At 43.3% G+C, this 144,179-nt stretch overlaps 1 protein-coding gene, 1 long non-coding RNA gene and 1 pseudogene across 15 annotated transcripts; 2 read left to right on the forward strand and 1 right to left on the reverse strand.

Moving 5' to 3' along the window:
• The first annotated feature begins 798 nt into the window (after positions 1–798).
• Positions 799–78,487, forward strand: Slc38a9 (solute carrier family 38, member 9). Of its 14 annotated transcripts, none has more exons than XM_006231930.5 (16): positions 933–1,075; positions 5,937–6,000; positions 12,130–12,274; positions 32,662–32,794; positions 36,098–36,219; positions 36,348–36,411; positions 37,134–37,227; positions 42,837–43,007; positions 45,993–46,052; positions 49,870–50,061; positions 52,100–52,207; positions 62,988–63,094; positions 69,559–69,672; positions 71,600–71,748; positions 74,471–74,560; positions 77,893–78,487. In XM_006231930.5, the coding sequence occupies exons 3-16, from the start codon at positions 12,165–12,167 to the stop codon at positions 78,056–78,058; spliced, it is 1,680 nt and encodes a 559-aa protein (XP_006231992.1). In that variant the 5' UTR covers positions 933–1,075; positions 5,937–6,000; positions 12,130–12,164; the 3' UTR covers positions 78,059–78,487. The 14 variants fall into 14 exon arrangements, with proteins under 14 accessions (XP_063137801.1, XP_006231991.1, XP_006231992.1 ...); XM_063281734.1 differs by lacking the exon at positions 5,937–6,000 and adding an exon at positions 30,638–30,726 and having other exon boundaries at positions 1,019–1,075; positions 12,130–16,070; positions 32,574–32,794; XM_063281731.1 differs by lacking the exons at positions 933–1,075; positions 5,937–6,000 and adding an exon at positions 799–841.
• On the forward strand, positions 46,846–49,863 carry Hnrnpr-ps1 (heterogeneous nuclear ribonucleoprotein R, pseudogene 1; annotated as a pseudogene).
• A 43,368-nt stretch (positions 78,488–121,855) lies between the features above and the next one.
• On the reverse strand, positions 121,856–136,982 carry LOC120100707 (uncharacterized). Its single transcript, XR_010064090.1, has 5 exons — positions 135,356–136,982; positions 133,748–133,887; positions 129,521–129,622; positions 127,580–129,440; positions 121,856–126,775 (listed from the first exon to the last, which is right to left on the reverse strand). It is a non-coding gene; the product is annotated as an uncharacterized LOC120100707 (long non-coding RNA).
• Positions 136,983–144,179: the final 7,197 nt, after the last annotated feature.

A 144,179-nucleotide genomic window follows, 5' to 3' on the forward strand; every position in this document is an offset into this window, starting at 1 on the left:
TTTGTTACTAGTCTGTCTAGCCTTACCATGTCACTTAACTTTTCTAAAACTGTTTCATTATTGGTAAAATAAGTAAAGTATGCAGGTTCAAAAGACTTAAAAAATGATAAATGTAAAATTCTCGGAATTCATTACTACTCGATAAGTTTAAGTCTTGGGGTCTCGATCACATCACAGCACATTGCTTTTGAATGCTAGCTTTCTTTACAGATCCCTGGTTTAGGACATGCCATATCGATCTTAGGCATCTTACCGTGAGATGACTTCCTTACCAACATACAATGACTTTAGGTAGAATGTATGTTTATTTGTGTCGATTTGGGGAAAACCTGAGGGGAGTCAATATTACCTGAAAGTCTCTTTTAGTTTAGAGTCTAATTTATTAACCAATTAAAACACACACACAGAAGCCTGGCATTGGTGGCACTCATCTTTAATCCCAACAGAAGCAGGCAGAAGCAGGCGGATCTTTTGAGTTTGAAGCTAGCCTGGTCTACAGAGTGAGTTCCAGAACAGACAGGGATACAGAGAAACTCTGTCTCGAAAAACAAATAAAAAAACAAAAACAAAACAAACACAAAGGCAAAACAAAAAACCACAGGGGGAAAAAAAATCAATGCAAGCTAATAATAGTTTCCCCATTCCACCCCACTCCTGCTACTCTCAGGGTCCACAGCGTCCAAGGGCGTGACTGCAGAACACCACAGGAGCCAAGAAACCTCAGCAGGACGTCGCCACACTATCTTGTTCTCACGTGACCTGTGATGTAAAACTCTAGATATCGCTTCTTTTCTCTCTTCCTAGGTTGTTCGGGCGGTGAAGACAACTCAGCCAGTCACAGGTGGGTGCACCAGCTCCGCAGCGACGCAGCCTCGGGAGCCAGAGGGCGGGGTTTTTAGGGAGGATGGTTGGGTGCTGCAGAGCCCTCTGGGAGTTGTAGTTCTAGATGGCGGCGCTTTCACAGAGGCGGCGGACTGTGTTCTCTTAGGACTCCATCCCCCACCATCCCCCGCGGCCTAAGCCGTTGCCTCTTCCTGTTTAGGGGACTATTCTCTAAGCCGCTGCCAACTGAGAGGTCTGTGAAAGGGTCTTCGTCTCCTGTTCTGGTATTCTAAGGTAGAGGGTTTGGTCTGCTGAGGTAGACACTCTTTCGCTCCTGGCAAACTCACCCTGGGACAGTCCAAGAGGGAGCCCAGGCGAGGAGGGAAGGGCTGAGCTTGCAGCCAATGGGCTGTCAGCATGGAGGGGTCTTTGGGATGCTGGGAGAGCCAAGCCCCGGGCTAGGGACACTGCTCCAAAGCGGCGCAAGTCCCTCGAGTGGGTCAAGTGAGGGGAGTCCTCGGGAGCTGAGGAAATCTGGGTCTGTGGAAAAAGGTAGGAAGGGTTTCAGCAGATGAACACCCAAAGCCGGGGTGAGAGGACTATTGGGATTATTGCAGGGATAGAGATGCCCTTGTATGAGGAAGATCTAGAGAGGGGAATTGAGAGCAGTGGTAAGGGTATGACTCACTTGTGCTTGTGTGCTGGAGATCCAACTCAGGGCTTAGCAATGAAGTCGCTCTACCACCAAGCCACTTCCCCAGCCCGTCAGTGACTGCTCTGATTGTGGGTGGCAATGGTGTGTTGACTGTCTTGCAGTACTGGAGCTGTGAGACAGCTAGGCAACTGCTTTCTCCTCGCTTTACAAATCAGGAAAAGACCTACCTAACTGAAGACATCTGCTTATCACCAGTCACTTATTAGCCAACTTGTCCAAAACCGAACTGAAAGGATCCTTTGGCAGTGCCTTATCTATTGTTGAGATTCCTCTCTGTTTTCCTATTTGACGCCTTCAAATATTACAAAGAACTGGCGTGAGGAGTAACAGGCAAAAGTTTTTGTCTGTTCGTTATTTATTTGGGGCTTTGTTATTTGTCCTCAACAAAACTTTTCAGTAGGCCAAGCGGCACTTGTAAATTAAAGAGAAACCTGTATGCCTTATAAACAACTCCTGCCAGATAGGCATGGGGCAAGACTGTAATCGCAGGACTCAGAAGGCAGGTGGGCGGATGGTCACCAGGTTAGATAAATAAATAGTGAGACTTCAAACCTGAAACCCAGAGGTAGGGAGATGGCAGGTGTCTAAAGTGCCAACCTTGCAAGCATGAAGACCCAGCTCGTGTTTTTCTTGGGTCTTTGCACCTTTGTAAAACAAACAAACAAACAAACAAACAAACAGGTGTTTTATGGTGCACATAGTAACGCCCAACATTAGTGAGATAGGAACAGCAGGACCTGGGGGCTTGCTGGCCACCTAGTCACCTGGACTTGGTTAGCTCCAGCCCAGTGAGAGACCCCATCTCAAAAAGTAACATAGAGGGAAGATACCTGACTTCAGTTTCTGGCCTCCACATGCATGTGTGCAGACACACAAACATGTACATGCCCATAGACCACACATACATGAAAAACTAGGCACTTCAAAATCCTCTAAGGAAGTAAAATTTACCTTGCATTCCCAGCCCTGCTCACTATAGCTTTGAGAACATTCAGCTTTAGATTTCCTCCCAAAATCTTTAATGTGAACCTGTTCTACACATAAAACTGTCCTATTATAGTTCCATAATACTGTAAATATTTAACAGGCGTCAACTTAGGAAGCAGCACTGCTAACCTGAGTTACAAATGAAAACAATGTAGTGTTTCTGTAAAAGATCTATATTGGCATAGAAAGGGGAAAAAAATCACAAGAGGTTAAAATTTCCTAGCAGGACCGTATTTTTATAATTCATTTAAACTTCAATACTTCGCTAGTAGTTTTTGATTTGTTTGTTTGTTTTGGTTAGTTGGTTGGTTGATTTTTTTTTTTTTTATCTAAAACTCAACTTCAGAAAATCTAGTGTTGCTGGTATGGGAGGAGAAGTTCTTTGGTGTCATAGTATTGTTTTGGTGCTTTCTAGACTACACTGTGTCCATGGCTGCCAGATTTTAACATTCTTTGAAGCATTAGTTAATCAGAGTACAAAAATGTGCTGCACCCCACCCCCAGTGACATCAGAATTGTAGAATTGTGGCTATTAGCTATTAACATACCAGTAAATTCTTCATAAAGGAGGATATGTGTTAGTAGAGTCTAGCAGATTTATAGAGGAGAGAGATACACATGCAGGAACTGCATCTACCAGGCTGCCTTGCTTTTATACTACAGAGGTAGGTAAACTCTTACCAAATGTCACCTGCTCATGTCTGTATTTCCCATTTATAAAATGTTATTAGAATGGAGCCATGCATACTCATTTCCATATTGTCATACTAAAAGGTAGAGCTGAATAATTCCAGATGCCCTATGGCTTGAATAATTTCTTCCTGCCTCTTTATAGGAATGGTCACTCTATGCCTAATAAACAATATAAAGTATCTTAAATTTTATAAGATATGTAAATGTGTTAGATAATAACTAATTTCAGCCTCTGAGAAAGAACATAAACTCTTTGGGAGTTTATGTCCATAGAAATTTTTTTCCCCACACCTAGTGTATTCTGCAAATTGATGCATCTTGGCATAGGTAGTATAGATTCATGTATGGATAATTATAAGGAGGGTGTTAGAACAGGTTCTTCAGGTCATAACCAGAGAGCACTTCAGGCAAGCAAGCCCCATCTCTGTCCATAATGCTGCCACCAAGCACGACAAGCCCCGTTCCTTGCTGCCTGGGGTTGGAGTCGACTTGAACTATAGTCACACTTTCCATTCTGTGACTTAGCATACCAAGTCAGTATGCAGGTCATATATTAACTTAGAGCCCCATTTTCTTTAGAGATCTGTAGGAGCAGGAATGTAATAGGTGGAGCTTTATAAGAAGCCTTCTTACAATGTTGCAATTAGATGCAAGAAGAGTCGAAAGGGCAGCATTGCCTTGGGTATATTCTCAGGGTGCTGGTAGGGACTTTATGAGAGCCAGATGGAGCCTTCTAAGACCAAAGTTGTTGTTTTTCCCAGGACTCTGTCCTTATCTCCTTGGCTTGGCTATCTCATACCCAGCTGGAAGCCCTTTTACTTCTTATCCCCAGTGTTCCCAACATCGCCATTTCAATCTTGACATTTATTTTAACTCACATCTGTTTTTACCCCAGTATCACACAAATTATATAAGCCATCAACTTCCTTTGGGGCCCCGTCATGGTCTTATTTATGCGATCTCATAAAATATCTGAGATGAAGTAATTTATAAACAGCAAGTTTATAATCTTAACAGTTCTGAAGACTAGAGAGTCAAGGTCAGGGTACAGTTAGTTTAGATGCTTGGTAAGGACCTTCCAGGATGGCTCCTTCTTGCTAAATTCTCACAAAGTCAAAAAAACAGAAGGCAGAGTGGGGCTGCTAGCTCAACCCGTGCATTTAAGCATCTTCTAAAGGCTGCTTAGGACTATAACACCGAGGCATCTCTCCAGCCTTGATAATTACTTTCAACACATAAGCCTGGGAGGTAAGCACGGTAGTACCCTGCACTAAAACTAGTTTCAAACAATCAGGAACTCTTAATGACTTAGCTATGGGTTAAGAGTCTTGAATTTAGGACTTTGTTTCAAAGATCAAAGATAAAGATTCTAGAACTGAATACGAATGTTTATATTACCTTGCCTGTTTAACACCCACCAAATTATATCATTAAGACTGCAGCAAAGGGGCTGGAGAGATGGCTCAGTGGTTAAGGGCACTGACTGCTCTTCCAGAGGTCCTGAGTTCAATTCCAAACAACCACATGGTGGTTCACAACCATCTGTAATGGGATCTGATGCCCTCTTCTGGTGTGTCTGAAGACAGCTACAGGGTACTTATATACATAAAATAAAAATTTTAAAAAAAGACTGCAGGGGTTGGGGGTTTAGTTCAGTGGTAGAGCGCTTGCCTAGCAAGCGCAAGGCCCTGGGTTCGGTCCCCAGCTCCGAAAAAAAGAAAAAAAAAAAAAAAAGACTGCAGCAAAGAGATGTTATGTGTGTGCTTAGCATTTTTGTCATTGATAGACCGTTCTGCACTCTGACCTACAGTCACAGAACTCTTGTTCCCTTCTCAGCATACTTCATCACATAGCAGAGTATCTTATCGTTTCATTCATTTTTAAAAACCATTAAGTTCTTTTGGAACCCTTAGTGTATCAGGGGAATTTGAAGTTTGAGGTAATTGACTGAGGCAACTGGAAACCACCAAGCTCTGAACTCATTTGCTTAACTATTTGATAAAAGAGGCAATAAGAACCTTGGACTCCTCGTTTATGAGTTTTTTATTTAAATCAATTTTCAGCTTCTTTGGAATAAACCACTAGTTTTACTATGCCACAACATTTCAACATTGCTCAAAATAAATATATGCATGGGTAGCTAATGTAGAGCCTTTTAAGTTCCCTGAATGGCCGCCATGACTTCCCTAAAATCCATCAGTAAGGCTGACTGACCATAAAGAATCTTCCTAAATGTTCCCTCTTTCCCAGTTTAGTAGTTATTTAATCCCTAGTTAAAATATCTTCAGGAACTAAGAGGACCTACTCAGTATTCTTAGTCTATTTAAGAACCAATGGTGCAGTATTGGTTTACATGTGGGGAAGTGTAGTCACCCACCTCTTCCACTGTTTAAGCAGATTGGTTGTTATTCTCATTTGGACCTGGTCCTTTCTCCAGTTGAACTGTCCCTGAAAGGACTGATAGTGACTAGGGAAATATCCTTCACAAAACAAAAACAAAAAAACAAAAACAAAACAAAATAAAACAAAAACAAAAAACAAAACTTGCATCAGGAAACAGAGTCAGCTAAACTAGTTTGCCTCAAATAAAAGTTATTTTGCTAAAATTCTAATAATGGATGCACAGACATATAATTCCATCCCTCCTAGCTCCACCTGTTTTAGAGGCTAAGGCCTGTTTGCTGTGTTGGCTGTTAATGGTCTTTCATTCACAACCTAGATGATGAAGAACCGACTTTTCAGATCTTCTTGGGTCTTTCAGAGAACTCAAGCTCTTCCTTAAGGCAAGTATCAGTGTAGAAGTAGCATTGGGAATCACACTGATTAGACTCAGTCCCAGCTACGTCAGCTACGTGATCTAGGACGAGTTTCTTCTCTGAGATTCTGTTTTCCCTTATTCCTTCCTTCTCTTCTTCCCCCTCCCTTCCTTCTAATGTGACAGTAATATTTACTTACCGAAATTCAACGGTTTAAACAGCACCAAGCAAAACATGAGACAGCAGGCAGCCTTCGGGAAGACAGCAGGAGCTCCATCTCCCACACCCTTTCTGCTGACAGATGCATCATTTTCTCTGGGGTTCCTCCAAAATGGCAAGCAGCAGTTTACGAGAAATGAGTTCTTTTCCTTTAGCACTATTTTGTTTGTGCTTGTTCAATGATTCTATGAAGATTAACCTTTTTCTTTATATTTTTCTACTTTGGAATATACTCTTTATACTAAATACTAAATACTCTGTGGAAATCCATTGCATAGAATAATAGTGGTTGGTATTTGTTTTATACAAACAAATATATCCAGTTCAAAGGAAGCCTTTTAGGGTTTTAGATTTTCCAAATGAATTTTGCCAAAGCTACTCTTTCCTCCCAGCCCCCTCACCTCATGCCATTTTTTTTGATGAGAAGATACTGTTTTCCTTGCAATTCATTTTTTCAATTTCTAGAATGCCCTTTTCAGTTGAAAGAATTTAAAAATTATATAAGGGATAGCAGAATCCCAAAAGTGACTAGCCTACAAGATGTTTACAGGATTCGTAAGCTTTCAATGCCATTGTACGTCCCAGATTAATTTCACATCTCACATATACTGCATATGGAATGTTTTTACCCATTGCCTCAAAGAGCCATTTTTAAAATTAGTCAAATTTGTACTTTTACATTAATGAAACAATGGAATTGTGAGGGCTCACTTTATAAGTAGGTTAGTGTCAGTCGTGACATAGAGAAACTAGCATTGGGTCCCAGCATGATTTGATTTCATTTTTCTCTGTCGCTCTAAGTGATATAAGGCAATTTCTTTTCCACCTTCAGCTTCTCCTGTTCCTTATCTTTCTATAATCCTAGTCTCATTTAGGAAGGCCACCTGAAATCCAAAGATCTTCCTAAGTTTCTCATCTTCAGTTTAAGAGCCTTCAGTTCTTAGTTAAAGTAAGCTCTGTGAGTTAAAAGGACTCATTTTCCCTGAATTTAGGCAAGTCTTCAGTGTAGAAACTAAACTGAGTGGGTGCTCAGTTCCGCACTAACCTGGAGCAGCCTGAGATATTCTCTTAAGACTCCGCCACCGAGATGTACTGGGATCCTTGCCTCTCCTGCAGAAAAGAATTTCAGGAAGAGTCAGTGTGAGGCAGATTTAAATTTATTGAGTTTAAACCTATATTTACAAATGGGTGTTAATAGAATGTGTGCTCAGGGGAAAGACAGTATTCCCAGTGTGTGAGGTGTGAGCTTCCCTGGAATGTGGAGCTTAATTAAGTCTCTTAGAATAGCAACGTGTGTGTGTGTGTGTGTGTGTGTGTGTGTGTGTGTGTGTGTGTAATTATATACACAGGAAATTATAGCATGGTTTAAAGAAAGTCTATATTCTTGTTGTTTGTTAAATTCCCAGAAAAATGAAGGTTTAAATCTTTTTTTTTTTTTTCCGGAGCTGGGGACCGAACCCAGGGCCTTGTGCTTGCTAGGCAAGCGCTCTACCACTGAGCTAAATCTCCAACCCCTGAAGGTTTAAATCTTAAGAAGGAATAAAGCCACATTCAAGTGATTCCGGCCTTAAGCATAGTTCACTGCTAGTCTCATTTGAAATATCTCTATAAAATAATATTACCTTTATGTAGGCTATCCCTTAGACAACTTTGTTAATTTTGCTGGAACCTTTGACTTGTAGCCAGTGAGAGAGTTTAAGTGAATGTGGGCCCCAGGTCCCTTTCTTCTCACATCTCCTTAACTTGTCTGTCTTGCCTTAGAATCTTAGGCTTCAGTTTTAACACTTTAGTTAAAACTTAAGGCAAACAAGTGAACTATCTATTTTATTAGGTAGAGGAAGGTGTTAAGACCTGTTTGATCACACTAGGTACAGCTTAGCAAATTTGAGACCACCAGAGCCACCACGTTGTCCCTTGCCTATAAATAAATAAATCAAAACTTCAAATTTTTTTTCTGTTTTAGTGAAATTAATGTCATCAGAGTTGCTCCCATTTTAATGGGATTCCAATAGCAACTACCTTCAAACAATGTGCACTTTGCACTAAAGCACTGATTCTTAACCCTGCATGTCAGATATTTCCATCAGGATTCACAACAGTAGCAGAATTACAGTGAGGAAGTAGCAATGAATAATTTTATGGTTGAAGGTCACCACAGAATGAGGAAGGGTCACAGCATTAGGAAGGTTGAGAACCACTGCAAAAGAATATTCTTGCTACATGTTTGAAAGTGTGCAATCTGCTTGCTCTATAAGTCAGTTTCAAAGAGTCAGTTGAAAAAAACTTTTTAACCTAGGATAAATCCTGTTTTTTTTTGTTTTTTTGTTCATCCTTGGTTACTGAAGCCCTGTTCACGATATGTAACTTGGACTAAATCTTTCACTGATGTCTTGCTAAGCTGATTTAGAAAGTAGAACCAGTGTTTAGTATAGAGATAAACTAAAACTGAAATGATGAAATGAAAATTAGCACTGGGTTTGCATGCCGCTGGGCTAGCTCCTAAGAGATTTAGGGGACATTACTTCTCTTGGTTTTATAAATTGTATTTTTAAACTTGTTGATGGTAAGAAATGTGGCTTAATTTTCTATTTTTCCCAATGCCTCTCTACACTGTAAGGCCTCAGGAAGCCCTTGTTGAATGACTATGTTTAGCATTTACCATCACTTGGCTGTCTTAGTGATTTCTGCCATTCTAATCCATGTAGTGTGTGGAAGTGAAACACTTATTTTGGGATGGTATTAGTTTTGGTTGTACCCCACCCCACTCCACCCCCTTTGTGGTCCTGGGACCTCTCACATGGTGTGCAAGCACTCTACCATTGCGCTACGCTTGTCTTTCCGTTCCCTTTGAAATGTCACTGTCCCAAGATGCTGCCTAATGGATTCCTTTAGCATTTGCTTGTCTTTAGTAGTACCGGTAAGGGCCTGACTGGGTTGTACACTGGGGAAAAGCAGAGGCAAAGAGGGAAGTGAAAAAGAAGGAAACAGAACAGAAAATGCACAGATTTGGGGAACAGAGCACGTTACTAGCTTCTGTGTCACTAAGTCAGTGCCGCACCGATGGCAGTTGTCTACATGTTTATTAAGGAAGATTTTTATTTAAAAGAGAGAAATTCAAAAGGCAGCATTAAAAAGTACTTTTATCTGTTTATTGCGATCATTAATAGCACAACTGAACATTTCTCAGCACATAGTTCTAATGTATGCAGCACTTTTTTTAACCCTTATGTGAATTGGCGAGGTGGGTGTTAGTGTTTTAACCCTTATGTGAACTGGCGAGGTGGGTGTTAGTGTTTTGATTTTGCAGGTGGGAAGGTAGTGGCATGGAGGTTAAGTGGATGGTGCTAGGGGTTGGGGATTTAGCTCAGTGGTAGAGCGCTTGCCTAGCGAGCGCAAGGCCCTGGGTTCGGTCCCCAGCTCCGAAAAAAAAAAAAAAAGAAAAAAAGAAAAAAAGTGGATGGTGCTAAATCCTGTAGGTGAATAGCAGATTTCTGATACAAAACCTTACTTCCTTTCAATCGTTCCATAAATATTATTGTAAGAAAATCAGGATAAGTTTGGCTGGCCTGAGGCTCAGGAGTAGAGCACTCACCTAGCAACCATTGTGTCCTGTACTCATCTGTAGAGAGAAAGAGGGAGGTGGGGAGGAAGGAGAGGGAGTGGGCAGGGAAAGAATGAGTTAGAAAAGTTAGCATGAGAGTCCATTAAACAAATCAGGAACGATGCTTCAGCATTGCTCTGTGTCCACAGTAATGTGAAGTAGGAGATGGTCCAAGTAACAGAGGTGGGACAGAGAGTAGGACAGACGGCCTAGCACTGGTGAAGAGGGGTCAGCTCAAACTTGGATTACCTAGTTCTGAGAGTCCATAATTGGTCCCTTGCACCTTTTATCTTTCTACATAAACAGCCATACCAACAGTAACTTAAACAGTTGCCATACCAACAGTAACTTAAACAGTTAAGAATAAGAGCAACAATGGCTTTTACAGCTCACAGTGCATTTCATTTTATGTAGTTCTTTGCATTGGACAGTGAAGTATGCATACACAGAAGTGCATTAAATGCATACACACTCACACATACATAGAGTTATAGAGCAAATATGCCTGTAACAATTAGATTGAAGAAGGTGAACACTGCCTATACCCTATACGATCTCCTGTCTTCCTGTTAATCCCAGTAGCGTGTTCTCTCAGCCATCAGAAGGGATGCTGTTCCACCTGGGTAGTTTCCAGGACAGAAGTTGTCTCATGCATTATAAAATGTTTAGTGTCTTATGATCTCTGTCCTTGATTTGTCAGTTAAACACATCCTCCCCCAAATTATACCAACTAATTGCACGACATCAAATTCCTTCTGTATTGCTCTGTTCTACTCTCTTCGTGGTAGAATAAACTGTAGGGCGGGGATAAGAGCAGGAAGTTCCACTCATCTGCTAGAGTTCTTTACCCTTCACATTGAGTACTGTTGGGAGCCTGACTGCAGAGAGAGATGTGGCTGAGGCCTTCAATCTTCTCGGGATTGGAACCGTCTTAGGTCCCATGTTGCTGTTATTGAAAGATGGCCTTTTACCTTAGGTGATTTTAATTGAACCACTGATGAGTTCCTCAATGAAAACAGAGTAAGTAAGCAAAACAAAATGTATTTCAGCAAATGAGCTATTCCAGAGTTTATCAATATAGTACCCTTTGGCTTATATTGTAACTCCTGTGAGAGTTCCCAGGATCTAATAGAATAAAAATCCTGATCCAGCTGGTGAAGAAAACATTACATCTCCCCTTAACCTCCCGGCAGCCCTGTTCTCAACAGTTTCTGTTAAAGCATGAGTACCAAGGATGAGAATATAATACATTTAAAGCATTTTAAAGTAAAATTTCACATATATCGGTAATAATAATTAAAAAAAGTTCTCAAAACAAGAAAACAGCTGCAACAGTAAGGAAGGGAGATGATGTGCTTCTGGATTTTAGTGAAGGAAGAGCCAATCAGAGTCCAAATGGATTAGATGCTGAGTGTGAGAAGTCTCTGGTAAGATAAGCAGAAGGACCAAGATTCCACTAGTTGAAGTAAGAAAACCGTATGCATGTGGTTTGGGGTTTGTCTTTTCATGTTTGAGGAAGGAAGTCGAGTTTGGAGCGTGCTAAGTGTGAGTTGTAGAACTACACTAGGTTAAAGGTGCTGAGTAGCTAGTTGAATATGCAGGTGTGTACTCAGGAGAGATGTTTGGCTAGACTCTTTACCGGGGAGGTTGGCTTCCTTTAATCTTCTGAACTTTCTGTAGTTGAAGAGCTTTCTTTTTATACCTCCTAATGTGATAGCCACTAACTAGCCACAGTGCTAAGGAGATGTAGTTTCCTTGTGAGGGAGTGAGGCCCCTTTACTCCTTGTACTCTGCTCTGAGGGGAAACTCACAGTCTTTACTTTAGGTGGACCTTGATCTCTGTTTGTTTCCCTAAGTCTCGAGGCTTTGAAGTCATCAGTTCAAATTCTGAAAAAGCAGCCATTCCCTGCAGCCATTCCAGTGTTTCTTTTCTTTGCTGCCAGCTTACCTGATTTCATTCTCTCTCTCTTTAAGCCTTTCAAAAAGATTTTTAAAAATATTCTATTCCAGGATTGGCTCCAAATAACTGACTCTTTATATTCCTGGAAAGGAATTGTCTCACTTACTTTTCTTTAGGATGAAAGAGAAAAATGTCAAGTTAGTAATATTTCTGATAAATGTCAATCATATACCCCATTTAAGCCCTGATGGCTTTACACCTATAGTCCGTGGCTTGCTCAGCAGTGGGAGACCAAACTGGGTAACAGTGAGCCGTCTTTGAAAATGATACCAACAGCAAATCCCCATTCTTCTCTATTTTGCTTTCATGCAAATATATTAAAAATAGTAAAATGTTTTTAAGACTAAACTAAATTACCTTTTTCTGGTTCATATAGGACTGCCTTCCCCAGTGCCTGGAATCTGAGAAAAAATGGCAAACGTGGATAGTGACTCTAGGCATCTTATCTCTGAGGTAGAACATGAAGTGAATCCCGGACCTATGAATATCCAGTTTGACTCCTCAGACCTAAGATCTAAAAGGTAAGGTCTTAATGTGTTTATTTCATAATTAGGGCTTCTAACAATTAAGATATAATACATTACAGCCCAAAAGATCAATAGTATTGATAGGGAAATAATCGTTTTCTTACAGAATTTTTACTCTGATGTATATGCATATGGTGACACGAATCCTGTGCCCTCGTTTACACATTTTCGTGTCTTGGAATGAGCGTGTCTGCTATCAAGTAGGATGCATTTATGTAATTGACTCAAATATCTGTGATTACCCACTTCACGCAAAGTAATCCGATGCTAAAGATAGAAAAGGAATAGCCTTTTACCTTCACTTAATTTAAATACCAGCAGATAATTTAAAATAATTTCAGATTAAATAATTTTTCAATTTATAATTGGAAACCTCAAGAGAATCTTTAAAAAAAATAAGTAGAAAAGAGGACTAGTGAGTGAGTTCAAGAAAATAGTTACTGGGTTGAGAGATGCTGCGGTACAATGTGTGATGTGCAGAGGTGAGGACCGAAGGCTGCATCCCAGCTACCACATAAGCTGGATGTGAGCCTGTGCACACCTAAGACACAGTGACGGAGTGGGTAGAGACAGGAGGATCACCATGACTTGCTGGCTGCCAATCTGATTGAAAAACAAACAAACAAACAAACAAAAAAACCAAACAAACAGGAGTTCCAGACTAAGGAAGACCCTGGCTCTTAGAAATAAGACTGAGGATAATTGCCCTCCTCTGGCCTCAGTGCGTGAACATATTTGCGGGCACACATACACAAAGTGGTTACTTACAAAATAGGAAAAAAGAAGACCAAAAATGGCGGCACACACCTAGCAGTTAGCACTCAAGAGGCAGAGGCAGGAGATTGGGGCCAGCCTGGGCTACTTAGTGATACCTTGTCTATTGGAAAAGAAAAGAAGTAACACGCCAAAAAAAAAAACAAAAAAACAAAAAAAAAACAAAAAACCCGAGGCACTAGAGAGATGGCTCAGCAGGAAAGGCTCTTGCCACTAAGCCTGACTACTTGGGTTAGCTCCCCAAGCCTCACATGAGAGAGGGAGGAACTTACCCAGTGCCAGTGTTCTGACCTGCATATGCACAATAGCACTAGAGTGTTCTCACACTGAGTAAATGAAGGAAGAAAGTTATAAAAAGTTTAAACGAAAAATAAATAGTCTTCCGGTGAGGAAATGAGGTAGAAAAATTTATAAAATATCCTTAAAGTAGTTTTAACAGGAATATGCAAAATCTGCGAGAAAAACTAAAATGTTCCTGAATGATGCAAAATGGGATTTGGAGTATTTCATCAAATCTGAGATGCTCTTGGTTGTAAATTGCATTTAGAATATACAAAGCTTGGCATAGTGGTACACGCTTTTAACCCCAACACTTATAAGGTATAAACAGGCAGAGTCCTATGGGTTTGAGGCCAGTCTGCTCTAGAGTGAGTTCCAGGAGAGCTAGAGCTACGTACTGAGACCTTGTCTTGAATGGTAGGTAGGTAGAGGTAGACGGACAGACAGACAGACAGACAAAGAGGGTCTGGAATGAAGCTCAGTGGTTAAGAGAACTGGCTTTTCTTCCAGAGGACATGGGTTTGATTCCTAGCACATACATACATGATAGCTCATAACCATGTGTAATTCCAATCCCAGGAGATCTGACTCCTTCTGTCCTCCATCAGCAGTAGTCGTGCCCATGGTGCACAGACATTCTTGCAGACAAAGCACCCAGACACATAAACAGACCATTTCAAAAAACCCAACGCACAACACACAGGCGTACACTGCACACTGTCTGTGGGTATTATACATGTAAAAACCTGGACTTGGAATTTTTGCTTTCTTTTCACTGAAAGAACTCTTGACCATATTGTGTGTTATTTCTCATTTGTCTCTTATAGAACTATAAACGTTGATCATAGAAACAACATGCATTGGTTAAGACATTATAACACCTCACACTTAGAAAACCTGATTCTTCTGGATCACTTTTTGATTTGGTCATCAGACATGTTGTGTGTCCCTCCTGCGTGGACAGTTGTGAGAGTGGGTGACTTTGATGACACAACCTTCCTTGATTTTCTCCAGCAGCTCTGAGGATGCTCGCAGATCCCTGTACTTGTACTGTCCTGGTCTCACCAGATGGTGTCAGGAGAGGTCTTCTCTTACGGATCCCAGTCCTTCCTGAAGTGGTTCTGTGGTTTGACTGAGGTGGCCCAGGATGGCAGTTATTTGTCACACACCACTAGAGGTAGCCATCATACCACCACCCGGCCAACAGTGATTCAGACATTGGGTGTTAAAGATTATGAGGTGTCCTCATTTAGAAACGTTTAAATGTATATATTAGAAAAGTATGTTATCAGTATCAGTATGACAGAAAGTCATCGTCTACTCCAGGCAGGAAGAATAAAATTGTAATCCAGGGGGCTTCAATCCAGGAGAGAGGTTCTGCCAGTGAAGTATTTATCATACAAACTTGAGCACCTGAATTTGGGTTCCAGCATCCATATAAAATCCAGGAGCTGTGGTGCATACCTGTAATCGCCACACTAGGGAGGCAGGGCTTCTGGAGAGCATTGGCTAGCTAGCCCAGCCAAACTGATGAGCTCCAGGCTAGTGAGAGACTATCACAGTAAATAAATAAGCAAATGAATGAATGAATGAATGAATACACCACCTCAAATATGCCAATAAATGAAGGAGAGGGAGAGAGAGAGAGAGAGAGAGAGAGAGAGAGAGAGAGAGAGAGAGAAGCAGTTCAAGTAGATACCTGATGTGCTCACAAATGCATACATACACATGTGCACACAGAGATGTGCACCCAGAAAAAAAGAATTTTACCCACAAAGTTCGTGTGATCCTACACTCAAATCCCAGCAGTCAATTCTGAGGTTTCTGTGCATCAGCGATCTCACTGCTACACACACTGCTTTACGGTGTCAGGCGGTGTGTACACAGGGTCATGTAAGTTGCTAAGAAAGCAACTAAAATGTGTTTTCTTCCAGGACTGAAAACTTAATTATGGCATATTCATACAGTGGAATATTTTTCATCTAAAACAAAGGAGGTGGCCTTATGATATAACAAAATGGAACAACTCGTTATTTTGTTGAAAGGAAAAAGTGAAGTGCAGAGCAGTATCTGTAGTCCGCCACCATTCATGTACAGTCAGTTACTGCATTGTAGACCATGCAGTATATGTAGATGAGGTCTGGGGAGGGCTCAGATGGCTGAGAGGGACCGCACAGCTGAGGTAAGGGAGCCTGGTGCAGTGTTAGCAGATAGTCAGCACCTAGTCATTGCCACCCTCCTTCCTGTCAGCGGAGGGTTAGTCTGCTTAAGAGCTGCAGCAGACAGATGACAGTGAGCTGAGCCTGGCAACCCATTCTTGTATTGTAACCCATTGTAACCCCTTCTTCAGATACTTGATTTTTCAGTTTTTCTTGTAGCTACAACTGGAAGTGTAAAATTTATCCCTGAAGAAGTCGTCGTTAACAGTGGCTATCAGAAGAAATAGAGAAGTTGGTAATGTTGATTCTTACTGGTATATTCCAGTCTCGGTGAATGTATGCATTTACAAATGCTGACAATGTTCAGAGTTTTCTTGAAGCTTCCAAGTTCTGTGCTAAATAATCGGCCACTGTGACAATAAGACATAGGTCATTAAAGTGCATTCCATTACAATGAGTTGGCAGGAGTTCAGTTCCTCGAAATTTTAATCTAACAGGGTATATTAAATGGAAATACATTTTCTGTAATGAAACTTGTGAACGGGGAGAATCCGCTATTTTCAGTCCTGGTGTAACTGGTAAGCACGAATGAACCACTTGTAAGACCTTAGCAGTCCTTGCTTCTGCTTGTGGGATAATCTCTGCTGGAGAAAGCAGGAACTATTTGATGAGAAAAAATATGTGAGTACTTTAAACATTGTTTCTGCTGAGATATAGATTCTCCCACTTTACATGTAAATAAAACTTAGATGACTAGTACCAAGCTCCAGTCCTTTGAGTCCCTGTGCTCTGGTGCCACCCTGTATGTGTGTGTAGTATAATTTGATGTTTCTTACCAGTCTGCTCCCCTTTCCAACTGAATTCATTTAGCTCCCTGTCATATCTGTTAGACAAGGACTTTGGTGTATTTATACTTTTCTGATTTACATTGCCACATATATCATCCAGTTAGCGTTCATGATGGCGGTGTCCCAGATTATCTTACATTTGGGAAACTGCGGCTGTAGGATGATAGGAAACAACCTTGGATGTTTGAATATTACTTAGCTTGTGTTATTTTCCTCTCTCCCACTAGGGGGCAGTCGAATCTTAAGTTAGTTCAGATCTTAGTCTCTTAACTGGCAGGCAAGGACTGCAGGCTTCTCATTTTTATGAGGTAGAGTCTGAAGCAGGTGGAGGAAGGGCTTTGACATTGGAAGATGCACGCCACAGGCGTGTGAATCATTTAGGCGCGTTATAGATAAGTAAGGCCCCTTTTCCTTCAGCACGCCTCCCGCCAGTGCTGTTTTGTCATCTGTTTTGGGGTAGAATGAACAATAAAATGTAAACGGAAGGGCAGAAAGGTCTAGAAGCCTCCTGTGTTCTAGTCGATACATTCTATTGGGAATTAACAGGCTTTTCTCAGGCTTTTGGAGACTACTAATGGAGCTGGTATTCAGGATTGCTTCATGTTTCCCTACTGCTCTGTGACTATGCCCTGGGAAAGCTGACCTTCCCAGCCAGCCTACAAAGTTATGAAATGGTTAATTTTTAATTTTTTTTCCAGTTCTGGGTATTGAACCCATGGCCTTGTGTACATTATGCAAGTACTGTACTGTGGCTTGGCTCAGTTTTTAGCTTTCCCCTTCTCTGTGTGTCTTTCCTTGTTTTCCCTTCTCCTTTTCCCAGAGTTCAGGGCTTTCCTGTGACTCTTTGTAGGCCCAGGGTTACTCTGTAAGGCCGGAGCTCCCTGAGGCTCCACCCCCTAAGCATGCTCTGTACACACACTCTTCTTCTACAGCGTGGTTACAGGGCCCAGCTGTCCTGTTCTTGCAGGGCTCTGTGGCCCACTTGGTATTAGAATGGAGAATAATCTGATGGATCAGAAATATAATCTATTACATTTATATGACTGTTTTCATTTCAACACCAAAAAGTCTCAAAATACCAAATCCTAACATTCAAGCTTTTGCTATTGAGGGTGTTGGTCATGCTCCGAGAAACCACTAAGATAGAATTGGATGTTTCAAATACAGAGCTTCCTCGTGCCCTTGGACCATGTAAGGTACATTATGGTGCCTTGCTGTTAGAGTATCTACCAGTCTGTGTGTTTGTGAAGCAGCCTCTCTATCTCTCCTCCCACAAATGCTGTCACTGTAGATCAGCCTAACTTGATAGGTGGGTATTTGTGGCTCTAGGAGAGAGGAAGACTCAAGCAGTTTCCAAAGGCAAGGTAAAATGTTTAATAGATGTTGGCTTATGGCGGCAGTTGGAAGTGGTTACCTGGTGCTTGATGATTTTATAGTTCTCGATTATATAAACAACAAAAATGAGAAAAATTCAGGCAGTGGGAGACAGTGTACTTAGCATGTACAAGGCCCTAAATTTGATCTTAAACTTCCTAAAAAGAGGAAAGAGGTAGGGGAAAAAAGAGAAATTGATTTTCCCAGGAGGGCTAGTGTGCTAAGCCACCACAGATTACGTAATGAAGAGCTTGCCACCAAGCAGTCAGATGGGCAGGACCTCCATTGTCACTGGTACCACTGCTCTGTATTACGCACTTCATCAAACCCATCTGTCTCCCATCTCCTCTGCTCCTTTCTCTCCTGCCCCCTCCCCAGCCCAGTTTCCTCCGTACTTTCCCACTTCTCCTCTTACTTTTGGCCCTCAAAGAAGTATATTTTTGCCAAATGCTTAAGGAAAAAATTCTTGATCTTAGCATTAGAGGCACCTTATTTATATGTGACTTTGTTACGTCATTAGATTATGCTTTTTCTAGTCTCATTGGAATCCTCTTAGTCTCTTAAATTCTTTGTTCCAATGCCTTTTTCCTTCTCTTTTCTCTCTTTAAACTTTTTAAACTTTTCCCCCTCGGTATCTGCTCACCTGAGTTTTAGCTCTTTAGATCTCTCAGCTCTGGGGAGTTAGCTTGTCTGTTTTGTTTTCAACCCACTCCTGGGAAGTCAGTCATACTTCATTGCACTTTCCCCCTCTCTCACTGGGGAGCCTGGGAAGTGAGAGAAATCTGAAGACCAAGGGAGCCTTTGGGCTGTGACTGACGCTCTGCAGGGTCAAGTCAAAGAGACTTGGTTGAGCAGAAAAGGTATGAAGAATTAATGAAGAGTTAGGGCAAAGCCTTTATCTGTCTGGTCAATGTTAGCTCGTGTATAGTCAGAAGGGGTTTGTGGCCGTGGTATAATTGCACCCCAAAAGCTTAAAGCCAGTAGTGGTAAGAAGATTCAAGATTGCTTTCAACAGATTTAAAGCCAAATGCTAAAATGTATATAAAATGGATCTGGGGTCAGAAAGATGGCTCAGTCTGTAAAGACCCTGCCTTACAAGCTTGAGAACCTGAGTTTGATCCCCAGAACCCCATAAAGTAGTTGCTGCAGTGACACATGCTTGTAATCCCACCACTGGGGAGCTAAGAACAGACAGGTCTCTGGGGAGTCCCTGATGAATTTTACATACATCAAAAATAATGTTCCCAAAGGAAGATAGATACATGTCATGTCCTGTCATGGTTGGGGGTCGTCATGGCAGCACAGTGGGACAGCCTGCAATCCCAGCACTTGGGAGCTGGGAGGCAAGGGGATTGTGAATTTCAGACCAGTCCGGGCTACAAGAGACCCTGTCTTTTTTTTAAAACTAATTTATTCACTTTATGTATATGTGAGTACACTGTAGCTGTCTTCAGACACACCAGAAGAGGGAATCAGATCCCATGACAGATGGTTGTGAGTCACCGTGTGGTTGCTGGGAATTGAACTCAGGACCTCTGAAGAGCAGTCAGTGCTCTTAATCACTGAGCCATGTCTCCAGCCCGACCCTGTCTTAAAATATCAAACAAAGAAAAAATTAGACAAAAAATTATACCATGTGATTGTTGTTCTGTTTTATGTAAAGAGCAAAAGGAATCAAAGCCAAAATGCAAATGTCCATTGGTATTTTTCAGCCGTGCACCCAAATGTTACCAATTCATTTAGTGAGGTTTGCAGTGTCTGGATTGAACCCAGAGCCTGGTATGTGCTAAGCAAATGCTGTACTACTGAGTAACGTCCCCAGCACACCAGCGATTACCTCTTCAATAATGTTTACATTTCTGCAATACTTTTCTGATGAGACACGGACATGATATAGAACTAAGATGGTTTTCGATCACCTGTGCTTCTGTAGGATTGTGTTCATTTTCTTCCTTCCTCCTCTCCCTCCTCTTTCTCACTCTCTTGTTTTGTTTCTGATTAGGAAAGGTTTGGGAGGAGGATCATACAAAAGCTCTTAGGATAAAACCTGGAAGCATAAGGAAACACAATCCTAATCCCATTATACAGAAGCAAGCATTACTAAGACTGCCCTGTGAGCTGCCTGTCTATGAAGCTCTTAGTGTATAAAGTGGATGTGATCCTTGTCAATTGGAACTTAAATCACATAGTGTGGCTTCCATAAGTTGTTCCCTGTTTGTTTGTGTGTCTCTCTCTGATCTTCTCTGCCTTCCCCTTTTATATTTTCCTCTCTTGTCTTCCTTTGTGCTTTTCTTTCTCGTTTCCCTTTCTTTCTCCTTTCCTTTCTTTTGCCAGCAAACATTAAGTCCCTCTGTGTGGTTTGTACATGGGGTGCTTCCTTCTAGCAAAAACATTGAAACATGATGACTCAGTGGCTAAAAACTTTTTTAAAAATATGTATCTTCAAAAATTATTTTTCACTAAGAAAATGCTAGTTAAACCCACTCTGAGCCAGCATTCCCAAGAACCCTGTGAAGCCATAGCTTTCTGGATGTTCATGCTGGGCTGTTTGTACAGCTAAGGGCTAGGGCAGCATTCTCAGCTTTCCTAATGCTGCGACCTTTAATACAGTTCTTCGTGTTGTGGTGACTCCCCAACTATGACATTATTTTGTTGCTACTTTATAACTGTAATTTTGCTACTGTTATGAATCATAATATAAATATCTGATATGCAGGATACCTGATTTGCGACCCTGCAAGGGGAGTAATGACACACAAGTTGAAAACTTCTTGGGGTGGGAGCTATGCTGTAAGAGTCTAAGTTGAGTGAGGCCTAGGGACGTGTGATGATAAACATCTCTAAGGAAAGACTTATATTGATGACAGAAATGGCACACAGGAAGTTCTGCTCCAGTTCTGAGTCCCTAGCAGGGAACATATGTACTTAGGATAAGGTCTAGGTAACTCTTCTTTTACAAAGAGCCACATAGTAGATATTTCCAACTGTGTGAGCATAAGGCCTCACCTTCTGCCACAGACCACCCCAGTTGGATATGGGGGTCCGTGGGATGAGGGTCCTTGAAGTCTAGGTGGGTAAGGATTCAGCAGTGACAAACAGAAACAAACACAGAGGCAGTTTGAATCTGAGTGTATTTTGCAGCTCTCAAGCAAGGATATTTATACATAATGAAACAGGTATTAAAATTCTTAGAAGATGTGTTTAGTGACTCAATCACAGATAGGACAGATAACATTGTTACCACTTGGCACAATAAAGTGTAAAATCATGCAGGGCTGATGGCATATCTCCAAGAACAGGTAATGCCTTTTATGGTTAGTTGTAGTTTAACATCTAGTACCTATTTTTTGTGTATCTTCAAAGTGTAAGTTTTAGTGTATTTTAATTCTTTCTTTATTTAAAGCTTTCTTTACCCACCATCAGTGACACACATATAGCCAACTGAAATTTTATTGTTGGGAATGTTTCTGTAATAATATTACTCTGTAATTCTGTAAATGATTAATGAAGGAAAGCGCTGGTTTTCCCAGAAATAAGGTCATGGCTAGTGACCCCATCTCAAGATGGTTTCTTATCCATTTTTCTCACTTAAAATCTCAGCCTAGGCCATCAGGAACATCTTGTAAACATGGATAGGGAATAGAAGAAGATAAAACAGATAAATTGCCAAGAGAACTACAGCTCAATATTTTGTTTGGGCCAAGAGTTCCACAACCGGTTCCAGGAGGCCTTCTTCCTTTGAAGTTTCCGCCTTAGTCTGTGGAACTTGTCACACAGATTCACCTGGGGTTGGTGTGGCAACCTTTGCCATTGTAGCATGGAAAGTAGCACAGGCCACTCATAATTGCATGAACTTGCTATGTTTAAATATAACTTTATTAATGGAAACAGGCAATGGGCTTTGTGCTGCGGGTTCTGGACCTACCAGGAGGAGCCCCAGGGCCTCTGGGATAAGCAGTCCCGGGTGCTTCATACTGACATAACCCATGAGAATTCCTTCTGCTTTCTTCTGGAGAAGTTAATAAGGGGAAGGGGCTGGGCTACTCATTTCATCCCCCACTTTACTCGTTTCTAGTAAAAACATTTTGGGAGATACAGCTCACTTGTAGAGTTTTTACTTTAAATATACAAAGCCCTAGTTCAATCTCAGTCACCCTCACACACATATACACATACACAGATACACATACATACACATGCACACATACATACACATTAACACATGCATGCATGTACAGATACACAGAGAGACATACACATACATATACACATAGACAAATGTGCACACACACATTAGCACGTATGCATACAATCATACTGAGACATACACACATATACAAATACACACATACATGCACGCACACACACACACACACACGCGCACACACACACACACACGCACACACACACACACACACTCATTGTAATTAACACTGCTCTTTTTATTAATCTCTAGCTTCTCCCTAAAGTTGAAACCATGAAAGCAAGCCTAGAGTTTTTAGGAGAGCTTTGTCTGTATGAGTGTGTGTCTGCATGTATGATTATACAGCAGTGTCCGTGAGGCCCATGGAAGCCAGAGGACATGGTCAGATCCTCTGGGACCAAAGCTACACATGGTTGTGAGTTATGAGGGTACTGAGAATTGAATGCAAGTCCTCTGGAAGAGCATCTAGTGCCCCTGAACTGATGAGCCACTTCTCCAGCCCCAAGCATAGACTCTTTTAACAAGGTAATCCAACGTTTTCAACTGGTGGTCTGGAGGAATGGCTCAGCAGCTAAGAGCACTTACTGCTCCTGCAGAGGACCCAGTTCAGCTCCCAGCACCCACATGGTGGCTCACAACCATCTATAACTCCAGTTCCAGGGGATCCAACACTCTTCTGAACTCAAGGAGTACCATACATATGATACACATACAATACATGCATACATGCACGCATACATACATACAGGCAAAAATTGATGTGTGTATATAAAAATAAATCATTGCTTTGAAAAAAGATTTTCACTATTGTAAACCCTAGGAACAGAAACTGGCAAAAAAAAATAGTAATAATCCATGAAGTACCAGATTAAAGAAAAGTTACAATTTCCAGTGCAGCTGTCCTTAGGAGCCTTAGCAGGCTGGGGGGCACACAAGCCGAGCATGTGTGAGAGGCTGTCTACCCCATGACTCAAAAACATCTCTGAAATCACCAAAGAGAAACTACAGTAGGAATTCTCCCTAAATATCATCTTAACATAGACTTCATCATGTTTGGATATTAAACTGTTGACAGTTTTAGTAATTATTGTGTGTGTGCATGGGAGCACACGTAGTGCTGTGCACGCAGAGGGCAGAAGATGGTCGGTTCTCCCTTTCCACGTTTATGCGAGTCCAAGGGATTGAACTCACCTCACTGTGCTTGCACAAGCGCTTTGCTTGACTGACAGTTTTAATTCATTCAACTAGTGCTATGATGAGAGGTTTCTACATAATTTATATCATATTTTTAACCTCTTAAAGGAGTCTCAGAGGACAATTATCCAAGTAAGGCATATACACATAATGTAGGTTCTTATTACCACAAGGCACCACTGCCTTCTGGGAAGAGTGTACTGGTTTATGCTCCCCCACCAGGCATATGTGAGACTCTATTTCAGTGTATCTTTTTTTTTTAATATTATCACTATTTGTTTTCTTTTCCTAAAACATATCTTGTATTTTGCTCAGAAAACTTTGCTGTATATCAGCGTTTCTCAACCTGTGGGTCTCAGTCCTTCAGGATCAAATGACCCTTTCACAGGAGTCACCATATCACATATCCTGCATATCAAATATTTACATTATGGTTCATAACAGTAGTAAATTACAGTGATGAAGTAGAAATGAAGTAATCTTATGGTTGGGGTTGTCTTAGCCATGGTCTCTATTGCTTCAATGAAACACCATGGCTAAGAAGCAAGTTGGGGAAGAAAGGGTTTATTGGGCTTACACTTGCATGCTGCTGTACATCCCCAAAGAAGTCAGGACAGGAACTCAAGCAGGTCAGGGGCCTGGAGGCAGGGCCGATGCAGAGGCCACGGAGAGATGTTACTGGCTTGCTTCCCTGGTTTTCTCAGCCTGCTCTCTTATAGAAACCAGGACCACCAGCCCAGGGCTAGCACCACCCTCAATGGGCTGGGCCCTCTCACTTTGATCACTGGTTGAGAGAATGCCTTACAGTTCCATCTCATGGAGGCATTTCCTCAACTGAGGCTCCTTTCTCTATGATAACTCCAGCTTGTGTCAAGTTGACACACAAAATCAGCCAGGACAGGGGTCACCACAACACGAGGAACTGTGTTAAATGGTCACAGTGTTAGGAAGGTTAGGTGTTAGCAAGAACCACTGCTGTACATAAAAGTCAGCGGGTAGCCATTTGACAAGCAGTGTCACCCTGGACTCTGGCTTAGCCAGTCCTCTGTTATTCTGGAACTGGTCTGCACTATGCCATACTCAGGGCAATGATCTCTGAACATCTGAGTGGGAAATACAGCCTGGGTCCTCATGTTCAGAGCAGCACAAGGTCTAGTAAGGGCTGTGTCATCACCTGGCAGAAGCGTTAAAGAGCAAGTTAGCCAAATGCTGTTCAAAACCCCTGTTATGAAGGCCTCAAGACACTGAGACAGGAGCCCGTGGCTTAATTTCTTCTCTCAGGCCTCACCTCTTAGTATTTTTTGCGCTGGCAGCACTGGCATTCCGAGGTAGAAGGGTAAGGGAGAGGCTCGGGTGGTGACTCAGAGCCCTTGTTCTTTTTTTTTTTTTTTTTTTTTTTTTTGTTCTTTTTTTCGGAGCTGGGGACCGAACCCAGGGCCTTGTGCTTCCTAGGCAAGCGCTCTACCACTGAGCTAAATCCCCAACCCCCAGAGCCCTTGTTCTTATAGAAGAACCAGGTTCAAGTTTCGCACACACTGGCAGCTCACTCATGACCTCTCCTGGCCTCCAAGTGCACCAGGCACACATACAGTACACAGACATACATGCAGGCAAAGTAAATAGATCTTTCAAAAATGAATTAAGGGGATGGGTAAGAGGCTCATTTTCCTCAGTGATGTGTTTAAAAGTGTTCAGAGTTCTGGTTTTCCGTTTCTGAATGATTACACTAAGATGGCAGAAACAGGCTGCTGGCAGTTATCTGAGCTAAAGTCAAGGCTGCAGAAGGCGGCATGTTTTATATGAATTTTTTTTTTTAAGATTTATTTATTTTATGTACAGCATTCTGCCTGCATATGTGACTGCAGGCCAGAAGAGGGCATCAGATCTCATTACAGATGGTTGTGAGCCACCATGTGGTTGCTGGGAATTGAACTCATGACCTCTGGAAGAGCAGCCAGTGCTCTTAATCGCTGAGCCATCTCTCCAGCCCCGTTTTATATGAATTTATTAGTTTACTTTACTTCCCAATCACAGCTTCCCCTCCTCTCCTCATCTCTCCTCCCTGCCATCCTCCCGTCCTCCCATTTTTCCTCAAACACGGCTCAGAAAAATGGAGGTCTCCCGTGGATATAATCCCTCCTAGGCGTAGCAAGTTGCAGTGGGACTAGGGCATCTCCTCCTGTTGTCTCCAGGCAAGGCAGCCCAGTTAGGGGACAGGGACACAAAGGCAAGCAGCGGAGTCAGACGGAGCTCCTGCTCCTGCTGTTTAGAGTCCCACACGGAGGCTCAGCTGCAAAGCAAGGCATTTTCCTCTCTCTCTCTCTCTCTCTCTCTCTCTCTCTCTCTCTCTCTCTCTCTCTCTGTGTGTGTGTGTGTCTGTCTGTCTGTCTGTCTGTCTGCCTGTCTCTGTGTGTGTTTATTCTCAATTCTTCCAATATTTCAAGTTTCCAAAAGAGAAAATTTTAGGTCAATGCTAACATTTGATTAAATTTTGGTTAAAATGGTAGCCACTAGCCTATCATGTTTTATTCCCCAACTCCTCCCTTCCACACACACCCCCCATTGTGGAATATTTAGATTACAAAGATTGGAGACTTAGTACTTCCAGAACTTTGTGGTTGATTTGTGTGAATGGCCCTGCTCTCAGAAGCCTACTCTTTATTTGCATTTGAAACAAGCACTTTGTTTCAGAATATTCCATTGGTAGCCCTTGCAACTGCTGCATGTGAGTGAGACCGTTTTGACTTGTTTTGGCACTCACACATAGTGGGTAAGGAGAAGCTGCTTGTAGTTCCCTCATTCCTGATCTCCTTTTGGGAACTGTCACTCGCTGTGTCCCATATGGAACCACATTTTCTGAAGGACATCACTCTTGATATCAATTAGAGAGAAACAAAGACACGTGTGGGTGTTTACCTACAGGTACACCTGTCACCTGAACTTGTTTGTGACATTTCTTGTGTTTATCTGATTCGCTTGCCCTTCTCCCATGAAATACTAAAAAAGAAGATAAGAACTGAATTCTTGCATTTCTGTTGCAGGGTTAAAACATTCATCTAAGGCATTTTTGAGAGCCAAAGTCTGAAACATGAATTGCACCAAAATAATTTTGAAATTCATTCTTAGTAGGATCTGTATTTAATTAGGATAATATGGACTTCAGAATTAATTTTCAGTTCAAGTTTTTTTGCCATATGTTTTTGATGAAGATGTTTACTTGCAACTAAGTTAACAGTTTAGAATTCTAAAATGGGGAATTTATAACCTTCAACCAAGGGTTTCTTAGCATTCACATTTTCTAAACCTCCTTCATCACGCTGTTCTTCTCAGTTAAAAGTAACAGTAGGGGCTAAACAGCACTGACTGCTCTTCTGGAGGACCCAGGTTCAATTCCCAGCACCCCCATGATCTCTCACAGCTGTCCAAAATTTCAGTCCTAGGGTAATCAGCACCCTTTTCTGGCCTCTATACACCAGGCACTCATGTGGTACACAGACATACATGCAGGCAAAACACTCACACACATAAAATAAATAAACATATAGTTTAAGAAAAATAACACTAGCAATCTTAAAGATTGGACTGCATATAAATGTGTGTATGCATGCATTAATTTGCAAATACATGTGTTTACTTACTTACATTTTATGTCATATACCCTATAAGTTAACATACACCACAGAAACTTTTAATTATAAGAAATAAGCATTGCGGGCTAGAGAGATGGCTCAGCGGTTAAGAGCACCCGACTGCTCTTCCAGAGGTCACAAGTTCAATTCCCAGCAACCACATGGTGGCTCACAACCATCTGTAAAGAGTTCTGATGCCCTCTTCTGGTGTATCTGAAGACAGCTACAGTGTACTTATATATAATAAATAAATAAATCTTTAAAAAAAAAAAAAAAGAAATAAGCATTGCTAATAAAAAAATTAAGTATATTCTAACAGTATAGTGAAAGTTCACTTTAAAATAACAAGCCTTTGATATGCTTTTCTAAAATAACATTGTAACAATTACTTACAAACTCATTTCATTCTCATCTAGTCATTAGGTAGAATTGTTGAAATTTGTGGTAACTTTTTTTTACACAGTACTTGAAATACTATTTGTGTATTTTGGTATTGCACACAATTTTTGTTCTTGTTGGTTAGCTTTTAGACAGGTCTCTGTCTGTAGCATAGGCTGTCCCAGAACTCATTATCTAAGCCCAGGCTAGCTAATAACATAACTAACTAACATAGTAATAACATGCTAAACTCACAACAAGCTTTATGCCACACCCTCCTGAGTACTAGGATTACAGATGTGAGCCACCTTGCTCCATATTCCATATGTTTGTTAAAGCTCAAAATACTGGTATTGTTGGCATAATACTGTTAATTTGGATCCCCCGACCTCTTCTCTCTTCTTTTATACTCTTCGGTGCCACCCCCCTTCATTCCTAACACTCTCTGTGTTCATTTTAATCTCTCCATGCAAGCACCTATCTCAGCTCCATACACACACAGACACACACACACAGAGACACACACACGTACATGCATACACACACACACACACACACACACACACACGTACATGCAGACACACACACACAAGCACACACACACTGATACAGAGGGAGCCCTCAATAGGTGGTGAATCTTCCTATGGGGAAAGAAGAAGAGTTAGTGGACTGAACAAGCCTCTTCCAAAGTGGGAGAATTGCCCAGCTGCTGTGAGCTCTGCATGGCAGGATCTCTGACCCCTCAGGCAGATCTCAGAGCCTTTCTGGACCCAGTACATCACAGGTTTCAGTAGGAAGGCCAACTGGCCAGTAGGAAGCAAAGAGAAGACTCTGGGAGCATTCGTAGCTAACAGTCAGATTTGGAACGCTGTAGTGTTTGTACGGGTTGTTGCTCAGCTTGTGCAACATTTGATACCTCTCCAATTTCTGTGTAGCAATCTAAAATTATTTCAAGATAATTTTCCCTTGGGTCTGGAAAGATGTCTCATTTCATAAAGTGCTTGCACTCAAGCATGAAACCCTGAGTTTGGATCCCTAGGACCACATAAAAGCTGGGGCAGCGGCAGGTTCTATGATCCCACCACTAGGAGGCTCTGACTGGGAGACAGCCAGATCCCTGCAGAGATCATTGGCTAGTCAGCCTCGACAAATAATAACATGGACCCCAACTGAAGAAGACCTCCTATGTCAACTTCTGACCTCCGTGCATATGCGCATTACACACACACACACACACACACACACACACACACACACGTTCATACCTACACAATGTGCACTCGTATTTTTCTTAAAGTACTGGTTAATTCTGTGTTCCCGTAACACATTTTTAAAGCACACTACCACAGAGATAAATTACCAGCCCCACACAGCACATTTTGTACAGGTGCTGTAACATGCCAGATACAGTTACTGGCTCCACAAATGTGCTAGTGGCCAAAGTGACAACAACAAAATAATTCCACCCCCATAGAGCTTGCATTTCACCAGAGGGAACCAAAAGAATATTTATCTACCGTCTTAGGTAGTGAAGCGGCCAAGGAGAAGATGTAGGTAGAACAGAGGTGGATAGCAAGAGTGTAGAAGAGCTGTTGAAAGTTGAGATGTGATGACCGTAACAACCGAAGGCCGTGCTGAGGAGGGAACAGCATAGGAAAGAGGTGATGAATATTCTGTGCCGATGTCCAGATAAAAGGTCTTTGCAGATTTTGTTCCTTACCTGAGATTAATGGTGAAGGTCCTGAAGAAGCTGTGTGCGTGTAACGTTTGAGGGTTGGTGAGATCAGCGTGGACACTGAAGTCCAAGATAGGGGATGAGGGAGGCACAGTGGGGAATAGTTTGATACACGAGCCAGGCTTTCAGTGTGGACGGCGTACTTTCAGTGTGGACAGTATCTGTATAGATTCAAGTTGCATGAACTGCCAATGGACTGAGACCACAGGACAGAACTCCTGTTCTGAGAACTCTAGGATACTTTTACATTTAAAAATTAGGGATTTGAGAAGTAATTAGTCAAAGACACGATGGCTTCTTTAGATTAAATCTTGTGTTAGCATGTGAAAATCTCCATATATTGACCAACATGTATGTTTTTAAATAGATCTCATAATTTTTCTTTTTCTCTCTCTACTCCCTCCACTCCCATGTAGTGTGTGTGTGTGCATGTGTGTGCACATGCGACACACGGGAATTGAACCCAAGGCTTTACACATGTTGAACCTGTGAGTTACATCCCTAGTCTTCCATTCTTTGAAACACTCTTTACAGATACTGGCCATATCTGTCTAAGATTCAGCTTACCTAAAACTTCCTCAGTGGTCTAGCAGATGATGTAGTTTCCTCTTCTGTGTCCCTGACCCCATTCCCTACATAGCCCAAGCATCACCCAGGTCCTACTTGCCTCGCTCCCACTGCTGCATGAAGCACTTGGTTCTACTGTACAGTCCTTGGGGTTCTGTGTTTCATTCACTGTTTAATGTCTCACAAATGCAGAGTACTTGGTTGGAACTTAAATAATATTCATATAATAAATTTGAAAACCACTGCCGATAAACTAGCCAAAGTAGAGAAGCTTATATAGGCTTAGCCTTGACAACTGTGTTTCTAGCTGGGTTGTAGGACAGGGGTTTGCAAAGAGATGGTAATGGGCTTCCTAGGAAGTGAGAGACTCACCAGGGGCCAGCGCTCTCCAGCATCCCCTAGCAGCAGGACTGAAAAGCTTTCTGGGAGACAAAGTGGTTTACTGAAGCAAGTGCCTTGGGCTCATTATTTGAAAGTGCGTCTGTGTAACATTTCTGGAATACTTGATTGCCTTGTTATGTTTGTTTGTTTGTTTCTGGTTTGTTTGAATAAATTACCCCAGCCTGTCTGCCAGGTGTTTGAACAGCACAACTTCCACAGGGATGCAAATACCTGGGCAATTTCAAATCAAGATTTCCATACTGGGTAGGAGCCTTGCCCTGAGTCAGAGCTGTTACTAAACCTCACAGAAGCGTGGCTTGGCAGTAGAAGGGTGGAGACAGATTGAAAAGCCAAAAGATTTTAAGGAATTTAAGGAGTAGGCTCTAAAAAAGGTGTTAGTAGGAGTGTGGTTTCTTTGTTTATAAGTGTATTAAATGAATGTGTATGAGAATTGAATCACATTTTAAAATGTTTTGTAAATTTTGCTCCAAATTAAAACATGTTTGCTTCGTATGACTGTGACTGTTTACAAGATGAGACAGATATGCCCTCCTTGTCCTCACTGGGTACAGATGAACCGTGTGTCAAATAGCAAGTGACCCTGATAGGCACAATCGAAAGAGAATCCAAAGATAGAAGCTCTCAAGGCTTTTGTCCTGAACATTATCTTCTATGTAGTGATCTTTATTTTTAAAGTGTTTTAAGCAAAGTTCACTTTAGAAATATATTTTCACTTTCTAAAATGTGTTTCTAATAATTCACCGAAAATATGCTGAATTGTCTATTTTTAAAGAGAATCTGTTTTGAAAAGATTCCAAAATATTTGTTTGAACAGGCACTCGACATCTCGATGAAAACGGTTGGGAAAGAAAAGCTTTCAAAGCCATTCATTCTGTTCTCAGAGTACCCAAGCCAACTAAACTGGTACAGTTAACGCTCCAGCCAGAGGCAGGAGCCAAGATCCAACACTTCCCGGACTGCCTCTCGGCAGACCTTCAAACCAGCCTAGTGGTTGGATATTAATGCCATTGAATTCCAGAGCAAACAACCACAAGAAGAACATCTATTCCTCTTTCTATCAATATTACTCCTTTTTAGTAGCCTAAGTATCTGCCTTAAGTTAGCATTCTTGAGTTTTGTGGGGCGCTGATCCTGCAGGAAAATCCTATAGAGTGTGAGCTTCCTAACATCGTATCTCCGAGGTACCCGTGAGCATGCGTGTGAGTGCATGGGCACGTGTGTGTGTTTTAGAGGCCAGAAGTCAATGCCGAATGTCTCCCTCCATTGTACTCCACCTTACCTTTCCAGACAAGGTTTCTCCTTGGCCCTGTAGCTCATCAGTGTCCCTACCTTGGCTAGCCTGTGAGCTCCAGTGGGTCACCTGTTTGTACCTCCTCCCCAGAACTGGGGTTAAAGACGCATGGCTCTGTGCTTGCCTGTGCATGCCGCAGATCTAAATTCAGTTCCTCACACTTGTGCAGTAAGCACTTTTCTAACTGGACCATTGTCCTAGCCTCCAGATACCAATATTTTTACATTGCCTTTAAGAATCCCTATCACCATGGAAGTAGAAATAATATTTCACATGTAACACTTTAGAGAGATTGGTGGTTATATTAGGCTACCAAATATATATGTAGTGATTGTTAAGCCTCTGGCCCACTTGTTCTTACTATATCCCCTTATAATTTATTAATAGCACTTCATGCACTTGCCAATATATTTGATATATAATATGTTGCTCTCTCTCTCTCTCTGCCCATGTATTTACTTTTGTAAGGGCTCTGGTTACTATTCATTAAATTGACTAGTTGATACCTACTATATTTGAATGCTGTCATGGAGAATAAAAAACAAGTGACTCAGATGTTCTCTATGTCAGTTAGAAGACTAAACTCGACTACTGTTTCTCGGGTATCACAGAGTTTTTTTAGAAAAGAAGCAGAAATTAAAATTTCTTGGGGGTTTGTTTTGTTTTGTTTCCCCATTATTTTTTAGCAGTGTATACTGTGGAGGAGCAGTAGACACAGTGCTGTTTCCCACTGCAAAGGGTCTGAGGCTTGGCAGAGCGATGCAATGCTACCTTGTCTTTCCACTTTGGACCTTTAGTTATGGGAAGCTTAGAAAGCAAATGAGGGAGTTTCAGAAAGACACTGAAGGGGCTGATGGAGATGATGATCGAAGGCTAGAATCTGCAGTTCATCAGGACATGGTCAGGGAGGAAGCAAAAATAGATAATAGGACATTAGAGTATGTGGCCAAGATCCAAGACAAGTACAGGAGGCCAAAGCTCTCCAGTGCTGCCATGTTCCCTTTGACCCACTGTGGATGCTCACACAAAGAAAGTGGTTGAGATCACTGGCCATTGGGACAAGAACTGAGAAATAGGAGTTTTGTTTCTCAAAGCAAATAACCCTGGCTTATAGAGGAAGGAGTGGAGACTCTTCAGTAAAGGAACATTTCTCTGATTTAGCGCCAGAGTATTTTAAAAGCCTAATCAAAGCAGTTTCTATCTAAATTAAATTGTTGGAGACCAACAGCTGATACATTTTGTCTTCCTTTGCCAAATTTCTCTTTACTGACTTCTTTAAGTGTTTTCCACTATTTCTCCTCTGTTGGTAAACTCCTTAAGTTCCAATTGTGTTTAAAGTAAAAGTGTTATGAGACAAGAGCTGACTTCTGTGGGTAGGGTGCTACTACTTCTGTGACATTTTCTTTCCCCACTAAAAGTGAGAAGTGAATGCCTTGCCTTTGTGCGTCCCATTTCACAGGGAGGACAAGAGGTTATTCTCCACAATGGCTGACTTCCAGAATTTTTGCCTGAACATTTTTTTGTCAAGTATATATTCCCTTCTCTAGGCCTTTCTATATAGAGCCTACCAACATCGTCAATGTGAATGATGTCATTCAGAAGGTCAGCGACCATGCTGCTGCTATGAACAAGCGGATTCATTACTACAGCCGGCTCACCACTCCTGCAGACAAGGCACTGGTAAGAGGCAAAGCTCTGCTGCTGTCTACAGTTCGGTTGTATGAAGTAAACACCAGAAACCAGGCAACGCCCAGGGCTTGAACTTGTCACTGGAGTAGTCAGAGAGAGCATCATACAAAGTCCAAGCAAGAGTAGTTCCTGTGAGCTTCAGGCTTGTTCGTCTCATCTACTCTGGAGTAGAGACATTTGGAACTCTCTGTTGACAATAGCCTTGGTTTTTAGTTTTTCTTATCTCAGATACCAAACGCTCTAAGGAAAACAAATTGCCTTTGAAACTGCAGCTTAGATGTTGATAAAAATGTAAGATTCTGGCTAGTCTCTTTAACTTCTAAATTCAAAGCTACAAAGGAAAAATATTCATATACATTTTCTAAAGGAATAAGAAACAAATATGTCCATACACATACCTGATAGCTTCCTGTTTAGTATTGTCTTTTTATAAGTTAAAAACTTAGCCTATGCAGACCTCATTCTACCACAGTTCATTGTTTTGTCTTATAAACGTTTAAGAAGTTATTAGGAAAGGGCTACAAATTCAGTAAAGGCCAAGTTTGCATCATGGGTCATATCTTATGGACTCATAACTGACTGAAGTCTGTCTTATTATTTTAGAATTTTAAAATATGTAAGTAATCTGTTGCTTATAATGATGATCATCAGATAAGAGATACTCAGAAATTTGAAAGCTTAAAAAAAATATGGTTATTTGGGTCTTAGACGCCAAAAGGAAGAAAGGAGCCAGCCTCTGATCTTCACTGGATGTCTACCAAGGAGAAGGAGTGGGTACCACTGGCCATGGCTGTCTGATGTAGCCCCCATAATTGCTATGTGAAGTCAGCATTCAGAACTCTTGTCTTTGCTTGTTTGGATAGCATCTCATGAAGTCCAGGCTGACCTCCAATTCCCTGTGTGTTAAGAGTGATCTTGAACCCCTGAGCTTCCTACCTTCTCTCCTTGGTTTATAGCATAAACAAAACACCATACCTAGCTCTAAGATATCAAGAAAAGACTTATGAAATGCTATATGTAGGATCAAGTTTTGTAGTTTTCGTCTTTTATTTTTACCTGCCCCACAGGCCTTTACCTTATTAGTGATAGTGAAGTGCATTATAGAGTTATGTAAGTCTTTGGGGCCTTTGAGGTTCTGGCCTGATTCAGACTCTCCGGAGGCCGTACTCTAAGAAGCAGGCTTCAGAGATATCTGGAGCTGGAGGAGCACCACTGCCTAGAAGTTAAGTCAACATTGTGCACTGAGTTGTAACCCTCTATTAACTGGCACTGAGATAGATGACTGGCACATCTAACCAGTCACCAAGATTAATGTGACCTCTCCATTTCTGATGAGCAAGCATTTTCTAAAAAATCCCCAAATCACTCTCCCTAAAGGTATGTTTTACAGAAGAACAATAAATCACTGTTCATAGAGTAAAACCTTTTCATTTATGGGAGAAATGCTGTTATTGTTATTGTAAGCTGGAAAGGGGAGGAAGTTGTCTGCCAGCATCCCTCGTGTCCTTGCTACTAAACACACATGCCTACAGAGCAGCCTTGTCAGCGTCATCGAGGGCTTAGCAAGAAGGCATTGTGCAGGGCTTAGTCGGAACCAGTGAAGCAGAGTCTATGTCAGCAAGAGCGCGTGTGTCGCAGAATGTTCAGATGGAAATGCTGCCCTACACCGTTGCCACAGTAGGATCCAGCCTGTTTTCCATGCCTCCTGTGCAGCTGCCACTCTTCCCACCCCCATCCTCCACATCTTCCCATGCACAGTTCAGACCCAGAGGCTAAGCCCATGCACGGGATTAGCTGGGGTGTACGTGGAACAGGTTTATTCTTCCATTTTGTGTACGTCAGTGTCAGAACACAACCAGAAGTTTCTACCTCTTATTGAACCATGCTCCTTACAAGTTTTGATTCTAATTGTTTTGTTGTTGTTGTTGTTGCTGTTGTTTTTGTCCTTACTTTGGGTTTCGTTTTGTTTTTTTCCCATTCACTTTTTCAGCTATGCTGTTTTTCCTTCTTGATGGGGCGTAGTCTTGCACTTTTTTTTTTTCTTACTCATGGCAAGAAGAAAAGAAAATGTAGATTGTAGAGGAATGTAGATAAAGAGCAGGGAAAACACAATCCTCATATGTATTTTTATCTGTGTCTCTAGGACCTCGGCATTTCTGAAGCCACGCGTAGCATTCAGGATATTCTTCTCACAGTCACCACTAATCGTGTGGCACTGCAAGAGAAGGCTACGGCATCTCTGTGCTCTTAACCCATGCCCTGTATCCCACTGAGGCCTCCTACTCCACCCCTTCCTTCAAGTCTTCCCTAGCTAGTTCAGCTCTCATTGCTTACCCAGCGAGATGGTGCGGTACAGAGCTGAGCACTCAATTGTGTTGTGCCTCCTAATCTCAGGTCCAGCTGGAATTTGAGACAGTTCGAGGCTGTTAACTTTCCTCTCAAACAAGAAACATAGCACAAAGTTGTAAATTTACATGTAGGTGCTAAATATTAAGAGATTGTTGGTTCGCACTGGTCAGATTCTGTCTGTGCTATCAAAGACTTCTCCAAGAACAACCCTCAGAGATGGGCAAAGTATTACCAGGAAACAGGATGCTCTCCCCATCCCTAACAGGGAGGTGGATTAGGAAGAAACGCAGGAGGCAGTGTGAGAAGTGAGGTGCACGTCCTCAGTCACCTTTACTCTGTCTGCTGGCTCTCTGTTGCCCCTCTCCTGTTACAGATAGCCTTCCATGTCTTCTGCTCCTGAACCCGCATTGGACCGTTGATTAAGTTACCTTTTTACCTGGATCTTTTACCCAAAGCGTTTAAAAATTAGTTATGGGCTATTTCTATACTTACTGTTCATTGACACCTCAGTTCTTTACTCTGAGATCTCTGTCTGTTTCTTACACTGCCACCTTCACCTCTGAGTTAAGTATACACCACTTTGAAGATAGATAACGTATTTCTCCTTTATACCTACTACTATATTTAAAAGAATAATCAGGGATGCATAATGCTAAGTGTGTATGAGACTTAGAAATATACATTAAGATGTACATGCTGGCAGCTTTGTATAATATCTATACTCATGCAGCAGAGGGATCACACGTTTGAGACAGGAAGGGAGAAGTGTAATAGTCCAGAACCTCACTAGCAACTATCCTCAAGGAGCCCAGCAACCAGAGACCCAGCTGTTTCAGCTCCGTGTAAATCGAGAAGTGTGTCTGTCTAGTCAGTTTCTTTAATCAATAGACAACATCCTTTTTATACAGTCACTGGTTCTGATGTTCCTCTTTTCTCTCTCCCAAGATTGCTCCAGACCACGTAGTTCCTGCTCCAGAGGAATGCTATGTGTACAGTCCATTGGGCTCTGCCTATAAACTTAAGAGTTACACTGAAGGCTATCGTAAAAACACCAGCTTAGTTACTATGTGAGTAAACTACTTCTTGGAGTGTGAATTAAACCGTGTGAATGAAAACAACTGGCTATTGACTTCTGTCTTTAATTAAAATGCTTGAGGAGCCTGACCTCATATTGTTACTGCTATTACTCTTTCAGTTTTATGATCTGGAATACCATGATGGGGACATCTATACTAAGTATTCCTTGGGGCATAAAACAGGTAATATAATTTTGAGTATACTTTTATCTGAAAATTTCTTAATATTTATTATTTTTTATTTTTAAATTATATATATGTGTGAGTCTGAGTGTGGGTATTTGCATGTAACTAACTGCCTGTGCCCATGGGGGTCAGAGGTGTTGGATCCTCCTGGAGCTGGGGTTGCAGGCAGTTGTGAGCCACCCAGCATGGGTGCTGTGAACCAGGCTTCAGTGCTCTGAGAGGCCAGAATGCATGCATAACTGCTGAGCCATCTCCTCACCCCTGAGAATTTTCTACAGCTATAATCCCATCCCTTAGCCTAAGGAGACAGGTTCATGAGCTCAAGACCAGTTTGGGCTACATGGTAAATTTTAAGCCAGCTTGTGTATGTTTCATATGTCTCCAGAATAGACATTTAATAATAGTTACTTAGATAACTGAAGTTTTTACTTTATCTTTTTTGGTTGTGAGCCTAGCCTTTAACGGCTGAGCCATCTCTCCAGCCCACTTTATCTTTTAAGTTTGGGGCTGGACAGTACTTTCTTAGTCTTCCTGGGCCCTGTGTCCAATTACTAGCACTGGAAAAGAAAGTGATCACCATATTTTGTTTTATTGTTTACATAGAATTCTCTTTAAAAAGCAGATGGTTCTGTTTATTTTTCCACTGCCATGTTTTTTTGTCAGAATTGTCTAGACTTTCAATGTAATTGCATATGAAGTTATTCTTCATTTTTAAAAAGGCTGGATTTACTACTGGGATGTGTGTCATCGTGCTGATGGGCCTTCTAACACTTTACTGCTGCTATAGAGTGGTGAAGTCCCGGAGTATGATAGGTAAGTAGAGATACATTGTTGCGGGAACTAATACACTTTCCCATTGAGGCAGATCCTCTATATATGTGTCAGCCCTCTTCTTTTACCTTTCCTGTGTGTGTGTGTGTGTGTGTGTGTGTGTGTGTGTGTGTGTGTGTGTGTGTGTGTGTTTATGCACGTGTGCTGGCCCCAGGTGGCTCACTCTGAAATTCAGAGCTGAGCATACTCTGGAGAAGACATTTATATTGGGGCCGATGTCCATATGAGACAATAAAAGTGTCACTTACAAAGCGGTTACATCTTATTATCTCTGTTCATGAGCGCATGTGGGTGCCTCTAGTGCTTGCTGGAGGAACTTCTGTCCTCCCACCACCGGGTCCTGAAGACTGAACTCAGGTTCTCAGGCTTGGTGGCAAGTCCCTCTCTGTCTCCCTGGCCCCAAAATATTAGACTTTTAAATAAAGCCCTTGTCAGAATACTGAGAATCCTATGACTCTAACCAATTATTTTTACTTGTTTTGACGTATATATAGCAGACCTAAAAATATAAAGTATCAATAGAAAAAAAATGAAGTATAAGCAATTCCTAAAGTACAGATACATTATACCTCTACTTATTTGTATAAATTCTGGATCCGGGAATCAGGAAGGTAATCTTTTCTTCTTCTTCTTCTTTTTTTTTTTTTTTTCTTTTTGTTTTTCAAGTCAAAGTTTCTATGTAGCTCTGGCTGTCCTGAAACTCACTCTATAGACTCTGGGATCTTCCTGCCTCTGCCTCCTCAAGTGCTAGAACCAAAGGTTTAATCTTTTTGTTTGCTGGTTTTAAGCTTGAACTGGGGTCTTGTTGGATTGTTTACGTTGGTCCCAATCTTATGAGTAGAAATAATCTATGTTCCAACTCTACCTTTATTCTCCCAAGCAGTTGGGAATCAATCAAGCTCGCTCTCTCTCTCTCTCTCTCTCTCTCTCTCTCTCTCTCTCTGTGTGTGTGTGTGTGTGTGTGTGTGTGTGTGTGTGTGTGTGTGTGCGCGTGTGTGTATCTTTCTAGGTCACATTTACATATTAAACTGAGTATGGTAGTACATGCCCACAATCTCAGAATTGGGAGTTAGAGACAGGAGAACCAGAAGTTCAGTGTTCTCAGCTACATATGGAGTTCAAGGCCAGTCTAGGCTTCATGAGAGTCTATCACCACCACCACAACAACAACAACAAAGCAAAGCATATGTGTGTGCGCACACATGTGTGTGCATGTGTGTGTGCGCACACATGTGTGTGCATGTGTGGTATCTATGGCCTAAACAGGCGTGTTTTCCCTTCAGTCATATTAGCAAATGCAAACCAACCTCTAGTTGTTTCTGTCTTAACTAAGCAGCTCCTTTCTCCAGTTAAGCAGTCTCAGTCACTGGGGAGTTTCTTGTCACTCATTGTTTGAGATCTTGGGAGAAGTCTTGTTTAAAAGCCATTCCAGTTCCTGGTTTAGTTTGTTTAGCCTTTGGTTTCCGCGGTTTCGGTTCTGACTGAAATGGGAAGAGCTCTTTACTTTGTATAAATAAAGGGAACGTGTGTATATAGAGATATACGTGTGTATCTATATATGAAGGGATCTTACTCAGGCTGTCTCAGTGGAAAGCCTCCTCTGCACTCCGACTGTTACAAAGCAGGTAACGCCTGGGTTTCTTAAACTCTTCCATTTAAAAGAGTGAACTTGCATCAGTTCATTTTGCAAAGTCAACACAAGACTAATGCAAGGCTGGACAGGACAAAAAGTGAACGAGAAACAAAGTGACAAAACATTATTTGATAGAATCAGTAGTGTACAAAAATAATATCCCGTGTTTAAAATAGGATGTGTTTAAGCTGTGTTTATTCCAGCGAGGGGAGAGAATGCTATGTCAGTAAGAAGCCCAACGTAATTCACTGCATTAACAAAATAAAGGTAAAGTCCATGGTTACATCAATTGCGAACCATCCCACAAGAAAAGGCACCGATGGTGTCAGTCATCCTTATCTTAGTAAAGCTCTAAGGAAAGCACTATTTACACAAATTAGTTTCTTTATCCCAAAACCGGGACCAGCAGCTCCGTGGTGATAAAGTGCCTAAAGCTATTTCCATTTAAGTTGGAGGAGGGGGGAGGGGGAGAGGGAGGAAGATGAAGACAATGACGACATAGGGAATGCTCATGCTTACTCATAGTTTTCCGACATATTATCAAGTACACCAAAAAATGTCGAGCTAATATTAAAAACTAGAAAAGACTATAGTTACGGCAAAAGAATGTATTAGAATGCTGACTAGTACTATTAGAATTTATAGGAATCTGAAAGATAACTGCCTATGAAATCAAGAATCAACAGCTAGAACTATAGTACATAGAACATGAATCCATGCACCATGACAGTAAACTCTAAAAGACTTAGATAAAATTTAGCAAGAGGATACATTTGATGGGGAAAAAAATCCAGGCTATTAAACACAAAGAATAAAATCTGCACGCGTAAGAAAAACATGCCATGGGGCTAGGGATTTAGCTCAGTGGTAGAGCGCTTACCTAGGAAGCGCAAGGCCCTGGGTTCGGTCCCCAGCTCCGAAAAAAAGAACCAAAAAAAAGAAAAACATGCCATGTTGTTTGGAAGATTCGTATGGGAAGCCACATGTATAAATTCAGTCCAATTTCAGACAAAGCCAGGAAAGTTAGGGAAAAAAGAAGTGGTGTGGAAGAATCAGACTGGCCAGGTATTGAGACATGCTACAAAGTCGTTGTAATAAAGCAGAAGGCTACTGCCTTAGAGACAGGGAGACAGTAGAGTGGAAGGGATAAAGAGGTGGCTGCTGGTTAAAAGCTCTTGCTGCTCTTCTAGAGGACCCAGGGTTGGTCCCTGGCACCTGCATAGCATCTCACAGCTGTCCAACCTCTCGTTCTTGGGGATCAAATACCTTGCTATGACCTCAGGGACCACATGGAGCAGAGACATTCAGGAAAAACATCCACACACGTGGAATAAAAATGTTTAATCTTTATAAAATTAGACCTCAGGTGTATGAGTTTAATGTCATATTTGGTGTCAGTTAAACTGTGTATCAGTTGGTGGGAAAAACTCTGTGTGATACCTCATACAAAAATTTAGTCCAGATATGAAAAAAATAAAGCCATAAAAATATTAGGAAAAATGTGGGAGATCGTGCGTATAAACTAGCAATTGAGATTCTCCTTATTGATACAAAAGACATAAAAACTTTAAAGGAAATATATCACAAGATTACAGGTCATTACCAGAATCATCCTGGCAAGCTAGTCAAGAGGACATTTGAAAGAGCCATATGCCTCCAAGGTGGAGTCCATGCTCTGAGTAATCTACAGAGGAAACCAATCCGTTGGTGCCCTGTACAGAAGTTACAGTGAAACTCCCACACAAACATTAATGGTATAATTGCTAATCAGGGAGGTGGCTATCGTCCCTCGCTCATGAGGACTTTTCCTGGGCAGAGTCTATAAGTAAGCTGTGCTCTTCAAAGTCCAGTACGATTGGACAGTTATGGTAAACATGTTTTTCCTTTCTTTGTGTTGTTTATTTTTATTCCAGACACCCCAATGTCTATAAGGATGCTATTGGAGTAGAGCCATAAAATCACATACATTGGACAGGATTTGGGGACTAGGCCAGGACTTTACTGGTCCTACTTATATACTAACTACCATATAGTATACACAGACAGACAAACAGACACATTGTATACTACTATTCTCTCTACCCCAACCCCTGGGAAACAAGATGAGTCATGAAGTGACTATAATCTGAGGGCAGTTAAAATAACCTTGCGTTAGACCTATCTGTGTTCTTATTCCCTACTGAGATATTGAAACAAAGAAATTGCTATTGCAATAATCCAGCCATAGAAATGCAAATATTTCATGTTCTTTCTTTCTTTCTTTTTTTTTTTCTTTTTTTCAGAGCTGGGGACTGAACGCAGGGCCTTGCGCTTGCTAGGCAAGCGCTCTACCACTGAGCTAAATCCCCAACCCCATGTTCTTTCTTATATAAATGTCTTTGTGTTCTTTTTACATAATTCTTAAATATTTTATCATGCAAATGTCTTTTATCTTTTTATATAAATTCTTATCATTTAGTATGTTTTATTACAATCTTGTCTCCAACTTCATCACTTTTTAAGCAAACCTTATGGGTTTGGTCACCATTGTTATATTTGTTGGTTGTTTGGTTTGTTGAATGACTGCGTTGTACATTGTGGCTGTATTGTATTATGAATGATTGTGTACTGTTGCACACAATTGTCTGTTGTTTACTATTTTAAGTGATACCCTTCTAAAAATAATTTATACATAATTTGTGTATTCTTTGGGATTGCTTCTTTAAATTTTGACCCCTAAGGGGAAAATATCCTGGGCTGGATATATAGCTAAGTAGCAGAGCACATACTTAGCATGTGTAAAGCTATTTGGGTTCAATAGGAAGGAAGGAAGGAAAGAAGGAAGGAAGGAAGGAAGGAAGGAAGGAGGAAGGAAGGAAGGAAGGAAGGAAGGAAGGAGGAAGGAAGGAGGAAGGAAGGAGGAAGGAAGGAAGGAAGGAAGGAGTTCCCTGCAGTACCGGCTGTACATGAATGATAGGCCGCTTTGAAGCATGTTGTTATTTTGTTTTCCCGGTTTTGTTCTGTTCTATTTTTCTCTTATGCTTGCTAAGTGGTATGATTTTCTTTAATGGTATTGTTTGTATCTTCCCAGTTATCCTTGGTGCCCTTATAGTTGCACAAAGTACTCTCTGTCATGTTGCTGTTAGTTTTCTATCTACAAGTTCTTGTGACTTCCTTTCTCTGTTTGAATGGCTTCTGTGAGACTTTCTGTTTCCCTACTGCTGTTTCCGCAGTTCCTAGGCAGGATAACCTTTCATAGTAGACGTCATTGCTGTAATGAGTTTATCTCTTGCTGTCGCTTTGCTTCACTGTATTTATGTTCTTCAGGCTGTTCAGAAACTCACCGTGTAGCCCAGGCTGCCCTTGAGTCCACGTATTCCTGCCTCAGCATCCTGAAGTGTGCATTTCTTTACTAAAGCATGCCTAGCTTTACTTTTACACTCTTAATGTAGTTATCTAAAATTTAAATTGGCTTGTAGCATAAAATATGACTGAAGACAGCTTTCACTCATGTTGTTGAATAGTGATTAACTGTTAAGTAGTGTTTTTAATGAACTGGCAGGTGACTTATGCCTTCAATTCCAGAAACCTGGGAGGCTGAGGCATGAGGATGGTTGTGAGTTTGGGGTTAGTTAGCATGGGCTGTGTAGCAAGACACTGTCTCATAAAAACTAAAAAGAGAGTGCATATTCTATTTTTTTCTAGTTAGTTTTCCTATTCTTGGTTATCACGTGCTCTAATTTGCTATAAGAAGTTTGGATCCTATTTGTTTCTCAGATTATACTATTTCACTATATCACCTTTCTATTTTATTTTATATTTTAATTGCTAGCTTTTTTTCATAATATGTTGTCATATTTGTTGGTAAAGTAGCCACAATATTTTGCTAAATATTTTGAGTTAATTGGGGGAAAACGAATTATAAATGTGGAGTATGTAACAGTACCCAGTCTTATTCTTTCTCTTTTGTTTTATCTAGTTACATCGGACACAACTACCTGGGAATATCCAGATGTCTGCAAACATTACTTTGGCTCTTTTGGGCAATGGTCAAGTCTCCTTTTCTCCTTGGTGTCTCTCATTGGAGCAATGATAGTTTATTGGGTGCTTATGTCTAATTTTCTTTTTAATACTGGAAAGTTTATTTTTAGTAAGTATTGATCCAGTCTTTAACACAGTTACTCTCAAATATCATTGTAATATTTTAGTTCTAGCCACACACTTTTATATGTAAAGTATTATAAATATGGATAATGTACCATTGTAATATTTTCACTCTAGCCTCACATTTTTATATATAAAGTATTATAAATATGGATAATGTGCTTGATTCAGCTTTTCTATGCTTATGACCTCAAATGTCATGTGTATAAACGTGAACTTTTACATAAATAACAGGTCTCATTCTGACATTTTCATAATGCATTTCAATCATATGCACTTCCTGTTCAATCATTCACTTCCTGTTATGCCCTCCTGGTCTCTACTGCTCCCTGTAGTTCCCTTCCTCCTCCCAGCTAGACTCCTCCTACTTTGACGCCTTTTTTTTTTTTTTTTTTCTTTTTTTTCTTTTTGTCCCCCAGTGAGTTTCCTCAGGGTTGCCTACAGGAATATAGGTGAGAGCTCTTCTGCTGGTGCACTCCCACTTCAGCATTGGCTGCACCACTGGCAACACTGTCTTCCCTCCCCATCGGGGGATGCCTGTTGGAAGTGTATTGACAAGCCCAGCCTTAAGAAGATAGTCACAATTACTATGCGTTCAAAGTGCAAATCATGTCATGCCCAGCAGTTAGCCTGCCATCTGCCCCTGACTTACTCTGCATCCTAAGGGATTTGGGGTTTGGGGGGTGTTTGTTTTGTTTGTTAGGGGAGGGGTGGGTGGTTAATCTCTCAGGTTTTTCCATGAGCATGGAGAGGGTGTCACAGCTGTCCCACTTGCACTGTGCTGTCAACAGTCATTTTTTCTCCATGCTCTGGCACTCACCTCGGACCACTGCAAAAGAAGCTCCCCTAACCAAAGCTAGCAGCAGCACTGCTTCATGAGCATAAACAGTTAGGTAGAGGGCGGTTTAACAGACACATCATGGCCCTCTAGCAAAATAGCAGCAGCAGCTTCCGCACCAGGGCGAATGGCCTTCCCAGCTACAGTAACCTTTATGAGGAATGCTTCTCCAAAGGCTCGAATTAGTATGAATGTTTCCACAAAACTGTACTACTGTAACAAAAGTTTATGAAGTTCACTGGTATGTGTTATTGAGGAATTGGATGTTTGAACAGTAAACAGTTTACTTACTGAAACATTAGGAGCTAAAAGAAAACAGGAGAATAATGAATCTTAAATAATATTTAAGTACCACAGAGCTGTTACCTACTCATCGCAGCTCTAGAATTCTGAAGAGGGTGTTCAATACCCAAGCCAAGCGCTTTTTACACTGACTTTAACTTGAATGGAAGATGTTCAGTTTAAGCTCCCTTTTTTGGCATTTATTTGTATTGTGTGTGGGTGCGTATCCATATGTGTATTGGTGGGTATACATGCCAGGGCACACGTGGGAAGTCAGAGGAGAATCTGGGGAATAGGTTTCTCCTTCCTCCACTTGGGTTTTGGGCATCAAAGGCTCATGATTTATACTAGCCAATATATCCACCACTGTTTTAAACGTCTTCATAGCTTGTATTCACTTCTATGTGGTGATTCTAGACAGGTCTTTTTTTTTTTTAATATTACTTTCAGATTAGTTGTTTTTAGTTTAGTTTTTTTTCCATAAAGGTTATAACAATATAATCAGATCTTGATTGAACTTGCATTGAATTTTTAAGTCAACATACCATAATTAATGTCATTAGGCTATTGATTTGGGATTAATAAGAATTGCATTAAATTTTAGGTGTGGGAAGAAAGTGTGCTAGGATACTAAGTTTTCCTATCCATAATCATAGCACAGTTTAAATTTATATTTAATGTCTTTTAAATTTTTCTTGCTGAAAGTTTTACATACTTTAGAAATAGTTTTTAACCTTAAGGTTTAAGTTTTAAACCTTAATTTGGTTTTGTAAGTGTAGTTTCAGTTCATTATAAAACTCATGCTTTTTGTTATAAAAATTTCAAACGTATAAAATAAACAGAACAATACAAGGAATCCACATGTTCCTCACGTAACTGTAGCAGCTGCCACACTCTTCTGTTCCAGTAGTCTGTTCAAATAGGGTTTTCTAACTCCCCACTTCTAAAAAGAGTATCACCCCTTGAGAACACTTTTTAGACATTTTTTTGCAATTATGCTTGGTGAAATTTTAATATCACAAAACCTTTAATAAAATGGTATATCTCCACATTATCTTTCTTAAAAGTAAGGTGTTTTTCCCTCCCCTTAGGAATGACTTTTCCTCCTGGATATTATAATAATGTCACATCCATTGAGAGAGCACGGGCTGTGATCTGCCCCTCACTGCTGTAATTCAAGCATTGGTATAGCTGTGTCTTAGGTATGAAGCATGACCCTGTGCCACACAAACAACATCATCTGACTGAGCACAGAGCTTACCCATCGCACATTCAGCAGAGAACGGCATGTGTGCTTGAGCCCCTGCGTGGGCCTTATCCTTTGTGCTTCCCCCAGTGTAACTCCGCAGTTCTTACAAGCACAATAGTCGCCATCCAGCTTCAGCTTTCTAGAAGCATTTACTGTATCTCAGGAAAACTTTAAGCGATTTCCCAATAGGCTTGGCCAGGTACAGTCGTTTCCCTTTTGGCATTCTTGAGAACTCTACATAGAACGTAGTTGTACTCCAATAAATCAGTGTGAGTAAAGGAAACATTGTATACACCATCTTCCTTCCAGACCTTCGACTGCCATTAGTTCAGTCTTCCAGCTAGTTGTTGTTTGTTATTTTAAACCTTATATAAAATTCTATGTAAAATTATTGTGTAAAATATTTCTACATGGCACTATGAAGCAAATGACATTTCTCTAGGCAAAGAAAACTAGAAGTGACATATGTAATGCTGAAATAGTTTGGGGTCAGTGAACTCAATATTATATGTAGTAAATAACTACTATTATAAGCAGAAGACTTTAGATGGTGATGGGACTTGGCATCATCGTTGAACTATATGTTTGTCTTTAACTTTTAGATTTTATTCATCACATTAATGACACAGACACTGTACTGAGCACCAATAATAGCAGCCCTGGTAAGTAGTCTGGAATTCAGTTTGTTTCCTCGTCCCCATTCCTACTCCCAAAAGGAATTAAAAATAGAATCCACAACCCCATTTTAGGCAAATGGTTGGGGAAAAGATGTCGCTACATTACTGAGTCACCGTTAAATTATTAGTGCTATGTTTCGGAATAGGTGTATCTATTAAAAACAAATGGTTGAGTGTGATTCGCCGGCGGGGCACCTGCCTGGCAAGTGGGAAGCCCTGGGTCTGATCCTCAGCTCCATAAAAGAAAGAGATCAAAAAGAGCATTAAAGTAAGACTGCTGAGACATCTCAAGGACAGCAGGCTTGACAACCTGAGCTTGAACCCACCGACCTACGTGATTGAGTAAGGAACTCAAGTTACACTCTAACCTCCACACACTCACTGTGGCATAGCAAACAGATGATGGATGGATGGATGGATGGATGGATGGATAGAGGGATGGATGGATGGATAGATGGATGGATGGATGGAGGGATGGATGGATGGATGGATGGATGGATGGATGGATGGATGGATGGATAGATGGATGGATGGGTGGATGGATGGATGGAGGGAGGGAGGGAGGGATGGATGAAGGGATGGAGGGATAGAGGGATGGAGGGATGGATGGATGGATGGATGGATGGATGGATGGGTGGGTGGATGAAGGGATGGAGGGATAGAGGGATGGAGGGATGGATGGATAGATGGATGGATGGGTGGATGGATGGATGGATGGATGGAGGGAGGGATGGAGGGATGGATGGGTGGATGGGTGGATGGATGGATGGATGGATGGATGGATGGATGGGTGGATGAAGGGATGGAGGGATAGAGGGATGGAGGGATGGATGGATGGATAGATGGATGGATGGGTGGATAGATAGATACTGAGAGAGCAGAAAGGGAGGGGACAAAGGGAAAGAGGGAATAGATACATTCTCCAGACTCCCCGGTTCTCAGTGTACCATCTAGACCCTTAGGCGGCTATCCATAGAGTGAACTGCAGAATTATTCTGAATTGTTCAGATTCTCTAAATTCTTCAGTTTTTCACCAGTGATCGAGGATTTCTGCTTTTAATTCCCTAACACATAGATTTGTTGTTGTTGCTGTTACTAAGAAAAGAAAAAGGGGGCCAGTGAAATGGGTCGATAGGTAAAGGTCCTGGCAGCAAGTCTGCTGACGTGAACTGAATCCCGAGTCCTGCATGGGGGAGGGCAAGAACTGACACCACCATGCTATCCTCTGACCTCTGCACATGAGCAGGGATGAACATGCACACACAAATTATAGAGAAAATGCTTGTTATTTAGCCTTTATATGGCTAATAATGCAATAATTGCTCTGCATGATGTTTTTTGTATTATTGAAATACCATCAGTCCAATGTTTTCAGTCCAGTGTTTTCAGTCCAGCAGTGGGGCTGAGGAACATGCATGCTACCTCAAAGCTTTTTAAAGATTCCTTTGCCTTTCACTATTTATATTTGGGTGAAAGATTCCTAAAGTAGGGGGATGGCACGTGCATAGTTGTTTTCAAGGTGCCTCACACTGATTCTCATAGGCAGGCCACCGCCCCCAGCTCTGCCCATGGGATTGGTAGCTTATGTCAATCTTGACAAAAGAGTCATTGATGCTCTCAGGGAATTTAATGAAGGAGGAGCTCTGTCTGTACCACAGCAGTTCAAAGAGACTTGTATGAGGATGAGTTGGTGCCCCTTTTTGAGAAGGCTGGTCCTGTCTGGAGTCTACGTCTCATGATGGATCCACTCTGGTCAGAACAGAGGCTATGCGTTTATCACCTTCTGTGGAAAGGAAGCTGCCCAAGGACTAGTTAAACCGTGTGACAGCTGTGAGATTCGCCCTGGAAAAGTCCTGGGAGTGTGCTTTTCTGTGGCAAACAACTGACTTTCGTTGGATTCACTCCAAAGAATAAGACTAAAGAGAACTTCGAGAAGAGTTCAGTAAAGTCACAGAGGGTCTGGTGGGCATTATTCTGGATCATCAACCCGATGACAAAAAGAAGAATTGGGGGTTCTGCTTCCTCGAATATGAGGATCACAAGTCAGCAGCCCAAGCCAGACTCTGGCTCATGAGTGGAAAAGTCAGTGTGGGGAAATGTAGTTACAGTCGAGAGGGCTGACCCCGTGGAAGAACCAGATCCAGAAGGCATGGCAAAGGTAAAAGTTTTATTTGTGAGAAACTTGGCTACTACAGTGACAGAAGAAATATTAGAAAAGTCATTTTCCCAATTTGGAGAATTGGAGAGGGTGAAGAAGTTGACAGATTATGCATTCGTTCATTTTGAAGATAGAGAGAACTGCTGTCAAGGCTGTGGATGAAATGAATGGAAAAGAAATAGAAGGGGAAGAAATTGAAATTGTCTTAGCTATGCTACCAGACAGGAAAAGGAAAGAACACCAAGCTGTAGACAGGGCTCCAGAAGCACCGCGTATGAGGATTATATCCTCACCTCCTCCTGATGCCACCTCCAGGGAGAGGTGGAGGCGGGCACAGAGGGAGAGGTGGGCATGGCCAGCTCCAGATTACTGTGGTTATGAAGACTACTATGATGATTACTATGGTTATGATTTTCACAACTTCAGTGGAGGCTATGAAGATCCCTACTGTAGCTTTGATGGTGGCTATGCGGGAAGAGGAAGAGGAGGAGGGGGGCGAGGTGCTCCATCACCACCTCTAAAGAAGTAGAGCTGGCTGTTCACAAGGGGGCACCTTTGGGACCACAAGAAGCTCAGGGGGTGGCAGAGGGGGTCCTGTGTAACAGCAGAGAGGCCCTGGTTCTCGTGGAGCTCGGGGCAATCAAGGGCGCAATGTAGGAGGCAAGAGAAAGGCAGATGGGTACAACCAGCCTGATTCCAAACGTCGTCAAACCAACAACCAACAGAACTGGGTTCTCAACCCATCGCCAGCAGCCGCTTCAGCAAGGTGGTGACTGTTCTGGTAACTATGGTTACAATAATGACAACTACGAGTTTTATCAGGATACTTATGGGCAACAGTGGAAATAGACAAGTGAGGGCTTATAAACGATTCTTTCAAAATCCGATTGGCCCTAGATCTACATTCTTCAAACAAAATTGGCGTAACTGTTTCATCTTTAAGTAGCAGTTTGCTGCCATTTGTGTTCAGCTGAAGAAGTCACTCTTGTGTATACTCTCAAGGCTTCTTATCTCTTCTTTTCTAAGTGCTCCTGGACATCACTGGGCTTGCAGAGGTCCCTTATTCTGGGCCCACAATGCTCTATCCCAAGCTCCAGCTTAGCTTCAGGACAAACTGTAAATCATGACTTTGCAAAGCCTTTGGTTTGGACAGTTGTGGTTTTGGATGTGGAATAGATCACACAGGAGTATGACGTAAGCTGTAAATAAAAGTACAAGCAGTGCCTCGCCTTAGTACTTAAGAAATTAGAGCAAACAGACTGAAGTTTATTTGTACTGAAAATAACCTATGACTTCGGTTTTGCATTCCTAGAAGCAGGTTAACTGTGTTTTTAAATCATTGTAACCACACCTTTTTGAAATCTGCCCTATAAAATTTGTTTGGCATAAACATCAAAGCCATAATTTGTTCTTTGATGTCATCGTATTTCCAATTTCTTGTTCACGTAAGATTTCAATAAAACTCAAAAATCTACTCAAAACAAGCAATGAAACAAAAACGATTCCTAAAGTGCCCATGCAGCCCTTTCTGAGAAGGGAGCCTGCGTTCACACTGACAGCCTCACAGGTGCCAGTCCCCGGGCACAGTGACCCTCTCCAGCTGTGTGCCCTCGTCTCTAACATGGCATGCACTCACTTTCACAGTGATCTGTCCAAGCGCCGGGAGTGGCCATCCTGACAACAGCTCCATGATCTTCTACAACAGTGACACGGAGGTGCGGCTGTTTGAGAGGTGGTGGGACAAGTCCAAGACAGTGCCCTTCTACCTTATAGGGCTCCTCTTGCCGCTGCTCAACTTCAAGTCTCCTTCGTTCTTCTCCAAATTTAATATCCTGGGTAAGATGCTGCTTTGTGGAACTTGAGCAGTGTGAGTGGGGAGACTGTTACCTTCCCCGCTGTTCATAGCTGCTGAACTTGTCCATTCACATGATACTTTGATTCTGCCACTCTTTGTTTTTCTGTAAGGTTTGGCACAGAAAAATGGGCACAACCATTTCAGGTTCCTTTTGCCTTGCTATGTTTTGTTTTTTAGTTTGGTTTTCTTGATGTGAATTACTAGGTTTCCCATCTAACCTTCTTGAACGACTCTTATTTCCTGTGAGAATGCAGCTAGAGGAAATAGACTAAAGTCTGAGGAGGTATCACAATAACTCCCACTTAAGAGCATTACACAGCCAGGCCTGTTGACACATACCCAGTGCTCAGGAGATAGAGGCAGAGGAGCTGGAGTTCAAGGTCATCCTCGGCTACAGAGAGAACCAAGTGCGATGGGCAGCCAGGTGTTGATCATCTAACTTTAAACATAGAAGATCATTCCGTAGCTAAGTTTCTTCCTCATTCATTCATTCATCCAATTCATTCATTCATCCATGCTTTAAAGCATTCATTCAACCCAATGCTTTAAAAGTAAGCAGACAGACAACAGGGCCCTGTGCCTTCTGGGCAGCACCCTTTATTGCTGAGCTCTGCCCCAGTCCTAGCTCGGCTTCTTGGGTTTACTTTGCTCTTGCTCTTCGCTCTTCCTCAGTTTTGATTTCATAGTGCAGCTGCCTCCTTAAAGGATCACACCTCTGTGTGTGTGTGTTTACAGAAATCTCCAAAAGAATATTTTGAATCTATTTAAGTTGACAGACAGAACTCCGGTGAAAGCTCAGGTCCCGTTAACTAGAGAAATGGAGATACAAATTGTAAAGACTCATTAGGCCCAAACAGTCTACAGGATTTTACCCCTTTCTAAAGCTCTCCCAGCAGGCAGCTTGCAGTGTACAATCATCAGAATACCCACCAGATCAAGGAAGAACTAGGACATCAAAACCAGAATGTAGCTGGGTTCGCAGGAGAAGAAAGGAAAGCGCAAAGATAGGCCTCCGACTATCTCCTTCATGGAAGCCAGCCAGCATGAGCATGAGAACGAGTTGTTCATAGGCTCGGCCTCCTCTCTTCATCTTTTTGAATCAGCTAATCTCTAAACCCTTATAGGTCAGCTTGCAGAGTTCACTGTGGTTCCCTGACTCCCTTCTGACTTCCCTGTGGCACAAGTCTCTCACAAGCACGTGAGCTCACAGGGTCTGCACAGTGAGACACCGTCATCCTTAGGCTTCCAAGCAGACTCCAGGACATTCTGCAGTTGTCCTTCTTGACGTTCCCCTTCCTCCTATAACTGCCACCTCAGAGCAGCAGCATCCAAGGGCGTTCATAAACAGCTCTGCTGTCCTCCGTGATGGCTGCATGTCCTTTCTTAACAGGAATACTCTGGGGTTGCAGCTGTGGGGACTCACCTAGTGGGGACCAACAAGGCTCTGAGTTTGATTCCCAGAACTGCAAAAACCTTCTTTAAATTAAAAGATAACGGTCCTCTAATTGCTACACTACTAAAAACTGTGTGGCAGAGCCGCACGTAGCCATCCACTAGCTCATCCCTTCGCCTTTCTCGTGCTTGCTATTTTTCTTTCCCTGTTTTTTACTTTCTTGTCACTTCTAATTAACTGGGCAAACTTCCCATGTGTTGGTTATCTCTCAACACCAAAACCAAAAGAAGTGGTTTTCACTTTTTTCTTGTATAACTGTCAGTTTTGTAATGGAGTCTGCTTGCTGCTTCCACTGGATTCCCAAAGTAACTGAGCAGCTCCTATTCAGTGAGTGACTCATGGTGTCCCTAGTCTTGTGTCCTTAAGTTTGTTACTGCCATTGCTTCATTCTCTGATAACCCACAAGGCTAGTTTTTAGTCTTTAGAATCTAGCTGGGGTTTTGTTTTGTTTTTTTAAATAGGAATAATCAATCAAGATAGTTTCTCCAGTCCAGATTTTTAAAGTAGTCTGTAAGATATACAAAGATGATAAATGGTTTCTGGGTTTGCTCATTTGTCCCTTACAGGTACGGTATCTGTCCTCTATTTGATTTTCATTGTTACCCTGAAGGCTATTCGCTTAGGATTCCATCTGGAATTTCACTGGTTTGCGCCAACAGAATTTTTTGTACCAGGTGAGTTTGTCAAAATACGAAATCATTACATAATGATAACATGTTCTTTAAGTTAACTGCTGTGAACTGTCAGATTAAAGCAGGTAATACAAGGTTAATGTGGTATCGATCCACCTGCCATTTCAGCCCTTGGGAGGCTACCTTGAGTTCTAGGCCAGCCTGGGCCATGGAATGAGATGTGCCTCAGGAAAACAAAAATAAATAAATAATCAAAATAGGACAACAGTTGGTTTTTCAGGCAGCTAGGGATAACCAGGGCTTTATTTTCAGTTTGACTCTTGAAGTCTATTTAATTTATAATGCACTTGAAAAAACAAAAACTTATTCTCTAGACCTTTCTAAGGAGCACATGCTTTGAATGTCAGAGACTTAGAACATCATGATGCATGTTGGTGATATTGCCCATAAAAATCATTGTTCTTAGCTGGGCAGGATGGCACACATGCCTTTAGCCCCAACACTCAGGAGGCAGAGGCAGGAGGATTGCTATGAGTTTGAGGCTACCTGGCCTTATTGTGATTTCCAGGCCAGCCAGGGCTATATAGTACACATAGTGAGACCCTATCTACAGAAAGAAAGAAGGAAAGAGGAAAGGGGAGGGAAGGGAAGGGAGAAAACTCATTCTCCTTATGGGTTTTTCTGTTTGTAATTTTATTGCTTTTCAGGTTAAGATTATGATTATTAAATGGATTTTTGTATCTGTCCCATTTTTCCTCTTGATTATAATGTGACAATTTAGTTTCACCCAAATGTAAAAGATGTAGGACATTAAAGAAGCAATGAAACAATGAATAAATGAATGAATTTTTACTAAGTGAGAAGAAAGATTATGAAATGAAAATGACTGCCTCAAAAATATCTTGCAAACTGATCATGGGAGAATAGCATTCAATTCTAGTTTAGAGACTGGTCTGTGTTCTTTCTGTCCTTCCGCCACCAACTCCAGCAGTCTGCGATCCCAGTCACTACTCAGAATCTGGCCATAGTTCTGAAGTTTGTACTTGGAGCTGTCTCCCTCTCTGTTGTTGTTGTTATTGTTGTTTGTTTGTTTGTTTGTTATAGCCTTCATAGGTCTCAATCTGTACTGAGTGGTTAGTCTTTGGAAATTGCTGTTATGTTACCATGGCTACTTGTTCTCAGACCATTTGACTTTATTAGCTTTGCTTTTCCAACATACTGGTCCTTGAAAGGGCAAGCTTCTCTCTAGGATGGCATGGCGGCACACACCTTTAATCCAGGCACTGGGTGGGAGGAGGCAGATGGATCTCTGTGAGTTCCAGGACAGCTGAGCTACCTAATAGAGAGACCCTGACACAAAAAGACCAAAAACAAAACAAAACAAAACAAAAACAAAAACAAACAAACAAAAAAAACAAAAACAAAACAGAAAACAGAATAGTCTAGGATATTGCTTTTTAATACTCTATGGTTATTTATTAAGCAATAGTGAGGAAAGTTCCTACTAATGATAGTACACTAAAAATAGATAATTAGTGGAGCTAGACACAAGATGCAGCAATTAGGAGTATTTGTCGCTCTTGCAAAGGACTCACATTTGGTTTCCAGTACCTGCGACCACCACCTGTAACTCCAACTTCAAGGGACCAGTGTTCTGTGAGTACATGTACACACGTGCACATGCTCACACAGACACGATTACACCTGTGGGTACATGTACTCACATGCACATGCTCACACAGACACGATTACACCTGTGGGTACATGTACTCACATGCACATGCTCACACAGACACGATTACACCTAAACATAAAACAAATATGTTTATAAAGATGTATAACCAGGGAAAGGAAAAAAAGTCATCTGGGAAACAGAAAAGAAATTTCTAAGTAGATGGTAAGTCATTCATTTCCCACTGTCCAGTTTTATATAGTACAAAGGGGAAACAACAAAGAGTAAACAAGGCATAGTTTCATAGTTAGGATCCTAAAGTTACTACATTGTGATTAGGGACTGTCTGAGAGGCTAACTAAATAACAGAGCATTGGAGGGTAAGACTCTCCTGTCCTCATGAGAAGTCACAGTATTGTGCAATTCTGATTGAACTTTGTGTGTTCTTATTTTTTTTTACAATTATTCGTTACATTCATTTATTTATGCACATGCCACAGCATGTGTGTGGACATCACAGGACAATTTTTGAAATTGGTTTTCTCCTCCAACTTGTGGTTACTGAGTGTCCTAGTTAGGGTTTCTATTGCTGCAACAAAACACCATGACCAAAAAGCAAGATGGGGAGGAAAGGCTTAAATCTGCTTTTACTTCCCCATCACAGCCCATCACCAAAGGAAGTCAGGACAGGAACTCAAGCCTGGGGGCAGGAGCTCATTTGGAGGCCATGGAGGGGTGCTGCTTCCTGGCTTGCTCTTCTTGGTTTGCTCAGCCTGTTTTCTAATAGAACCCAGGACTACCAGCCCAAGGATGACACCACCCACAATGGGCTGGTCCCTCTCCCATCAATCACTAATTGAGAAAATGCCTTATAGCTGGATCTTATGGAGGTATTTTCCAACTGAGATTCCTTCTCCTCTGATGACTAGTTGTGTCAACTTGACATAAAAGTAGCCAGTACAATAAGTATGGAACTCGGGTTGTCAGTTTTAGCAGCAAGTGCATCTTGCTTGCCCTGTATTGTTATTTCTAAACCTCGACTTCTTAGTAAGTCTACCATCAGCCTTGCTCTCAGGTAGTAGTTGGGGGAACACTAAGCACTTATTCTACTTTCGTAGTCATTCAAAGACTTTTATCCCACACAGTCAACTGGCTCTATATACTGTCTGTGTGGTAACCAGTCCCAATTTTGTATCCTGCCCAGATCCTTCATGAAGTCCATTCTCATGGGCCCAACTCACACCTTCTCTCTCTCTGTCTACATTGATGTCTGTGGATATGTCCAGCTCAAAGTGATGAAGACCAAATACTTGTTTAAGTGTCCGTCTGTCAAGCAGCGTGCTTGACTTGCTCTTCTCTCAGGCTCCTCTAGCTTAAAACAAAAGCTGCAGTTTTCCATTGGTCAATACTGTAGTCTTTGTTCTCCATCCACACTCAATCCATCTGCAAAGTATGTCTGTTTTATTTTTTAAAACAGCTGGTAATCTGACTTCTTAGCATCTTGACCAAAGAAAACTATGTCAAGCTATTAATCTCCTGTCTGGATTATAGTAGTGTCCTCCTAACTAATTGTCTTCTCCACCTTAAACTGTTCTACACCCAGCAGTTAGAGTAACACTTGAAGAACAACCCAAGCCAGTTTGACCATGCATACCTTAAAGGATCTGGAGTTTAAGGCCAGCCTGAATGGCATAGTAAGTCTCATACAAAATAATATACAAATAATACAAAAACAACAGAACACAAACCAGAACCCACAGGAATCTTTAATGGTTTCATGTGTCATTGAGAATGACACCAGGTCTACTATATGTCATAGTCCTTACAGCCGGTCTGGCCTGAGGATTCTGCTCCTTCCCCATCTACCCAATTTCCCTCTGACTCACACCACACTGCACTGGCTTTCCTGCATTGTGTGAAAAGGCTGAGCACATTGCTATCTCAGATGTTGGCATTCCCCATTCCCAGTGTCTGAATGCGCTGTGTTCTCAGATCTCCAACTACCCATCCGTCCACCCCAGACTCCTTAAGACTTTTCTTAAAGCTCTTCTTATCTCGTATGCATGTACCTGTGGTATCTGTTAATATGCCTGATTTTAATGAGTCAGGATCATGGGGACCCAACTTACTCTAATCCATTTTTGTTCCCGAGTGTTACCAAGTAGCAAAACTTGCAGTAAAAGGAACTTATCCAGAAATGTCTCTAAGTGTTTTGAGTTCTTGAATTCCAATACCAAAAATTCATTTTCCACTTACAAATCTGTCTCCTTTAACTGGAATATTACACTCTGAGAAAAGAAGTGGTATTTTTTTTTTTTTTTTGGTTCTTTTTTTCGGAGCTGGGGACCGAACCCAGGGCCTTGCGCTTCCTAGGCAAGCGCTCTACCACTGAGCTAAATCCCCAACCCCAAGAAGTGGTATTTTTGTTTTGTAAACTACTGTACTACTGTTTAGTCCCAGATCCTATAGTATGTCCTGGCGCACACTGAGTGCTAATAAGAAATAAGTGTTGCTGGTCAGTGAGCTGACTCAGTGGGTAGAGGCGCTGCTGCCAAGCTTGGCGCCCTGAGTTCAATCCCCAACACACACAATCCGAGGAGAGAACCAGCTCCCTCGAGCTGTCTTCTGACTGCCACACACTCACACACTCTCTCTCTCTCTCTCTCTCTCTCTCTCTCTCTCTCTCTCACACACACACACACACACACACACACACACACACACACACACACACAAAACAGATGTAAACAAAGAATTATTGACTAAGTAAATGTGCTTTTTTACTTCCTTCTAAGTCACATTACGGTGTAAGAGACATGATGAAGGGAGAACTAGGAACAGGCCTCTCGGAAGGCCAGACAAACTGCAAGATGTAGACAGACGCCCAGGGTGGCCTACAAACCATGTTTGATGTTTTATGTAGATTGAGAGGGGAGAGTTCACAATGCTTGAATAAAAGTTGGGGAGGGGCCTGGAGAGATGGCTCAGTGGTTAAGAGCACTGACTGCTCTTCCAGAGGTCCTGAGTTCAATTCCCAGCAACCACATGGTGGCTCACAACCATCTATAATCAGACCTAGCACCCTCTTCTGGCCTGCAGGCAGAAAGCTGTATGAGGTATACATAATAAATAAGTAAATATTAAAAAAAAAAGAAATATGAAAAAAAAAGTTGGGGAGGAACTAGTATTAACTAAAGGGCTAAAGGGCTGAAAAGGAAAAGAGTTTATTTTCTCAAAAAAAAAAAAAAAAACAGTTCAATGCACAGCTTACTAGGAATTCTATCATAATCATAAAAATAATACTTGATTTTTCAAATCCAAATTACGGATGTGATTACTTAGCCCTTCTGATCCCGTGTTGACTATAAGCACCACATGTGAGGATGGAATCCAGTTCCTTCTCCGTGCTCCGAGCGTGCTTTAGTGACTAAACCATGCCTCCATTGTTGTTTAACCTTTAACAATTTTTGCTTGTGTTTCCCTCTCTGAGGAGAAAGGGAGGCAGACAGGGTTTTATGTAGCCTAGGCTGGCCTAATGTACTGTGTACCGGAGGATAGCCTTCAAATCATGTTCTTTCCTCATTCCTCCATGGTGCTAAGATCACAGGTATAAACCACCACACTAGAGTAACACTTAACAATTAGTATAATTAAAGCTGCAATTAAGGTGGCATTTCTGAGCTAGATACAGTGTATCTCATACCTTACCTGTACCGCTAGCACCCAGACGACTGAGCCAGAAGGATGACCACAAATTAGAAGTCAGTCTGGGCTACATAGTAACACCTATCTCAAAAACTAAATAAAACAAAACAAACAAACAAAAACCCAGCCCTCACAAGCTGGCTCAGAGAGATTTAGACACTAGTGCTCTCCCTCTCTGTCCCTCTCTCTCTTCCTCTCTCTCTCTCTGCACCACACATAAGCCAGAGGTTTGCATATCAGTGTTTTCACAGTCAACCTGTAACCCTTTTTTGAGGCAAGGTCTCAGATGAACCAGAGCTTGTGGGTTCGATTTGATACCCTGGCTAGTAAGCGTGAGGATCCTCCTGTCTCTACTTCTCTAGTGCTGATAAGTTTTGTTGTTTGTTTGGTTGGTTGGTTTAAGCATGTAACTGGGGCTCTGAACTGAAGTCTTTATGATTACATGGTAAGTACTGACTTGGCCTCCCCCCAGCCCCCACTTTGCCATTTTCTTAGCATTATTCAGTTCTGATATAACAAGAAAACAAAATTTTTTCCTCCTCATGCATTTGGAACAGTTTTGTTGAAAGCAGACTGCATTTTAACCACATATTGATGCCTAATAGTATCTCTAAATAAAATAGAATCTGTATCTACTTTTGTGTATATCCCCTACCCTTTGATTTTCATTTGTTTAGGAGCTTCAATATTGAGGCAGAATATTCATATGCAAAACTGTGTGAGTTTGATTTCCACAAACTGTAGCTATCATCTGGCCAGCATTCAGGTCAAAACGCTAATGACTGGATCTTCTTATTCTTCCTGCTTGTCACTGTCTCCCTATAAGAGAGCCACACCAAAGATTGGTTAGGCCTGCTTTTCAACATCATATGAATGGGATACACAGTATGTATTGTTTGGGGGCTGGATCTTTCAGTTAGCATTACCCTGTGAGGTCAGTCCACACTGGTGCATGTGTTATTCGTAGGTCATTGCTCTTGTCACTGCTTTGTGTTTCTGCCACAGTCTGCTTTTGCCACTATGGAAGATGTGAGTAGTCTCTAACTTTTTGCTACTAGTTTCATTTTGCAGTACCTTTCATTCTCATGCATCTTGCAGAACACATGGCTGCCTCCTCATGGGTATAAACCTAGGTCAAAGAACATGCTGTGTCCAGCTTAAGAGATGGTGTCAAACAGTTTTGCACAGTGGTTGTGTCCAGTCCATGCAGCTGACACTGTTTACTGACTGTAGCTGCCCCAGGTCCTCACCAGCACTTGCTTTTCTTCTCCCCTACCTTTTCTGATGCGTCTCTGAATGTCACATTGTATGTCTTATTTGCATTTAACTGATAGCTAATAAAAATGGCTCCTCTGTTCATTTGGTTCTCTATGCAAGGTTTGTCCATGCAACCCAGGTAGCTAGGAACTCCCAGCCACCCTCTTACCTCAGCCTCCTGAGTGCTGGGATAACAAGCATATGTCCTCTCGTGCCCAGCAAGGGACACATTTTGTCACTAGACCTGTGGATCTGCCCTTTGGAGAAGTACTTCTCTGGGCGTTCTTCTGTTTTTCATGTCTTAACTTCTATTTCTTTATTCTGGGTGTGAGTACTTCGTTAGATATATTTATTGAAATTATCTTCTCCCTACCCCCACCACCTCCTAGTGAAATCAGTGTAGGGTCTTGCATGTGCCAGGCAAGCACCGTAGCTCCGCCCCAGCAGTAACTCGAATCCTCTTTTCACACACGTTTTCAAAGGAAAGATTAAGTGGTTTCAAAACACCATTTTTATTAGCTATCAGTTAAATGCAAATAAGACATACAATGTGACATTCAGAGACGCATCAGAAAAGGTAGGGGAGAAGAAAAGCAAGTGCTGGTGAGGACCTGGGGCAGCTACAGTCAGTAAACAGTGTCAGCTGCATGGACTGGACACAACCACTGTGCAAAACTGTTTGACACCATCTCTAGAGGTTTAGAGCTCTTTAAATTCATTGCGAATGTCTTCTTTAACTATGAGGTAATAATCATAGCATGAATGTTATATCCTTTGAAAATTCGTATTTGGCATATTTCCGTGTGTGTGTGTGTGTGTGTGTGTGTGTGTGTGTGTGTGTGTGTGTGTGTGTTCATAACTGCATTATTCGTAATTATAAAAGTGAAAGCAACCCAATGTCTATCCCCGGTCAGTATATAAAGTATAATGTATCCATATGGTAGAACATTGTGGTCATGATCACACAACTCTGAGCATACTAAAAACCATGTAAGTGTACACCTTACATGAATAAAACATATGAGTTATATCTTAATAACAATGAAAATCTCAAGTTTTTTAAAAAAAATATTGTTCAAAAAGTATTTGTGTCAGCTAACTGCAAAGGCCTCAATTTGAAAAGGACCAAGTTTACAAGGCATCACAGACAGATTGATTTCTTTGAGACCAGTCAAAATTAATAGATCTCAGCTCTAAAATATTTTTAAGTAGAATGTTGATTGTGTCCATGGCTGAGAGTCCTTCAGTTTTGAAAATAGTGTTCCTGCCGTGTGCCAGTGTTACAGAAAGCATAAGCCACTGTTCTCCAAGAGATAGCAGTTGAGCAGTCGGGCAGCTGATGCAGTAGCCATCATAATAAAAAGAAACGCTGAAGGCATCCTGCAGTACAGAGGGATTGCACACATAAGAGAAAGCAGAGAAAGGATCTCTGAGGAATCTATTAATGGCTAAAAGGAGACCTCTAAGAGAGAATTGGAGAATTCTCGGGCATGCCGTGCCCAGTTAAGGCCTGAAGTAACATGACTCATCTAGGACATCATGAGAATCTGAATGGCTCAAGTGAAAGAATATCTGTTGAGAAAATGGTCGGAAGTCCTAAAAGGCATGGACTGGAGTGAACAGCCTTCTCTTTTAAGCTAAATATAACTCTGAAAGCCAGTCATGACCTTCTCCTCCTCCTCCTCCCACACTTGCAAGATAGGCTTTTATGTGCTCAGAAGAGCGTCAGAAAAAAGGAAGAATGGCCCTATAGTTCTCTGCTTGAAAACAGAATTTATAGTGAAGCTGTAAGCTGTCATGATGGAATATCCCCAGAAAGGGTGAGGTCAGGGCCGCTTTCCCTCTGTTAGTCACTCTCACTCACAGTGAAACACTGTCGGAGCCTTTGGGGCTGGGCTAGCACTGTTCTTCCAGTGCTTGCCTAGTATACAAGAGACCTTGGGTTTGATCCTCAGCACCTCGTGAAACTGCAGATGGTGGCACACACCTCTAATCCCAGAGAGCTAGATCCAGAGGACCATGTAGTTCAAAGTCATTCTCAAGTACATAGTGAGTTTAAGGCCAGCCTGGGCTACATGAGATCCCATCTCAAAACAAAAAAGAAACTTAGGATCTATCATAAACCACAGCACAGATGATACGGAAATGAGTGAGCCAGGCCCCAGATCCCTTCTCACTTCCCAGTTTCTCAGACCACTTCCAGTACCAACCAGATCAGTTTAGGTTCTCCTGTAAGCAGGTGCCAAAATGGTTAGGAGCCGGACCAAGCATGGTCAAGATACATAGGAAAGAAGAGAAAGAATGGAAACAGATTGGACAGACATAAAATCGGAAGTCCTGGCCAGCCCACTATGACCCTCAGTGCGAGTCCTGCCTCTAGAATAGTCTAGGGTCACACAAACATACCCAAACCCTAATGCACTGCGACCCTCGGGTTGGCTAGTTGCTGTCCAGTAGAATGACTGGGGCCAGGAAAAGGCAGCAGACACCCAAGGGCTGCAGCCAGAGACCATCAGCTAGCAATCTCCTTGCTTAGGGTCCCACTCAGGGAGATCTGAGTATTTGTACTCCCATGGTAACACGTCTAAGTGCATGCATGTACATTTTAGCTTGTAGAAAGGAAAGTATTGATAGGCCAAATTTTATGTCTGTTCTGCTGATATGGATGGGATTGTTTCGCTTGTTTTTTTTTTTTTTCAGAGCTTCTAACTTGTTGTTATATGTATAAAAGAAAGTTGTTATTGGGGCAGGTGGCCTTTTGAGACAGGATCTCACTCTAGCCAAGGTTAAACCTGGAACTGACTAAATAGCCCAGACTGACCCCGGACTCAGCCTCCCAGTGCTAGGACTGCAGGCATGAACCGCCATGATTGCTGGTTTGTTTTTCTACTTAGCTGCTTTACTTTGGATTCCAGCTCAAGAGTTTGTCAGTTATTCCTCTGTTAAACATATCAGTGAGTTAGTTTATCATTTTCAAAAACAGTGCTTTTGTAATAGTGTATGTTAATGCTGTTGTCAACTAGAAGTGACCTCAGTTCATTAAGAGGTGTTGCAAAAAGATTATTGAAAAACATTTTTTAAGCTAACCAAGGAAGGATTGCGTCCACAGATAAAAGGTGACAGGCAGGAAATATGACAGAAAACAGAATAAGCCAGGCATGGTGGTGACTCACCCCAGTGAGTATGGACCGCAGGAGGCTGGGGCAGTAAGACAAATCGAGCAAAAGGAAGGGAAGCTCTCTGTATTGCTGCCTTCCCTTCTGTTCGTGTTTAGAGCTGGAGACTGATTCTTAGTGGTTTCCCTTCCTCTCTACAGCAGTGCAGTGAGGAGGCATTTTCTACACTTCTGCTCTTTGCACCAAGCTGAATCAGAGGTAGATTGTTCTCTACGTTGCCACATGCTGTGCCTAGACCTACCAGTGCTGCCAAGTAAATTGTAGCCTGACTCCCTGTAACTAGTTGTTCACATATTTATTACCCGCCTCTAAATAATGCTTATAGACTATTATTTTAAATATTTATTATAGAAAATTAGGTTGTTAATTTGAAATAGAGTCTATAAACCGAGGAAAACCAGTGATTCAGCATTTTTTGCTTTCTTCTTTTGAGAACATAATCTACAGCTGTTTATGTGTATTTTAAAAAAAGGCAAAGTCGTTCTTGACAAGCTTGATTCCTAGACATTTGTCCTGGTATTAAATCTCAACAGCATGATTTTTAAATACTACATTCCACAACAAAACTATATCTTAGTTTATCCAGTTTGATTTTTAAGAAATGCATTTTAGATTTGTCATCTAAGAACCATGACTAGCCATTTTTCCTCTCTGTGACTCCATTTCTAGAGGAACTTTTCTGAGAAGCTCAGGTATTAGAAGAGAGGAAGATTTTGAACTCATAGACAGACCCTGAATTTAAACTTAATTGTGGGGTCTCAGCTAGGGGTGACGGAGAGAAAGCCACAGAATGCACTTCCTTCTCTCCCTTTCTTTCTAAGGGTTTTGACCATGTTTAATGCTCATCTTGAGGGACTTTATAAAGGGATATGAATATTCTTATTCCCTGAGGCAAATAATAATAATAATAACAATAATAATAATAACTTTAAAAGAGGGTCTGATTCTGGTGGCTGATCTGACTCATGGTCTACTTGGCACTTTAACGTGTTGTTTTTGTCTTTTCTCCTAGAGATAAGAGCTCAGTTTCCACAGCTGACAGGGGTGCTTACTCTGGCCTTCTTTATTCACAATTGTATCATCACACTCTTGAAAAACAACAAGAACCAAGAAAATAATGTGAGTAGCTGACTCGGTGGAAGCTGCCTCAGTATTTCCTAAGCACAGACTTTAATCTATGTTTGAAGCACTCTTTAAGTGTAAATTATAGATCAGTGGTCAAACACATGAAAACTTTAGATGGTAAGTATTTTAGGCTTTGCAGGCTACATGTTCTTGTGACAGCTACCCAATCCTGCTGTTGTAGTATGAATACAGCCACAGACAATAAATAAACAAATGCTAATGTAATATCTATATTCCAGAAAAGCCTTATTTGCAAAAACAGACAGCAGGTCAGATTTGACCCATAGAACAGAGTTTGCCAGGCTGCTATAATCTACTAGAAAAATTAAAAGGTACAACTAATAAAACTCCGATAATAATTATAAAAAATTGAAGATACTAATGACAAGAAAAAGAACAAAAAAATATATGCAAAAAAAGAAACTAAATAGCAAGCTACTAGATTTAAACATTGAAAATTACATTAAATGTAAATGCTCCAAGCACTATAATAAAAAATTGTCAGATTTGTTAAAAATAAAATTAACTACATGGTATCATTAAGAAACTTTTAATATAAAAATATAATTTTAATATTAAAAAATGGAGGTTTCTTTTACCCTAACACTAGATCTGGCACTGTAGTGCCCCAAGACATCTGTTAGTTATCTTTATCTCAGTCTGCAAAGCGTCTCACCGCTTTGCTCCATCCCATATCACACTGCCAATTGCCTCTCTGAGCCTGGCAACAATCTCTCTAAGGCTCTAGTTCCCAAGGCAGGCTGCCACCATGCCAGAAATACGCATCCCAATTCCATGGCGCCCCAGTGTCTGCAGCCACCACAATCTCTCTTGAATTCAATTAAATCGCCACATGAAAGAACACACAACACAATAACCTCTGATCCAATTGATAAGATATAATTGCCCACTTAGACATACAAAGCCCTGTACACATCCATTCCTTAGGAATATTCATAACGACCTGTAAATGTGCAGAGACAAATCTTAACATCCGCCTCCATGTTCTCTGAGCTGCTCTCCTCTCTTTGCCCCAGTTTCCTTCTCCTCTCTAAAACTTTTCTGTCACCCATCCTTCCTTTCTCATCCAATGACATCCTTCCTTTCTTGTTCTATCTTGTACCTGCCTTCACCTGCATAATGATAACATCCTATGCCTTGGAATATAAGAAAGTATAAAGTCTATTGTGTTCCTAGCAGCACAAATGATAATGATGAGTGATTATACTGTGATCCTTATGGACTGATTCACTAGGAAGTACCATGGTGATAGTATAAAATTTACATTTGAGAAACTGTCCTATAGGAATAAGTTCATCCTATGTCTGACCTAGATTTAGCCATTTACTAATATTATAAAAGTATTAGTTAACAGTGTGTTTATTCTTAGTTACTGATCATGCAATATTACAAATGAAGTACTATCTAGTTGATACTGTTAGATCACAGTGTTCTTCATTTGGGTTCCTTTTTCTCTCAGTTTCTGTGCTAAGTCTATTAGTTTTTCTAAGCTTGTTTGTGATGGAGTCTGCAAGTAAAGACATCATGCATTGCGGAGGAAATGCTGTGTGCTTTCTACTTACTTTGCTTTAATATCAGGTCATACAGAAACTATGCATCGAAATACAGTCATTGAAAGAAAGGAAGAAGAATTAAATAAAATGTAGTAACACTGAATCTATATTCATTCACTCAGTGATTGGAGTGGGCCTGCAGGCGGCAGAGCAGGTAAAGGCTCTTAACTGCAAAGCCTGGCAGCCTGAGGTCAGTCCTTGGGATCCATGCAGTAAGAGAGAACTGACCCTGGAAAGTTGTCTTTTGACCTTCACACACACAGACACACAGACACACACACACACACACACACACACACACACGCACGCACGCACGCACACACTTCCTTCACACACACTCGACACATTAATAATATGTGATTTAAAATTAAGATAAATGAAGTAACAACAAACTAAACTAGACAAATACACAATTATAATTGGAATTTTTTTCCTTCCTTCATAACTGGTAGAAAAAATAGACAAAAAATTAAAAATGTAGAAAGCATGAAAAATACCATGAATCTACTTGATCTAATTGACATTTACAAAAGTCTCCTCAGTAGCAGAATGTCTATTCCTTTCAGATACTCAGAAACACCTACCAAGATGGGGTCCCCGCTAGGTCACAAAACAAGTGTCAATAAAGGCAAAGGGAATTATGCCCGGTATGGTCTCTAGCCATAGCAAAGTAAGAGTGTCAACCAGTAACCGACATTTGGGAATTTACAAATATATGAAAGTTAACTCACATCTTCCTATATAACAGTCGAATCAAAGAAGACGTCACAAGAAAAATTAAAAATACTTGCAGGTTACTGAAAAGTTAAATCCAGAATACTAAAACTTATAGAGTTGTCCCTAAAGCTATATTTAGAGGAATATGCATAGCTATAAATACCTACATTAAAAATAAAATTGTGAAATCAAAAGCCCAACTTTTCTCTGCTTCCAAGTGCTAAACAGGAAACTCAGGAGTTCAAGGTCATCTACTACTGTTTCAAAAAACAGAAAGTAGTTTACTAGCAAAGTCGTGTTTTTGCTTTGTTTTTTTATGGGTGTTGTCTCTGTTGTTGCTCTAGACAAGGTTTTATTGTGCAGTCTTGGCTGACCTGGAACCCACTGTATAGACCACGCTGACTTGAAACTCACTGTGATCTGCCTCCTGATTAATGCTAAGATTAATAAGTTAAACTGCAGGCAATTCTCACCTTGCATGGTTTCCCTCATGCACAGATTTAATTACTGCAGATCAGATTACATGAGTCCCAATGTGGTTCAAATTTTAGTTAGCCCAGGATTTGAACTATGGACCTTGAATAGAATAATGCTCACCAGCCTCAGTTCACAAACCACTGTAAATAACAGTGGCATAGCATGATTAGTGACAGACAGGTCCCATCATCCTTAAAAACCAGGCTGGGGTGATGGAGGTGTTTACTCTTAAGTTCAAAAAAAAAAATCTAATGTTCAACACTTCTGATTAATTCATGTATTTGTCTGTTCATTCATTGCAATGCTGGGCACTGAGCCTAGGGCGCTGTGCATGTGGGAAGTGCCATACCACTTAGCCCCATCCCCAGGCCCTTTGTTGTTGTATTTTAAATCACATGCTGATCTTTCTTTCATTTCCTTCTCCATTTGGAACAAATACTAAAACTTTAATGTTGTAACAAAGATTGTCAAAGATCATACAACCATCGTAACTCCCATTACTATAGCAGATGTACTGTTATGAACAGTTCCCGGGACAAACAATGTTTGACAAACCAAAGTAAAGAAATGGGCTGCAGCTGTGTTGTAGGGTTTTGCCGGGATCAGATGAGATGGCCTGAGGGGCTTAGCGCTGATGTGGTAGATGCATTGTTACCTGTATTGAGTTCGTTGGTCGGTCACCAGGATTGTCACCAGGATGTTCGTTCCCCAGCAAGATCACAAGCTGGTGGGTGTTGTCACCAGGATGTTCGTTCCCCAGCAAGATCACAAGCTGGTGGGTGTTGTCACCAGGATGTTCGTTCCCCAGCAAGATCACAAGCTGGTGGGTGGGTAAAGGACATGGAGAAGAACACTCTGGAGACAACTGCAGGGAACAGCATCTGCTTTATTGCAGTGAGCAACCAGTTCTATAGTAGAGGCCTATCAACTGTGACTGTTAGTACATTACCTCAGTCACACCACCAGCGTCTCCATGGGGAAGACACGCAGAGTGCAGACTCAGTCACAGGCCAGCTACTAGCTCCTCAGGCCACTTCAGAACTCAGTGTTCTGACCTCTGTCTGGGGCATGGTGTGCTGTACGTCTGTTTAAAAACTCAGTGTGCCAGGAAGGCTGGCTGCCAGCTCGTGCCCGCATCTTCTCCTACAGGTTCCTGCTATGGCCAGTATTGTCCTGGCCATTGGAAGTATAAGGTAAAAAAGACAGTCTTGTCTCTAGTGTCTCATAGTCCAGTGCTGTGCATCTGTTTGGAAAAAAAAAAATGATAAAAGAACTACTAAGCTTGACTATTTTTAATGTCAAGGGACATCTTTTCACTTGAGAACTTTTTTCAAAATATTGATTATTTGGGGAACTAAAGCAATGCCTTTAAGTGTGTGAGCAATTTTTGCAGAAATCCCAAGTTTAGTTCCCAGCGCCCACGTTGGTCAGCTCACAACCGCTTGTAACGCATGCTCCAAAGAATTCAGCACCCTCCCCTTGCCTCTGTGGACACATGCTCTCCTATGCACATATACTGGTTGACACAGACATAGGCACATGCATAAATTCAAAATAATAGCAATAACTCTTTTAAGTGGATTGTTTCTATAATGAAAGCTAATGGCATTTAGAACAAGTATGGCTGTGTATGGCCAGTACCCTGAGAAGACAGAAGTGGAAGGAACACTGTTGGGAAGCTCTGGCCTTAGAATTATCCTTCACAGCTCCCACAGCTCCCTAGATCTCACTAAGGTACTTGTTCTACAGGAAGTTGGATTAAAGCCATTCAGGTGGTTTATAAATTAAGACTGTCAGTGAAATCCTTCTCTCCTCTCTCTCTCTGACACAGCTGATTTTGCCTTTCAGGTGTTTGTTGTTTGTTCCAGCGCTCATGCATGCATGCGTGCTATGCATATGTGTGGAAATGTGGAGAAACCCAAGGTTGAACTTGGGATCATCCTTGATTGTGCTTACCACTTCATTGAGGCTGAATCTCTCGGTCAAACCCAGAGCTAGCGCACAGATGAGGCTAGGCTTGCCATTCACTTTCACTCTTTGGACTGGCATTGATGTGGGTTAATGGAGATCTGAACTCTGGTCCTCGTGCTTATCTACTGAGCACTTTAACTACCGAGCCATCCTCAGATCCCCACGATTTTTTTTTCCTTGAAAAGGCTACATTGGGCTAGATGGCTGGTTCAGCTTGTACTGCTTCTCAGAGGAATTCAATTCCCAGCACCCACATTAGGTACCCACAACCACCATAACTCGTAACTCGAGCTCCAGGGGGAATCTGGGATGCCAGCATTTAATGCACCAACAAACACACATATATAAAAATAATAAATCTTTTTTGAAAGGAGGCTGCCTTAATTCTTGAGCCAGCTTGAGTGGGTGGAGACTGGAATGCCTTGAAAGGTTGTCATTGAAGCCAGCTACTTTTTGATGTGAAAATAGGATTCCTTGATTTGTTTTTGCTCACCCCACAGAAGAGTGGGACCCCACCCCCACCCCAGGGGAAAGTGAATTCTAGCCTGAGCTAAGCCCTAGAGCTTCTTCTTGGACTAAAGAGGAAGGCCTTCTCCTTAAGCTCTCACAGAGATTCAAAAGACCTGGGGCCAATTTGCATAAAAAGCCTCTCGCTTCAAAGACTGGGCCACTGTCTCTTTTCTGATAGGAGTCCCTGGCATACTCCATTGTCAGTTCAGAACTCACCTTAAGGTTTCTCACAGGTGGTTGTTTGTTTCTCAACCAGATCTATGAATCTCAAGTTTATAAACCACTGCTGCTGCTTCAGCCCAGTTCAAGACTCATCCAGAAAAATCCAAAAACGTCCCCTAATTCCAGACATCCCTGCCATGCCACCAAGCCTAAAAACCACATGGAATTTTTTTTTCTAATCTGTTTTCCCAGCTTTTGCGTTATTTCTATCTAAAATGAATAGGCCTGTTGCTACAGTTCCTTTGTGCTGAATTATTTGGCTGTAACTTAAGTGGTGGAGACGATTTGCAAGCTGTGGAATCTGCTCTGCTTGGGTCCAGCAGCTGGCCGCCTTCAGTCTCTGGAGCTTTTTATTTTGCATGGGCTGGGAGGATGGGAACAGCAGTAGAAGAACGCAGGCTGCTTGCCGTAATAGTCTGTCTGTTTGCTGATTCCCGTAACAGCTTTGGACAGCTATGTGAACAGCCGCTTTCAAATACCCTTCTGGTTAGCTTTAAGTTTGTGAAGCTTGTCCTTAGTGCTTACTTGTCTGCTCCTCAACTTTATTCCTTCTTTATTAAGTATCTTTGAGGATGTTCCACTCCATGGCCTGCGCATACTTTGATGATAAAAGCTAATTTGCTAAAAAAGAATTTTTAAAAATTGCAGGTCAACCCAAAAGTGGCTTATACTTTCTTGTTGTCTTTGTTATTATACTTATTTTTTTAATTTGACAAATGTTACCTTTTGAAATTAAATTAGAACTTGGGTCATTTTAAAGCCACAGTTTAAATTAGCTTCCCAAATTAGACAGAGTAACTTAATCAGATGTGTGTGTGTGTGTGTGTGTGTGTGTGTGTGTGTGTTGCTGCATTCTGTGAAAATTAGAATGTATACAAACACATAAAATAAAAAGATAAACTTGGATTTATCTGTCATTCTTGCTTAAGTAGATTTACTGTGACTTCTTTGTATTGAGTGAGCATTTTATTCTGTGTTTGCATACAGGTGAGAGACCTGTGCATTGCTTATATGCTGGTGACATTGACCTATCTCTATATTGGTGTCCTGGTTTTTGCCTCATTCCCTTCACCTCCATTACCCAAAGATTGTATTGAACAGGTAAGATACTGTGTATGCCCGTGTGACGCTGTATTTGTAGCAGGCAGAAGGATACAGGAGCAAGACCAGTAGTCAGGCCTGGGTTTGAATATCACCTCAACCTTCCCCAGCCTTTCCAGGTTTCTGCTCTCTTTTGCATCAAGTAACAGAATCCAAGCATGCTCCATTGGATTTTATGAGAACTCTGGAATGAGGTTCTGCATACGGGGCAGCTGGAATGCTCAAACAACCACTGTCACATATATGTATTTCTCTTAGAACAGACCAGTTTCCAGTGTTCACGTGGATTCCCAAAACCTCCACCAAGACTCCACTGAGGCCTCTGATTTTCCAGAGCTGTAGAAGTGTCCTGGATGAACCGGTTTTAATTCACCAGTCTTTCAGGATAGCTTAGCAACTGAGTAACAAGGAGTAAAGCAGAGACAGACAATTAAACGACGTGAGCCAGAACCAGGAAGAGGAAAACCTCCAGCAAAAAGTTGTAGTGAAACTTAGAAGTGGTAGCGTCTTTAGTGTCGAAGGATTCCTTGTGAAAACACCACACCATGGCTGATTTCTGGTCAGAGGTAACCCTCTTGCAGTTCAGTGGTGGTGTTTTGAGCCAGTTACAAGGTATATATCAGCAGCATTGATACTGTTCTCTACCAGGAGACAGCAGCTGCTGCTGTGTGGTAGCTGGAAGTGTTCTCTTGGTGGAAGTTCTGTGGCAGCCAAGCGTTTACAGAAAATTCCCCTGATAGGAATAAGTCCACATAAAGCTCCCTCCCCAGGGAATAGGAATATTTGTGGTATTCATAGTTGAAAGGAAAAGTATAATTCTCAAATTTTTTAGATAAACAACTGACATGAAGAAAGCAAGCCTAAGTGTAAAGTAAATCCTCCCTGCTCAGTGCTAGACTACAAGAGCTGATGGCACAAGGGGTCATATGCACACCCACCATGCACAGGTGATAGAGGCATGCCCACCGTGCACAGGTGACAGAGGCATGCCCACCGTGCACAGGTGACACATGCATACCCACCATGCACAGGTGACACATGCACACCCACCATGCACAGGTGACACATGCACACCCACCATGCACAGGTGACACATGCACACCCACCATGCCCAGGTGACACATGCACACCCACCATGCACAGGTGACAAATGCACACCCACCATGCACAGGTGACAGATGCACACCCACCATGCACAGGTGACAGATGCACACACACCCACCATGCCCAGGTGACAGATGCACACCCACCGTGCACAGGTGACACATGCACACCCACCGTGCACAGGTGACACATGCACACCCACCGTGCACAGGTGACACATGCACACCCACCATGCACAGGTGACACATGCACACCCACCATGCACAGGTGACACATGCACACCCACCATGCACAGGTGACACATGCACACCCACCGTACACAGGTGACAGATGCACACCCACCATGCACGGGTGACAGATGCACACCCACCGTGCACACTCTTTGAAAGTGCTATAGTGTCAGAGAAAGAAAAGCCAGAGAACTATAGCAAAGATACAGTGCCATCAAATTTAATTTGCCTTTTAAGTAAATTAGGAACAGATTTGCTTATTGTATTTGAACTTTATACAGCTGTGTTCTTGGTCTGTCTGTTGTGAAGAACAAAGTTTCCTCTATTATTCCAATATAGAGTAATTTTCAGACCAGAATGTTTATAAACTAGACTATGCCAGTGCCCATTTTTTAATCAGTTTCTAACTATGTCATTTTGTTTCTGTACTCACCTCCTGACAGATAGTTAGCAAGCAGTTTGTAGATGGGCATCAGTTCATAAACCACTATTTGGGAATTGCCTTTGTGCAAAATAGGCAAAAAAAAATATCTTGTGAATTTGAATGTACTGAGTTGAGTTTTGATGCGACTTCATTGTCTTTCTTGGGTTAGAACTTCTTGGACAACTTCCCCAGCAGTGACACCCTGTCCTTCATTGCACGGATATGCCTGCTCTTCCAGATGATGACTGTGTACCCACTCTTAGGCTACTTGGCTCGCGTTCAGCTCCTGGGCCATATCTTCGGTGACATTTATCCTAGGTAAGGGTTCTTCTCTTGGCCAGCAAGATGTGCCAAGCAACAAATGACTGTGCAAACAGGTCAGTTTAATGTGACCAACCCTTTGCTATATAAAAAAATGCGTAATGAGAATGTTTACTAAGGATAGATCACAGTGTCTGTTTCCCAGAAGAGCTTTAAATAGAGAAGCCACGCCCTTGCCTGGGACAATTTGATGTCCATTCCTTCCCGGAGAGTCAATTAGCTCTGATGTCTTTTGTATTTATGTGAACATCTGACTGCTACCAAGAACACCTTGCTAAGAAGTTTATAGCACTTAGACCCTATGTTGGTGCATGTGCTCATAAGAGCCAATACCTTTAATTATTGGATATCAATTCATGTATGCTTATTAATAGTTGTATGTTTTCATAGAAATGCTCAGTATTTAGTGTTGAAGGTGAGACATAGTATGAGTTTAATTTCTTACGTACTTAAAACAAGTTTAAATTGCTATGAGAATTTTAGCTTCTTAGTGAGTGCGGAGGAATTGTGCATCCTTTTGCAAAAGCTCTGCTGAGGTAGTTACCCTTCTCCACGGGAAATGTCCACAGAGCATCACTGTGTTCCCAGACTTCCCTGTGACCAGCGCACGCTGCCATGTGCCCTACAGCTGCATGCTCCACAGACAGTGCATGCTGTTTTGGGTTCAAGCCTTCTTTATGCTCAGACATCTTATTGAATAGTACAGGAGCCTTCATTTCCAAAGACACATCTATCAGTATTCAGTGTAAAAAATTAAACTGAGGATCTTAAGGTATCTGTGGATTCCTTAAAACATCAGTAAGTTCAAACCCAGAGGGATTCCACCTGTAATTCCTCCTACAGGAGACTGGAAGCAGTGAGGTCAACGTGGAAAACAAATGCAGCCCTCTGGAGGCCCTGACACGCCACTCAAAAACTATAGTAAAGCTATCACTTATTAACACGAATCAGACCCTTGTGAAAAATAACTGACCCCAAAACCAAACGGTTTCATAGCTATACATCTTTAATGTTTGCTTTGCTGGCTGACAGTTGAACTCTCGAGTTTCTGCATTATCTGTTATACTGTTATCTTATTTAAATATGTGAAGAAAATTCCAGCTTATGTAATTGTATAATTGGAAAAGAAGTAGTACTTTTCATAGCCTTGGCAGATACTTGTAAATGCATCACAGTGTAGTTCCTCATTCCAGTTGTATGATCAGAAACTCTTAAAATCCATTGGGTTCCCTTGCTCTTTGCTTTTCTTTTCCTGAATGATTTTGTGACATCGTCTTTGGTGAATTCACAGAGTTTTCTATAGGTCTCAGATGTTCACACACGTCTTTATATGTCATGAAAACTCACGTCCATTAATACCACCACCAGCTTCGTCCAAAAAGGTCTTCAAATTTTGAAAAGCCATCACACTCAAAGTAGCAAATGCCAGGTTCTCTGAAATCCTAGTTCGTATCAAAAACTATCAGGAACAAATACTGTCTGTTGTTTTCCTTAAATGCAAAACTCATCAACATTCATTTGAAGGAAATGTCAGTTCATCACCAAGTGTTGATGGCTGCTGTGAGCTGCATTTTAAGGAACATTTGTCGAGACTGTTCAGCCCAGCTACACTGCACAATTGCTTTTCCTCAAGACACCCATGTCCTTGGGTGTACAGATATGCATGATTGCTTCCCATGTGAACACACAGAATATTAAAATGATAAATATTCCAAGCATGAGATCCAATAAGCTAAGCTTTGCTCCTTGCACCCCATGGGTGGTGAAATCCAACCCAGGCCTTGAGCCTATGAGGTAACTGTGGACCACTGAGCTGAATCCCCAGCCCTCTCACCGACATGGTTAATAAATATTTTTTCTTGTTTTGTTTTCTATCGAAAGTGTTGGCAGTGAGAACTCCATTATAGAATACAAGCAGGTGCCTTTGCTCTTATGTGTTGCTTTTGTAAATCATATGGTGTCTTGCACTGTTATGAGAGCACTATTTACCTCAAAGTCTTCCTGAAACAGAATTCACAGTCACACTTGGAGAAACAGCCACTACTTTGGAAAATTAACAATAGTTTTTCTTTTAGTAAAACTACAATGGTACAGAAAGTTGAGGGTTGAACTTCTGGGTGAATAATCAAATCTCGATACCTAATATCTCTGTCATTTATCCAGATGTATGCTAACCACATACTAGCATAAATAATTTTCCTTACTTTTCACACATTGACAATATTCTCCCCCTTATCTTCCTATCCTCCACTTTTTTCTTTAGGTTTTCTTGTTTAGTGAAAATTCAGCTAGCTTCTTTCCAAATTGTTTAGGTAGTCCTTGATTATCCACATAAATAATGAAATTTTTAATGGTTTTTCTGTGTTCAGTCAAGTAACCTGTTGATTTTCTTGTTCTGCAATTTTATTATTTTTCTGTATCTTAATAGGCTTTATCATGGTTCTGTTTTCTCAAGATATTCCAAATAAAATTCTATCTAGAACGTGCACTCTGGTACATACTACTAGTTTGCACTTACACAATCTGCCTTTTTATTTAATTGGATTAGAAGGCTAATTTCACTGTCTCATTACCAGCACTGAGTAGCGAGTTTCAGTTTTGCTGGCAGATTAAAGACATTTTAAAGAGGTTAAGACTGAATTTATTCTCCTAAAGATTGATCATAATGTAACTTACCTGTCTTGTATCTTTTTCTTTCATATAAATGCTCTTCTACTAGCATTTTCCATGTGCTGATTCTTAACTTAATTATCGTGGGTGCTGGAGTGACCATGGCCTGTTTCTACCCAAACATAGGAGGGATCATAAGGTACGCTTCTGCAAATCATGCTCTGGTATTATTGTTGCTGTACATTTTTCAATTGAACGAATTTTCGGGCAGTGTTTAAGACTGATAGTGTTCCAGTAAACTTTCTGTATTTGTTGGGGGCTCATTAAATTCATTGTTGATGATCTCTGGTAGAGAAGAGGCTGTAGGAGCAAGTGTTCTGTGTCACCTGTTGGGGACAGTGTTCTGTGTCACCCATGGGGGAGAGTGTTCTGTGTCACCCATGGGAGAGTGTTCTGTGTCACCTGTGGGGAGAGTGTTCTGTGTCACCTGGGGGGGAGAGTGTTCTGTGTCACCCGTGGGAGTGTTCTGTGTCGCCTGGGGGGAGAGTGTTCTGTGTCACCCGTGGGAGAGTGTTCTGTGTCACCTGTGGGAGAGTGTTCTGTGTCACCCGTGGGAGAGTGTTCTGTGTCACACGTGGGGGACAGTGTTCTGTGTCACCCGTGGGGGACAGTGTTCTGTGTCACCCATGGGAGAGTGTTCTGTGTCACCTGGGGGGAGAGTGTTCTGTGTCACCCGTGGGAGTGTTCTGTGTCACCTGTGGGGGAGAGTGTTCTGTGTCACCCGTGGGAGAGTGTTCTGTGTCACCTGTGGGAGAGTGTTCTGTGTCACCTGTTGGGGAGAGTGTTCTGTGTCACCTGTGGGGAGAGTGTTCTGTGTCACCCATGAGGGAGAGTGTTCTGTGTCACCTGGGGGGGAGAGTGTTCTGTGTCACCTGGGGGGGAGAGTGTTCTGTGTCACCTGTGGGGAGAGTGTTCTGAATCACCTGTGGGGAGAGTGTTCTGTGTCACCCGTGGGAGAGTGTTCTGTGTCACCCGTGGGGGAGAGTGTTCTGTGTCACCCGTGGGGGAGAGTGTTCTGTGTCACCTGTGGGGGACAGTGTTCTGTGTCACCCGTGGGGGACAGTGTTCTGTGTCACCCGTTGGGGACAGTGTTCTGTGTCACCTGGGGGGGAGAGTGTTCTGTGTCACCCGTGGGAGAGTGTTCTGTGTCACCTGTGGGAGAGTGTTCTGTGTCACCCATGAGGGACAGTGTTCTGTGTCACCCGTGGGGGACAGAGTTCTGTGTCACCCATGGGAGAGTGTTCTGTGTCACCTGGGGGGAGAGTGTTCTGTGTCACCCGTGGGAGTGTTCTGTGTCACCTGTGGGGGAGAGTGTTCTGTGTCACCTGTGGGGGAGAGTGTTCTGTGTCACCCGTGGGAGAGTGTTCTGTGTCACCTGTTGGGGAGAGTGTTCTGTGTCACCCGTGGGAGAGTGTTCTGTGTCGCCTGGGGGGAGAGTGTTCTGTGTCACCCATGGGGGAGAGTGTTCTGTGTCACCTGTTGGGGACAGTGTTCTGTGTCACCCGTGGGGGACAGTGTTCTGTGTCACCCGTGGGAGAGTGTTCTGTGTCACTCATGGGAGAGTGTTCTGTGTCACCTGGGGGGAGAGTGTTCTGTGTCACCTGGGGGGGAGAGTGTTCTGTGTCACCTGTGGGGAGAGTGTTTTGCGTCACCCATGGGGGAGAGTGTTCTGTGTCACCCATGGGGGAGAGTGTTCTGTGTCACCTGTTGGGGACAGTGTTCTGTGTCACCTGTTGGGGACAGTGTTCTGTGTCACCCGTGGGGGAGAGTGTTCTGTGTCACCCGTGGGGGAGAGTGTTCTGTGTCACCTGTGCGGAGAGTGTTCTGTGTCACCTGTGGGGAGAGTGTTCTGTGTCACCTGTGCGGAGAGTGTTCTGTGTCACCCATGGGGAGAGAGTGTTCTGTGTCACCTGTTGGGGACAGTGTTCTGTGTCACCCATGGGGGAGAGTGTTCTGTGTCACCCGTGGGGGAGAGTGTTCTGTGTCACCTGTGCGGAGAGTGTTCTGTGTCACCTGTGGGGGAGAGTGTTCTGTGTCACCTGTGGGGGAGAGTGTTCTGTGTCACCCATGGGAGAGTGTTCTGTGTCACTCGTGGGAGAGTGTTCTGTGTCACCTGGGGGGAGAGTGTTCTGTGTCACCTGTGGGGGAGAGTGTTCTGTGTCACCCATGGGAGAGTGTTCTGTGTCACTCGTGGGAGAGTGTTCTGTGTCACCTGGGGGGGAGAGTGTTCTGTGTCACCCATGGGAGAGTGTTTTGCGTCACCCATGGGGGAGAGTGTTCTGTGTCACCTGTGGGGGGAGTGTTCTGTGTCACTCGTGGGAGAGTGTTCTGTGTCACCTGTGGGGAGAGTGTTCTGTGTCACCTGTTGCGGACAGTGTTCTGTGTCACCTGTTGGGGACAGTGTTCTGTGTCACCCGTGGGGGACAGTGTTCTGTGTCACCCATGGGGGAGAGTGTTCTGTGTCACCTGTGGGGAGAGTGTTCTGTGTCACCTGTTGGGGACAGTGTTCTGTGTCACCTGTGGGGGAGAGTGTTCTGTGTCACCTGTGGGGAGAGTGTTCTGTGTCACCTGTTGGGGACAGTGTTCTGTGTCACCTGTGGGGGAGAGTGTTCTGTGTCACCTGTGGGGGAGAGTGTTCTGTGTCACCTGTGGGAGAGTGTTCTGTGTCACCTGTGGGGAGACAGTGTTCTGTGTCACCTGTGGGGAGACAGTGTTCTGTGTCACCCGTGGGAGAGTGTTCTGTGTCACCCCTGGGGAAGAGTGTTCTGTGTCACCTGTGGGGGAAAGTGTTCTGTGTCACCTGTGGGGAGAGTGTTCTGTGTCACCCCTGGGGGAGAGATCTGTGGAACCTGTGTACTATAAGGGACTTTAAGGTTCCTGTTAAAGAATTCCTTGAGAAAATGGGAGATTTCCTGCTTCTCTGTCACAAACTTATTTAAGGATTTCTGTCATCCTTAATAATTATTACACTGAATGCCACAGACAAATTCATCTTTTCTCATTCATAAACAGGTGCTCACAAATCCTGAATGACTTGATAAAGATAAAACACTGAGTCCAGGGGAGTCATAGCTCATTTGGTAGTGTGCTTTGGCCCCAGGGCTCCATATGGTGTTTGACCTACCCCCATTTAGGAAGCGGAGGCAGGAGAACCAGTTCAAGAGCATCTTCAGCTATATAACAAGTTCAAGGCCAGCTTGGTCTACATGAGATCCTTTCTCAATAAAAAATCAAAGATGAAAGCCTGTCTCCAGATGTTTCTGAGATTTAAGGAAGAATAAAAAACTCTACCATGCAGATGTACAATGAGGGAATAATATTTTTATAAATTTAAATGAAACAAGTTTTAAACTCACGTCAGTAACAAATGACAGTGAGACCGAGTACTGTTTAAACCACACTGTATTTACTTGATTATAAAGCTTTAGAAATGCAGTAAGACTGTTTAAGCAGAACGTTTTCTTTTTGCAGGTACTCGGGAGCAGCGTGCGGCCTGGCTTTCGTGTTCATATACCCTTCTCTCATCTATATACTCTCCCAGCACCAAGAGGAGCGTCTGACATGGCCTAAGTTAGTGTTTCACATCATCATCATCATTTTGGGCCTGGCGAACCTGATTGCTCAGTTTTTCATGTGAAAACCGTTTTCTCAAGATTCCTCATGGTGTTCTGAACCTTGGCAACGGTTCTGCATAAAAGAACTTGAAAATGCTGTCACTGCTGTAATTCTAAGTGTTCTTCTAGGATAACTGGAAGCGAGGGAAATGACGGTCTGCTCATAAGTATTTTTGTACTCGAGCCGGGAGGGAGTAAGTATTAAGGGTGTTTTTTCTCAGTGACCCTCATTCCCATGTATCCAAGTAGAAATGTGGGAGGAATCCTACTGATTTTCTGAGGATAAGCTTCCACCTACAGCAAGGAATCTCAGGGGTGTTGGGTCAAGGCATGTTGCCAGACCCTGTGTGCTTCAGTGTGTGCTCCTCCACTGTCTTACTTGCTGGACCATTTCTACAGTTTGCCCAAACCTCTGTTGTCTCCAACAGTAAAACAAATACCTCATTTTAAAAGAAGTTTCCATGGCATCATTATTAATGGGATGGATTCCTAACTCAATACTTAATCTGAAGAACAAAAAAATTCTAAATAGTGTGAGTCCAGCAGAAACTGGGTATAAACTAGGGCCAGTGGGATAGTTGGTATGTCAGTGAGCGCTTAGTTGGTAGGATAAGAGGATCTGGAGGTTGAGATTGTCCTCAGTTTCACGGTCAGTTTGATTGTCTCTTGGTGAGGGGGTTAGTTTTTTCCTTGAGAAAGGGTTTCTCTATGTAGCCCTGGCTGTACTGAAATTCACTCTGGTTTTGACTAGTTTGAAACCAACCTGGCCGTATAAAGCCTTGTCTCAAGACACTAAAAGAAAAAAGAGAACACCAAAAGAAATCAGGGGTCAGATCAACTGTGCAGAGGTTGTTGCTACCTGACTCTTAGTTCTAGTCTAATCCCAATGACGTAGATTAAGCTTACAATTCCCAAACCAGATCTCACACCTGAACAAAAGCCACTGTCCTTTCCTCTTGTGCTCTTGAAAATTCCATGGACCGTTAGGAAGCCCAGTGGAGGAAGCCCAAGTGGAGCTGGGTATATGCAGTTCTTCAGAGGAGAAAGGAATAGCTAGGAAGGGGTAGACCAGTGTATCCTGAGTCATCATGGTTCAGTGTGGCCTCCAAGAGCCAACACCATCTACCTGCTCCTATAACAGGAAGGGAAGAGGTAGGTCTCTGCAAGAAAAGCTTCTGACAAAGATAAACCCAGATTCTTAGAGGTAACACTCTTGCCATCTTCCTTCTGAACAAAAAACTAAACCAGAGCCCAAATCTGTCTGTCTTCTGTGTAACACAATCTGTGGTCTACCCGTGACTATAGGCATTTAGATTTCTCTAATTTTGACTAAATTGTTTAAAGTATATCATGACTCGACATCCCAGGACAGTGTCATGTTCTTCAAAAAAACCACGTAACATGTTTTTCATAAATCTAGTAAGCAGCCCCAGATTGTAGACTAGCTTTAATTTCTTTTAGCACAGCTTCACGTCCTATCAGAGCAGGGTCCATGTTTATAGGGATCTGTAACTTCTTAACACTTTCTAAATTCTCATCATGAAAACTGTCAAGCAAGTACACAAATAGAATAATACAGAAACCCTACACCCATCCCTGGGTTTGGTGATTATAGAATTAGCTGAATTCGCGTTACCTGCTCCCTCCTGCTTTTTCTTTTCTACTGACACATTTAAAACCAGCCTCAGACGTTATGTCATTTCATTTCTACAAACCTTGATATTCAGCTAATAGCTCAAACTCTGAACCTAGTTACATTTATCATAGAGCTAGTCAAAAGCTCTGGCTCTCAGAAGCAGCCTTAGATGTTGGGATGAATGGGAACCCATGCTCGAGAAACTCAGAACTTCGTGACTGTAGGGTCTGTGTTAAGAGACATTTGAGTCACAGCTGGGTATTGTAGGGGTCGTCCCTGACATGGTCGCACTATGTTCTCAGTAGTTTCTTTTGTCTCTGAGAACTTTAGAGACGATGTCCACTCCTTTTCTTCTCCCCAAAGACGTTCTTGAATGAACGCTTTGACCCTGTTTTATCAACCAAGGATCACTGGGTGTACTTTTGCCAGTGTCATGGATTAAAAACAAATACGGCAAGGGATGCGACCCTCCAGGCGAAAACACAATACGGGTTTATGCTTTGTTTCCTTAAGAACACGCAACAATTTAGACCTGCTCCTGATGTCCTGTCGGACAAGCCAAATGACTCTGTCTCCTTTCGTTTCTGTTTTCCCCTTACACCCTTGGCCTGTCACTTGTCGTAGTCAGAGAATGTGCACATGAGAGTGTGTGTCCTGGCTCGCATGAGAATGGTGAGGTAGGAACCCGCATGCAGCTATTCCCCTTTCTCTCTCCGCCCTCATCTCCGATTTCTAATTAAGCCAGTTCCACCTTCTCAACCTGCTGCAGCCGGCCTTGGGACTGCACTTCTTTAACACACACCCGAGGACACTAAAATTTAAAATAAGCTGTACAGCGAGATAGTCCTTAGAAACCTTGTGGATGAACTTGAACTATGCTAATATTAAAAACTAGAAAAGGAAAAAGTTAGAGGTAAGTCTTATACCTGTGGACGTGGGCGGGGGTACCAAATCACTGGCATCGGCACACTCCAACAATGTGTTTGGATGAGGAATAAGTAATTGTGCCCCTTGGAAGAGGCTGTTTTAAAGGGAAATGCGTCGTTTACATTAAATGTGTTTTAGAAGTGCTGTTCCACTACTCGCTGTAGCTGTGGGCGTGCTCTCTGCTTCTACTTGAAACTTACCAAGGTGATGTTTGATGTGTGTTTTTAATCATCATTCCCTTAAGTATTCTGTTTAAATAATTGAACAGTCAGCAACGCGCATGGCTTTGGAGGAGCTAAAGACATGTGAGACAGCACTCGTGTCCTAGAGAAGCTTTAAAAAAAAAAAAACTAATGAAGAAAGAGCGTGCCCAACAGCACACAAAGCAGTGAACATCGTGAGAGCAGCAGCGAGTCACTGGGGGCTGGGGGCGTGACAGAGGAGGAGGGACTGCTCAGAAGCAAAGGGCCCATTATCAATTTCCTCCTGTTCCCCCAGATTGCACTCACTGTGCTCACCAGCTAACAGGGATATGTTGCATGTATTTGCTTCTTGGAAATTTGCAGATTCCCTCTAAAACGTCTTTGGTGACATCGACTTGCTCCTTTAAGCTTGTTCTTCTTCATTAACCCTGGACTATTTATTTCCTATGGCTCAATGGACAGAAAGCGTAACTGATTAATGTGGGATGTAATTAGTAATACACTGGGTGCTAACAAATGTGTATAAGGTTTCCAAATTCTCCACTTCTTTAAATATGAATGTTCAGAATGTCAAATGTTTACATTCATTGATGTAACAGTGTTTTTGTTTTGTTTTGTTTCTGTCACTGTGATAAAATACTATGACCAAAAAAAGCAAGAGTTTACTTTGGCTTACAATTCCAAAGAGGGAGTCCATAATGCCCAGGAAGGCACGGGAGCAGGCACCAGAGCAAGGCTGGCAAATCACGTTTCATCTGCATGTGGGACAGCAAGAGTGGGAGTGTCCAGTGTAAGGAGACTATAAACTCACAGGCCACCGGCAATGACGGACTCCTCCAGTAGCGCTTCATAACCTCCCTCAACAATGGGTCCCCAAACCAGCTGTGGACCAAGTGTTCAGACACATAAGCGCATGAGGAACTTCTCACTGAAACCCTCACAGTTGCTAGCGGCAGGGATATATGCCGCACAGTTCCCTTACACCGCATTGATGTGTTGCTCTTTAGAAGTTGGTGGTGACTCGGATTTTGTGTTTAACTCAACTTCATACCAACTTGAATGCCCCAAAACAAATCCTAGCCTAGTTGGTGTTGACCAATAGCATGCTACCCAGCCTGTGATAGGAAGTGAAACGGATCCCTGGTCTCTCACACTGACCTGGCTGGCCCCACTCGCAGTCTGGCACCGACCTCACTGAAGATTGTATAAGCTCATGTTGTAAAGCAGCTCCGACAGGAACCTCAGAACCCAAACCACATTCTCTGATGTGTTATCTGTCTGTTTATAGAAAAAAAAAAAAAGAAATCAGAATTATTTTGAAGAAAAATATCTCTGGGGTTTTATTAGTGCGGTTTGGCTAGGAAATACTGTGGCCTCCTAACATTGGTGCTGGCAGAAGCAGTTGGGTTCCCTCCTCTGCAGGCCGAATTTCTCAAGTGGCTATGCCTGTGTCTCATGTCTCACAGTAAGTGGCCTTCTTTAATGTCCTGATCTTCTGGAAAGGCATATATCACATTAATGGGGACCCAGGGGACCATCCCTGTAAACCAGGGTGCTCTCTCCCTCTAAGAACGTTTTTCACGACTGGCACTTTAGGTAAGTGTTGGCCAGTTTCTGGCCAAAAGCCCTGGAAAAGTCATAACTTTCCAGAACCTTTAACGCTAATAAAGAACACTAATTTTCCGGCTTCTTAAAGTAAAGTCACTTTTTTCCCCACCAAATATGGATTTTTTTTTCTTGATTTCCCAACTGTTCTGAAAAGGTAAAGTAAGACTGTTTTAAATGTTTAAAATGGCATGGTGTTTCCTGCAAACTGTGCCCTGTGGTCCCAGAGCAGGGATGAGCGCCACCACTCTGACACCCCACTCCCTCAGTCCCACCAGCCCGGTAAGTGATATTTAGTCACAGCAGGCCTCAGGATACATTCGGTGATTAGCTAGTCAAGATTCCACTTCAATAGAACGTAGGATTAGATGCTGTTCTTTTATCTAGGATTTTCTTATGAACTCTACCCCCCCCCCAAGATAATGTGGGGACAGAGGTGTGGCTTAGTGCACAGGATTGGCCTCGAAAGTATGAGGTCCCAGGTTTAACCCAAAGTATTCCCCAGGAGGAGTAAAAAAAAAAAAAAAAAAAATAGGTCAGTCAGGTTCCGGATTGATCGTTCAATACGTAAGTACTTCCCGGATGCCTGACCTTGTGTTAAGCACTTAGCTGCTGTGGTGAGCAGGCAGGGTGGAGGGTGGAGGGTGGAGGGTGGAGCATCCTTTCCACCCTCTGACCACCGAGTCACCTTCCTTATGTGCCACTGAAATGCCAGGCTCCTGCCCTCTGGACACTGTCTCTGGCGAGCACGCTGGCAGGTGATCTGGAGCTGAGTGTGGAAGCCCAGTGTCCCGAGCGGGACTTCCTGGAGGGAGCTGTGTTTTTCAGATGTGTTTCCACATCCCAGCTTCACCGTGCCACTTCATTACTTGTACAAGACCAGAAGGTCCCACAGAAGAACAGACACGGGATGGACTTCAGGCGAATCACTGCATCGTTGCTCCATTATTTACAGAGAGATATCTAAGATAGATCATGGCAGAGAAGATGTGCAGGAATATGTGTGTACATCCCTTCTAATAGATAAATGTCTTTTAAGATAAATACCTTCGAGTACCTTGTTATTGGGACTCTGTCAGGCTCTCCCGGCTTTGAACGCACTATGTAGCCAATGATGGCCCCGAGATTTGTGTCTCTCTCCACCTCCCAAAGCCAGGAGCACAGGGAGGGCTCCACCATGCCCTGCTGAGGACCTTTGCTTACAAGGACAGGCCCAGGTTTTATGCTGGCTGTCACCTACACAGTTTGGCGTTACCCCTTTAAAGAAAAACTCATGATCTGGAGTCTCAGATAGGAAGCAGTGCATACAAGCGAGGAACCCTGATTCAGCTGTGCGAGTGTTAAGATTAGATCATACACAGGCCATTTGGGACAGCCAGGAAGCGTAAGAGTAATGGGCACCATGCCTGGTTTTCTCTGTGACCTGGAGAACTACCTTTGCCAAACCTGAGCTTTTATTTCTGGAGGGTGCCAATCTAGTAATGGTTAATTTGGGATCCAAATAGGAGCGCCCGAGCCTGGGGATGAGTCTTACAAGCTATTACTTTTTTTAAAAACTATTTGTTTTGTTGTATTGTTTTGAGACAGAGTCTGATTGTGTACCCTTCTCTGGCCTCAAATTTGTGACCCTCCTCCTGCCTGTCTCCATGGGCTGGGATTGCAGGCCTGCGCCACCACACCTAGGTTTTGTTTTTTTAATCTTTACAGAGATACTACCCTGTTCAAAAGTGTACTAATTTGTACACAGTGGTTCCCCCTTATCTGAGGGATGAGAAACCTTTGGGGCTCTTGGTATAGCAAAACAACTTCTAAGGCAACTTTTAAGTAAGGTAACATTTATCTATTTATGTTCTGTCCACACTAGTAAAGAATGTTTCCATTAAAGATACACTTTGAAGGACTACCTGCTTTAGGAAGTAAATAGGAAATGTATGTCATTCTCTGAAGAGAGGAAACTAAACTTTGATTCAAATCAATAATCCTGCTCCTCAGTGCCATGCATGCTCAGAGCTCAGGCCAGTGCTGGAGACCTGTACTGATGGTCCTTTGGAAACTGAAGACGGTATCAGTTTTCCCAGTGCTACCAGAACTCAGCTTAGCCTGAGACTGTGCCTCTCCCCAAGAAATCCTTCCCACCACAGTGGAAAAGTGGGCATGGGCTTTGAAACAGAGAACTACAATTAGAAGACAGCTCAAGAACGAACAAATGGCCACAGCATGACCCGGGTAAACGGGTGACACACACTCAGCGAGCGCAGCCAGGTGTACAAAACACAAACCAGCATTTGCTTCTCTTGATGACCTGACAAGAAAGGCAAGTGGGTTAAACCAGGCAATGTAAAGCAGTTGTTTCTAGGGTGGGCGTGGGGCAAAGGTTACCCATAAATAACCAAGGGAGACTTCCTAGAGATGCAGGAGCATGGGTTGTGATATTAGTTACCGGAAGCCCATTCGCTGGGATGTAGACACACTTATCTCTTTATGATTTAATGGGGGGAAGCAAAAAACCTAAGGGCCAAAAGGAATACTGTGTTGCTATTCAAAATAACTTCACAAATGTATAGCAAAAAAACCATAAACACATATGTCAGGTCAAAACCAAATGTGTGAAGTTTAAGATCTTTGTTCAGACATATGCATGGGAAGGGGGCTTGAAGCTTAACATATATGAACACTCATTACCTCTGGCTGTATTTTATTGGCTCGTTTACCCATATCTAAACTGTTGAAATGTGTTGTTTTGTGAAGTCAATGTAATAAATGCTTTTTCTTTAAAAAAAACTTGTTATCACTTAAAGCAATAGCTGCGTTTTTTGATATTAGTAGCCAGAGATCTGCCAGGCCTGGTAATGCATGCCTTTGATCCTGCGATAGCTGAGTTTGAGGCCAACCAAGGCTTCATAGTGAGACCCTGTCCCCAAAACAAATCCCAGACCAGTGAGATGGCTCAGTGAGTAAAGACACTGGCCGCTAAACCTGTCAACCTACGTACGTACGTTTGCTCTCTGGGACGCACCATGGTGGAAGGAAAGCACTGACTCTTGAAAGCTGTTCTCTGAACTCCACCTATATGCTTCTCACACACACACACACACACACACACACACACACACACACACACATACACACACACATACATTCCATAACTGTGCTTTCAGTGGCTTTTTGTTGGGGGATGGGTTGTGTGGTGGGTTTTATTTTTCTTTGAAGAAGGGATGGGAAGGCCTCACTACATAATCTGTTGCCTATGAAGTCAGTGTTCGTTGCTTCATAAAAATGGTAACAATAATTTGGGCGTGGTCATCCATACCTCTAATCCCACTGAAGACTGAGGAGGGTGAATTGCTATAAAAGGAGACCCTGGGGGTTGGGGATTTAGCTCAGTGGTCCCCAGCTCCGGAAAAAAAAAAGAAAAAAGAATAAATAAATAAATAAATAAATAAATAAATAAATAAATAAATAAAAGGAGACCCTATCTCAAAACAATACTAAGAGTGGCCATCAAATTCTATACCCACCTTTCCTATAGACTGAACATTTAACACACGTTTCAGGGTTATTCACCCAGCCTTCATTACAAACCCCCTTTAGACACAGCTGTGGTCTGCAGGGTAGAAGGACCAACCCAGAGAATAAAGTCTAAACCCCTTAAATCGCTACCCAAGTCCCGCTTTTATCACAGTTTTTATGCCCACCCAACTTCACTCCAGCTTTGCTCCTTTATTTCACCTGCTTTTCTGGGTGAGCTCTGGGCCTTTCCCTCTGCACCTTTTCTGGCATTGCTTGCAAATCCTCTTCAGATCTAATTCTCAGATACTCTAAAGTGGCCTTTCCTGGGTTCTCCAGCACTTGATCCAGGCATCTGTCTCCCCAGGATGCAACTCCTTATGCAAGGTATTTACAATGGCTCTCAAGTGAGTGAGCCCTTGTCCTCTGGGGTCTAAAGGGTAGTTGGGGGCAGGTGTGTGACTAATACTACAGAAGGGAGTGAATGCATGAAAGTTTGCCCACTTCGGGAACGTAGTCTGCTTAAATTCTACTAAGTAGGGCTGCTACTAAATTGTACCCTGTACTCCTAAGTACCTGCTTTGCACAGGGTTCTGGGTCTGATCCTCTGCATTGATTTAAATGCTAATTATACATCAGCAATATAGAAGCTTCCAAGGAATATCCAGATGTGTTTGAGTCTCTGGATGTTGTTCCCAGTTGACAGAATTAATCAGTCCATGCAAAACATAACAGCCCATAACAGCAGGGAGCAATTCTTCGCTTGTCTGTTATCTTGAAGTCCCCTAAGGCGTGTGAATGTCCAAGCCCAGTGCTGGAGGGGCACAGCATCTGCTGGGATGGCACAACCAGTGAGAGCATGTCTGAGGTGCTGCTGGCTGAAGCACCGCATGAGCCAACACTGGGATCAGAACAGGATGCTTGCCCGGATAGTCAGGCTCAGACTCAGCAGGAAACGACACCCTTGCAAAGCGTTAGTCAATCCGTGTCCACTGGGCCAACCACCTTCCAGGCCTTAGAGTCATTTCAAAAGGAAGCATCCATCTGGTCACGCTCAGGTGACCACTGGTTTTTCTGGGGATGCTCTGAGCCTTTCCTCCCGGAACCTGTTTTAAGCTTCCCCCAGATAAACAGAGCAGATTCTACCACTGACGTCATTAAAAAGGAACGAAAGAAAAACTAGAGAATGCAATAGAGAAGCTAGAGTAAGGAAAGCCCCATTCCACTGTCAGGTTAGCATCTTGGCGTCCAGCAGGAAAATGCATTCAAACATGATTCCTGTGACGTGTCGACACTGTAGCAATTATTTTGTTTTTAAGAACTATGTATACATAATACATAATTCTTTGCATTATGTGTATGGGAGCTTATAATTTATACTCATCAGTATAGGGACACCTACTTGTCTGGACCCCACATTGTGAATTATTTGCTCATGTGTTCTGGTACACCATAAGTTTGTCTAGTGCCTTTGGAGACCAGAAGAGGGCCCAGAACTGGAGTTAGAGTGACGAGTTGCCATATGGATGCTGGGAATTGAACGGTAGTGGTGTGGAAGGCCTGTGCTTTTAGCTGGTGAGCTGTCTCTCCTGCCCTGTTTTGTTATTAATCATTTCCCATGAACTTGGAATTTGAAAGGCTTTCCTGTGTGGCATCTTGTCATTTCATTGGCCCGCAGTCGGTTGAACATTCCTCCCAAGCTGTACTATTTGGATGAGGTTTTTCTTTTTAATCAAAAACTATCACATACATATCTCCATTTACTTTAAATAAATTCTAGAAAGAATTGGTGAGTCCAAGACTGCATTATTTATCAAGGTTTTGTCTTCATAACAATTACACTGATTCGGAACTGAAGACGTAGCTCAATGGGTAGCGTGCATGCTCACCTTACACAAAGCTCTAGGTTTGTCCCACAGCATAGACTAGACATGACAGCACACTCCTGTAATGCTAGCACTCGGGGGTAAAGGTAAGAGAGTCACAAGTTCAAGGCCATTCTTGACTACCTAGCAAGTTCAAGGTCAGCCTAAAACAAATTAAAGTCTTGGTAAGAAAGAACAAGGTAAGGGAAGAAAATTATACTGATTTATTAATTTATACTCACAAAGTGTACTTTCTAGCATGCACAAGCACTGGCTTAATCCCCTGCATGCACAAACATACATATATTACATACGTACGTACATACATATGTGCATACACACAATCAGTATAGGGACACCTACTTTATTTTAAAGTATTTCCTGAACTGAATAAAATGTTATCTTCCTGTTTTCATTTGTACATTGATTACAAATGAGGTCGTTCTTTTACTTCTTCCCATTTTCTAATCTATGAAGTTTCCTTTAATTGTTGTGCAAAAGCTAATTCCAAATTATCTCAGACAGCCTTGTTCCTCGGAATCCTGATTTGAAATCACGCTGAAGATGTATTATGTTGTTATTTTGAGGATTTTAAACACAATTCTCTTGCTTCCTGTGTTTTTGGTGACTTTTTGCCTATTAGTGGAACATGAATAATGTTCCCTTCTTAATCAGATTTTGTCCGGAGCAGAAATTGTGTTTCTTATCAAGTTAGCTCAAGGGAATTCCCTGAGAACAAGGCTAAGGTTTGGAGAGGTCTCCGCAGCTCTCAACCCCGACCGACTTGGCTCAGAACAGCACCGAGAACAGCTAAGCCATCTTAACCACAGCCCCCAACGATGGGTCACTCATCTCTCCTACTCTAAATATGTTTGGTTATTATTTTATCTCCAGTATCAATACTTGGTCAAGCATAAAGGGCCACTCAGAAAATATTTACTGATGAAATGAATGAAACTTCTGATTAGAATAAAAAGTTTGTGGAAGGGACCCAGGAGATGGCTCCAACTGTGAAGAAATGTACAAGCCCGAAGACTGGAGCTTGGGTCCCCAGCGCAGACATAGGAGCCAGGCTTGGTAGTGAGCGCCTGGGATCCCAGCGCTGAGAGCTAGAGACAGTGAGTTTAGAGGCTCAGTGGCCAGGCTCAGTAAGCATTTAAAACTAATAATAATGAGTAATAATAAACAAGATTTTAAAAATAATCGAAGTCACTAGATACTGACCTTATGTCTCCACACACACATGCACAAATGTTCATGTACACAATCACATACACACTGGGGGGAAAAAGGTAAAAATCAAAACAAGTAAAGGAAATCATAAATAGACGTGTCTGTCTCTGAGCAGGACCTATCAACTTTCAGAGCCATAGGGAAAAGGACACATGGGGGAAAAAACTATTCATCTGATCACACGAAAATATTCAATCTTCAATTCTATGGATTAAAGAAACAATTAGAAATTAGGGGGGTTGGGGATTTAGCTCAGTGGTAGAGCGCCTGCCTAGCAAGCGCAAGGCCCTGGGTTCGGTCCCCAGCTCCGAAAAAAAAAAAAAAAAGAAAGAAAGAAAGAAGAAATTAGGGTGGGGGTGTAGCTTAAAGACAGAGTGCACTTTCTAGCATGCACGAGCACTGGCTTAATCCCCTGCACGCACATACATACATATATTAGATACATACATACATACATACATACATACATACATACATACATACGTGCATACACACACAATCAGAAGCTATTTTTTTTACAAGAGAAGTTTCAGACAAAATACTTGCTATAACTGCATATGTGAGATATTAAGGTGGAAATAAATAAGGAATGATCTAAGAATTTCCAGTTTATGAATGAGGACGGAATATAATAAAACAGAGAGTTGACAAGTGACTAACAACTGTACAATAACAAGGGAAAACCATTGTCTAACAGCCGTTATTAACAAAGAGTACAATTATAGTGCTCGCGGCTGACTCGGGCACAGTGCGCCTGCTATACACTCCTTATTTGGCTCTGGACCTTCAAAGCCAAGTTTATAAAACCCAAAGCTAGGCATATAAACTTGGTTTCCTTCTTTGCCTGTTAACTGTTTCACACCCTCACTTGGAGCAATACGTAACAAAAGCCCTCAGTCTCACTAAAGAGATAGGGAAGGTACGAACAAAAACCTGAAAACACCCAGATTATAGTTACGGTGTCATTCTGTTACAAGAAGTGAAATCTAACTTATCCTGCCAGGTGCAGTGGCTCCCGCCAGTAATCCCAGCATTTGGAAGGCTGAAGCCTAGGAGATGACACACGTTTAGACTAGCCTGGGCTCTTTGAGGCTAACCTGGGCTATGCCGTGATTACTGAGATTGCGTCTTCTGCGTGTACAGTTCATTAAGAGTCAGTCGCCCATGCTTTTGATAATTTCCAGTGGCCACAGGCGAGAAAGCGTTCTGTGTTGAAAGCGTTGGATGGACTTTGCATGCGTGTGTGAACACGTCATACAAATAAATTCCTTTCAAAATCCTTTCATCTTTCAAAACGACTATTGGTTAATCCTCTCGGCGACTTTTCTTCTCCTTAACTAATCACAAACCACAACGTGAATTCCAGCAAACAGCGCCACATCACAAAACATTAGCCCCGATTCAAGTCTCTGCCGATTTCCCCTGTGCTGAAGACAGATGTTTTTTGTTGACTCGAGGCCATGATTTGCATCTGGTGGGACAATGGGCCATATTCTTCTGTGCACGCACTGACAGCAGCAAGAACCGCCCAAAGATAAAGGGAGCATTTGGCTCAGTCCTCGTGCAATCCAGCCTGGACTAGTGGTCTTAAGGAGCTGAATGACCATCTGAGGAAGAGCCAGCAGCTTTGGAAGTTTCCTTTGAAATTTCCAGGCCACTGGATGAAGTAATTCCAGACTCTCATGAGCATCAGAGGCCTCCCTGGCTACAAACAAGCCCAGATGGCTGGATGGCCTCCAGGTCTTAGCGTGGCAGTGCGTCCATGTTCGCCTCTGTATTCACACTAATGGTCACCTTTCTCCAAAGTGACCCTGAAAGCTGAGTCAAAGATTCCTACCTGCTTCCCACATGGGGAAGCTGGGGGCCCAGAAAACCAAGGCCGGTTTTCTACTCACACAACACAGAAGTGTGCACTCTCGGGTGGTTATGCTATGGAAAGTTATTCAGTGTGAAGTGAGACTTCCTCTTCCCTTGGTTATCCTTTCTATTTGAAAATTAAATCCTGCCTATTTCATCTGCTCCCAGGAGACTGCTTTCATTCTTAGTTTGTTTAATCTCTTGACACGTGTACACTTGGAAGCCCCTCTAATTGGAGCTAGTTTGGAGCAGGACCCTCCAGTCACTGAGTTAGGAGGAGCCTTGAAGCCTCCTCCACGAGCCTTGAGCTCAGTCTGTATTGAATACTGAGGGAGTACTTGCGGGTAGATTTCAACAGTGCGGTATCATAGACAGGGTTTATACAGTGGCCATTTCATTGCTTAATCAGGAGAATACCAGCGTCAACACTTGCCTGTCTGGATATTATTTCCCTCAGTAAACCTTTGAAACAGTTACTCCCAGGGCTGATGCATTTGTTGTTGTTATAGTTTTTGAGACAGGGTTATCACCTAGCGCAGGATGGCTTTGAACTCCTGATCTTCCTGCCTCCACCTCTCAGGTGCTGGGATTACAGGCCTGCGTCACCACATCCAACACATTCCATATGTATCCCTTTCCCTAGAATTGAGATTAAAAAGAATCTTAGGAGCCAGCAGGATGGCACATCGGTCAGCCTGCATAACAACAAGGCCAATGGCCTGAACTGAATCACCGGAGTCCACATGGTGGAAGGAGAGAGCTGACTCAGCTTCTCCTCTGACCTCCACATATATGCACACACAGATAGATAGATAGATAGATAGATAGATAGATAGATAGATAGATAGATAGATAAAGATAAGATAGATAGATAGATAGATAAAGATAAGATAGAGATAGATAGATAGATAGATAGATAGATAGATAGATAGATAGATAGATAGATAGATAGATGACAGACATATTTTTAAAGATTCTTGTGTGGTTTTTTTTCCCTTTCAGTGGTAGTACTCAAATCCAGAACCCTCCACAGGCCGGTTCTACCCATTAGCTGCACCAAGTCATTGTAGAACTTTGTTTTTTAATCTTATAGATAAACTGAATTCACATAAGCCTCGGCGTGTCTCAGAGCTATCTACATGCTGCTGTGTAATACAAATCTATTCCTTTTAAAAGCTGCACGACTTTATACGGACAGACCGTACCTAATGTAGTCATTTTTCTCTAGGGAAAAACGTTGATTATTAACCAGTATAACCATAATCCACAGTTTCTCACCATTATAAATAGTGCTTTCACACACCCCTGGTCCTTGTATGTGCTTCAATGTCTGAGGATATTTACAGGATGGGTATCAGGTGTGCCTTCAACGTTGCAGTAAAGATCTTCCTGAGGGATGCCTGTGGTCCATGTCTGTGCAACCCTGGATGTTATCAGCCTTTTCCTTCAGCCTTATTGGTACTCGAGAGACTAGGGATTTAGGTCACAGAAGAACACGTTCTTAAACTGCATAAGGTTTTTTGCTTTTGTCTCCAGCACTGAGGTAGGGTAGAGGTTGAGACCTTTTATATTAATCTATCTGAAACATATTGGTATACGCTGCATAAGATAAGGGCCAAGCCCTGTGTGTGTTTATGTGTGGTGTGTGTCTCTCTGTGTGTATATGAGTGTGTATGTCTGTGTGTGAGTGTGTCTGTGTGTATATGGGTGTGTATGTCTGTGTGTGTATGTCTCTGTGTATGTGAAAGTGCTCTATCTGTGAGTGTGCCTCTGTGTGAGTACATGTGTGTGTGTGTGTGTGTGTGTGTGAGAGAGAGGGGGGGGGCTGTGGCTGTGTGGCTGTGTCTCTGTGTGGTGAGAGAGATAGAGGGTAAGGAGGAAGAATGCATATGTGGTTAAGACTCGTTGAGAAGCACAGCACTAGTGGGAGAAAGTCAAAAATGCAGAGAAAACCCCAATTCGCATAATCCACCCTGCAAAGCGACCGTGCCTGTGAGAGTTGGGGACCATCCGCGGGCACATTACATCTGAATCGGGAGATTTAACTACAGACAGGCATTTACACTTCTCCAGCTCAGAGACTAGCAATTCGGAGACAGACCAAGAGTTTTTAAACAGTAAACCTTCCTGGAGTGATTTTTACCTTCTGCATTGACAACAGATCCTTGAAGTTTTCCCCTGCACATGCGGCCAGAACACGCTGGGCATGTGTCTTTCGTCGTCTTCCTCACCTACAACCTCGAGGGAGCAAAGCAAAATTGCCCTTACAGGGCCAGACGGATGGCTCAGGGGGCAAAGACGCCCCCTTGACTAGTCTGCTTATCCAAGTTGGATCCCTGGGACTCTCGTGGTAGAATGAGAGACCTAACTCTCACCAATAACACGTGAGCGTGCACGTGCGTGCAAGATAAAAATGTAAATTTGTAACTGAGTTTCTAACCCACACCCATGAAGCATGTTCCTAGAAGCTGTCTGACCACACAGATTTCTCACCACCTGAGAGATCTTTTGATCTTATTGTCATTCAGATACAGTTCGTCACAGCCATGGAATGTCTCTTTCCTGAATTCCACTCCCTTTTCTGTCACATCCCCAACCCCCCAAGCCCCACCCCCCACCCCCACCCCCACCCCCCACCCCCGACATGTGGCACCCTACCTATCACAGCTGCCTGGTTGTAGACTTTTCAGCTGCCAGAGCAAAGAGCTCAAATAAACTTCCGTTCAAAAGCAGAAAACAAAACCAAAAACCTACCCAGTCTCAGGTACTCTGTATCGGCAGCAGGAAGTGACTAAGACATAACCCCTTATGCATGGACACCTAGCCAGCTATGTTAACTAACCATTCATCACTGTAGACAGAACACTTGAGATTGGGTCTATTTTAGCTCAGGTTTTCAGAGGTCTCAATGCAGGAAGCATGTGACAGAAGCCATAGTAGACACCAAACAGAGGCAAAAAGGGGCAAGGGCGGGACCTAACCTTCAAGGACAACTCTAAATGACTGACTTGCTTCAGGTAGGCCCCACCCCTCAGAGGATCTGAAACATCACAAAATAACACCGACACGTGCAGACGTGGAGACTACCCAGGAACCTGGGGAACATTTCAGATAGAAACCTCAAATCAATCACTCTTCCCTGAGCCTCTGAATTTTCAACACAGTGCCCCGGCAGACACAGCCAAGCACTCCGAGTAGGCACACATAGGAGGCCAAGCTGCCATTGTTGGTCCAGGACACTGAGAAAATGTTTCTCAGAGAGGGTGGGAGAGCTTGCTTAGAGCACGTGCATTTTCAACCTTGTCTGTCAGTGACCTCACCTATGTATTTTGAGGCGAAGATTGCTAGAAGTGGTCTGGCCACCCAAGGAGAAATACAAGGCGTGGTGAGGCACACCTCAAACTGACTGAAGGAAGAAGACGGCGAGTTTAAAGGTAGCTCCAATGTCAAATGCCTTTACCAGCATATGTTAGTTATCTAAAATATTGTGTTCGGTTGTGTTTTCATTCCCAAGGGTAACTATATGAATCGTCTTCACCCCCATTATGTTTCTGTACCCCCCTCCACTCCTGCCGATTCCCCTTCCTCTTCCCAACTGGTCCCCCTAGTTTCGAGTTTCACAGTGTGTGCGTGCGTGCGCGCGCGTGTGTGCGCATGTGCGTCTGTGCCTGTGAGCACGTGCCTCGTTAAATTTAAGCAGGGTTACTACCATGAGCATTGGTAAAGAGGTATTTACAGGAGCAGACAGGGGTAGTAATTTCAGATCAAAGATTAGGAGGCTGCAAGAAAAAGATAGAGGAGATGTCTGGCTGCCCCACCCAGGTCTGCCAGGCATTCACTGTTACGTAAGGGCCTCTGCAATGGCTTGTGCACAGCAGGTGAAAGATGCTGTGTACTGGGTGCCCTCAGGGACAGAACTACTCTGAAAATGGGAGACTCACAGAGCGGCACTCCAGTGGTGGAACACTAACCAAGGGCGCTCTGCTCTCCAGCGTCCCAGTTACCCCAGGGGTAGTCTACTCACTAGTACATCCTCATGAGGGCTAAACTACTTTCCCTTCTCATCCCTACATCCCCATCCCCAGTATGGGATCTCTTTCGTAGATCCTTCACGATCCCTGTCCTTGCCTCAGACTCTGCTTCTGGAAGGCCTGGCCTAAGGCAAGGAGGAACCTCACTTCTGTTGGGAGAGTGACGTATCCTTTGGAGAACCGACTGGGGCTCACAAGCACAGTCTTTCTGAAGAGAAACAAGACTCTTCTTGGAACAAGCTGGAGGGTCTATTTCTTATATAAGAGAGGGAGCTACAAATGTTGGGGCTGAGATGTGTCAGGTCCAAAAGAAACTCCAGACAAGTGGTTAAATGGTGCCTGTTAGTAGACCGAAGTACGTGCAGGCCTCCAGGCTCCCTCAGCACCACGAGCGCCTGATACAGAGCCAGATGTCCTGACTCCTCTCACCTCAACCCCTGCCCTAAACTCCTCCAGCTCCCGGGCTCCCCTTCCCACTTCTTCATTCCTATATGACCCCACTATGTGCTGTCTCTTGGCTCTTTCTTGACTCTCTTGGTCCTCCTCCTCCTCCTTCTACACACACACACACACACACACACACACACACACACACACAACACACACACACCCCTCCTTTCATGGTAGGGTTCAGACTGCTAGCCACGTTCAGTGTACTTCAGTGTACTACTTTGTCTCCCAGATCTGGACTCTTCCAGATGCCTCTGGCTGTACTCTCCCTCGTGTCTACAATAGAAAGCCTTCCCTTCAATCAGACCTTGGAGGGAGTCACGTCCTCACTTACGCAATATGTAGAGGTCAAAAGTCGACTTCGTAATGTTCTTCCCTTCCACCCTAGCATGGTCCCAGGAATCAAAGTCAGGCCCTTGTGTTTTTAAGTCAAATACTTCATTAACTGGGTGATCTCCCTAGATTTGACTTCAATAACATTTTTCTGTTGCCTTTTTGTTTGTTTCAAGACAGGGTTTCTCTATAGCCCTGGCTGGCCTAGAACTCGCTTTGTAGACTAGGATGCCTTGAACTGAGAGAACGCCTAACTGCCTCCCAGTTCACATAACAGTTTTTAATTAGCAAAACTAAAAGCTGCCAACCACTTTTCAGTGCCCCCTTTTGTGACAAAGATGGTGAAATTCTAAACTCTGGAAACTTCTCATCACAAACCCACATGGATTTTCCTTCTGTGACCCAAGTGCTTTTATCACACTCTTTGTAAAGCTGGCATGTGGCCAGCTTCTTTATGCTTTGGGGGGTGATAATAGAAGATAGTGTTCTTATGGCCAGCTCTCCTAGGGCCAGCTGGCTAATCCTTAACCCTGGATGCCCAGTGCCTGTCCCCAGCTCTAACCCTGCCCATCCGGATGTTTCTGGAAAATTCTCAGGCTCATGTCAGACATAGAATCTGGTGCACCTATCCTGGAGACCCCTGAAAGAAAATAAAGCCCGCTCAAAATACCTGATTCTTCTGACCATCCCAATACCCTTAGGAAGATCACACTTTGCAACAGAGGCAGCTTTAGTGGTCATGACTGTCCTGATGGGTAATGTTTGAACTCCTTTCTAGTCAGAACTTCACCCTCTTGGGAAGAGTCATTTCCAAGGGCCCATGTCACTCCTTCCTTGATAAATGTCCCTCCAGCAGAGTGTGGTGGCACATACCTATCATTCTAGCACTCAGAAGGCAGCAGCAATAGGAAAACAAGTACAGGGCCAGCCTGGTCTACTTATCAAGCTCTAAGCCCTATCTCAAACAAAACAAAACAAAACAAACGGTCCTCCAATTATAAAACTGTCATGGAGTATGCTCTGGTCTCATTTTTGTGGCTGTGATAAAATACCGCCCCGCCCCCAAAGCAATCCAGAGAAGACGAAACTCCCCAGAGCAACTGCAGGTGGCTGTTCATTATTACAGGCACCAGTGGGCCACATCACATGCACAGTCAAGATAAAGAGAAGCAACTGCAGGTGCGCTGCCAGCTTGCTTTGTGGCTGCCTTTCTTCACTCTCATACAGTTCACGGCTCAGCCTAGGAATTGGTACCGCTTAGATTGGGCTAAGTCTTCCTAAGTCAACTAACAATCAAGATAACCCCCCACGGGTCAACCTGATCTAGATAATTCCCCATCAACATTTTCTTCTAACAGGGTCAAGTTGACAGTTAAAACGAGCACGAATGACCTATTTGCATAAAACTGAAATTCAAGCCCTCTTACAATTTTAACTCTATAAAAATCAGAGACACCGTTGGTGATAATGATGAAACACACAGCTGTGGACACAGCTGATTCGAGGATGTTCTCACTGGAAGAGATACTAAGGACAGGGCAGTGGCACATACCTGTAACGCCAGCACACAACATGGAGGCTGAAGGAAGCACTGAGAGAGCAAAGCAAACCTCAGCTACAGAGCAAGGCCAAGCCATGCTGGGACAAGGGATCCTATCTCTAACTAAACAAACAAACAGAAAAAAACGAAAGACCCAGGCAGCTTTAAAAAGTTAACACAGGTCTTAAAACTGTAATGCCAATCGCAGAAAAAAGAGAATGCCTCTTTCCTTCCTGGGCCCCATGAAAACCAATTCATCGGGTATAACTTAGAGTTGATGAGCCATGCCTGGTGGCACAGGCCTTTAGAATACTATGGGGAAGGCAGAGGCTGGCAGATCTCTGTGAGTTTGAGGCCAACCTGGTCTACGTAGTGAGCTCCAGTACAGACCGGGCTATGTCTGAAAAACACTACAAACTGGGCGGCTTCCACAATGGAAACTTATTATTTCCTGATTCTGGTGGCTAGACTTTGGTTGGTAGGTAGGCTTGGGTATTTGCTGAGGGCTATGCCTGACTGGGCAGTCTCTCCCTGTACACAATATGTCTCTGAGTTTAAGGCTCCGTTTCCTATCAGGCCCCCCAGTTAATACTGGATTTGGGCCCATCCTGATGACCTTATTTTGAACTTAATTGCCTCTCTAAAGACTATTTTTAAATAACATTCAATTCTGCGTACTTTTAGGACCTCGATATGTAAACACTGGAGACACAATTTTATCTAAACCCCCAGCAACCTGCCTGGCTTTGGTTTCCCCATTAGAGGAGAATGCGGGCCTCAGTCCTCCTTAAGGGGCTCTTTCAGACCCAGTGTTCCAAGATTTACTCAGCCCTTTGCAGCTGCCAAACCTGGCCCCACCATCCAGTTGGCTGCAATTACAAGAATTTTCCCTCCTTGGTTCTGCCAGGCAGGCCCAGAGCGGGGAGCAGGAGGGAGATGCGTGAGGAAATGGTGCAAGGGCGGGGTTTCCCTTTAACTTTTTGTTGTTTGCGCTAGTCCTGTAACAGGACAAACATTCAGAACAGAGAAAAATGGGGGTCCTGACATCCTAAAGCAATGACATGCTTCTTTTCCTAAGTATGAGGTGTCATATGCCCCAGCTGTAGATGACAAAAATCCATCCAGGAGAGTCTCAGTGGTTTGTTCTCTCCGCCAATTCATTAGCAGCAGGATGCTTCCCCTGCTGTCACCCAGCCAGGCTAGGAACAAACTGGAACCCGCCAGCCTCGGGGCAGCCAGCCCAGCCGGGATTGGGAGGTTTAGAGGCAAGAGGGGGCGGGGCTTAGAGACAAGAGCGGGAAGGGGTGGGGTGGGGGTGAGGGTGGGGGTGAGGGTGGGGGCGGGGGTGGGAGATGCAGGAGGGGAAAGACGACTGGGAGGAGAGGACACAGGGGAAACAGAGATATGGGTGAAGGAGAAAGGAAGAGGTGGGGGAGGAAGGGAGAGGGGAGGCAGGAAGGCAAGGGAAAGACAGGAGGAGGAAGGAGGAAGGAAATATCACCGGCCTGGAGAGGTAACCTAGTTTCTTCAAGGGGTTCAGACAGGAAGGGCAAAAGGCCGGGCCCCAGGCCTGACCATCACAGAAATTACGGTCTGGTCAGCATCATCTTTAGGGAGGATTTAGAAAAATTGGGGTTTGCTTGCCTATAAATAAAAAAAAAAACATGGGTTTTTGAAAGCCTAACCTAAGGACACGAAACCTATATAAGGAAGCAGCGCTGGGCTGTAGTTAACCCAAGGTCCAGAGCAGCCCACTTCCTTTCTTTGTGCCTTTTTTTATTCCTCTCTAAATGTGGAGATGGTAATACCATTGCACTCTGCTCAACTTAAAAATACTTTCTTCTGAACCACCTGACTCACCCCACCCCACCCCACCCCCAACCTCCCAACTTTTAGCCAGTAAGGAATCTTCCATGGGCATCTGATCGGCTAGTGGACGTTGCTGGAAGCTTCCCTCACTCCAGATGTTGAATGCAGTCAGGGCACAGCTCTGCCACTAAGCCTGACTGTCCTCCTTGTCTAAAGAATGTGCCAAACCTTTATGTTCAAGCCTTTTTTAACAAAGGTCTTGGCTTCTTGTCCACATGGTCTGGAGAGATTCCCACTTGGGGCTTTCTTCCCAGCTTTTAGGATGGTTCAGAGTGAGTCCTGGGTGCTGCTTTCTGGCTCTGAGTACGAACGTCCACATCTTTCCTGCTCTTCCCACCTTGTGTGGCAGTGGAGGGAAAAGCTAGCCTTGTGACCCTGCTCCTGCTACTAAATGTGTGCTTGGGAAAAGGGTCTCTGCAGGCAGAAAACTGTTTCATTGAAAAACTTTTGTGTGTTCATCGCAGCCTTATTTATAATAGCCAGAAAATGGAAAGAACCCAGATGCCCTTCAACAGAGGAATGGATACAGAAAATGTGGTACATCTACACAATGGAATATTACTCAGCTATCAAAAACAACGAGTTTATGAAATTCGTAGGCAAATGGTTGGAACTGGAAAATATCATCCTGAGTGAGCTAACCCAATCACAGAAAGACATACATGGTATGCACTCATTGATAAGTGGCTATTAGCCCAAATGCTTGAATTACCCTAGATCCCTAGAACAAACGAAACTCAAGACGGATGATCAAAATGTGAATGCTTCACTCCTTCTTTAAATGAGGAAAAAGAATACCCTTGGCAGGGAAGGGAGAGGCAAAGATTAAAACAGAGACTGAAGGAACACCCATTCAGAGCCTGCCCCACATGTGTCCCATACATATACAGCCACCCAATTAGACAAGATGGATGAAGCAAAGAAGTGCAGACCGACAGGAGCCGGATGTAGATCTCTCCTGAGAGACACAGCCAGAATACCGCAAATATAGAGGCGAATGCCAGCAGCAAACCACTGAACTGAGAATAGGTCCCCTATTGAAGGAATCAGAGAAAGAACTGGAAGAGCTTGAAGGGGCTCGAGACCCCAAAAGTACAACAATGCCAAGCAACCAGAGCTTCCAGGGACTAAGCCACTACCTAAAGACTATACATGGACTGACCCTGGACTCTGACCCCATAGGTAGCAATGAATATCCTAGTAAGAGCACCAGTGGAAGGGGAAGCCCTGGGTCCTGCTAAGACTGAACCCCCAGTGAACTAGTCTATGGGGGGAGGGCGGCAATGGGGGGAGGGTTGGGAGGGGAACACCCATAACGAAGGGGAGGGGGGAGGGGGATGTTTGCCCGGAAACCGGGAAAGGGAATAACACTCGAAATGTATATAAGAAATACTCAAGTTAATAAAAAAAAAAAAAAAAAAAAAAAAAGAAAAGAGATAAAAAAAAAAAAAAAAAAAAAAAAGAAAAACTTTTGTGTTGTCGATGGATCGAGCCTAATTATAATACACACAACACCTTTCTCTGGCTCAGCTCCATATCTGAGCTGGTTATCCCTGTATACCTCTGCCTGCCCCTCTCTCTCTCTCTCTCTCTCTCTCTCTCTCTCTCTCTCTCTCTCTCCTTAGATGGTCCATCTCAACAACAGGCAACCTTGGGATACTTACTAAACCTGGCATTTGGAGAAACATAGTCATTTCTCTTTTTAAAAATAAGAAACAAATCAGATCTCTGGTAGCCCAGGCTAGCCTCAGAGTCACTGTGCAGCTGAGAGTGCCCTTGAACTTGTGATCCTCCTGTCTCTGCTCCCCAAGTGCTAAGGTTACAGGTATATGCCATTGCTCTCCCTTTCTGCCTAGGAGGCAATCGAACCCCACGCTCCATGCCTTCTAGGCAGCCCTCTGTCCCCCGAACCACCTCCCAAGCCCCACTCATGCATTCTAAGGCAAAAATTATGTTTCCCCTGAACCAAGCACAGATCTTAGCCATAAGGACATCAGAACAGGAAGTGCTTCCTGCCCGGGAGGAACTCTGTTCCACTGTCTCCTGGTCCGTGACGGCTTCTGGACTAGGGTTTCACTTTAAGTTTTTGAACTTGCGATACCCGTGCTTCCTTTTCAAGGAAGGCCTTGACAACCTTGCTAGCACAGAGCATGGGTATCTGCCAGATCTGTGACCCCAGCCAGACTAATGGGCTCCTCTTGTCCCATTCTTCCTGTTTCTGCCTGGAGCTCTGTGTGGGGAGTGTCTGCTGGAGTTTAGAGACTGTCCACAGGTGAAGGGTAGGTCTTCCTGTTCCTGTGGACTTGACGCCACTAAGCCACTGCTTCTGTGGAAGCTCTGCCTCATCCCTTGTCTTCAGAATCCACCTCAGCCTAAAAAGATCAGCATGGGCTTGGAGCCCAGTGTGTTTAAGAGCAGCTCTGTCACACAGGACAGGACATACAAGAGAATGTTCTGCCGTTTCCCTTAGCCAGTCTGGATGACGGAGTTGTCAGGGTGAATACTGGTGGCTGCAGTCTGGCTGGGTCCCCTCCTGTGACCTCCTGTGGGGCCTTGCCTTCCCTCAGAGTAGGAGGACAGAGGAACAGTTTCCTGAGCAGAGGAATAAAAATGAGCACTGGGCGAAGCTGAAGAAACCACCGTAGCAATAGGTCGTTCCAAAAGCTTCACCTGCACCTAACACAGGGGGACAATCAGACATCCCCTCGTGCATGCCACTAACACAACCCTCTAAGGAGCTGAGGCAGGAGAATTAAGAGTTCCCTGTCAGCCTGAGCTACGGAATGAAACCCTGCCGACCCCCACCCCCTTTAAAAAAAGGTCAATGTCAAAAAAGGAGTCCACCCACCAAACCAGAAAGCTGTTCTAGAAAGATGGTAACAACAACAAAAGACAATAAAGTGGTAAAGTGTGATCCGTAACTGGATCCTACATTGAAAAGGACTGTGTGTGTGTGTGTGTGTGTGTGTGTGTGTGTGTGTGTGTGTGTGCATGAGTGTGTCTGTGTGTGTGTCTGTGTGTGTGCATGAGTGTGTCTGTGTGTGTGTCTGTGTGTGTGTCTGTGTATGTGTCTGTGTGTCTGTGTCTGTGTGTGTGTCTGTGTGTATGTGTCTGTGTGTGTGTCTGTGTGTGTTTGTGTCTGTGTTTGTGTCTGTGTGTGTGTCTGTGTGTATGTGTCTGTGTGTGTGTCTGTGTGTATGTGTCTGTGTGTGTCTGTGTGTATGTGTCTGTGTGTCTGTGTGTAAAAAGTGCTAAACAAAAATGTACATGGCCTGTCTGTGCACCACTTTCTCTTGTCGGCTGTTTGAAAATTTCAAAATAAAAAGTTTAGAATGTTCCCGTGATCCAGAGGTAGGTGAACGGATGGTAAGGAACAAACAGTTATGAGTGGTCTGACAACAGCTGAGGACAGAGTGACAGCAAAAGAGCCAGGCAGCAAAGTAGCCACATCAGGAGGACCCTGCAGCTTGGAGCCCACCTGGAAGCTTTGTCTGTGACACCATCTGGTGACCAGGTGTGGTAACATCGTGGAAATTCCAGGCCCTGTGACAAACGAAGAACTCCAGTTGTGCCACATAGGCTCTTGGGAGGCTGGAGGTTTGGGAAACGCTAAAGGATCAAGAGGCCAGATGGGGCAGAAGCCAGTAGGAGCTGACTCATCTGGCTCTCCCCATGGTGATGGGGAGGCTCATGGGGTGGGGGTGTCTCGCTGGGCTCGGTGGGCCTTCACGGATTAAGTATTGCTTTGTTGGGTTGTGACAAATCAATGTCACAGAAACTGGGCTGACAAGGTGGCTCAGGGGGTAGGGGTGTGTGTGTACTGACAAATAAACGATTACAGAAAACCCTTAAGATCCTGCATTGCTAATTTCCATCTATTCTATCTTCTCTGTCTGCAGTAACTTCTGCCTGCGTCTGAGCCTTGCCGGATTTTATTCCATTGTGACGTGTGGAAAATATTAGCAGCTCTCTCGCCAGTGCCTTAAAATGCCTGAGTACAGAATGAAAACTGAAATCTGTCAAGGCTGGTTTTGGACTCAATCTGTGACACGTAGTTTCCAAAGACTATGAGGCCGAGTCCTAATGTGACCGGGCTTTCCAAGCGGAGGACGCTGTGGTCCTCTGCCACTTCCATAGTTGTCTCCCTGATTCCCTGCTGTGCCGAGCAGAGCTTCTGATCCACTCTGGCTCCTGAGTTTCTCCCCCATACATGAGGGTGTATAGTGAGGTCAGCCAGGGGCTGGGGTGGTAGATCCAGCAGAGCTGAGCTCTACTCACTGTCTACCACGTGGCTCAGTAACAAAGCAACTGGGACAAGTTGCCAAGGTCTGAGAAGAGACTGGGGAGCGGATGAGCTCCTGGTGTGAGAGAGGGGGCAGCAGCTGAGCTTGCCTTGACTGTGATTAATGTGCAGGATTCAGCCAAGAGACGGCTCCTCCTGGGAAACCATAATATTTGCAGAGTGGATTCAAACAGACCCTGTGCTCTCTGTCTCCACTCTCTGCAAATCCCTATGTTCTGGTGTGTGTGTGTGTGTGTGTGTGTGTGTGTGTGTGTGCGCGTGTGCGTACACATGCACATATAGTGCACACATATGTGGAAGTCAAGTTTGGTATCAAGTGTCTTTCTCTAGGGCTCTCCACCTTATATTTCTAGGCAAGTTTCGCACTGAAACTGAACTTCGCCCATACCATGAGACCAGCTAGCCACCAAGCGCAGGGAGCCTCCTCTTTCTAGTTCCCAAGTGCTAGGGTTACAGATTCATTTCCCCAAACCCAGCCTGTACTCAGGTTCTGGAAATCCAAGCTCGGGTCCTCAGGCCTGAATGTGACAAATACTTTTCCAACTGAACCACCTTCCTACCTCCTTAATCTCTTTTGTCCGTAGTCTTTAGTCCTTCTCTAAAATGTATATTTGAACAGAGAAAGGTCTGGTAGTACTATGACCCAGAACTTGGAGGTGTAGATGAGGGGATCAGGAGTTCAAAGCCATCCTCGACTACATAATCAGTGAACCCATTTAAAAAATGGTCATTAAAGAAGACACCCAGTATTGATCTCTGGTCTCTACACACCCTCCTACATATGCACACGCACCTGCACACACATGTATGCACACACCCTGCATACACACACATACACACACACAATCAAAACTTGTTTTTTTTTTTTTTTTTTTTTTTTTTGAGAGAGAGAGAGAGAGAACCACAAATCTAGTACCCCTAGTCCGGAACATTTTAAAAAGTATCGTGGGGGCCCAAACAGAATCTAGGTGCTCAGATTTGAAGATTTAGTTTCCAAATGCTCGTGTAATGGAAGTTTCTAGTGTGGCCCTGCTGAGGTAGTGGGGCCTTTAAGAGGTTGGACCGACAGGAAAATCAAAGGTCATGGGGTTCCATGCTCAATAATGTTGTCTTGCTGAAGTGGGTTTAGTTCCCAAAAGACAGAATTGTTATGAAAAGAGTGTCTCCAGCCCTGTGGTGTTTCACTTCTGCTCCCAGTCTGGTCATCTTCAGGTCACCCGCCATAAAGCTCTCACTAGAGCTGAGCCAATACCAGCATCGTAATTCATTATCTGTAAAGCATCCAACCTCTGGTGTTTTGTTACGGCAACAAAAAACAGCAAAAGGCTATGATATAAAAAATGTCACCTCAATCCCTTCTCCCCTAGAAAGAATAAGATCCCTTTTGGGTCACGTGTGCGCCTACAAGGGCACACCCAAGCTGTTTTGAATGCTTCACGTGTGTACTAAGAATTGATCAGATGAGATCCGTTAATTCTTCGTTAAAGGTCTGAAAAGTATCTCTTGCTGGGAATTTCTAACTCGTGAAATCTTCAGAAAGGAGTGTCAGCCTGAACGTTATTCTATTCCATCAAATTAGAAAAATAAAGGCGTGGTCTCGGCTTTGTAACGCTCAAAAGACAGGATTCCTGGAGCCCTCCCTTTGCGTCCTCATGAGGTGTGAGAACTCCTGGGCGTGGTCGGCCTCGCTGATGCTGGGCCCGGCATCGTTGTTCCAGCTACGCTTGCATCACTCTGAAGTCGTAGCACAGTGTACCAGCTGCCCACTCTTCCTGCCATTGATTTCAGCTGCTTTCATCTCTAAACACAGGCTTCACGGGAGGAAAACTGTGGGGAAGTCAGTCCCTAAAGCAGTGGAAAGTTCCTAACTAGGAGACCAGCCCAGCCACCTATGGTGGGAAAGGCCATGAGATAGCTCCGTTGAGTCAGCTACACAATAACAAAGACTGGGAAATGGAAACGGATTTGATTTTGTGGCCCCACTATTCGTCTCAAGAGGAAAAATGTGTTTTTAGGCTGTCAGTTCGAATTCGTGAGGCTTATCTCTCGGCGACTTGGTTATTTTTCACTCTACTTCAATAGCGGACTATATCAGAATATTACCGTCTGTTAACTCCCTGTTAGTTCACAGTCATAATCTGTGTGTCCCCTAGCCCTTTCTCCTGATAGAGAACTATTGTCCCCCAATGGTGTCTCGTCTGGGAGTCTCCAGGGCAGATGGCACCTCTCTTACTGAAAAGCTCAGGATATCTATGGGTACCACTTCCGTCCGCAGTGACGTCAGCTGCCTAGCCCCTTATTGCCCATAGGTTGTTTGAAGGTGATTCAAAGCTACCTCCAATATTCCCAATCGTCACCCCCTACAGGACATTACCATCACCACCACCTCGACATGGAACCTTCAAGTGGAGGTGGATGTTCTGGAAGCCATGACACACATATTATTGAGGCAATGCCACCACATATTTAGTGTCTGTCTGTCAGAGGCCTTAAGTTTCTGTCTCTCTTCCACTAAATGAATTTGCTCACTCCCAAACTCATTGGTCTCTCTTAAAAAATAGTTTCTGGCAGCCCAGCATCCTGAGCAGGCCCAGACTTGTCCTAGCTCCAGTAGGAGATGAATTAGGCTTAGGCCTAAGCCAGTGCTACATAGCTTTCAGTTGTAAAGTTACCGCAGTTTTCTGTCCACCCTTTCTAAAGCACAGATAACTTTGGTGACATGAGTTATTCAGTCTGAGGTTGATCATCCGCCCATCCTTGTGGGTTCTGGGATATCAGTGACAGACAGATTAGTGAGCTCATTCTTGATCAGTGTTCTTGTTCACCTCAAATAACTTTCCTCACATTAACTTTTATACTACAATGTGGAGGCCTCAGCCCACACCCATCGCTGCTGGGAATGGAAAATGCTGTGGCCACGTTGGCAACCATTCTGACAGCTTCTCGAAAAGCCCAGACTTTCTACTCCTAGGTATAACAAGAGCATTGAAAATGTACGTTTGCACAAGGCCTGGTGTACAAATCCCCATTGTGGCATCCTCGAGCACCGTAGTCCTGACGTGGAAACAAGTCAAATGTCCCTCAACTTCGACAAGCAAAATAGGAAGGAGCCATGTGATGGAATACGGTTGAACCATTTAAAGGGATAAAATACTGCTGCAGGCTACAACTGGCTGACCCTTGAGAAACATCAGCGAGTGAAGGAAGCCAGACACACCAAGCCCCAGGCTGTAAAACTTCATTAATTTGAAAATGTTCAGAACAGGCAAATTTAGAGAGACAGAAAACAGACTGCCAGAGTCTGGGAGGGGAGGAGAGGAGAATGGCGGGAGGGCTGCTGGCAGGGAGCGGTTCTTTTAGAAACAATACAAATCTCCTGAAATTATAGGTAGGGCGGAGGAATCTAAATATGCATACTAAAACAAACGACGAACGAATGAAGGGACGCACAAAGGGATCCAACACGAAGCCCGCATCGAGTGACTTTCCACTGGGATACAGTTTCAGCTCTGGACTGTATGTTTTAAAGAGATAGATGGTATGGTTAAGGGGGTGGGGCACTTTGTGCTAGCAGTGAGTGTACTATAAAAGGGAGAGGGGATTGAACCAGGTCGTTCCTGTCATGCTGGCATTTAGGAAGCGGAGGCAGAAAGGTCAGGAACTCAAGGTCATCCTTGGCTACTCAGTGAGTTTGAAACAGCCTGGATATAGGGGAGTCTGTGTCAAAAAACACTGAAAGCTGTGGTAAGGGGATCCCATAAGCAGTTCCGCTGAAATGCATGAGTCACCCTCACAAACTGCATGGACGTAAAAGGGAACCGGAGGGGAAGATAAGAGAAAGGAGACCATGAGATGATCAAATATGCTATAGACACGTGCGGACATGTCATAGTGGAACCTGTTACTTGTATAATCAATGTACACTAACGCATTTCAGTTGCTAGAGATTTAGCTCAGCTGGTAGAGTCCCAGTGCACAGTCCTGGATTTTGTCCTAGGCCCATAGGCTCAACCCCGAGGATGGAAACGGAAGGATCGTTTGGTCACCGTGCACTCACTGCGTAGAAAATGGTGATCCGGGACTCATAAAGAGCCGTCCCGGCAGTGTCTGAAAAGGTCTCTGCTTAGGAAAGAAGCAGGCTCTACAGAGGTTAAAAAAAAAAAAACACAAAACACAAAACAAAAAACCGACTTCAGCGGTCAGGGCTCAGGAAATCTGCCTGGAGCTTCAGAAGTCAAACAGCCCCGTTCAACAGCTGAGCCAGGGCAGAGGGGGCCTCTGCGGGGATGCCGAGTGCTCTAGGAACCAAAATAGTGCGGGATGGCTACTGGGAGAAGCCCCGATCTACTGGCCTGAGCCGAATCCAGACTGTGTTAGGATCTCAGCCCTTTGCAGGAATTCCCACTTCCTTGAACTTTAATTAGTGTCAGAGGACTTTCACCTACAAGTAACAGAGATTAATTCCCACAGACTGAGAGATAAGGCTACCTGTTTTTTGTGTTTTTTTTTTAAAGATAGAATGTTTAGAGATGGGATGAAATGGAAAACGAGTGGATTCTACACCTTTAAGGTTCTCTCTCTCTCTCTCTCTCTCTCTCTCTCTCTCTCTCTCTCTCTCTTTCTCCCTGTGTGTGTGTGTCTTTGTCTCTGTCTCTGTCACTCTCTGTCTCTCTCTCTGTTTCTCTCTCTGTCTCTCTCTCTCTGTCTCTGTCTCTCTCTGTCTCTCTCTGTCTCTCTCTGTCTCTCTGTGTCTTTGTCTCTGTCTCTGTCTCTCTCTCTCTCTCTCTCTCTCTCTCTCTCTCTCTCTCTCTCTCTCTCGGAGGCCACATGACCTGGGAACAAGCTGCTTCCCTGTCCCTTTTAGACAAATAAGACTCCTACTTCCTGTTTCTGTTTCTGGATGTTTCCAGCAACCCTCCTGTCCTGTCTCACTGACACTCACTCCTGGCTGACCCCTGCAGACAGAGGGCAGGTGGCCCAGTGTGGGGGCCTTCTATCTTGTAGAGTCACTCATGGGAGCCACCACACAGTGGATCTAAGCAGAGTTAGCTGCCTTGGGCCGCATGGGTCAGCACCTGCTTTGAGGTTTGTCCCCTGACTGGGCATTTAAAAATAGGTCCAAATCCAACTTCAAAGTACAGGTTATAAATGTGGCTACCACGCTGACTTTCCTGACAACTGGCTATCATACAAACCAACTTCCTAAAAGACGATCTTAAAACGTCTTTCTGTCCTCAGATTTCCAAGATTTACCTCAAAACTACCTCGTCTCCTTCCTCCGCCCCACGATCTCCCCCAAATCCCACACAGTGAGTAGTCAGACTGGCCTTTCTTCCAACTCTCTTCTCAAAATTATTTAACTTGCATTTCCCACGCAGCAGAAGCAGGACCCCCAACCCTTCCCCGTCCCCTCCACCAGTAATCCAACAGATTCAATATGGCATCCATGTTTCTACTAACAAAACCTTTATCTTTTGATTATTTCAAACACTTACAGCTCTAAAGGTTTATCAATCCTCAACCACCATTAACTTCTGTGGGCAAGTCACAAGTAAGTTGTTTTATTCAGAAAAAAAAAAATCACTATTGTTTTCTGAGATGCAGTCTTGCAACGTAGCCAAGGCTGGCTTCAAACTTGCAGCAATGTTTGGGTCTCTTCCTCCAGGGTACTAACAACATGGTTTAAAAATACCATGGCTCTGGAGATAGAACTCTGTGGCAGAGGGTTTGCCTAGCACACAAGCTTCCCCGTGTTCCATCCCGGTACCATCAGACCACTGCCCCGGACTTTGTGATGTACTCCTAAGACCCTAGCACTTGGGAGGTTGAAGCAGAAAGATCAGAAGTTTAAGGTCATCTTTATCAACATGGTGAGTTCAAGGCCTGTCAGAGATCCCGTCTCAAGACACAAAAGAGTAAAGAAATTAAAAATGCTGCAAACCATGTCCAAAGGCAAATTTCGAAGCTGAAAAAGTGCCTATGAAATGTACCTCACTTTCCCTGTTCAAGTCAGTCGGCAAGGAGCAACCACAGGCAAAGGTATATATGAGCCGTCAGTTTACAGGAGAGAGATTACACATCACGGTTTGCCTATCAGATTGGCAACGTTTAGAAGAAGCTCATCAGCCCCGAATGCAGACGTGGTATGGAACAAAGGTGCTATAGAGAATGTCAGCCAGAATGATTTTTCTAAAAACAAACAGTCTGTATTTGATCAATATTCAAGATATGCATGAGCATGTGTGTGTCTGTCTGTATGTCTGTGTATATGTGTGTATGTGTCTTGTGTGTATGTCTATGTGTGTGTATGTGTATGTGCATCTGTTTGTGTGTGTATTGTGTGTGTTTGTATATATCTGTCTATGGGCATTAGTGTGTGCATGTGTATTTGTGTGGGTTTGTTTAGATGCATGTGTGTGAGTTGTACGTGTGTTTATGTGTGTGTACGTGTTTGAGTGTGTTTGTGTATGTTTGTGTCTGTGTCTATGTGTGTATATGTTTTTCTGTATATGTGTGTATCTCATTTTTTTTGTTTGCCTCTTTAGACATGATCTCACTATGTAACCTAGACTAGCCCCAAACTCAGGATTCTCCTGTTTCAGCCCCAGAGTGCTGGGATTACAGGGCTGTTCTACCACACCAGGCTCAAAGCATATGTGTGTCATTTGTTTGGTTTGCTTTTGGTTTGCATGAAAGGAAATACAAACCACTGTGTAGTTTTATCTGCACTGGTAGGTTAGTATGACAATGAAATCTTTAGAGCAGTTTGCCATCGGGATCACTCAATACCTTGTCAAACTGTGTTTGTGGAGACGCAAAAAGAAAAAGGATAGCCAGCATGCTGTGATGAACTCAGCAAACAGGAGACAGGGGCTGCCCTGCACCCCACAGGGTCAGGCATCCAATGAGCCCAGCTCATCTCTTCTGAGTCTTGCTCTAAGTATCTAGAAATAAGGACTGTCCCTACACTTGCTCTCTGAGCAGCCCAAATCCACAAGAGGCGGTGGGCTCCTCCCTGTCAAGGCACAGGTGAACAGGATGTGCGCACATGTGTGCAAGAGTCCCTGGAAGTGGAACTGGATGTGCAAGGCTATGGCTGGTCTCCTTTGTGGACTTAGATAATGTCAAAATTGAAGCCAGACATCCAGGCCATGATGGTGTCTTTGTAAAAAAAAAAAAAATCTAATGCCCAAGTGTTCAGATGGATGCTATGTGGACCATCATTTGTATTCTTACTCTAGCCCCACAAATGTTACAGATAGGGTCTGAAGACTGAGAAAAAATCTGTGTGTGTGTGTGTGTGTGTGTGTGTGTCTGTGTCTGTGTCTGTGTCTGTGTGTCTGTGACTATGTGTCTGTGTGTGTGTCTGTGTGTGTGTGTCTGTGTGTGTGTCTGTGTGTCTGTGTGTGTGTCTGTGTATGTGTGTGTGTATGTGTGTCTGTGTGTGTGTCTGTGTATGTGTGTGTGTATGTGTGTCTGTGTCTGTGTGTCTGTGTCTGTGTGTCTGTGTGTGTGACTGTGTCTGTGTGTCTGTGTGTGGGTCTGTGTATGTGTGTGTGTGTATGTGTGTCTGTGTCTGTGTGTGTGTGTCTGTGTATGTGTGTGTGTGTCTGTGTCTATGTGTACGTGTGTGTGTCTGTGTGTCTGTGTATGTGTGTGTGTGTCTGTGTGTCTATGTGTCTGTGTGTGTGTGTCTGTGTGTGTCTGTGTCTATGTGTGTGTGTCTGTGTGTGTGTGTGTGTCTGTGTGTGTGTCTGTGTATGTGTGTGTGTGTCTGTGTGTGTGTGTGTGTCTATGTGTGTATGTCTGTGTCTGTGTGTCTGTGTCTATGTGTCTGTGTGTGTGTGTGTCTGTGTGTGTGTCTGTGTCTGTGTGTCTGTGTGTGTGTGTCTGTGTGTGTGTCTGTGTCTGTGTGTCTGTGTGTGTGTGTCTGTGTGTGTGTGTGTGTCTATGTGTGTATGTCTGTGTCTGTGTGTCTGTGTCTATGTGTCTGTGTGTGTGTGTGTCTGTGTGTGTGTCTGTGTCTGTGTGTCTGTGTGTGTGTGTCTGTGTGTGTGTCTGTGTCTGTGTGTCTGTGTGTGTGTGTCTGTGTGTGTGTGTTCTCTATTCATAATGAGAGGACAACAAAATAAGCTATTTTGCTTGACATTGTGGCTCTTGCCTGTAATCCCAGCATGCAGGAAGCCAAGATAGGATTTCCCTACGTCTGAGGCTTGTCTCAGATATTGAGCAAGAGGCTGTCTCAATGCATAAAAATGTGAGTAAATAATAAAAAGACAAGTTATTTTAAAAGTAGCCATGGCGACTGGCCAGCAGATACTTCGCTTCCGTTACGTGGACTAGAGATTAACGCCACATCATTTTTTTTTTCTTTTAGACCAGGCTGGCCTCAAATTCACAGAGACTCATCTTCTTCTATTTCCCGAATGCTGGGATTAAAGGCATGTGCCACCCCTGCCTGGATCCACCGTGTTTTTAGTTCACCAAAGGCATTCCCCTGAACTCCGCACAAAGTCAGACAAGTAGCATTTTAAAACAGGAACAGCAACGTGAAGGTTGCTGTCCAGAGACACACACTGTTAACATTTTCCTAAGTCTCCCTGTGGCGTTTCTCCACACACTGTTTAAAACAGGGTTGAGATCATACTTTATATATAATTTTATGATCCATCTCTTTTTTCCCTCTCTTTGGCTAAATATCACACTGAACATTTTTCTTGCATGTCCTTACAAACTCTTTTTAAGGAAAGGTCTGAATAGTTGCATCGTGGACTAGATTATGAATTCCTATCATTGGTTTAAACACTCCCAGTTGTTAGATATTTAGGTTGTGTGCAGGGATTCTCAACCCAATATAAGTCAACCCGCAATGGGTATGGTGACTTACAAGTTCTTATTTGCATTCCGGTTTACTTCCTTAAGGCAGAGCTCCGGAGAGAGAATGTACTGGGTCACGGGGTACTGACACATTTAAAGACTCTTGGGACATCAGATTCCTTTCTCCAGAGACACTTCCAGCCTTTCTGGCAGTGCCAAAGCCCGAGTCTATGGAGATGGAGTTCTGCTCACAGTGGACTGGAGTAGAAAGTTGGAGACTGTATCATGGTCCCCGCTCTGCGTCAAACCAGCTGTGACACCCTAAGGCAAGCATGAATCAGAAAATGCCAATAATAATGACTTAACCATATGTGTAAGCCTTACATAATCAAAAACATCGCTTTTTCGTGTTTATTTGCTTGTTTTCAGTCTCCCGACCACTCTGAAAGCAAATCTCTGAATTATTAGGTGTTTTTTTTTTTTTTCTTCAAGGATCTCACAGAGAAGAAATGATACAAAATGCCCAACTTGTGGCTCCTGTTTCAGAACGTTCTTCACTAGCTCTTCCTTCCTTTCCTTTGCAAGCTAAGGCTGGTCCTGGTACCTCTCAGACCGCACTGTGTGCTCAGATTATCTGAGAATCTTGTCACTATGTAAGTCTTGATCAGTAGGAAAGGGTGGGGCCAGCACTGTTGCTAGCAGGTCCCAAGTGACCACAGCTGCTGGTCTGGGAACCTTAAGTTGAAGAGCAAGGTCTGAGTCTGTTACATTCTTTTCTAATAGTAGTATTGTGTAAGTCAGCATTTTCACAAGCCGTATTGCATACTATGTATCGTTTATCCCGTAGAGCACATCAGATCCTAGAATGCATACACCAGTGGATAGGGACTAATGACCGACCACAAACGATTCCCTGATCCTCTGGCACAACTTCAAACAATGATGTTAAAATAGAAAGCCTGACATGCATCTGTGGAAGAAGCCCTCCAAAGGTAAGACTGCCCATTTCAGACCTAGCTTAGGCCAGAGTACATTTACCTGATGTGGGGATGGGGGAACAAAGGCTGTACCTAAGGAAATTAATGAAGGAACGGCATTCCGGGGGAGGTCACAACCTTTGGGATGTGAGGGAAATAGGAATGAGCCAAATGTCTTCAGGCCATTGAATAGACTCACTTGAGGAGAATGTATAATTTATGTCAAAAGATAAGGGCAGAAATGCAACCCTGGGCCAGATTTTCACAGCCCGAAGATGCCAGGTTAATTTAGACCTTTATCAGCGAGCACAGTGCGCAGACAGGTGCCATTGACGGCTTCTGAGCAGAGGAGGGGCGTGGGGGAATGACGTCGGAAAGATAGGCTTCCAGAAGGAAGCAAGCACAGTGTTTAAAAGGCCCAGGGCACACTGGAGATGAGATAACGCTGGTGGCAAGAAAGCTAACCGGTACAGATGCCAGAGATTGTGTGAAGAGGAAGGTAATAGGTTAGACGCACTGGCTAAGAGCATAAGGGAGATGGTGGAGGGGTTTCTGACTATCCTCATGAGTTTAAGGTCCATGGTGGTAATGTGATTACACCATTAGCCAAAAATAGGGCCATTGGGAAACCTGGTGCTTTGACACCATTTCGTCAAGATGAACAACCACTCCACCCAACCAACTTTCTCCTCTGGAATGGCCCGCAGTCCCATCATCGTAACGGAAGAGGAAAGGTTTCCGCGGTCACCTTGCTCTAGTTTCCCGGTTTTAAAAAATGCTCTCTATCATCTGTAAAGATGGCTCCCGGCTTTACAACCAGCTTCGTAGGAAATAGGGGGATGCACAGACTTCTGTCCACCATTGCAGCTGTGGTTGAGAACACAGCATAGGAGGGACAGACGGAATCTGACATGCTGGATCAAACCCAAGAAAGTCCTCTGTGAGCCCTGGGTGGTACCATGAATTCTGGCTTTCTGCTTATTGTCAGCATCTTCCCCTTCATAGAGGCCAGCATCTAATTCTGATTTCATTCGGACACACCATGCTCCTTGCTGGTATCTGAAATTCAACTCACAAATCCTCCTGCTCCATTGCCTTATAGAGGCCCAGGCGTCCTTAGAATAGCACAGTTATTTGTAGCCAAGGGCAGACCTTTGTACACCCTTGGCATCGTCTTCTAGGGAGAGCTCATGGGAGCCTTGGAGGAAGAAGCCCAGACATGCCTGTGACGTCCCCTCCACGAATCAATCTATCCCATTGTCCTTTTGAGTGCTGCGACCTCAGGCCACAATTGTAAGGTGTTTTGGAAAGTTTGGAGTTGTATTCATAGCTCTTGCAGGACAGGCAGAAGATGCTTTAATTAAAACAAAAGTAACAATGGAAGAGTATTTTGGAAAAGGGGTCTGTGTGTGTGTGTGTGTGTGTGTGTGTGTGTGTGTGTATTGAGCCAACTATCTTCACTGAATTCCAACTGGCATAGATAGTTGCATATGAAGACTTTTTTCCTTCCCATTTCTAATCATAGATAGATAATTAAGTAAGAACTTCAGGAACACCCCCGTTCAGAACACAATATAGGACTGTCTTCCTTTAAAGTTCAAAACAAGCTGCTAATTCTATCAGCCCAATAAATGTGCACGGCGTTCCCCTTTTTAACAGCCATCTGTTAGTCTAGATTGACTCTGAGTTAACTATAACATTAGGTGGTGTTTGATGGCATGATTTATCACAGATTTGCAGCTAACTACAGATGAAGGAGGCCTATGACAAAGCCACCATGAAAGGAGTTTCTGGGTTCCCCAATTCTGTCTTCTGGGAAAGGCTGTTAGGAGGGAAACAGAATCCTAGGAACACAGATGTACCGACCCCTCTGGCACACCTTGGTGAGAGATGAATTCTCAGGATAGCTCTGCTTCTATTTGACTATTAAAACCTAACCCTATTTTTTTATTACTCTTTTTGATCACTTCCAGAGCCAGGGAGCCTGATACAGAGGTGGGGGTGGGGCAAGAATTATCTAAGAAGCATCTTCGATCACAGGCTTGTCTTTGAAAAGTGGGTAACTTCTTCCAAACGACTGATTGTTTCAACTACAGCCCACATCAGGAAGAGACCCCAAACCAAATAAATTCCCTATGCTTGCATAAGGACAAACCCATAGAAGGAGGATGGTGGCTCAAGGGGAAACAGATGGGTTCTCATTGCTGCCTGAAGCTGTTTGGCAAGATCTTTTTGGCACAGACTTTATTATTTTTTTTCTTTAAATCTCTTATCTGTGGAACCAGCTGAGGTTTTTAAAATGTCACTTCCTCTTGGCATCCTCAAGAAGGACTAAAACTGAGTTTACTGACTGTCCAAACACGAGCTGAAGTGGAGAATGTAGGGAAGGCACTGGGAGACTTGGCCCCCAACAGTCTTCTTTCGGTAACTTAGAGTCTATTTCAGACACGTTCCCCTTTCAGTAAACGAAGCAAAATGGATAGAGAATGAGTAGTCCGTGCTGCTTCAAGCTTTGCACTCACAGTTTTGGGTGGTGTCCTACGTCTTTCAAAATGTTGGATTCTCTAAATATCGACTGACTTATCTTTGTGTGTGGTGTGCTTATTCTCGTGTGTGATTGTAACCACTCACGTGTCGGGGCTTGCCTGAATCATATGCGTGTCATGGCTTGCCTGTGGAGATGAGAGAACAACTTCCCAGGTCAGTCCTCAGTGAATGGCACCTTGTCTGAGGTAGTGTCTCTTGTTCAACCACTTTATAGGCTAGGCTACCTGGCTCACGAGTTTTGGGATCTTTCTGTCTCTGCTAGTGTCTTCCCTTTGGAACATTGGGGTTATAGATGCATATTACTGTGTCTGACTTTGCATAGATCCTGGGGACCTATACTCAGTCCTTAATCCTTGTGAGGTATTGGATACTCCCTCCACTTGGATTCTTTAAATACTGTGTGGTTAAAATGTCATTAGGAGGTGGTATAGATTATATATATGTGTATATATGTATATATATATACATTATGTATATCTATATACATATGTATATCTATATGTATATATATATTCATTATTTATTATGTATATAGCATTCTACCTGCATGTATGCCTGCAGATCAAAAGAGGGCAGCAGATATAGACATTTATGATCCACCATGTGGTTGCTGGGAATTGAACTCAGAACCCTCTGGAAGATCAGTCAGTGCTCTTCACCACTGAGCCATCTCTCCAGCCCCATTATATATATTCTCTTTTTTTCTTTTTTTCAGAGCTGAGAACCAAACCCAGGGCCTTGCGCTTACTAGGCAAGTGCTCTACCACTGAGCTAAATCTCCAACCTCCATTATATATATTCTTAAAGCTAAATCTATTGTCATCAAACCACCAACTATTCATTTCTGAATCTTCAGAAACATGGTATGAAATGCTAGGTAAACATGACTCTATTCCTAACCAGTGTTTCTTCATTTCACAGTTAACAGTAGGTACAGGTAGAACCACCAGTGATAAACTGTATTGTTATTTCTTTAAATGAAAATTTTTATTGAGACAAAAATGGAAATAGCCAGACAAGTATAATCACAGCACCTGGAAGGATGAGGAAGAAGGATCACTTCAAGTTTGAGGCCAACCTGGTCTACATAGCTAGCCTTGGGCCAGCCAGGACTACATAGCAAGATCCTGTCTCAAAAACAAACTCCAGATAAACAAAAGAAAATTTAATCTAATATTTCCCATCTATTTTTGAGAATTCCATATATGTATACAATGTCGTTTTTAAACTTGTGTTCATTATTTAACTTAATTAATTAATTAATGTGAGTATGAGAGATGGCTTTAGTCAGTAAGCATAGACTCTGAAACCATCACCTACATTTAAATTCCCACTCTTCGTCCATGCACTATCATTTATTTATTTACCTATTGTTGTTCAGGAGATAGGACGTACATTGCCCAGCTGACCCCTAACTCCTGGGCCCGAGTGATCCTCCTGCCTCAGTCTCTGGAATTGCAAGGACAACAGAGGCACGCGATGCTATGCCTGTCTATGATTTGCTGTGATGTTTACAAAATCCTTGTGCCATTGCCATTCTTGGCCCTCTTTTCATTTGAGGCAATTGAACTCTGAGGAAATGCGGTCTGTTTGCCTGAGTTACACACTAATAGATGTTCAAACTAAGACACAAAGCCTCCTCTGTCTGCACTTGCTCTTAGCAAAAGGCTGAGGAGTGAGACCAGGTCTGTCTCGCCCCAGGCATATGTTTTTTCCACAACAGACATATCCATTACAAGCATTGGGTGACAGCGTGTCCTGGCTGTTATAATCGTTATGTTTTTCTTCTACAGCTTTCTATGCAACACAGTTCCTCTTTGTTTTCTTGCTCCCTAGTTGTGTCTGCCAATAGGGAGTGCTGGTGAGCAAGACCTTGCTCCTTCAAGCTGCTTTTTGTGCCACCAGAATCAGCCCACCACCCTGCCGGTGGCACATCCTTCAGTAACGGTAATGTTTTCCAGTTTGCGTGTCGTCCATCACTCCAAACCACTCGGCACCCCCGGGTACCCTCTGGCTCTCTTCCTTCCTCCTGAGCAGTCTCTTACACCTTCCTGCCCTACACCCAATGCTTCCATTTAAATAATCAGCATCTCTCATCCTTTCTCCACATCGAATGGCAATCTTCACTTCCTGAAGTCACTAGTTCTACGACAGCGTAATGTTCTCTTTTTGTTTTTCTAGCTCTAGAGACTTGTCAAACAAGTCTTTACATTATCGCTATTGTTTGTCTCCTGGCTGGACTCTGGCTGACACAAGCGGTGAACTTACAACACGGAAATTTATTTACACAACTACCCAACATTGCATATAAAGCTCTACTCCAGCAAACAGGACCTGCTACTGTATAATTAAATCGAAAAGGAGAAATCGTCATTAAGACAAGATGTCTGTCTATCTGATGTTTTAGTGTCTTACTGACATTGTCTGTGATGCCCACTCATAGCTATGTCTCCTCGGTGACAGGAACTTTTCTTGACCTTTCTACTTAATACATCGGGCTCCTAATCCATGAAGTCAGACATATGTGTATGGGTGGATATGTTAATTATTTCCTAGAGTAATTGTAAGTCATTTATATTTGATGGAAAGGGAAATTCCAAAGATTACTATTACCCTGTAGGATATTAAACCAAAAGTTTTTAATTGAGTCGAAACTATCCACTTATTAGAAGTTTGAGGTTTGCTAATACTTTGAACTCATAGTACTGGTCACTCCTATTTTCCTTCCTTCCCTCGGTCTCCCTGATCATTCACGTCTTACCTTAGTCTGATACATTTCTCATAGTTGATGAACCAATACTGATACATATCGATTAGCCAATGCCAATAAAATCACAGTTTATGATGAAGTATTCATCAGCTCTCTGTGTACCAATAGGAGCATGTGTGTCCCTGCAGGCATGTGGAGCTCAAAGTATAATTCTCAGGAGTTGTTTCTCTCCCTCCCTCAAGTGATTCAGGACAGAACTCAGGCCATTGGACTTGGTGGCAGGTACATTTACCTGCTTGCTGAGCCATCTCCCCAGCCCAAGTCCATTCTTCTTATGGTAGAGTTTTATGATGTTAGCAAAATACACATCAGCATTGTGTAGAGTGGCTCCACTGGCCTGAAGACTCCCTATGATTCATGGACTAACGTCTCCACCCTGAACTCCTGGCAACCACTGATCTTTTTATTGTTATTATAGTTGGCCTTTTCTATGATGTCATTTAGCTGAAGTAGAACTATGTAGTCTTCTTACATGAGCTTTTTTCACTTGGCAATATGCATCTATGAATCTTCCACCGCTAGTCTGGGGACATAGCTCGCTGAAGGAGCACTTGCCTGGTGTGTTTGCAGCTCCGAGTTTGATTCCCATCCCTGCAAAAGTAAACACATAATTCTTCTACCTTTGTGCACGCCTCTGTAGTGGATTATTTTTTTTTCAGGTTTTTATTTCATTGTTTGCACGTACGTCGGTTTAGCCACTTGACTATCAAGAGATGTGTTGGTTCCATGAGGTTGTCACCTCTCTTAAAGCTACTACCATCGACTTACATGGGCAGGGTTTCCCATGGGTATGTACTTTCTTAGGTAAACAGGAAAAATGTACGACTGTTTGCCTTGCATGTATATCCCAGGCACCGTTTAGGTGTTTACCTAGGGGCATAATGGCTGGATTGTGTGGTAAGAGTCTGTTTAGCTTTGAAGGGTGTGGTGGTTTGAATGAGAATGGTCCCCATAGACTCGTATATTTCAATTTTTAGTTCTACTTGTTGGACTGTTTATTGAAAATTAGGAGCAGTGGCCTTAAGGGAGTGTGTCACTGGGGTGGGCCTTGAGGTTTCAAAAGTTCACATTAGGCCTGGCCCTCCCCTCCTCAAACTCAGATCAGGATGTGAGCTCATTGGCTACTGCTCTGGCTACCCTGCCCCCAACCATGATGGCCATAGACTTTCTTTTAAAAGTTGCCTTGGGGGGTTGGGGATTTAGCTCAGTGGTTAGAGCGCTGGCCTAGGAAGCGCAAGGCCCTGGGTTCGGTCCCCAGCTCCAAAAAAAGAACCAAAAAAAAAAAAAAAAAAAAAAAGTTGCCTTGGTGGCACTGTTCTGTGACAGAACTTGAGCTAAAGTGAAGGGAATTGCTAAAAGCTGACTAAAGTAACTGTATAATTTGACTTCCATTTTTGCAGCTCCATTGGTACAGTATGTGCCCAGCACATAAGAAGTCATGGGTTTGATCCCTAGCTCTGCATAAAACAAGTGTGGTGGCACGTACCTGTAATCCCAGGAAGACAGGAGAATCAGAAGTTCAAGGCTATCCTTGGTTATGTAGGGAGTTAAAGGCCAACCTGGGCTACATGAGACCTGTGTTGAATAATGGAAACACTGATACTAACGATGAAGACACACAAATTTTACTGGAATTACCAAGATTCATTCTTCCAGTGTGGTGTGTTTGTGTGTGTGTGTGTGTGTGTGTGTGTGTGTGTGTGTGTCGGGGATCATGGATGTATGCATGTGTATGCACTCTGTCTCTTAAAATTTCCTACTTAGATTTTCCCAAAATGTGCAACATCATTAATTCCAACACTTATGCAGAGGCAGTTGGATCTTTGTGAATTGGAGTCCAGCCTGATCCACATAGTGAGTTGTAGGACAGACAGAGCTACATAATAGAGAGACTCTGACATACACACACACACACACACACACACACACACACACACACACACACACACAATTCTTTGACAGATCTAGCCTACCATTTTCATTGCATGAAAGGTGATCTAACTCATCTGACCTAGGGAGAAAACATTTGTCGTCTCTGTAATCTTGTGGATACCTTCCTTGGCTGCGGCCCTGAGGTTTCCTGAGAGCCACCTCACACACATGCTGGCTCAACACCCCTTTCAGATGCTAATATTTTACAGTTGCAAAAGAGAGCCCAGGGAACATTCCAGTGAAGTGACCAGCAGACTCATTTAGGAAGCATTTCAACATGGAAGCCAGTCACTGGATAAATGCTAAATCACCCTGGCATGAATCCAATGAAAGTAAAATTTTAAGCCACACCTTCTTTTGTTATGTTTTTAAATAAATGTAGTGGCCACTGGAGAAAATTGAGATCAACCCTGTACAACTAGGTCTTAGGCTTATCTCCAAGAAATAAGATCCTCCCTGGTTTTGAGGCCGACAGGCTGAATTCTGACACTGCCCAGAACTTGCACAGGCTGGGCAGAGGGAGTAGAATTACATCTGGTAGGATGGAGTTCGTGGTTTGAATGTCAAGGGCATTCCTAGGCTCACTGTAAACCTCCTTCCGATTCCTGCATTTTTAGGCTGTTGAACTGAAGCTTGTTTCTTTGGAGTCTTAAGTTATTCCAGACCACGAACAGAATGATTTGTTCTTCCCACCTCCTTAGAGGTGGGGCCACAGGGCAGATGACTGGCACTTAGTGTGCGTAGCACACACACAGAGTCGACTAATGTACAGGTCCCAATATAAACACTCCTTCTCTAAACCAGTCCAAGGATTTTAAAGGCTTTGGTGCTAAAACGATTTTTTTCAAGGGGGGGAGGTGTCGGATTGTGTCAACTGCAGTCTTGCTCCTGCTTTATGTTTTAAAAGAAAAGGTGTTCGGGGATGTGGCTCAGTAGTGTAGTTCGTGCCTACCATGAACAAGCTTAAAGTCTGATCCCTGGCAGTGACAGAAAGACAGGGAAACAGTGAGGGGTGGGGGAGGGAGGGAGGGAGAGAGAGAGAGAGAGAGAGAGAGAGAGAGAGAGAGAGAATATGCATACACATTTCTTCCTCCACAGCTCTGTGAAGTTCCGAAAAATAACAAGGATCCCTCAGCTTGCCTCATTGGTGGAAATGCCTGGTTGGAACATTCCTTTGGCCACTTTAGCTGAAAACTGCATACCTAGGAGACTGAAGCATCCTTGTTCCAGTCTCCTGTCTCAGAACTGACTGAAAACTGTCTCCAAAGATAGGAGGACTCTGTGCAAAAAAGCCCCCAGAGAAAACAGCACAAAACCACACCTGGTCACATGGAGGCTAGCCAGAGCCAAGACAGGACCTCTTCTGCGTTGGTAGCACCCCTGCCACCCCCACCGTGGGAGGGCTAGGGGACTCTTCGTTTTTTTTTTTTTTTTTTTTTTTTTTTTTGTTTTGTTTTTTTCCTTCAGAACTGCTTGTTTCTGTCTCAAGCACACCAAGGACATCTAGGTGATCCTTTCGACTGTCAAAAAACCAGTTGTGAGCCTGACACACTGCGCAGGCGTTCTCCTTCCAAGCTTGGTTCTTGTCACTGGAAACGCCTCTCTTGGGAAGATGGAAAGGCTCAGCTACCCATTTCTGTCTGGGACAATTTTGCTCCCGGCCCTTTTTCCTGCATCAGCTTTTACTTAATGGGTTGTTTTATTTGGCAATGACCAAGCAAGGAAACCAAGGATATTAATAATGATAATCGACATTTGAACTTCCTGGGTACGACATGTACTTTGTACCCAAGTGCAGAATAGATTTAAAAAAAAAATTTTTTTTTTGTGCATGCACAGATGAGACTAAAAATTGTCACAGGCTTAAATAATACTTCTGTCTTTGTGCCATTTGAACCAACTCTTCTTTCTTTTCCTAGCTTTGGCCCTTGGAAAGGTTTGAGGTCACAAAGCAACATTATTTATGCCAGCTGCAACCCTTGCCACGAAGCCTTGAGGCATCCCAGTTACGAACGCAACAGCGCAACAGCGGGGAGCTGAAGCAATTCGGTGATTTTCCATCAGTGAGATGGCTTCCAGCAGCAAAACCCCATGGCGAATGCTATGGCTACTTGGTGACTCAAGTGCAGATATCATCATAGATCTGATCGGGTTTTTTCTGTGTTTTGCAAAGAAAACCTCACCTGCTGATGTGTGGGTTACTGTGACCCTTTGGTTCTTATGCCATTCTTCCTGAGTTAGAAGGGGAATCCAAGGAGGGCTGTAGGTGCTGAGAAAACAGAGATCCTGGCAGGAGCGGTACACTTTGATTGATTGTGATCTGTGCAGTTCAAGTCCTGGGGGCATCAGAAACCTACCGCAAGTATTTGCCAGGCACACTGAAGTCTGCCCACAGGACAGTTTATCAGGAAAGGAGTCCCTGAGGTGGAAAACCAATGTCCACATTGTTTTGCATGGGATGGTCTACATTTCTGAGAAAAACTAAGCTGTGTGAGCTTCCGAGAAGTGAGCTGATACCGTGGGCATGAGAACACGCTAGCCTGAGACTCTAATGCTTCTGACAGTCTCTGGCCTGTGCTGACACTTCTTACAAACCAAAGGAGAAACTGAAACTTCTTACAAACTGTGCCCTTAGGAGTAAGTATCCCTAAAAAGGATTTTCAGTGTCAGTGGTGGGTCTGAATAGCACAGTAGTGACCACACACTCAGTGGGAGTCCCCAGGAAAAGCATCTTAGGCATCAACCGTTGGAGCCTTGAGGCTTTCCCTCCAGTCATTTGGCCCTTTAAAGCAGCCTGATCCCTCTGTGCTTCAGGCATTCTGAAATGCATTACTGGCGATTAGAAAGTGTGAAGTTAGATCCCACCAACACCCAGGAGAAAAATCCAAGGTGAGCTGAGAAACAGCGTGAACATGTTTAGGTATTTAAGTTACCCAGTTCGTCCCTAGAAACTCCTTCTGACCCTCTCATCTGCTTCGTCTCCCCTTTTTTGGTACAAAGTATGAAACCCACACAGAGTCTTGTTTGTTGAAGCAATAGTCATTTTTAAAAATCTTTCACAACCCCATGATCGGGAAGCAACTGTTGGAATCATACAATAGCGTATTTCTCTTTAGTTACTTTTCTGTGCTGAGATTTTAGTATGTTGTAATCATATTCATGATAAATTATAATGTGTGATAAGCCAGCATGCTTGCTATAAACAATTCGCATACAGAAATGAATAAAGGGTAAACACCTCCTCGAATCTGAGTGCTAGAGTTAATCATTGAGGCAGTTTTAGCAATGTTAATCAATCACATGCTTTATCTTGATAGGAGTATCTGTGTCAGCTATCTATCTATAACATGTTAGAACACTCACTAGATTTTCCCTCTCACTGTCTTCACCAGAAGCTGGCTTTAACCACCTCTTGGGTGGAATACAATGTGCTTATAGAATGTCATGATGAAGGAGAAAAAAATGTGTAAGTGATTTTTTTGTTTAAAAAAAAACTACATTATGTTTATAAAGGGAGGCACAGAGTTTCATGATTTTGTTAAAGAAATGTCAGTATTTCAAAGATGAAAAATGAGATGCTGGACTGGTCATGTGACCCACACCACTTAGGAAGTAGAGGTAGGAGAAATGAGAATTCAGAGTTATCCTCAGCTATGCAGCGAGTTCAAGGCTAGCCTGGGCTATGTGAAAACCTGCACCTCCGAAACAACACACAGTTCTCTCCTGACAGCAGACGATGTAGGCTGTATACATCACTGAAGACTTTCCCTTTTCTTTTTGAGACAGGGTCTCATTATAAAGGCCAGGATGACCTTGAATTTGTGACCCTCTGCCTCCGCCTTGGGAGTGCTGCAACTGTAGATGTACTATGCAAAGACCATTTTGCCTGGCCTTTCATGAAAATCTTGTTTTAAAAAACGGTCACATCACAGGCCGGAGACACAGCTCGGTGGCAGAGCACTTTCCTAGCATGCTTGAAGTCCTGGGTTCAATTCTCTCTACTGGGAGTTGAGTGAAGAAACTAAATCACATCGTCATGCCCCAGGGTCTGAGTGTAGCTCAGTGGTAAAGTCGCTGTTCAGTAAGCACCAGGGCTTGGGTCTGATCCCCAACATCATAATCAACCAATAGCGACGGTAAGGAAGAGTGGGAACATGTCACCCAGGACAAGAGAATGTTTCTAGTAAATACACAAGAGGCTCAGGCTGGACGATTTTTAAATGTTAGAGTGTTTGCCTAGTGTATATCCAATCCTCGAATCTACAAAAATTAATAAAACAAATTTAAAAAGCAGTTAATCTAGGAAACCGTAATGTTTCCTGATCACATTGTTTGGGGACAGGCTTTCTCATCATATGTAAATATATAGTGGTCCAGGACAAACGACGGCTTCCTACCATCAAAGTCAAATAATCGGAGAGTTAACATGCAGACCAGAGCACCTACGTGTGTGTCTTGCAGCTGCACTGGACTACGCCTCAGTCGAGAATGTAGATTACCCCTAGATCAAAGGCTTGCTTTCAGAAACAGTCACACTGGGCTCTCAAACCCTGGAAGTGTTTCTACCCTTTGTTTCACGTAGAAGTCAATGGTCTAAAATCCAGGATAATCGAAAACAAAATCAGAGAATCCTTTTCCCAGTAAAGGCTATAGAATTGCATTCTACAGGCCAATGCAGATTTCCCCTTCCGAGAACTGAAGGACTAGTGCTGTACGTGACAGGCCTGAAGCCATCTGGGTTTGTTCTCAGGTGCATGCTTTCGTTTTTTCCTGCTCTGTAGCAGGGATGCTGACCACTGCAAGCCATTTCCTTCTCTTCTTCCAGGAAAACTGGCCAGGAAGAGGCACCATCATGTGTCTGGAAGGCAGTGGGAGAAGGCAGGGTGTTCCTTCCTTTTCTGTGCCCTGACCGATACGGGGCTAGAGCAATGTCTTTATTGAAGTTTCTGCTTCCATTTGACAAACCCATGATCGCTCTTGCTCCCAGTGGGCCCTGGTTTTTAATCCTATCACCTCTGTGCCAGCAGGCTAAGGTGGAAATGCCTCCCTGCTGCTCTTATGTTTGGGGTGAAACATAACCTTTTATACCTCAGCTACCCCATCACCCATGCCACCAACTCCCTTCATTAAATTCCCTCTTTTCTAATAATCCTTTTCCTTGTTAGATACACAGCCTGAGGATTCAGAATCAGATCCAGATTGTCATGAGGCAGGAGGGCCCGCACGGCAAGCAAGACTGAAGTCATGAATAGGGCCACTGGCTTATGTCTTAGGAATCATCACATGCCACCTAGGCTTTGAAGCTCATACTTGTAATTGCAGCACTAGAAAGGCTGATGCAACGGGATAGTAGCTTGAAGCTAGCCTAGACTACGTAGTGAGTTCTAGGCTAGCCTGAGCTATAGTGTGGGACCTTGGAAAAAAGGAAAGAAAGGGAGAGGGAGAGAAAGGGAGAAGGAGGGAGAGGAGGAAGAGAGGGAGGGATATTGATTTCCATATGTGCATAGAAGCGTTTTACCATCTCATAGGACAAAAACTTACACAAGTATGATGCCTTCTGGAAGCCATATTATATGGCTATATCATAAGCTGGAATGAATAGTATATAGTAACTTATTAATAAATATCTATCAGAAATTCATTCGATTAGACTTAGGGGAAATAATTAAAAAGAGATTATTTTCACCCTATCTATGAATATTTTTATTACAAAACAAAGGGAAATGAATGCGGTTCCCCACCCCCAAAGCTATTAAATTGTATTCTTTGGCACACAGACTTTATATAATCAGGAATCAACCCGGGACCTCAAATGTACTAGGCAAACAGGTTACTACTAGGCTGCAACCCCCCTCCACACCACACTCTGCAATTTTCTTGAACTGAATAATGTCGACGTGGAGTTAAATAAGATTTTTAGAACTAAAAAGCCAGGCCTATAAAACAAAGCTATAAGTCAGGGGTGATGGTACAGATCAGTGTATCTCAGCTCACAGGATGCTGCGGCAGAACGAGCAGGGTTCAAAGACAGCCCGTGCTGTGCAGTGAGGGGAATGCCAGCCATATCCGCACTGACAAACCCCAGCTTCCAGAACTCCAGGACAGAACAGGTAGGTAATAAAGAAAAAATACAGAAAGTACGCTGCTGGCTGGGAACACATTGGAATATAGTGTGGTAGTGTCCAAGGAGACCAAGCATACCCAGTCCTCATAATGCTAAGATTGCATCCAAGTGTAAGTCATAGAAGTGTGTGCTTGCAATCACCAAAAGATGTGCATACCATGTCCACACAAGAACACAGTAGCCCCAAGCCTGGACGCTACCTACTCCAGTTTCCCTAAAAAAAAGAAAGCATAAATACATTATAACATACTCACAGAGAGGAAAACTTTACAAAAATGAGAGTGAATGACTCGAAAACCCCGTGCAACAAATGGCTGCTCCTGAGAAGCAATTCTGGGTGAGGGAAAAGACAATGGAGTTGTACCAATACAAAGGTATCCTGCAACTCTTGATTCTCATTTCAATAAAACCTTTCGTTTGTAGTTGGGTATGGTGGCACACAGGTATAATCCACATTCTCTGAAGGCAGGAAGGTCAAGAGTTCTAGGCTAGGCTAGGCTAGGCTACATGGCAAGACCCCGTCTCAAACTGACAAAAAATTGACTTGTGATCCTTTATAGTCATGAACCTCCCGAGGGACAGAGGATCGCTTATATGGCATTACCATCTAGATCTTAAATGTGCCCTAATGTCCTGTTTTGAAGGCTTGGGCAGTGGGTCTCTTATATAGGGAGACCTCGTGGGAAAAAATTAGGTCACAGCTGGGATGGGCAAAGTAGATCATACCTTTAATCCTAGTACTTGGGAAGCAGAGCAGGAGGCTGTCTGTGGGCTTGGAGCCAGCCTGCTCTACATAGCAAGCTCCAGTAATGACAGAAGATAGACGCTGGTCAGTTAGGGCAGGGGTTTCAAAGCAGCAGTTCTTTGAATTGCTTTGCTGGAGGTCAGAACAAGGTCTCATTCTCCCTCCTCCTTATCTCCTAAGTGAGCACCTTGCCTAAAGGCTATTAGGCACGTGACTGAAATAGTCTCCATTACGTGACTGAAAGGGAAAGCACCTGGACACCTGGACACTTACCTAAGTGAGACAGCTGGATTGACAGGCTGTGAGGTCAAAGCTTCCGGGAAAGGAGGAGGGTCACTGGAGGCCAGGAGATTGGAAACGACGAAAGAAGTCTCAGGCCGATGAAATAAGCTCAATTCACTCCTGCCAAAGACCACCACACAGACAAGCAGGCACCCATGCACTAGCCGGCACAGACAGACACACTGACAGGCTGGTGAAATGAAAGGGCTCATGTCTCAGACCTCGAGGTCAATTTTATATCAAATCTACACAAAAGTGGCAGTCTGACAGGAGTGCTATATGACAGCAACAGCATGTTTTATTTTCAGTTCCCTGGACATCTGATATCAGCCATTTTGTGCTGACTCATAGCTCCCAGACATCCAACATTAGCTATCCATGCTCACACCAGAGTCCACACCAGTCCCATCTTTTCTAACCATGAACTGGCCCTTACTACCCCCTCTTCCTATAGAAGCTCATCCCTGCCTCCTACCTCACTGAGGTTTCTGCTATAAATCTTTTTAAAAGGCCCCATGGTATCCTATTTCTAGGGAACCCCTTCCCCATTTTCCTTCTCGAGCTCCCACCCATAAATCTATAATAAATTTTTTTCTCTAAAACTCACCATCACTGGTCAGTGAATTTCATTCTTCCAATTTAAGAGCAAAGAAGCAAGCAGATTCAGGGCAGCTTTGATAACTGCTGAGTTTCTGGGATCCTAGCTACCAGAGAAAGACTCCATTGTGATCAAGACACTCCAATTTTCCTGTGTCACTAGGTCACTCAGAGTTACATAGTAAGACCCTGTCTCGGCTCCAAAAAGAGGGAAATGTTCTTAAAAGTAGTAGAAGGAAAAGAGCTGAGTGGTAGCAACTCAGACCTTTAGCCCAGGACACCAGAGGCAGAAGCAGGCAGATCTCTCAGTCTGAGGCCAGTCTGGTACAGAGCAAGTTCCAGAATAACCAAGGGCTACACAGAGAAATCCCATCTGGAAAACCAAAAGGAAGAAGAAGAGGGGGAAGAGGAGGATGTGAGGAGGAAGAGGAAGAGAGGAGAAGGAAGAGGAAGAGGAGGAAGTGAGGGGAATTGATGAGAAGGCGGTGTGAGGTAGGATGCAGGAGGAGGAGAAGGGGCAGCAGCAGTACTGGACACATGTCCTTAAGAGAGACATTGGCACCCTGGCCCTTCTTCACTTGCTTCCTGGCTGGCATGAGGTGAACAGCTTTGCTTGACCATGGCTGGCCTCACCATAGGACTTAAGCCAATGTAGCAAACTAGCCACGGACAGAAAGCATAAATCCAAATAAGTCTCTTCTCCTCTCTAGCTGTTCATCTTGGGCATATTGTCACTGTGGTTGAGAGCTGCCTGGCACACATTCTGCCCCCAGTGCTTGCAGAAATTACATAAACACTACATAGACATAGTGTGTATGTCGATATTTCCCTCTTTATTCAATCCTTCCTAGCTAGTCATAAAACATGTCTCCCAGGCAAATCTATAGCCTCCCCACACTAATTTATACTATAAAAGGGGCCTTGCCTTTGTGATTACATTAAGACCACAAGGAACAGATATTCTAAAATTATCTGATAGATCCCACATTACAAATCACATGTTTTTAAAGTTCTCAGAGGGAATCTTCTGATGTGGTTAGAGGAACAGGTGTCATGGAAGACCCATGACATGGCAGCTGCTGTCCTTCAAGATAGGGGATGTGGGCAGGAGCCAAGGAATGTGAGAAGCCTTTAGAAGTTGGAGCAAGCCAAGAAAATGTCTTTTTCTGATATCATCTAAGAAGGGACATGGTTCTGCCAACACCCTGACTTCAGTGGTGTGTCTTGACACATGATGGACTCCTGACCCGCATAGCTGTAAGAGAACATATCTGTGTTATCTTCAGTCACTAGCTTGGTCACAATTTGTAGTAGCAGCAACAGAAACATGAGTACCTCTTCACTCTGGTCTTATATTAGAAACACAACTTTTTCGCCATGTCGTGCTTCCTGTCCTTACGGGTTACCCCTATCAGTGACACCAACGACGACTTTAGGCTGTTGAAAGTTAGACAAGGGGAGAGTTATGAAGTGCACCAAGGCAATAAAAATATGGAATTGTACAGTTCATCTACAACATAGCTTCCACATTGCAGAAGAGGGAGTGGAAAGATTATTGTTAAGAGCTAGAGAAGCAGTGAGTTTGCTGTGAGATTGTGTCTCCTGGGAATGTCTGAAATTACACCCATGAAGTCTCACCTCCATGACTTCCTGAACAGAAGTTGAAGAAGAATGATAACAATGTCATGCTGAAGTGAATGATGAAAAGCCAGGAGGCTATAACCCTATACAAAGACCTGCAGGCAACTAAGGAAAACTGAGAGCAGGAGACAGACTTTCCCAGGGAGGAGTCATCGACTGGTTAGTCTAAACCACATGGTCAGCCTTGAAAACATTACATATGGGTAACATATAGACTGAGCAGGTAGGACTTAGGTGTTTAGGAAAACACACAAAACACACACACACACACACACACACACACACACACACACACACACACACACACACCCATAAAACATCACATCACAATTAACCAAAAAAAAAAAAAAAAAAAGGCCGTGAATTTGAAAGAGAGCAAGGAGGAGATGGTGGCAAGGTTTGAAATGATGTGATTGATTATATTATGACCTCTAACAAATAATAATCTTTAGAAAAGCCCAACGGCAAGAGAACAATACACCCAGGTAGTTGTCATGGGTAAGCTCGCAATGTAGCTTGAGGAGAGCGCCAGTCCTTGGTGACCTACGTTCTCCACCCGCATTCCTTGATAGGGATCTTTAATGTAATTCTCGGGTTGCTTTAATGTGCTGGGGTGTGTGCACACTCGAGAAGCTGCCCTTGAAGAGGATGTCCTTCAGGACGGATCACCTTTGGCTGGAGTTACAGGCGAACCGACCAACATGGTTGCTGGCCAACAGACCTGGGTCCTCCGTAAGAGCAGTACACTTGCTGAGCTTTCTCTCCAGTCCCGGGCTCAACATCATAAAGTAAAAATATACTCCAGCATCATTCTGGAAACTGGAAGTCTAAAACTGGCTTCCCTTCTCCATGCTGTAAGGCAGTGGTTCTCAATCAATGGGTTGCACGAGACCCTTTGGGATTCAAATATCAGATATCCTGCATATCAGATATTTACATGACTGTTCATAACAGCAAAATCAGTTATGAAGTAGCAACAAAACTAATTTTGTGGTTGGGGGGGTCCCCACAACATGAGGATGTGTATTAAAGGGTCACAGCATTAGGAAGGTTGAGAGCCACGGCCATAGTGGACCTTTTCTTCAGCTCAGGTTCATGGCTCCCTGGCCTCTCACTTACTGAGCACACTTACAACTGCCATTTATGGGCCAGATGATTCAGGCCAATCTCCCCCTCAAGATCCTTCACCTAATTGCACCTCCGTGGACTGCTATGTGACGTAGCAGCACACGGCCATGGAGGATCAGGAGGCTTATGGGTCTGTCACAGCTGGCTAGCAAGCCACTCCCCTCGGTTGCTCTAGAAACTCTCTTGTCTGTGTGCATAAACAATAATGTTCCTGTGCATGTTTTCCAAACTGCAGAACAAACCAGGAAGCCACCCAGACTCTTACGGACATGTGAATGGTTAAATCTGGGCAGTGTCTTCACAAACAGAAATTCACTCATCAGCCAAAATGGCTGATGTGTTGCCGCAGGAAACAGCACAAAATATGCTTTTAGCAAAATAATGGATATGTAAGTTCTCATGATTGTATGTGATAGGATATAGGTGTGTGTGCACACATGCACATACGTGTGGTATAGCTGGCAGGGTCGGTCCTCAATTTCCACCTTGTTTGTGACAGTCTCTATTGCTGTTCACTGCTGTGCACACCAGACTAGTTGTGCCTTCGCTGCCAAGGATTCCGTCTCTGTCCCTCACCTTGCCACAGGGCATTGGTGTTAGAGATGAGAACTGTTTCATTGCAGCTCTTGTGGGTTCCTGAGATTTGAACTCGGACCTCCCATTTGCGCAGTAAGCACGTGATCCACTGAGCCATCCCCCCAGCACTACGGTATTGTTTTTATAAAGATTAAATCACCTAGGGGCTGGAGAGATGGCTCAGCGGTTAAGAGCATTGGCTGCTCTTCCCAAGGACCAGGGTTCAATTCCCAGCACATACATGAGGCAGATCACAAGAAATTTGACACTTTCTTCTGGTCTCTGCAGACACGTATGCTGATGTGCACACATCCTCGCACGTGTATGTATAATTAAAAGTAAAATCTTAAAATATTAATTCATATAAAATACTGGCTAGGGATAACTATATGGTGAAAGCACAACGTTTTATCTTTGGAATGAAAGATGATATGGATAAAATTCAGAATAGCAGTGACCGTCCCCATCTCCCTTACCGCCAGAGAGTAGGGTGCATGACTGACAAGGGATCAGTAACTTCAGTTGTGCAGGAGATCTTTTAGATATTAGGTTGCACGGCGAGTCCCTTGATGTTTGTTACGCTTCATAATTTACACGTGACAAACGTGCCCTCATAGGTAGCAAATGTCGCCATGCTTTTGAAAAGTAGGGAGTTAAGGGCCTTCAAGATGGCTCAGTGGGCAAAGCATCTGTGAGCCTGGCAGTCCACCTGAGCTCCATATGCAACCCCCCACCCCCAAGGACCTCTGATCTCTACATGCGTGCTGTGACGCACGCACATGCACACATGTGTGCAAGCACAGACACACACAGGCACAAATACATGCAGTACATTTTGAAGGTAGGCATTTGGGGGCTCCCATGTTAGACCTTTGCCAAGTAGAGATGCACCCAGGTTACTAGCTAGGTTCAAAGGGCTCTGTTGCAAAGGTTCAGAAGAGGAAGGAGTGGAATGTACTTGGGACCTGACTCCTGAGTCCAAGCACTCCCTCCTTGCCTCTTTCTTGCCCTCTTTCTGTTTTTTTTTTTTTTTTTTTTTTTTTTTTAACCTTCAAGTTCCCTGAGCTGGGAGGATGGTTTCACCTGCTAGCAAGTAACCAGTAAAGTGACTAGTCCTCTGTGGCTGCCAAACTCCTTGCCCCTTCAAGCATAGATCTGATTCTTTTCTGCCTGGGCAGCAGAAGGCAGTGAGACTGGCTTGCTCTGTGAGAGCATTGCAGTCAGGGAAATATCCTCTTCTGCAAGGCCAGAGTGTTTGCCATTCCCTTTTAACATAATCCAGCTGCTACACATATAATAAACACGCTTTGGCTCTCTCCAATAGGGTCACAAACAAAAGTGAGTCCTGCTGTGACATACAGAGGCCATGTGGAGAGGTGCCTTACCAGCAACATGGGCTGGGGCTGTAGCTCAGGGATAGAGTGTTTGCCTAACAGGCATGAGTCTCGGGGTTCCATCCACAGCACCACACACCACACAGAAACTTTGCCTCCAGACTCACAATGAAGCTGATTCCTACTGCTCCCCTTGGTCTGCTGCTATTTCTTACTATTCTGCAACTGACAGAGTCGGAGTGCAGTTTAAAACATGCCCTGTCACATATTCAACATGAGGCAGGGTGGAAGGGAGTTGCATCTACAAATCAACAAAAGTGACTGGGTACAGGAAACATGGTGGTCCTTATTTCTGCAGTGGACATTCCTGGTATCAATAATTTCCTTTCCGCAGACCTACTGTGTGTGCCCTTGGCCTTACCCATCAATCATTACGACGATTAAGGCAGTGTGATCCTGAGTGATCCTTTCTAAATCTGTTACTTTAATGGAAGAGAAAGGACCTAAATGGCCTGCCCGCAATTTGAAGCTTAAGTACAACAAAAGGATTCCAAGTGATAAATGGCCTCCCTCAGACGGGAAGACTTCAAGGCCAACTGAGTCTTGAAGCCTGAGAATGAAAGTGGGTGACTCTCCCCCTTTGTTTCATATGTAAATGAAAAAATACTTCCCTGTAAGAGGATCCTCTGATCCCGAGGCTGATTCCACAGCTTGGCCACTGTGGCTGCAGTAAACATGGGTGTGCAGTTATCTCTGCCAAACTTGGACTTCGACTCCTCCCACCATACCCTGGAGTGGTACAATTAAGTCCTATGGTGCTTCTAGTTTAGTGCTTTTGAGGAAACCCCCACACTGATTTCCCTAGAGGTGAGGTAGACCTCACCTTTCTTCGTGCTGTCTGGGCTGGTGCAGCCGGAAGTCTTAAGCAGGCTCATCTCAGAAGAAGACGGTTCTCACTGTCCCGGGCTAGGAAGTCCCAGATCAAGGTCTTCCGATTAGCATTGGCAGGAATTGTATCATAGCCTAAACTCAACCATTTAAAAAAAAAATAGTTAATTCTTATTAGAATATATTACTTATATAAAATAATGGGTTTCATTGTGATGTCCCCATACATGTATGTGATATACACTGGTCATATTGGCCCATCTTCCCAAATAGGTCTCCTTCTGCATCTACCCCCGTCCCCACCCAGGAAGTAACAGTAATACTAATTGCCTCTTTTTTTTTTTTTTTTTTAACTTAGATTTTGGTAAGCCTTGTGGCTTACATCTAGTCTCAGCATTTGGAAGGTAGAAGCAGGAGGATTGCTCTAAGTTCACAGTTCGCCCGGTCTGCATAGTGAATTGCAGGTCAGCCAGGATACAAAGTGAGACTGTTTTATTCAGTACGTGAAGAAAAGAGTCTTCATGAGAGAGAATAGATGTGACATTTGCTTATGTTAAGCGGGGGCCAGAACCTGTTAGGTTTGTGTGCTAGGCAAGTTCTCCGGTAGGGAGCTCTACCCCAAGCCTGCTGGCTCTCTTCATGTGAAGGTTTATTTCCCTTCACATGAAATTCCATTCATTACTTTTTTGTTTGTTTGTTTGTTTGTTTTTGCAAATGACGTCATTTCATTCTTTATGGCTGAATAAAACCTGATTGTATATTTATGCCACACCTTCCTCATCCCTGGGTTTCCCAGCTGAGTCCACAACTTGGCCGTTGTGAGCAGAGCTGCTTACATATGGGTCTGCTGTATGTGAACTTTGACTCCTGGTACACACCCTAGAGTGGTACAACTAAGTCATATGGAGCTCCTAGTTTTTGTGTTTTTAAGGAAACTGTGTCAACGAGGGGGTGCTGAGGGTACCTGGAAGAGAATGGGGGACAAGAGACACGAAGAAGGATGCCAAGATAAGAGTCTGATCAAGGCGACAATTTTATTTTTCCCAAGGCTGAATTTATACCATAACATGGGTAACAGAGGGAGGGGGGAAGTGGGAAACATTTACACAGGCCAAGGACACAGTACTCGTGTGGTCAGCTGATGTCAACAGGATGTTGGTTTTTCAGAAAGGTTACAGGTCATCACATTGGGCATCTTGACATCAAATGTATTTCTCAGCAAGGTCAGAACTGTATCATATTATTCATCCTGACCACCAGATTTGTATTAGTCTTCTGCAGCTGGCTGGGGATTTTCCCTGAACCTAGTCATACTTAATTCTAACCATAATAATAACATCAATAATGGAGGGTTTCAAGGACATCGCTCCCAACAAAACTGCACACAGATTTCCCTATAGGTTAAACTCACATTTCCATGCACAGTACATAAGGGTTCTTGTTTTCCCCACACCGTACTACTCCCTCCTGCTCAGTCTTTCCATGGTGGATTGTCTTTTGGAGGTAGTGTTTTCCTCCCCAAATATCAAAATAACCCCAACGGACTTTTAATGTGGCCAGGTTCAGAGTCAGAATCAGAATGATCAAAATGAACCAGAATTACCAAGAAATATGTCAGATGACGTGTACACCTTTTAGAAGAGTGGTTGGGCCATTGCTTTGAACTCGCCCGCGGCGGTGCGCTCAGCTGACCAAACCGGCGCTGACTCGTCATACTTGGTGAAGCGGATGACTTCGAGAGTGTGAATAACTGAACGTAAGTCAGGGGCATTCCAAGCATTTTGTCTTGCTTGAGTGAGCTGACTGCTTGTGAAGACTCAGCTGCTGGGAGACAGAGCGAGGCAAAGACACAGAGAGACCACAGAGGCACAGCGAGTCCTTTGGGGACAGTCCGTTGTTCTTGTTGCCTCGCTTCTGTCTTCAGCCCGTACGTGCCTCGTGATTGGGCAACGGGGTGGGAATTCTAGAAGATTCCCCGGTTTTCAGGGCCGCCCGCAGCAAGCGGCCTTATTTCTCAATAGGTTTTGGTAAAATTTTCAAAGATAAGTTGAAAGTTACTTAAGATTTTTCCTTAATAACATTTCCAGGGTGAGGCCTTCCATCGTGGAAATTTGGGGGATTTCTGGATGCCTGCAGCTTGAGTAGAAGTTTGCAGAGCAATCACCTGGAATCCGGCTGAAAACGTGGGTTTGGTCCTGTAGGTCCTGGGGGTGGGGGCGGACAGCCTGCATTTCTAAGAAACTCACCTGCACACACATGTGTTTAAGAACAAAACAAGGATGTTTCTCAAAAATCCTAACGGGTTTTTATATACAGCAATTCTTTTTTTAAAATATTTTATTTATTTATTATATATGAGTACACTGTAGCTGTCTTCAGACACACCAGAAGAAGGCATCAGATCCCATTATAGATGGTTGTGAGCCACCATGTGGTTGCTGGGATTTGAACTCAGGACCTCAGGAAGAGCAGTCAGTGCTCTTAACCACTGAGCCATCTCTCCAGCCCATATACAGCAATTCTAACAGCATTAGTCCAGGGTACATTTTGACAAGCAAGCCTTGATAGCTCACTAGAGAGTCAGAGTTCGCAGTAAAATGCATGAACACAGACTGAAACGTACAATCGCAAAGCCTCCAGCATTAGCCTCAGGTCTCAGGATAAGTGGGTACACCAAACCATCAGCCTGGTTCTGATGAGGAATTGTGGGAATCTTGGACTTGTAATGTCCAACATCTGCTGGGCACCTAGGATGGACTTTTGCACTATGCTAAAGGTTACAGACATACTAGTTCACTAAATAGGACAAATGCCTGAAGAATTGTTATTCCACATTTTACAAGTTAAGGACACTGGTGCACAATTTTAAGTGATTTTCCATGGGTATTTGGGGGCGAATTATTCAGCAGCCTGACTCCTAAGCCGGGTTGTTTAATTATCACTTGGCACTGTGATTATAACATGTAGCAATGACTTTGAAGGAAGTGGTCCTATTTTTTTAGAAGACGTGAAAATGAAGGCTGACTAGATCAGAGATTTTCAGATTCCGATGAGAATAGAATCACTTGGAATTTACTGGAATAATGACAACTTATCGGTTGGGTTCCTCCCTACATGTGGGCCATCCCTTCTGGGATGAGGTCAGACACCTGCAAGATGAACAAATGTCCTCATCAATTCTGGAGCTCAAAGTTTGAGTATCCCTGTAAGGGACATTTTAAAAAGAGGGTTCTGAGTTCAAAGCCAGCCTGGTCTATGTACTCAGTTCCAGGACAGCCAGGGTTACACAAAGAACCCCTGTCTGGAAAAACAAAACAAGATAAATAAAGCAAAAACACCAAAGGAAAGTTAAATGAGGTTCGATTTTAAGAAGCTCTGAAGGGATGTGGCTCTGAAGGGATGTGGCTCTGAGAACTAGGAGGAGGTTTCTGGGTCTACATCCGGATGAAAGCCAGCAAGGGGACTCAAAAAGGTCATTCAGGGGTCAGAAGCCCTTGTCCCTTCATGGGTCTTTCATAGGGTATTCACCAAGTGGACAGAGCAACTTTAAAAAACAATTTATACAATCAAAGACAATTCTTTTTACAAAAAATTATAGGGACAGTGGTAGGATTAACCTGTTGCCTCACATCCACCTCCAGAGAAGCTTAAGGTATTATTTATTTATCTATTTTTTTTTTTTTTTTGGAGCTGAGGACCGAACCCAGGGCCTTGTGCTTGCTAGGCAAGCGCTCTACCACTGAGCTAAATCCCCAACCCCTATTTATCTAATTTTAATGTATTATTTATTTATGTAACTTATGTGCATATATGTTCTATTTTGTATGTAAATATATTTTGTAAATAAATATATTTATTATGTATGTATGTATGTTAAATGTGTGTATTATATTTATTATCTATTTATCTATGTATATGGGGTGAACTAGAGTCACAAAAGGAGGGTAGGAACACAGCTTGACTTTCTCCTAAACTCTTATTTCGATTTTCTTTTTTTATTTAATTAAAAAAAATTGAGTGTCCCTTCACTGTTCGTTTATACTCTAGAGCTGAGAAAGGCCTGCCTGCTCCCTTCTCAGGAAATGGATCACTATAGCCTTTCCAATAAAGCTTAGGTACCAGGAAAGGGATACATAGGACAGGAGAATCGCACACACAAGAGAAGAGCAAAAAAAGTTGGAAGACGAGAGAGGGGCAGATCTTGTTCTCATCTCTGAAGCAGGTTAGATGAGGGTAGACTCGAGGTGGGACTGAGATCATCCCTAACTTTGTTTCTTCTCTCCCCTGACCTCAGGCTAAGGAGGAATGAATCCGGTGCCTTGAGGCTGCTACATATGTGCTCTTCCATTGTACTACATTTGTGGTGTCTTTCAGAGTATAGATCTTTTATGGATTATTAATTTACATATCTCTGGTCACATTTTTTTTTAAAAGTGCCTGTTAAGTAGCTGGCGAGTTGTGTAGAGAAAGGAAGTGCGTGATCGCCAAGGCCAGGTGTGGATTTGCTTGGAATAAGTCATGCCAAACTAACCCCATCCTATGGTAGATTAGGGAACCATGGTCAGTACTGGGTTGAGTGGGTGGTAGGGAAGCAGACGTAATGGGTAAGAAAGCTCTGGCTTTTTTGTTTTGTCGGAAATATGTACAATGTGGCTGTATATATTAGACATTGGCTGGGTATGTAATCACATCTCATGAGAAGCCTGAGATGAATATTGCCTAAGGGAAGCCCTGGGCTCAATACATAGCACCGAATAAAACAAAATGAAACAACAGAAAGAAAATGCCATCTTCTTCAAAACAGCACTAAGAAATTCAGGCTGCTCAAGCCTGAGCCTAAGGCAGGGCTTGGCAGTAGAATACCTTCCTAAATCCAGGTTGCCCACCCACGGGCTGCACTTCCAGTTACAAGCACCCCCTTTCTTTTTATGTTTTTTTCCTTCCCTCCTGGGGATTTCATCTAAGATCTCCATTTTGATGGACAGGTTTACACATAGACTTTTCCTTTGGTTTCCTGTAGGAAACCCGAAAGTGTGGAAATTATGAGACGATCAAGGTTGAGAAGGTGGCTCAGTAGAGCTCTCGTCTACCCTCCATCTTGAGGTCCTAGGTCGATCCCTGGCAAAAACAACAAAAAGGAGTGGACCCCAGAGAAGACAAGGTGCTGACAATGCAGTTTTGAGGTAAGGTTGGCACAACATTCACTGCAGAGCTTTTGACCCACACTCCCAGGTTTTAGGGAAATCCAATTTAGTCAGCACAAGCAAAAGGTGTTTGGAATGATAGGTGCAGGTTCTTGCAAACAGATCATGGCTGGTAACCTGTTGTGAAACTTTTTGTGATGTTTCCAAGTTTAAAAGTGACCCTTTTTATTTTCTTTCTCCTACATAAGAAATTTAGAGTTAGTCCATCGCTTGTTGTTTTGGTGGCTCGGTGTGACATTACAACTCTGGTCTTTTTCTTGTAACTCTAGACATTGTTAAAGAAGGTAGGGAAGCTGGAAACAGAAAAACCCTAAAGAAACCTGCCTGGGGACTTCTGCTTCCATTTCATGCATGAGAACTGTATTAGTGGGTTGAAATGATAAGCTATATTTTAGGAGAGAAAAATGAACCACACAAAGGGTGGTTATTGAGAACTATATATACATACGCATAGGTTCCATAATCTACACAAGTAAGATAAACAACTAAATAGAAAATGGTAGAGGATATGAACAGGCACTCAACAGAAAGAGGGGCAATTTTGGGAAATAAATTCAGGGAAAGATGTCCAAGCCACTAATGATCAATAAAATGCAAATCAAGGTTACATTATGGGATGTGCGTGATGACCATTAAATCACCAAAAGACAATCATACTCTGACTTCAGAGCTCAGACTCTTTTCCAGCACTCATGGGGCCGGGACGAAAGGGGAAAGTGTTCAGGATGCTGTCTGGGCTCTTCTGTGGAGCTGGAGAAGGTCGTGTGGCCACAAGACAGCAAATCCATAGCTAGACATGCCAAACAGGAGAGTGTGCATGCTTACAGCAACATATTGAAAGGAAAGAGGAAGGGAAGGAAGGAGTCAAAGAGGGAGGGAGGGAGGGAGGGGGAGAGGGAGAGGGAGAGGGACAGAAACCTTGGTACCATGCTAGAATAGTAGAATATCTGTGGGGATATGACGGGTGACGCCAGGCATGGTAAAGCATGCCTGTAACCCCAGCAATGCCAGAGGATTGTGAATCCCAGTCCAGTTTGCTTAAACCATGTAGATAATGTAAGAACCGTTTGGGTATATAATGAGACCCTGTCTTAAAAAGCAAAATGAAACAATAATAAAACTATTAAAATTGAGTGGGAAAAATAAGGGTAGAAAATTCCCTATGGTAGAAAGGGGGTGGGTGTCAGCCTTTCATTGAGCTCAGAGATTCTCAAAGGCAGGCTGTGGTTTATTTTTGTTTTTGTTTTGATTTTTAAAGAGTGGTTTCTCAAGACACGGTTTCTCTATGTAACCCTGGCTGTCCTGGACTTGCTTTGTAGACCAGGCTGGCCCTGAACTCACAGAGAATGGCTTGCCTCTGCCTCCTGAGTGCTGGAATTAAAGGCGTGTACCACAACATTCAACCTAAAGATTTATTTTATTTTATTTTTTCCATTGGTTATTTTATTTACTGACATTTCAAATGTTATACTTCTTCCCAGTTTCCCCCTACTTCTATGAGGGTGCTCCCCCCTCTGCCTACCCACTCCTGCCTCAGCACCCTAGCATTCCCTAACCCTGGGTCATCCAGCCTCCACAGAACCAGGAGGCCCCCTCCCAGTGATGCCAGATAAGGCAATTCTCTGCTAAAAATATAGCTGGAGCCGTGGGTTCCTCCATGCGTACTCTTTGGATGGTGGTTTGGTCCCTGGGATCTCTGGGTGGTTGGTATTGTTGTTCTTCCTATGGGGTTGCAAACCCCTTCGGCTCCTTCAGTCCTTCCCCTAACTTCTCTGTTAGGGTCCCCGTACTCAGTCCGATGTTTGGCTGTGTGCATTAGCGTCTGTATTGGTAAGGTTCTAGGAGAGCCTCACAGGGGACAGCTATACCAGGCTCCTGTCAGCAAGTGCTTCTTGGCATCAGCAATAGTGTCTGGGTTTGTTGTCAGCAGATGGGATGGATGCCTGGGTGGGGCAGTCTCTGGATGGCCTTTCCTTCAGTCTCTGCTCCATTCTTTGTCCCTGCATTTCCTTTTGACAGGAGAAATTCTGGATTCATATTCTTAAGGTGGGTAGGTGGCCCCATCCCTCAACCAGGGGCCATGCCTATCCGTTGGTCTCTGCAATCAACCTAAAGATTTTAAGATTTTTTTTTCCAGTTCTTCGAGAGTTTCAATCAATGAATTTTGGTCATGTCGACCACCTCCTCAACTCTTCCTTGCTTCACATCCCTAGCCATTCAACTTTATGTCTCTTTTTCTTTTCTTTCTTCTTCAAGACCAATTTGTGCTTCCCAAATATTTCTGGTATGTGGTCTTCACTGGAGTTTGGGACTTACCTGGGGTTGCATGCTTAAAGGAAAGTGTTTCTTTCTCTCCCAGAGGCTAATAATTGCCAATGGCCCACAACTTGGGGCCAGGTTGTGTGCCCAACTCTCCTCTCCATACTCCATACTGGGATTAGTCTGGCTTGTGTCCTCACAGGTTTTGGTACGTGCTGTTGCAGCTGCTGTGAGTACTTATGTGTGGCTTCCTTGCTGAGTCCAGAGAATAACATTTCCTTGAAGGCCTTATTGAACTCTTTCTGCCTCCACTCTTCCAAAATGATCCCCGGATCTTGGTAAGGAGTCCAGTATATACGTTTTCTTTAGGGCTGAGCATTTGGCAATCTCTTGACCAGTCTTGGGTCACCCTTAGGGTTCATGACCTATCTAGCCAACAGATGGTGTGTGTGTGTGTGTGTGTGTGTGTGTGTGTGTGTGTGTGTGTGTGTGCGCGCGTGTGTGTTTTGCTAGCATGTACAATATGCATATTGGGTGACTGCTACAGAGATCAGAAGAGGGTGTTCAATCCCCTGGAACTGGAGTTACAAATGGTTGCAAACCACTGTATGAGTCCTAAGAATTAAGTTTGGGTCCTCCGTAAGAGCAATAAATGCTCTAGACTGCTGAGCCATCTCTCCAGTTTCATAGCATAAAATTCTTACAAGCTAAAACACACACACACACACACACACACACACACACACACACACACACACACACACACACACACCCCACAACCCACACAGAAAAATAAATCAAGGAAAAGATAAGGACAAAATTCAGAGTAGTAGGTAAGTGCTTTTGAACCAGGGAATGAGAGATAGACTGTCTAGGTGGAGTCAAAGATATTGTTAGGATTTAAGTGTTAGCTGAACGCAGTGGCATCATCATTCTACCTGCAATCTTTTTTTTTTTTTTTTTTTGGTTCTTTTTTTCGGAGCTGGGGACCGAACCCAGGGCCTTGCACTTCCTAGGCAAGCGCTCTACCACTGAGCTAAATCCCCAACCCCCCCCCCCCCCCCGTGCACTCTTTTTTTTTTTTCTTCTTCTTTTTTCTTTTTTTCCGGAGCTGGGGACCGAACCCAGGGCCTTGCACTTCCTAGGCAAGCGCTCTACCACTGAGCTAAATCCCCAACCCCCCGTGCACTCTTAATAAATGCACAGAATCGAAATCAAGGGTCGTAAAGAGATTGGAAATGATTCTGATCAACTTGACTGCATTGGAGTAGCCTGGGAGATCCGCCATGGGCTTGTAAAGAAGAAGGAAAGACATATCCTAGATGAGTGGCCCTGTTCCATGGGCCGGGGGGCTGGACGGAATAAAAAAAGAAAGTAGGTGGGTGCCAGCATTCCTTGTTGTCTGCTTCATCACAGAGGGCAGCACCACGTACCCCACTATGGTGGAATGCGGTAGGATGTGAGCTGGAACAAGCTTTTCTTCCTATAAGTTGCCTCTCTTCAAGTGTTTTTGTCACAGTCAAGGCTAACGTCGCTAATGCACACTCCATTTTGAAGTTTAGCAATAATAGAAGAATTTGGGGTCTTTTTTTGGGGGGAGGGTCTTCAGGAATATTCTTCCCAAGTCCGTGATACTTAGCTTTTGTTTGATGTCTGAGTTGCAGGGAGGAAAACCACAGAACAAGGGCAAACTTTCGCAAGCATTTAAGGGATGCTCTGAGGACTCAGGGGAAGTCCAGGGCCGAGTTTGTCTCATCCCCACAGGGCCATTTGCGCTGTCGCTACTTGAATTTTCTTTTGTAAAATCTCACTGCCATTTCAATGTCGTTTGATTTATTTTGTCTCAGCATTGCTCCAGAACCTAATCATGATCATACAACTCCCTGTGTGGGTGTGAACCCTACTGGAAAACAAAATATTTCACAATCTTCTTTTCCCAACTCAGAATACAGCAGAGCACAGACATCATTTTAAATAACAGGGAAGGAGTTAATATGTTTTAAAGGACTTTGATTTATTAACTTTTTTTTTTGAAAAAGGGTCTCACTATGTACTAGAACTCACTATGTAGACCAGGCTGGCCTTGAACTCATAGAGATCCTCCTTCTTCTACCTCCTTAGAGCTGAAACTAAAGGCCACTGTGTGAGCCCCTACATCTGACTACTAACTAACCTACTGTTTAAAGCTCTTGTCTAGGACTTCTGATTTGGGAAGGGTCTGTTAATGTCTCAACTGAATACTTCCTTCTCACCCAAGAACACTCCGTTGGTGGGGCAGGGGGCTAGGAAAAAACAAAGGAGAGTCACCTTGCTACGACATCGTTCCAGGGCTCCCACTCCAGTCTGAGCCTGCTGTACACCAGCACGCTTCTCTACAACACTGCGTTCATTTTGCTATGTGCCTGGCTTTCTAAATGGGTGGCAGGCTACTTGAAGAAAATGTCCTGTCTTGGTCATTTTGGCCCCTCCACAACTGTGTCCCGAGACTGGACTATATTGTCAGATCAATAAATGTTGCATTAATCACTTGATTGTTGGGAAAGGCAAAGAAGCTCACACCTATTAGAATGGTTGGAGTCAAAGAGACAAAAGATTCACACCAGAGGAGATATGGTAATACAAGAATTCTTATATACTATCTGTGGGGTGTAAATTATCACAACCATCATGGAATTTCTCCAGAACACTAGAAAGAAAATTACCCCATAAATCCAAAGGAGGTGAAATTTGTGTACTGAAGAGACATTAGCACGTCCATGTTTATGGCAACACTACCTACATTTGCCAAGACATGAGATCAACAGATATGTAAGTTGAGAGCAAGAGAGAGACGGAGAGAATCTAGTTATTAAAAGAATTAAATCCTATAATTTGTGACACATGGAGAACACGTATTTAAATAAGTCAGGCACAGAAGGAGAACTAATGTCTGGTCTCGCTCATGCACAGAATCTAAAGATGATC

The sequence above is a fragment of the Rattus norvegicus genome, chromosome 2, assembly GCF_036323735.1.
Source record: "Rattus norvegicus strain BN/NHsdMcwi chromosome 2, GRCr8, whole genome shotgun sequence".
Taxonomy (NCBI): domain Eukaryota; kingdom Metazoa; phylum Chordata; class Mammalia; order Rodentia; family Muridae; genus Rattus; species Rattus norvegicus.

Bases quoted from the DNA above. Each gene is read 5' to 3' on its own strand.
- Slc38a9 (XM_063281731.1), top strand. From the start codon at position 12,165: ATGGCAAACGTGGATAGTGACTCTAGGCATCTTATCTCTGAGGTAGAA. The intron at 63,095-69,558 runs GTGAGTAGCTGA...GTTTGCATACAG, and splicing joins ACAAGAACCAAGAAAATAAT to GTGAGAGACCTGTGCATTGC. The intron at 74,561-77,892 runs GTACGCTTCTGC...TTCTTTTTGCAG, and splicing joins AACATAGGAGGGATCATAAG to GTACTCGGGAGCAGCGTGCG.